General features: G+C 40.4%; 6 protein-coding genes across 6 annotated transcripts; 3 read left to right on the top strand and 3 right to left on the bottom strand.

Moving 5' to 3' along the window:
* Positions 1 to 7,087: 7,087 nt before the first annotated feature.
* spring1 (SREBF pathway regulator in golgi 1) lies at positions 7,088 to 13,532 on the bottom strand. The gene is made up of 5 exons (XM_034118522.1): positions 12,806 to 13,532; positions 8,870 to 9,026; positions 8,611 to 8,762; positions 8,293 to 8,406; positions 7,088 to 7,605 (listed from the first exon to the last, which is right to left on the bottom strand). Exons 1-5 carry the CDS (start codon positions 12,899 to 12,901, stop codon positions 7,522 to 7,524), a joined length of 603 nt encoding a protein of 200 aa, XP_033974413.1. The 5' UTR covers positions 12,902 to 13,532; the 3' UTR covers positions 7,088 to 7,521.
* Positions 13,533 to 13,610: 78 nt separating this feature from the next.
* Positions 13,611 to 25,953, top strand: rnft2 (ring finger protein, transmembrane 2). The gene is made up of 10 exons (XM_034118521.1): positions 13,611 to 13,720; positions 13,853 to 13,921; positions 15,471 to 15,997; positions 16,105 to 16,181; positions 17,613 to 17,713; positions 18,030 to 18,183; positions 22,473 to 22,622; positions 24,054 to 24,119; positions 24,269 to 24,370; positions 24,756 to 25,953. Exons 2-10 carry the CDS (start codon positions 13,875 to 13,877, stop codon positions 24,888 to 24,890), a joined length of 1,359 nt encoding a protein of 452 aa, XP_033974412.1. The 5' UTR covers positions 13,611 to 13,720; positions 13,853 to 13,874; the 3' UTR covers positions 24,891 to 25,953.
* A 2,655-nt stretch (positions 25,954 to 28,608) lies between these two features.
* On the top strand, positions 28,609 to 54,628 carry fbxw8 (F-box and WD repeat domain containing 8). The gene is made up of 11 exons (XM_034118268.1): positions 28,609 to 29,177; positions 29,267 to 29,371; positions 31,967 to 32,131; positions 32,785 to 32,873; positions 39,337 to 39,494; positions 40,152 to 40,348; positions 41,010 to 41,228; positions 47,778 to 47,905; positions 52,065 to 52,238; positions 53,114 to 53,230; positions 54,174 to 54,628. The coding sequence occupies exons 1-11, from the start codon at positions 28,728 to 28,730 to the stop codon at positions 54,337 to 54,339; spliced, it is 1,968 nt and encodes a 655-aa protein (XP_033974159.1). The 5' UTR covers positions 28,609 to 28,727; the 3' UTR covers positions 54,340 to 54,628.
* A 63-nt stretch (positions 54,629 to 54,691) lies between these two features.
* tesca (tescalcin a) lies at positions 54,692 to 64,842 on the bottom strand. Its single transcript, XM_034118269.1, has 8 exons — positions 64,678 to 64,842; positions 63,340 to 63,409; positions 62,759 to 62,839; positions 61,325 to 61,464; positions 58,125 to 58,186; positions 55,675 to 55,782; positions 55,537 to 55,584; positions 54,692 to 55,447 (listed from the first exon to the last, which is right to left on the bottom strand). The coding sequence occupies exons 1-8, from the start codon at positions 64,736 to 64,738 to the stop codon at positions 55,355 to 55,357; spliced, it is 663 nt and encodes a 220-aa protein (XP_033974160.1). The 5' UTR covers positions 64,739 to 64,842; the 3' UTR covers positions 54,692 to 55,354.
* A 1,083-nt stretch (positions 64,843 to 65,925) lies between these two features.
* fbxo21 (F-box protein 21) lies at positions 65,926 to 75,171 on the bottom strand. Its single transcript, XM_034118729.1, has 12 exons — positions 74,941 to 75,171; positions 74,232 to 74,367; positions 73,890 to 73,999; positions 73,624 to 73,745; positions 73,323 to 73,469; positions 73,036 to 73,172; positions 72,802 to 72,938; positions 72,074 to 72,253; positions 71,760 to 71,892; positions 70,725 to 70,915; positions 70,019 to 70,176; positions 65,926 to 67,103 (listed from the first exon to the last, which is right to left on the bottom strand). Exons 1-12 carry the CDS (start codon positions 75,162 to 75,164, stop codon positions 66,862 to 66,864), a joined length of 1,917 nt encoding a protein of 638 aa, XP_033974620.1. The 5' UTR covers positions 75,165 to 75,171; the 3' UTR covers positions 65,926 to 66,861.
* Positions 75,172 to 76,158: 987 nt separating this feature from the next.
* On the top strand, positions 76,159 to 111,226 carry nf2a (neurofibromin 2a (merlin)). The gene is made up of 16 exons (XM_034118590.1): positions 76,159 to 76,836; positions 77,904 to 78,029; positions 78,162 to 78,284; positions 81,306 to 81,389; positions 89,300 to 89,368; positions 89,480 to 89,562; positions 92,278 to 92,353; positions 93,230 to 93,364; positions 93,548 to 93,622; positions 93,770 to 93,883; positions 94,516 to 94,638; positions 94,923 to 95,140; positions 96,900 to 97,005; positions 100,721 to 100,854; positions 101,847 to 102,006; positions 109,854 to 111,226. The coding sequence occupies exons 1-16, from the start codon at positions 76,723 to 76,725 to the stop codon at positions 109,902 to 109,904; spliced, it is 1,791 nt and encodes a 596-aa protein (XP_033974481.1). The 5' UTR covers positions 76,159 to 76,722; the 3' UTR covers positions 109,905 to 111,226.
* The last annotated feature ends 10,670 nt before the right edge of the window (positions 111,227 to 121,896 follow it).

Below are 121,896 nucleotides of genomic sequence, written 5' to 3'. Positions count from 1 at the left end.
ACATGAAACAGATATACTACTGGAACAATATGTAAGTCCTTCCCTTTGATTTTGTAATGTTTTCATATTTTCCAGGCATGGTTTGTGATATATCTGTGTTAACTTGCAGACAAAGTGATCGTGCAGCAATTTTGGCTTAAATGTCAGCCTCCCAACATGTTGATGTGATCTAATGTGGTTTTGTCACGCTATCGCTGATGTGTCTGACAGGAAACCGCATATTCCGCTTATTCACAGACGATTGTAATCTTTAAGGTTTCGGTCTTAACTGATTTGGTTTAAATTAACATGTATTTACTATTGCAACAGTGTTGTACTAACGCTTGTGCAGCTGCTTTGTCATAAATACAAATAAATAACAGCCAGTTTGTGCAACTGCATAATAACTAAGCATGCCTGATCCATCTTAATCCATTAGTCCAGTGGTGCTATATGTAAAATACTAATACCACACTGTAAAAATACTCAATTTCAAGTAAAAGTTCTGCATCGAGAATGGTACTTAAGTATTTAAGAACGATGAGGAAAATGTACTTTTAGGACTAATAGTACTCATTGCAGAAAAAACTCAAAAAATATTTAAATATTAACAAAAGCAGCAAATCTTCACATTTAACTGTGAATAATCTTTGAACAGAAAACGTTGAACCACTCAGTTTATTAAATATAATGATGGATAGTTCAATCTATTCGAATAATCATATGTTAACAGTTTGTCCTAAATATTGTGTGTTAAAATCTGATCTATAATGTAAATAGTGAATAAATCAGTAAAATAAATGTATTGGAGTAACATTTTTAAAATTGGCTTCGAAAATGTAGTAAGGTGGAAGTATGAAGTATTATAAAATGAAAATATTCGGCTAAAGTAAATGTACCTCAAATGTGTATTTAAGTATAATACTTCAGTGAATGTACTTGCTTTCCACCACTGCATTAGTCCCTGTAATATTTGTATACACAAATATAGTTTTAATCGGCTTATTTTAATGAGTGCACAGACAGCACATTAATTCATTGCATTGCATTGCATGTGTAACTGCTTCACAGGGAAAGCCACCCAGTGTTTCGGATGTTGAATATACAGTATTTTAGAGTTTTTGGTTTGAATTAGCAGTGACTTTAAGGTGAAGTCTGCATTTAGGGAAAAAAGATTGGATTAGCGACAGGACACTTTTAATACGGCTCTGATATGGTGACAGGAGGTTGAAGTGAAAACAATTAGGCGGATATTAATGTGATAAAATGAAAAACAGAGACGCTTGATCCAACCACCTATACTGTGGCGCCAATGAATCATGTACAATAAATAATATAAAAAACATGAAATGCCTAGAAAAAAACCTTACTTTCAGATACCATTAACAGCTAACACTAGCATTGTAACGTTACTGTCTCATAGATGTTCGGATCTTTGTATTGATATGGTTGTTATCAATGTAAAAAAAAATGCAGTCACTAATTATGCCTGAAAGAATTGTAAAGAGATTGACATTTTGCAAAGAATTCAAATTTCTTAAACTTTTTTCATGTTCAATACCTTAATCCATTAAAAAGTAACAATAATGACTTTCACCTATCATTTAATACAATGAATTAATTCAGGGGGGGGGGGGGGGGTGTTACCTTGGTTGTTTATTGGCTAATGGTTACACAAGCCAAAAAACATCTTCACAAATTGGCCAAAATGTGATCAGACAGGTTTTTATATAGATGGATCAGGAAGAGAGAGAATGTTTTTTCCTGAAACTTCCCGAATCCCTTAACAGAGAAGGGACACATTTATGTATAAAACACATGAAAACGTTTATTTTGCATAAAAGGTGACCTTTAAAAGAATCTGATAAAATTGTGATAACAAATCATCTTCTCTGGTATATTATGCCAAAAAACATGTTAAAATTGTCCTGAATATCTGCCTTAAAAACCCATTGAATGTGTGTTATGGTATTGTGGGGAGACTATGCTACCCCTTGCTTTAAATAAGGTTTTTTTGTCTGCTATTTATAGATATTTATTTCTTTTAAATTATGAATTTATGTGAAGTCGGGGTTATGGGCAGTTTGTTGTAGCTTAAAGGGGACATGTTATGAAAAACTAACTTTTTCAGGGCAAAAACATTGGAGTTCTTACCAACACAGAAACTGAGAAATTAGACGAAACTGTTTTGTATGTTTATTTGAAACGGGGATTATTCATATATTTATTAAATATCTATTTATTTTCTTACATGGGTCCATCGAAATGTGAACTTTTATTTATTTATTGGTAATTTATTAACATAACAAAAATGTTGGTTTCTTTGTGTTATTTATTTCAACAATATGCTTACCTGCAGCAAATGGTAGGTGGTAAAGTATCCGGCTGCTTGCAGTGAGGCTACAAGCTTTTTATTGTTATTTATTTTCCTTAAACTAAAGTAATTTTTTTAATCAAGCCTATATTATTTATCAGTATCACATGTTTATTTTTCGTTGTTGTTATTGTTAATAAAGGCCACTTTGTTGCACCACCTCCTGTTAACCATAACCTCAGTCTTTGTTGCTCTATTTGTAAGTTATTTTGTGATTAATGAAAACATCTGATGCCTTATTCATTGTACTCTGACTAAACCTAATAAAGCAATTTAGATTCTGTAATACTCTGTATAAGTGTGCTTTTTATTTTTATTTGATAAAAGAGCTTAAGGTTTTCATAACTGCAACAAAAAATCAACTTTTGGAGTTCATCTTTTAACAGCCATGCAATGTCCCTCAAAGCAAAGGCGTAATGTACTGAAAGGATATGAAAGGAGTATGGTTAGCTCATATCTATATGCACAGGAAGTATTGCATGAGAAGGATCAGAGATGGAATGAATCAATCATGACAAAAATATATCATAATGAAAATATGTGATAACAGCTGACGTATATTGAAAAATGTGTCCGTCGGAGTTTACCCTGAAATGATGCAGATATTACATGGTTGTTTATATTTAGTGTTGGGTTAAGAGTACACATAATTCATTCTAAAAATCCACTTATGAGTGTGGATGAAAAATGTATTTGATAAAACTTTCAAAAACATTTCCCAAACCAAGGTCCTAATAATTATTTACTTAAATGTGTACCAAGGAACAAACTGATCTTTCTCTTGAAGTTATTTGCAGAATGTTTATGTGCTGGAAAGTTACTCAAGAGTTTTGATCGAATGAGTCAACTTCTGTGACAGTTACAGCTTTAACTACATCATCTTCATCAGTGGCTTGCAGCATTTCCTTAAGTGGAAGTGACAAATAAGCGCCACGTAAGGTGATGACATGTCAAAGGAATTGATTGGATGCTTTGCTTTTTCATCAAAGCATACGGCTTAGTTCGAGATAAGGGGCATTTTTTCTGTAGGACTGCTTTCACACCCACCTTTTTAGAGGTTCACAAATATATAAGCACAGGAATCAGTCCCTGTCATTTTTGAGAACTTGAGCAAAGTCAGGATGAAATACAGAGCAGGTACAGTATGCCATGTTCACTTTACACATTCATTAATACATGTGTGCCTTTTAAAGATAGTGCAGATTTAACATGTTGTTTTTGATTTGCAGGTTTGCGGTTTGTGGCATTCGTCTGGATGGGGGTTCTGATGCAAGGCTTGGATGCAGGATGTGCGCCAAAGAAGCATTCTGATGATGGTTGCGGACTCAAATGGATGACGGGCGTAACCAGAGTCCTGGTAGTAAAGAGCTTGAAATTGTTTGTAAGTAAAATAAATACTTCACTGCAGACATTTTAACATTTTGATTATTTGTTAATGATAATATAATAATCCCCCTTATGTGCCCATCCCCCCACATGGATCACACCTGGCACACGCAATACATGTTCAGTGTCTATTCTTTGTATATTAACTGCAGTTTTTCATGTATACCAGTAGTCTTGAAATGGTGTTAAATGAAATTTGGTGATGATTAATGGTTTTTGTGTTAATGTAATAACAGTTAAAACAGGACCGGTCCAATTTGACCGCGAACACCAAAGTAAGGGGGGGAAAACGAAGACAATAGGAGGGTAGATGCTTAATCATTTATGGTCCATCTATCTATGTTTATAGATGTTTTACAAAACATTTGCTATGATCAATACATTATTTTACAATACCCAAATGAATGATAAAATACCATAAAAAGCAACATATGCATGATATATAGGCTATTTATCATTTCATACTGTGTGTCTCTGATGATGTGCAACAGTTTACAGTTGCACATCATTAAAATAGGTTGTTTTAAAAGTGTTATCGCATATTCACTATTCACAAGCTAATGCAGAGCAATGTAAGCAAATTGTAGTCACTTTCTGTGTTACAAACTTCATATGTCAAAGAGATGCATTATTCTTGAAAAACATATCTACATGCTACCGGTAGAATTACTTCTCTTCAACACATTTTTGGTTTGCTTTAACGATAAAAGTAGTAAATAAGCTATTGAAGTTGAATTGCAATTTGTTGGAATACTGTATAAATATAGTAGCTTGAATCTCAAAATTGTAATTTACAGTATACATTACTTGTACTTACTGACATTGTTGAATAAGCTCATCGGTGGGTGTCTGACCATTTTTGTGTTGCATATTTTACTGACTTGTAAGACTAATAACCAGAGCTATAAAGTAACTAAGTACAGTTCTTAAGAACATTTTGAGATACTTGTACTGTACTTCACTTTCCAATTTATGCTACTTTGTACTTCACTACAATTATTTTGTACCTTTAGTTATTATGCAGATTTAGATTAATGATGTGAAATATAAACACTTAAATAAGACTTTAGTTCCACCTGGAGTAAATTCACAAGCTACCCTGCAGTATACAAAGTCATTCAAACTATCTGCACCTTTACCAGCTTTGAGAACACTTTAATTATCAATCATTATGATCAAAACATTTTATATATATTATTTTGAAATGGGCCAATCTGCATAGTGAGTAATTCATTTTGGTACTTTAATTATATTTTGATGCTAATACTTTTGTACTTTTACTTGTAACAAAGTATTCCTTCACTTTGGTACTTCTACTTTTACTTAAGTACAAGATCTGAGTACTTCTCCCACCTCCGCTAATAACACATCTGCAATAACATAGGTGCCATTACGCAACTCTTGACATCTATATCTGAATAATATGAATATAAAATAACTTTCAAAAGCATTTTGTTGAAATTTTGAAGAAAATGTACTTTAATTCACTTACGTTTTCTATTGCTAGAATTAGCATTTTGGAACTTCTTTTTGGGGTGTAGTGTACAGTAGATCAAAGCAGATACGTCTTGTTTTGGTGGAACATTGTGAAACAGTCACATTGTAGATAAGATTTTGTATGTGTGTTTCAATAACATTGCTGCTGGTCTTCTCTTCCAGGTTAAAGTTAATGGGAAGCCCACGGGCACCTGGGACGGTGGATTCCCTCTGCTCCAGGAGAAGGACTCTCGCGCCAATGGGTCAAAGGTCCAGTGCAGCCTCCTCTTCATGGCTCAAGGCCTGAAGAAAGTCCTGGAGGACCAGAAGGTCAAAGGAAGTGTTGAACTTCAAAAGAAGCTCAACGAGACCATTTGCCAAGTCAAAGAGCTGGCAAAGTGTTCAAAGCAGGAATTCTACGGGGCGTGCAAGCAGATGCCAGCCGAGCCCAAAATGCCCAAGAATGCGCCTGAAAAGAAGCAGTGGAGTCACACTCTGCTGGTGAGTGCCAAGGCCTATCTGGTCTGGCTGGAGAGTAAGTCTTGGCAACAGAGTTCAAAGGTCAAAGGGAAAAATAAGATTTAACATAAAGCTCTTCAGAAGAAGCCCACTCCTCAGAAGTACCTGGAGGGCAGCGCGTACCTCTTGTAATCTCTGTTGGGGATGCAGAAACAGTTACAGTCTATGGCAGCTTTTTATAATAGTTAAGGACTTTTGAAATACTTTTTTATGTTTATTTGTAATGTAAACAACTTGTTTTTTTTATGCATTTTGGACATTTGAAATGTGCCACTTTTTATATTGAGTTTGAATTAATTAATGAATTTAGTACAAATGTAGTATATCAAATACTGATTAAATCACAGGTAGATAAAATAAAGTATTTTGCAAAATGTGAATTATGGCTTTGTTCAAATAAACTTGCTACTTCTCAGCAGCTGACATAATTCCCATGTGACTGTCATTAATCAACTTGCCAAAGAGGCAAATTAAAAGGGGCCTAATTCATTTCTTAATTACGACAGTTTGTTTTCTCAGCCTCCACAATGATTAATTGTTTTGCTCTGGCCGTCCATCCCTTGTGAGCAGGCCGGGTCGCCTGAGGTAGAGAGCGAAGCTGATAGGAATCACCTTCAGAGAGCACAACCAGTTTCCAATCACTGTATTGAAATGTGTGGACAGATGGACAGTGGGCCGTAGAGCAGATAAGTCTGTCAAACTCCCATCAAAGCAAAGCTACAGAACAACAACAGTGTAACAGAGATTGATGTGGGCTTCGCCATCCCCAAATTAAGACATCAATGAATATAGATTAAAATGTTCCAATGTTTAGTGGCTCTGAATGAGCTTAAAAACAGTCTTGATGCCGCAAGTTAACAACAAAATGATTTAAACAAACAGCTTTTTAAATGGTTTCCCTTGTATTTTCCGTTTGGCAAATTAAATTAGCAAAAGTCTTGATCTCTAGCACTACATACTTTACCCACAAAATGGTAATTAGTTTATGAATCACCCTATTTTATTAGATTCCTGTTTATGAAAATGTTGTGTTGAATTAATAAGGGGCCATGTTCGCAAGGCCCCTTTTTCTTTGTTCACCAGTGAGGCATCCAAGAAAATGTTTTCTTCAAGAATATAAAGGTAACATGGGGTTATTTAGTAAATTGATTGCAAATGGTCATATAATTGATGGAGAATTACTTTAAACTCATACATTGTCTTTGAGCCTTTGGTCGTTTCATTATAGTATATTCTTTATTTTGATAAAGTAGTAACTCTAGGGAACTCGAGTATTGAACTGCTAATTGGACCAGTAACTGGAAAATTCAAAATGCCACCATTTATAAAAAGCAGAACTGATAACCCATTTAATTTCACAGTCACTTTTATTAAATAGCAGTTTCATATGCATGCACTACACACAAAAGTAATGACACATTCTTTGCTGTTGTTATGATTCAACAAAACATGAACCAGATCTTACTTTTAAAAAAATGAAAGCTATTTTGATGACATGAACCGGTTTGAAGTGAATCCTGATGGAGGAGCTGCCTGCTACGTAGACCTGATGATCATCACGGATGAATGAATGAAGCATTCTATGCACTTATGAAGTGTAAATAATCAAATCACATACAGCATTTGTCCATTATGGGGTCGGCCTTGGAGGTTTCCATTTCTTTGTCCCAATAATGCAAAAATTGTCCAAGACGGCAGTTCATTTGCTGAGTCTCTTCTCCAAGCACCTTGGGGTGTCCAAACAGGGATGCTCTGAACTTGCTTAACTTGAGAAGGAAGTCAAATGCTCAGACAGGAAGGAGCTCTGGAGGACTCTCTCCGTAGCAGTACTTTGCTTGAGGGTTTCGATAAGTGTTCTCATGTTGAACACTCTAAATGAGAGGGAAAAAGATTAGACAGCTTAATGAATTCATTTAATATAATTATAAAGAAAAGTAGGGTTCAAATATAACATTTTTGATGAATCAGGAATTTCATAGATAACAACATTTATTAAGCTCGAGTAACGATAAAACCATGATTTGAGGAGTTTGTTTGATCCTCTTATCGAAAGAGATCGACAATAAAAATAAGAAAACTTTTAAATTTAGATTGTGTAAGCAATTTATGTCAGGAAGAGCAAATGTCAAGAGGGTTGAATGGATTTACATGTGTGTTTTCTATCTCTTAAGAATCAATGTATGATATCAATCAAAAATAATAATATTCATAAAGAGGAAAATAAAAATGTATTTAAAATGTTGTTAAACCTCATTCAATGAATCATAGATAAACATGTAGGAAAGTGTAGCGCATATCTTTTTTCTAGCTTTTAATGTCCCAAGAAAACCAATATACAGTAAACAGTATTTGTTAAATGTTGACTTTACTTATTGTGAAATGTTGACTTATCAATGCATCTGCAAAGGTTGTGTATCTGTGAGAAATGTTCACAAATTATGCTTAGTGTAAAAACAACTCAAATGGAAGATTTCAGACAAATGTCTGTGTTTATATAAAGATAGGATTGTGCTCTGTCAGACTTGGACATTTTCATTGCTGTTGGTCTCATAACATACTTGTGAAGAGGTCCTGCACTTGGCCAGGCAAAGCTCGAAATGATCCTCCACGGCGGTGAAGAGATTCTGGAAACCTTCAGCTGCACGATTCAGGAAGCGCTCAAGGAGAGGTTGCTGAAGACGAGCACACAGATAAGAGGGTGAGAATTAGTCAAATCTGTTTAACCTGTTTCTTTCTTTGTTAAATATTGAGGGCTTAAGTATCTAAAAATGTGCACTTTATGATCATGCAGACGTTTTGCAAGATGCAGCATTGGGACTTTTTTTAGATGACAGTCATAACCCAGGCCCCTGAGCATCCTTGATGGGACAGATTACCTTATCAGGCTGGAGGCAGCAAGACACGCAATACTCATAGACGCTACAGCAGCCGTTGGCCAGGCAGCTCTTACAGATGTACTGCCTGGAGCTGGGCGCATTGACGTTACAGCAGCCGTTCACTAGCAAGTCTATTCTCTCACACACGTATCCTGTAAAACATTAACACAGATAAGCATAGATATTGATTAGAGAAAACGAAACGGTCTCACCGAGCCGCGTTGTTATCAGGTTTAGTGTTAGCTGCTGCATTACTCACCAAGTTCGTCTGTGAGCAGCGCCTTGCCCTGGATGGAGTTCCTGCACTGAGTGATCTGCCGGCTGCTGTTGCCCAGGTTAAAACGTACTTTCCATGGGATGCGATGGTCTGGATCTCTGACCTCCAAGAGCGTGCGGTCCCGAATGGTCCGCTCCTCCTGCAAAATACACACAGGGTCATGAAATGCCATTAAACACCAACGTATTACAGTTTGGAATAAGGGTCAGACAATATGATAAGATTGGAAGTGAGAAAATGCAAGAGGACTAGAAATGGACATTTTTGGAAATAATGCTGCTGACATTAAAACTGTTGATTTTGACATTAGTTGGAGTACTTCAAATGTCTCTAAATTCATTTTTTCATTGAAAAGAAGAAGATCCCACATGCTACAGTGTCTTAAGCAGCAGACTTTTGCCTGAATAAGTTGTCTTAAAGTCGGAAATGTAAGACTTATATCAGATAGAGCTGAGACAATTAGGTAAGTCAATAGAGAATCAAAACCGAGATAATATAATCTCTTAATCTTTAAGAAAACATGCAGAACATTCACTAGTTACAACTTGTCAACTTGCGGCTGTTTAAAAAAAAACTGTGATAGTAAACTGAATATCTTTGGGTTTTATATTATTGATCAGACAAAACTATTTACTTAAATATGTTTTAGGGGCTGTATAAAATGTAATGTCAACAGTTCCTGAGGTAAAGCAGATTGTCCTCTCCTATCCATTGTCCTTGTGTCACTCAATATTAAGTATATAAAGCCATTGAGACAATACAATGATATATTAAGCAGGACTAATTTAAGGCAATATTGAATGTACAGGATGACTGCACCAATGTGCAAGAGCACCTTTCATTTCATTTTCATTTAATTGTTTATTTGGCAGGGACAATGCACAGTAATGCATTCAAATGTGTCAAGCGTAACAGTGCCAGATTTAGCTTTGAGCTCATTTCCATCCGCAGTCCCTCACATAAAACATTTAAGAAAATTACATTTTACAGACATAGCAAAAACAAAATACATGATATGCAAAAAGTGCAAGAGAGCAAGAGCAGCATACACAAGTATTTATGACATGGTAGTACAATATAGCAGCAACGACATATAAAGTGCAAGAGAAGATACTATCGCCCTGTAGCACTCACATCTCATGTGATGAAGGTGCTTGAGAGACTGGTCTTGGCCCATCTCAGACCGCAGGTGAGATCATTCCTTGACCCTCTGCAATTTGCCTACCAGCCTCACCTGGGGGTGGACGATGCCATTATTTACCTGCTGCAGCGTGCTCACTCATACCTGAATGGATCGGGTTGCACTGTCAGAATCACCTTTTTTGATTTCTCCAGCGCATTCAACACGATCCAGCCTCGGCTACTGAGTGACAAGCTGCAGGCTATGAGGGTAAACTCGTCCACCATCTCCTGGATTACCAACTACCTCACGGACAGACCACAGTACGTCCGGCTGGGCAGTGTGCTGTCTGATGTGGTGGTTGGTAGTATTGGAGCCCCACAGGGGACTGTGCTGTCTCCTTTCCTGTTCACCTTATACACCTCTGACTTTCAATACAACTCAGAGTCATGCCACCTGCAGAAGTTTTCGGATGACTCTGCAGTGGTAGGGTGTATAAGGGATGGACGGGAGGAGGAGTACAGAGCGCTGGTGGGTGATTTTGTTGAGTGGACTGGTGGAGATCATCTGCTTCTGTATGTGGCCAAGACCAGAGAGATGGTCATTGATTTCAGGAGGAAGAGGACATCTCCTCCTCTGCCCCTGTGCATTCTAGGAGAGGATGTGGCTGTTGTGGAGGTCTACAAGTACCTGGGAGTGCACTTAGACAATGGGCTGAACTGGAGGATCAACACTGACGCTGTGCACAAGAAGGGGATGAGCCGACTCTATTTTCTGAGGAAGCTGAGATCCTTCAACGTATGCAGCAAGATGCTGGAGATCTTCTACTAGTCTGTGGTGGCTAGTGCACTCTTCTTTGCTGCAGTCTGCTGGGGGGGCAGCATCAGAGCCGGTGACACCAGCAGGATCAATAAACTGATCAGGAAAGCTGGGTCAGTCATCGGCATCAAGCTGGAACCCTTTGAAGCTGTGGTGGAGAGGAGGACACTGAACAGGCTGTTGTCCATCATGGATAACCCCACCCATCCTCTCCACCTGCAGCTGGACAGTCAACGGAGCTCCTTCTCCAACAGACTGCTGCAGCTCCCCTGTCACAAGGACAGATACTGGAAAACATTCCTGCCCACTGCAATAACACTGTACAACAAATCACCTCTGGCTGGAAGAGAACTCTCTGCTCCATAGTTTTTCTAGAAATAAAACCACGTTGTACATTTTACTCATATAATCTGTTCAATATTTATACTCCATATTCCATAATGTCATATATTTTGAATATATATATATATTTGTATATATATATTATCTGCATGTATATTTTCTATTTCAACATGTATATTTTATATTTTATTTTATTTTTCTTTCTATTCTTGTATATTTTGTAGTTTTGTTTTATTGTAAAATGCCTTTTATGCTGCAGTAACAACAACAATTTCCCAATTTGGGATCAATAAAGTACTATCTATCTATCTATCTATACAAGAGCTACATAAAGTGCAAGAGGAGATACCCCTGTGTTAAAGTGCATTTAGCGGTGATTACACGGATGTTTGTTGCTCAACCATTCTTTGAGTTGACCTTTAAAGCTATTGAGAGTGGGACAATCCCGTATCTCAGTTGGGAGGCTATTCCACAATGAGCTGCCTTTAATGGAGAGGACATTTTGTCCAAAAGTGGTCTGTCTGCGGTGGACCTCACAGTCTCCTCTGGTTTCTGACCTAGTGCAGCGTCCAGTGTGTTTTTTGTGGATGAATTCCCCTAAGGGGGGGGGGGGCCAGTCCATGTCAACATTTATAAAAAAAACACATACTTTTAAAAGACTTAAAATTGTCAAAACTCAAGAAATTGTGTTTTTCAAGGATGGTACAGTGGTGGTATGAATTTGGCTTTCTGTCAAACACCTTGATAGCTCTCTTGTACAGCTGTTCTATGGGTTTCAGGTTTGTGGCACAAGCAAACGACCAGTTTGTAAAACAGTATTCAATGTGGGATAGAATCATACAGTGGAGGTATGACTTTGCAGCATTGACAGTTAAGAAAGGTCTAATTTGTTTAAAATGTTGCAAGTTGAATTTAATGGTATTGGATACTTTCTTAATATGTTTCTTAAAAGTCAAGTTCGAGTCCATTATGACTCCAAGATACTTGAAGTGGGAGACTAGTTCTATTTCTGCTCCGTTTAAAAACACATTGGATCCTTCGATTTTGACTGGTCGTTTACTGAACATCATGCATACTGTTTTTTTGCATTTAACTGTAAGCAAATGTTGTTCAGCCAGTGTTGAACCTTGTCCAAAGCATTTAAGAGACAGGATGAGATAATTTCAGTCTTTTTCCCATGTACAAAGTTGACCGCATCATCGGCATACATTTGCACATTCAACTCAGGACATACATTAGGCAAGTCATTAATGTACAGAGAAAACAGTAATGGTCCAATGGGGTACCTTGTGAAACCCCAACAGGGTTCACAAGGTAGGGGGATTTGGCTCCGTTGACCAAAACACACTGTTTTCTGTTCCATAAGTAAGACTTAACCCACTGTATTGAATCTGCCGAAAAATTGAAATATGTCAGCTTTGTAAGGAGCACTTGGTGGTCAACAGTGTCAAAAGCCTTCCTGGGATCAAGGAAGACAGCACCTACATATGGGCTCGTGTCCAACATACATTTTGATCAATCAGGAGACTTCTTCTATGGTGCAAAAGAAGAAAGACACCTCCATCTGGATATTTCATCAACAAATCACATGTACCCAGGAGGACCAATTAGCTTTAGTGTTAGTGTAGTGTCTGTACCTGTTTGAGAGTGCTGGTGAGAAAGTAGATGAGAGACAGTCCGAAGACTACTCCCAGCACCCATCGCTTCCTCAGTAGCCGCCGTAGCACCATCATAGCATGGCTTAATTAGGGGGGAGTCCGGTGACAGTGACAGTCCAAAACATCAACCCTCCAGGGGCATCAACTCCCTGACTGACGTTTTTTCTCAGGAATATGTAACGATGTGTGCATACGTGATGAAACTCACTCAAACACTGTATAACCGAGCAAAACTGTATCTGTTTACTGACGTTTGTTAGGTTTATCAGACAGCAAATGTGATAAATACACCAAGAGGAAAGTCGTTTTATTGTTAGTGTCAAGAAGCGTTAGCTAACCCATGTTGCAGGCTTAGCGACAATTACGCTACACGGGCAATGGCTGTAAATAGGAAATATGCTCGGACACAGCTAAAACTGTTAACTGTTGGACATGCAGGCAAGTTAACGGTGTTTCATCATTAAAGCCTGCTTTGTTAGCCTGCTAGCTAGCTGCTGTTAGCACTAGCTTTCTGTCCTGGATAAGCCAGGCACTGCTGATAAAAACAAATACTAATAAGCTTTTATGCAGCCTAGTGACGCAGTTTCCCCTCCTTTGAAGAAAGCACTTCTGTAATGTCCAACATTACTTCAAACAAGCACCAACGGTGATGTTTATCCAGCAGAATCTGACAACCACCATCTGCAAAACAAATTTCCAACGCGGATGTGGTGTGGTTGGTAGGAGGACGCTGATTGGGTAGATAAGCGACGTCGATGACGCCATACCGGAAGTTTTTTGTAGCTAGAGCTGGACGGTCGGAGCATCTTCTGCAGCAGCAGCAGCATCATCAACTTAGCTAACCTGACACTAAATATGTCAAGAGCTGAGGGGAAATTCACTGTGCTAATTCAGGTAATGTCGTCTATATTGTTATTCAGCTTACTGTATAACGAATGAGACTCACAATAAGCAGAATAGCTGAATGTATACGTTCACACCCGGCCTCTCTGTCAGTCTCACAGATCATGTTGATTTGCATTGCAGGGCTGGGCCATGTGGTGATGCCATGCAGAGGAGACACAGCAGCAACACGGATGGCATGCCCCCTGAAAGGTGGGAAGAATAGCTCCAAGAAACCAAATACACATCCAAATGCATGTTGCCTCCCCCCCTCGACATGCATTCAGCCTAGAGCTGTTTATTAATGGTTTTGGCAAGGCCTCTTTGTTCCAGTCAAGGTTTATCCTAATAATTATGCTTAAAATCATATATTAAACAATAGTGTGCTTCCAAGGTGGAGGCCAAACTCTATTAGTGATCAAAGCACCCTTCAATAGATTTGTGATTTGGTCACAAACCTAAGCAGCAGTGGCAGTTCTAGAACATTTTACATGGGGTGGCAAAGGGGGGGCAAGAGGTCATGCCAGGGTGGCATGGGAGGGCGGACAGTACGTGGTATTTTATACTGTGTATATATATAACCTATTTATTGTTAAATCATGCCCTAACACAAGTGTTCTTAATGCACAAGAGAAACAAGATGTTCAGACAAACAAATTAAATATTGTATAAAACAGCAAAACATACTCATGATACACGATAATTCAGTTTACTGTAAGTACAGCAAAAGTACTTAGTTATAATTAAGTACACAATTGACATCACCCATCTCTTAAGAAAGCTAAAGGTGACCTGTGCAGCAACACATTTCAATACATATTTGTCAATACGAAGAGCCGCTAGATTGTGCTGCTGTAATGGAATATCTATGCAAGGAGAATAAAAACATACCATATGGTCCAGCTGGAGTTTGATCTGCTTCCTGATCACTGCCTCTGTCCCTCTTTCTGACGCTTCATCTTTATTCCTCACATACATTTCTTCTTCTTCACTTATGTCTTCATCTCCTCCTGGCTTTCTCCTGCTCTGAGCCTCCTGGTGTCTTCAGTGTACTCTCTTTTCCTTTTCCTCTTTCTGTTCGTCCTGATCACTACTCATGTCTTTTTGTTGTTGTTGAATCACTCCAGCTACTCTGGCCTGCAAGAGTCTACTTGTGAAAAGTACTGGTACAAATGCTTGTATAACTTTACACATTAGGACCATGTATCCTGGTTTAATTGATCCGGCCTCATTGCAGTGATGTGTAATTTACGTGGATTTAGCGCTGCCTGTGTAGTATTTTGTAATGTATCGTCCCAAACAGCAACTGTCTGTTAAACGCTATCGATTCAAACGGCAGCGTTTTATTAATATTTTGTTTCAAGCTCTCGTCCTTAGTAAAAGCAAAACTAGTGGAAGGGGAAATGCTCCCAAGCTGATCCACCTTCAGGTGCTGGGACAGCTCGCTCCCTCTCTGCAGCGGTGTGAGCCGCAGTCTGTGAACGCCGCTCCACAGTTTAATGCAGGGCCATAGCTACGTTTTTAACGGACCTAAAATGATATTTAAAATCATTCACTTGTCATTAATGAACTGCTTGTTTCGTTGCTTAAGAAGCTTGTGGACATAGTGTAGGTTTGTTTCTACAAGTACAGTTTTAGGGACACAAAAGTGAGGGGGGCAGCTGGGGGGGCAAGGCTCTACAGCTCTAATTGCCCCCCGTAGATCCGCCCCTGCTTAGCAGAAAAGTCACATCCTCACTTAATGTACCTTTTTCCCACCCAGGAGCCGAAGCCAAACTCTGGGATCAGACAGCAGCCTGGATGAGGGTGGTGTGTTTGACTGCCTGAAACCCGACTCACCCACTTCCCCCCAGCAGATCTTCTCCGGCCTGGTGGGTGTCCCCTCCGGCTCCGTCTCCTCTGCCCAATTCCAGGCAGCCGGCTTAGTCCTGGGCTCTCCCCCTGAAGTTTTTATCCAGATGACTGCATCGTCTAGAGAAGAAGGAGGCCCCCACCGCACAGAGGGTGGACCTTTCCTCCCTCGGCCACCTCCGCACCACCACCACCACCATCACCACCACCCCTACCACCACCACCACCAGCCCCTGCAGCACAGGACCTCCTCTCTGCTCCAGCAGGCCACCACAGCCGCCGGCTCCGAGAGGCACAGCTCCAGGGAGGAGGCGCAGGAAGACCCCTCCACCCCGGCCCCGGCCCTGTCTGAGCTGAAGGCAGTGGTCACATGGCTGCAGAGAGGCTTCCCCTTCATCCTCATTCTGCTGGCTAAAGTCTGCTTCCAGCATAAGCTAGGTACACCAGCATGTGGAGTAATAGTGCGGCTCACATTGTTTACATTACTAACATCAAAGAATCATCAGAAGCATAAGGTCTTATAATGTTGCTCCTCTCTCCTGCAGGTATTGCTGTGTGTGTGGGCATGGCCAGCACCTTCGCCTATGCCAATTCCACTTGTAGGCACCAAGTATCATTACGGGTATAAAAAAAACACACATTTCCTAACTTCTGGTTTGATGCAGGTTTTAAAGATATTCCCAACACTCTACTTTTTCGGAGCCAATTCTGATACTTATACACATTTACTGTAGGCATAGATCAAATTAACACTATGTTTTTCCACACATGTCTATTAAAGGATAAGGCTAGACTTGTTCATATTTCTTAAGAAATTTCCCAAGAAAATACCAAAAACTACAATGTTTTATTTTGCCTCTAAACACCTTCTGACATACGTAGCAAGTCTTTGTTTCACAACTCAAAGGCCAATCATACATACAGAAGATGTACATTTAAAAATAAATAAATAAAAGTATTAGTAACTACTCCTCACAGTAAGCTTTCATAAAACAGCTGTGCACCTGGAAACAAAGTGGCGAACTAATGGTTTAAATGCATTTTCGGCCCGAGAAATAAAATGTTTCAGGCTAGGTTTGATTCATCATTCATTGTTGGTTTTGCTGGTATTTAAATACTGTATTTTAATCTTTTTATGCTTTTGAAATCCTTTAAAATACATAAAACTGTTATTGTTCTGTTGATTTGACAGTTTTCATATTTTCTGTAATCGCAGAATGACATTCCAACACACAAACCGGTATCTGTTCTTTTCAGCTTAACATGTTAAAGTGGACCTATCATGCTATATTTGAATAATATAGTGTAGGACCATACCTATACTGTATAAGGCATATTTATACTTTTTTTTTTTCAAAATACCAAACAGATCATGCATTTTAGCCATGCCTCATTTCACTCAATTTGCACTTTTTTAGCTCTGTTTTTGCAAGGGCAGATTCAGTAAGAACAGCACCACCTACAGGCCTGGCATATGTACTACAGCGTCTCCAGCGCTTTCGAACGGCAATGGCCGTGGCTGTCTCCTCCTGATAGGTGGAGAGTTGGCCCAATAGCCGTAGCGCCACCGTCCTGACGTCAGGACAGTGTTCAAATCTGGATCAGTTTTTATCAGATCCGTTGCAGCCCCTTTTTTAGAGATTTGGGTATGGAGGAAAATAGAGAGGGTTGTGTTTTCTGACACTTGGTGAGTTCCCTGGAACACCGGGGACACATATTCATGTATAAAAGACGTACAAAAGTGCATTTTGCATGATAGGTCCCCTTTAAATACTGAATAATAAGTGCATCACTATATCTTCTCATTGTTTTCTCTACACCTCTTTGTTTATAGCAGAAATATACAATCGTTCACCTTAACACATAAAGTCTTTCTTCACTTAGGCTGATGATTTTGTGTTTATCAGTATTTAAGTCTTGTTTTTATTAACTTTTCATTAAGAACATATTAATAAGGTGACATTATTGCAGTTACTGGTATTGAAATGTCTAAGTGTAGAGAAATGCATTGTTATCTTTCTAAAATAGCTGTGTGTTTCTTTTATGTTACCAGGCGGATCGCTCTGTAATGGTTGCTCTGTGGATCATCATGTTCCTTGCAGGGAATATAATGTACATCTATTACACATTCAGTCAAGAGGAGCTGCACCTCAGGTAGTGTACAAGCAGGTATTTTAATAATAGCTGTGTTTTTCTTTGCGTGCCATCTTTTGTTTTGGATTTCATTTAGGTTTTTCCACTCATTTTGTGTTCTGTAAGCCATTTTATTTTGACTTTCATTTCCTTTAGGGAGCGTTCCTGTTCTTGTCTGCTCTTGTCCTGTGAGTATTTTGTGTTTATTTCATTTTTTTTGTTTCCAGAACGTTTAAGCATTTGTCTTTCTGTTGCTTTTCAGTCCACCATCCAAAGAGAAAAACACCAGACCTCCCTATTACAACTCACCTAGATGTTGTTTTCCTTTCTTCTCTAGCCTCATATTTGCCAAGCCCAACCTGAACAGCTTTGAGTTTTTTGATCTGATCTGGGCCGTGGGCATCACTGACTTTGTCCTCAAGTACTTCACCATCGGCCTGAAATGCTTTGTTCTCTTTTTGCCCAAGATTCTCCTGGCCTTCAAATCAAGGGTAAGAACTCCACATTTATCCCTCTGTCTCTCGGTACATCTAGAGCAGTGTTTTTTTGGGTCGCGGACCCGTTTCGAGTGGGTCGCAGATGTGTGAGTGAAGAAAAAAATAATTGAAAAAAATGAATCTTTTTTTTTTTTTTTGGGAAAAAAGTCAAACTTTTATTTTGAAGGCCCGATTTCCTAACACTGTGCATGCAGTAGGCGTTGGACTGGAAGTACCGGAGACCATAAACGGTTTTGAAAACTTCTGTCGCGTAGTGATCATCTTCTCAATAAAACATCTTTGCTGACTATTCTTTATACATCCATGGGTACAACTTCAGATCAAAATGAACTCATAATTAAATATGACCCCCGGTTTGATGACTGACAGGTCACAGAACAATGGGAGCTATCTACCCTTACCCACAATTTAAAGTAATTCACACAGACTATCTCCTCTTTGCTCTTCTCTCTGTGAGGAGCAGCAAGTTCAGCTTCAGAACAAAGTGAAAAATAAACAATGGCATCAAATATTATTAATATGTCGGGTAGTAATAGATTTATTTATTTTCTTCTCAGAGTGTACCAGAATGCGTAGTTTATATGTTAGTATTTCTAAAAATCTCCTGGGGGAGAATCCCCCCAGACCCCCTTCTGGGGTTGGGTTTTCAGCATGTGTGCCTTTTTATGTTATACAGTTCAGCTTTGATTCCATCATCTCATTAAACCTTTTTTAAAGCATACTTCAGTTCTGTGAAGGGATATATGCACTATACTTCACTTTAATTAATAATGTGTGCTGAAAAGCGTATATATTACAGCACGATCTTTTGTTGAATAGATTTGAGTGGTTCAACATTTCGGGTCGCGATCTATTGACAAAGGAAAAAGTGGGTCCAGATGCCTGACCAGTTGAGAACCACTGATCTAGAGGACATGTGATTTTATTATTCATCTTTTGCATGGGACACGCAGTCAAACTATACCCATAAATTACAACTATATCCTATGCCTGTACATTTAACAATCACACATGCATTAGCATAGCATTTTAATACATTAGTTTGACCTTTTAACAATGTGTGTGTTGAAATAATTGACACATTTCTTTAGTTTTCTTTTTGTAGGTTTATTAAACATTTGATATCATCACGCAAAAATGCAAAGACATTGTAAGAAGACAATACAAAAAATATTTTTGTTAAGACATAATAAAACGTATTGTTAATATCAGCTCTAATTACGTGCATTTTAACATTTCCTCAAATGTTATAAATGCTTTGAGCTTTTTGCCAAACTAGTTATGGCTTAACTTTTGTACTTGTGATCATCTGACAGCAAAAACATGCCAGAAAACCTTGGTTTAAAACTCAGGTTATATAATGTAATTCTTCAATTTACAGCTGTTTAACAGTAAACACTGTTAAAAGGGCTTGATTTATAATTTTAACACATTACTGAACATGTAGGAGGAAGACCTTGTGTGGCACTTTACCATCATTTAATCTGAGTTTTAAGTTTCAGGTATACAGCCTTATCCATAAATCATGAAGACCATGAAATAAGTCACAGGAAGTTCACTTACAAAGTTGTCTAACTTTCTAGATAATTAAAGAAAACCTGCTCAGCCATGATGAAATACTCCACCGAGTGCAGAAAGTGCCACAGGGTCACAGTGTGAAACTGTTTTGTATTCATAAGGTTTTAAATGGTACTCCTTGGGTGAGCGTGTGCAACATGGGTTTCTGTGAGAGTGGTTAGTCTGGCCTGAGGCAACGGAATATTACCGTACGCACACAACCCATACTTTGATTATCATACAGGTGCTGCTCATATTCCTGGTGTGTGTATGTGTGTTGGTTGGAGATGGGGGGGGGGGGGTTAAAAGTATTAGGATTACATTTTCCACTGATAAACAGACCTACAGGCCTATCAGAACCATGGCAGCCAGCAACTGAGCTCATTTGCCCTCGAGGGGGTTGCATGGGTGAGGTCATCCCTCCCTAGAGCTCGACCATTACCTGTACCCTACACACACACACACACACACACACACACACACACACACACACACACACACACACACACACACTTGTACAGCTTTTATGCGTCACATGTAGTTTCACAGTCCCAAATTGCATTATCAGTGTATTGTAATATAAAGGCTAAACAGTCTTGTCTATTCCTGAACTCCATGAACTCAAGTAATCAGCCTACAGTATGTCTTCATTACTGCATCCAATGGCAGATACACTAATGAACCTACATAATCAGTGCAAGTCTGTTCAAGTAATTGCAGACACGCTTACAGAGGTTCCATGACCGCTTTGTTTTTGAAGGCTTTGAGTCTTCATATCAACTGTTTATCAACAAAAAATGTGTAAATAAGTCTTTTGGCATACACTTTCGTTCCAAAATGTGCTTGGCCTAACGTCAATCTGTGTTTTTTCTAATGCTAAGTAAGGGCATGACTCAAGAAAGGGTACGAGTAATTATTTATTTTAAATTATTTATAATTGATTAATGTGCATTCATGCGTTTTTGCTTGATAACCTTCTCATCATTTAAGTCTTATTACATTCTGACTTAGTCAAATGTAAATGTTTGGTTTGGAATAAATAAAGGAAGAACTCAGTGCAGGTGAATACAATTGAAAATACAGGATGGTAACAACTGAAACTAAGTTGGTCCCAGTTTTGTTTTCTGCACACATGCAGGCAGCAATTAACATCCTGCTGTTTTTTCTACTGAGTGATCAGCAGTTTTGTTGTAGGTAGAGCAGCAACAAATGTAGCAGTGAAGAAGACTGCTAGGAAACAAACATGATGTACACAATGAACGATTTACTGTAAAGAGGACATTTTATGCTTATTTTCAGGTTTCATAATTGTATTTTGTGCCTTTACTGTGACATGTTTACCTGCTTTAATGTTCAAAAAGGTGTTTATTTTCTCATACTGCCTGTGCTGCAGCAGCTCTTTTCACCCTCTGTTTGAAACCAGAGCCCAGTCTGCTCCGATTGGTTAGCTGGCCGTCTCTGGTAAACTGCTTGAAGATGTGTTGGAAATATCCCGCTCCTTAGCCTATCACGTCGTACAATTTGTAGTAGCATGAGCCAATAGAAGCGCGAGTGTTACTTAGTGATGTCATTATGTTACTAAGTAAACAGAGGAGTCCAATGAAGGCGTTCGAGGCGGGGGGCTGGGAGAGAAACTGCCTCGATGGAACTTTGTGATTTTAGCCTTTGCAGACCATTTACATGCACCAAGACCTATATAACACACTACAGGGAAGGAAAACCCCAAAGGGCAGGGGCTCTTTAAGCTGTTAACCCAACCTGTGTACCTATATAGACTGAGATAAAACTGTAATAACAACAGCTTTGCAGATTACTTTAATGTAAAGTTATATTTTAGTTATATATGCAGTTGGGAGATCCGACAAAGTAATGAAACCCAATAAGCAGGAAACCGCTCAAACAAGGCCTGCAGTGGAGCTTACTCAAACTTTTTGGCTGGCGTCCAAACTTTCAATTTGACAGTTTCTTACGTGGGTGTGATGGGCACTGTGGGATACGAGGCTGATGGGGACAATGAGGAAGATGAATTGGCCGCTAGCAGAGGCCTTCCTCCCCGACCAACCTGGCTGCTTGTGGCTCTTTACCCACAGTCATCAATCTTTGTCAGACGACATCCAGGAAGTCATTACGCAAGCTGGGATGCCACGGGGGCCATCGGGGAATCAAGGTTGCCTTCATTCCTGTTGCCACTGTTTTTAACCATCCCCAATTCACTTGACACACTTTTGTGGCTGTCAGAAGTTATTTTCTGTGATTATTTAGGGAAGGGGCCCTTTTTAAAGGAAGCTAGCGAGCCCCCGTAGGGTTTGGGTTTAATGTGGGCACTGGGTAGCAGGTGGAAAGAGTCGCTGCCAGTTTCCCTTGCAGTGTGAGGAAATTGCATCTACTGCTGTGAAACTGTGGAGCTCTGGACAGCAGCCATGTTTGGGCTGGAGGCATGCTGTTTTAAGCTTTTAATACCGCACTGCTCTTGACTAGATAGAAGAGGGCCCCGAAGCCTTTTCGGCTTTTTGGACAGTTAGTGAGTGCTTCAAAGAAAGACACACACATTGTGTCACTTTTTTTTTTTCTTTTTTTTTTTTTGTGTTGAAGACTGAAAAAGGATGCTTTTGTTTTGTTGTTTTGTCTGTCTAAAAATCATAAATGGGGGCACATTAAACTCACAGAGTTTGATTGGAGCATTTAGAGAGGTCTTCTTTAATTTCTAACATTGCTTGTTTGTCCAGGGTAAGTTCTACCTGCTGATCGAGGAGCTGAGCCAGCTGTTTCGGGCCCTGGTCCCCATCCAGCTGTGGTACAAGTACATCATGGGAGAAGACCCGTCAAACAGCTACTTCCTGGGAGCCACACTCATCATCATCTACAGCCTCTGCAAGGTAATCAGTGCACAGCAGAGAAATATTGAGCACGGATAATGTTATTTTTCTACGTTATCTCTCAAAATCCGACAAGAGAGTGCAAATACAGACTACACAAACTGTGCTTAATTCATCAGAATACATCTGACAACAGATGAAGAGACAAGTGAAGGACCTACAATATGATTATTCTACTTAAAGTCTAAGTGCCTACAGTGTATGTTACTCCTAACAACAGGAATGTTTTGGAAATCATAATTGACATACTGTAATGGTGATATTGTTACCCTAAGAGTCTTACTGGAGGCTGCTTTGGTTTCTTATTAGTAGAAGTGGTGCAAGACGAGTGGGGTCACGTCGGTCAAAATGTAGTTCCATGAGCATGAATGTTTTCAGGAATTCACGGCAATACTATTTATAAGAGATGTACTATTTATACTACAACATCTAGGCCTGGATTTTAAACACAATAAGTTGAAGGGTGTCATCAGTAAAGGGAAAACTAAACTTAGTGGTTACAGCAATGTCAGTTACTGTAAAACCTAAAAAGACTTATTGAGAAAAAGGTTTTTTAGAGCCATGTGTCAGTTTCGAGTCATCACAGAGATTGTTGGAAAATGGAAGTAGTGAAACTGTTCTCAAGTGTGTGTGGGCTTGCGTGACGATTATACACCAAACTTCTTTTAACATGTCAATATATGAGTGTGATGATGTGCTTCCATTGTTGAAATGCTCTGTGTGTCACAAAAATCTGATGGTGTGAGATTCTTTGGAACAGATGCTAACTTGTTGTTAAAGCTAGTGGTGTGGCCATTTTATCTATACTTGATGATTTTGCCATATATACATACTGTTTATAATATTTTTTAATTGCTATTTAACATAATTTGATTTGTTTTTTTAGTTTTGCAATGCTAGAAATGAAAGAAAAAGGATGTTTTACCATTTCTTTAGTCCTTTCTGTAGGTAAAACAGGCTCTTAGTTAGCAAATTATGAGGTTATTTAGAGTTTGATTTCGATTAGCAATTGTAAGGTTGTGTGTGGCTGTTAAATTAACTTACATAATGAAAAATGTTTATGGTATAAGCACGGCAATAGAATCATTACGTAAATATTTATAAAATGATTATTTTTTGGTCCAACACTTTGGTCCAGACTGGCTGGATTCAGATTATTAAAATGACATTTATGGTCCCAAGAGGTTGATGATACTATGATTTTTCATAAAGCACCACTATGAGGCTGACCGTGGTGCGTTTGTGTAAAATGTTTTAAATTCTACTGCACTTCATACCCTACCAAAGGAACTTCGGTAATCCCTTAACATTTTATGCAGCCCCATCATCAAAATACTGCAATTTCATATATTAAATACAAAGAAATAGGACCACTTGTGAAGTGTTGCTATTTTCTGAATTGTTCAAGTACAGATCTTTATTGTTTTGCAGTCCTTCGACATCTGTGGACGTGTGTCCGCCATACGCAAGGCCTTCGTCATGCTCTGCAGCTCCCAGGTCAGATTTAGATAAATTGTACACCCTTCACATCAATAAACACACAAACACATATACTCAAAGCTGTGTTTTTGCATATAGAATTCAGAATATATCTGGAAGAGTTTAATTCCTTTTTTAATTGTCACTCTTTTTTGTGTCTGATCCAGAATTATGGCGTGAGGGCGGGCAGTCAGCAGTGCAGCGAGGCGGGGGATGTCTGTGCGATTTGTCAGGCAGATTTCAGAGACCCCATAGCCCTTCTCTGTCAGGTAAGACCTCAGTATCTTAGTTAAAGGCTGCTGAGCCTCTGACAACAGCCAGCACTACTGATGGGTCACTGTCACTGCCGATAGGTCAGAAGTGAATCCAGTCCAAGAAAACAACAATTGCATGCTAGTGCTACTATAATTTGATCATAACTGTGATCTTGAAAGGGAGGTCAAAGGTCAGTATCAGCTACTAGTTAGTGCTCTTGCTAAAAAATAAGCTCCTAAATTGTATGTGTCATTCATACTTTACAATAATATCTAAAAAAACAACAGTCAAAGATGTAGAGGATTTGAACAAGAGATTTTAGAGATAAATGTTGGTTTCTTCTTCTCTGGAACAAAAATGTAACCTGTGCGTGTGCATTATGTCATCCACCCCCCCCAGCACGTGTTCTGTGAGGAGTGCCTCTGCTTGTGGTTTGACCGGGAGAGAACATGTCCGCTGTGTCGCTCCACCGTCATTGAGACCCTGCGCTGCTGGAAGGACGGCACGACTTCGGCTCACTTCCAGATCTACTGAGCTCTGACACGCAAACAGATATGATGGTGCTGAGATGCAAGTTAGACAATGCCGGGTCATCTTTTATCTTATTATCTTAGTGCTGTAACTCCTCAAGTCAGGGCAGGCCTAACTGCATTAACACACCATATAGGGAAGATTAGTTTTGAAGCCATTTTAAAAGACCCAAACAGATGTTGAACACAATAATTTCAGTGAAGGCAGATTGAGCATCTAATTAAGCTGGAGTTGGAAGCCACATGCACAAACAAAATCCTCAACATCACTTAAAAGAAACGCAAAGCTAGGACAATTGTTAGTTTCACCATTGGTCCATTGTTAAATCACAATGGACACAGGCTTAGAAACTTTTGTTTACTGTGATCATCAAATGTCACTAAAAACATGATTGTAACGAGAATATTAATTAGATTTAGTGTGGTGATAATGTAAATGGTCACAGTATTCATGCTGTATTTGTTGTAAATGTACCACTTTTTTATACTTTATGATTTTGTCATATATACATACTGTCTTTACTACTCTTTTTTTTAATTATACAATAACTATTTAACGTAATTTGATTTGGTTTATAGCTTGCAATAGTTTAAATGGAAAACATTCAATGTTTTACTTTGAAGAAGAAAAAAAAGAATGATTGTGAAAATCAGTTTGAGCGTTTGTCCTGTAGGTAAAAACAGGCTCTTGGTAAGCAAATGATAAGGTGATTCAGACTTTCATTATGTAAGGTGGTGTGTGGCTGTTTGATAACCAGACTTTACATAGTGTAATTGTTTATGGTGAAGCACGACAACACAATCATAACATGTTGTTATAATATTAATTATTAATATTTGACTTACTTATATAATTTCATTTGCGTTGAGATTGGGAACTCATGTCTGATAATCTTTGCCAAATCTTCGCAAACTTTCATTTTTCATCTTTTTGAATATTTTTATTTTGAATCATTACATTTAGAACAATTCATCCTTGGGTTGCATTGTATACCACATGACTTTAATGCTAAATGCATTGCAGGTTTTTCAGTTTTAAATTAAAGCACTTTAGCTTACTTTGTCAAGTGTATTTCTTGTTTTTTTGTATTGACACCTGCAGACAATTTATTTCAGAAACATTTTATTATCAATTATTAAAAATCCATATGAAATATTTAATTTGTATAAATAACACACACTTATAAAAGACAGTTCCAGAAATGCTGCTCACATTACACTTGATATATCAGAGAAAGCTTATTTCCAGTAATCACAGACAGCATTAACAGCATAGCTTCCTATGAACAGGTCCTGTATCTTTAAGACAAAAAGCCACTTAACACTGCCCCCAACTGATAATTATAATAAAGCACAGAAGAATGTTTAAACATCATCTAAACACTGTAGAAAACATCTATAAAAACATTCATCCTCTCAGTATTTACATGTTTACACTTAGCTTATTTAAATAAATAAAACAGTACAGTGTATTATCAGGCTCAGTGCACTTGTTTAGGATTGCAGCCTTAACTTAGCTTAACATACATTTGAATGTTGAATCAGTCTAACCTCTGTCATTGTGCACTCACATCGTGGTGGGTGCTGGAAGTCAAATGAGTTGTATTCGTAAGATTTTCCCTGCACACCACCAGGGGAGCATTACATCACCGTTTTGTAACTGGGATGACAGAGTCGGAGAGGCACATGGGGGCAGGACGGGCATGCTGAGGGTTCAGTGTGTCACTGTCAGCTCGTTATAAAACTGCCAGTGTGTCCACATCTGGCCTAAGGAAGTCTTCATGACACATTGAGTTTATTCAGTCTTAAAGTTCCGACCCTGAAACACGCTTTTAAATCCGCTGCTTCCTCTTCCTTTGTGGGTCATATTCGCTGCACACCTCCATTCATGACCGCCTCCTCAGACTCCTGCATCCTTGCTTTCAGTGCAAATGATGTTAGCCGTTCCTCGTATGGTCCTACTGCTAAAGGCACCATCTACATAAGATATTAGAAATACAAGTAATTAGCACAACATATCCATACATTAACTGTTATTATTAATTAACACAGCCGTTTATAACGATGTAAACGATTGCATTTGTTTAAAATTCCTATTTAGACTTTTTTCCTCGTTTAAATCCTTTAGGAACATGCTATACATTTTCCTGACAGAAACATGGGCACCTTGTAATAGACATTTTAGCACACAAAGACCAACCAAATGAACTGCAGATAAAAAAAACCCCGATAAGATTGCCAAATTAATCATAAATCATGCGACTTAAATTACATTCAAAACTTAGTTTGCATGCGCTTTTTGTGGATAATTACTGCTAACCAACGCACCCCTGCGTTACAGTAAACATACACGTTTTAAGACTGAGAGTACTCATAAGACTCAAGACATAACAATTACTAAATGATTGACAAGTGTAAAATCAGATCAATTAAAACTTAAATAGATAATTTAAAGAGCATTGTTCACGTGTTAAGTGTAATTTTAGGATTGAAGTCTGTGCAATTTTCCCACTGATATTTATGAAGAACTGTGTTGTGGGATGGAAACATTTCCAGACTTTGAGGAGAATATAAATATATGTTTTTCTTTTTGACACAATAATCTGAAAGACAAAGAAACGTAGCCTATAAGTAGTTTTTTCCTCAACTAAAACACGATGAAAAAACGTCTAAGGTCTAGCCGGGCTCACACATATTAGCCTTCCATGTTCTTTTCACTTTAACAAATTAACCTCTTACAGCAGTCGTTCGAAACCAATTTAACACAACATAGCCCAAATTACACTTTTTCAAGATAATATACCAGTTTTTTCTTCATATCTTAGTAATTGTTTTGCTCTTTACGGTTAGAGGTTAGCTAATCAAATACAACATTAAGTGACACTGTTGACGCACCTGTTGCTACTGTTCCCGCCTCGCGCTCTACAGGTGTCGCCTCGCGACGACTAGCACGAGCACGGTGAGGTGTATAGCAGTGTACAGAAAGCTCTTCAGGTGTCCTTTCCCAGTCACCTTAACCGTCTTTCTGCAACAGCTAATGCCGCTTTCAATCTCCCCGTCCGTCCAGCTTTTCTCCAGCTGGTCCCCGATCCTCCGCAGGCGAGAAGCCAATAGCTGAGCCACCGAGCACGGCGAGGGTAGGCGGGCATTGCAGGTGGTGTCACCGGGCTGGAGCAAAAGCTGGTCTATCGGCAGCCAGCACATCTTTCCCTGAAAGAACAACCAGTCTCTGTATACGTCTTGATAATATATGACCCTCCTTCTCTTCTCTCATCAAACCTTGACTGTGTTTGCGTCCCCCCCTTTCTCTCCCTTTCTCTCCCCATCTACTGTATTATTCATTACATTGTCACATGGTGTGGGGTTTACATCATCTTTTCCCAAAAGACAGATACAATGGTTAACTCTTGAATCTCTCCTGTCTGGTATGGTCCGATGAGTCTTTGTTGTAGGGTGCTCTGGGACATTGTGTTCTCTTTAGTATTTCTGTTTACTGTAAAATATGCAATTATTTTTGTTTTTTCACACATAACCAATAACATTAAATATATGTTTTTCACATTGAGAACAATTGCTTGTTGTGGCAAGAGAAAAACAAACACATATCTGCCATGAAAATGTTCGAGTCTATAATAAAACTGCGGAATAGAAAATAAGCGGAACTTATGAACAGCAGCGCGTTGTACCTCGTCGGACTGTTTATATAGAAGGACACGTGCTTGTTTTGCGCTTTGGTGTCGGTGCCGATATACCATTACAACTGGTCTATATAACTAAAACATACATACGATAACGATTTTAACCCTGCTAATTTATATTTGATCAACTATGATTAAGAAATATGGCCGAGGAAGAACTTGCTGTGTTCAGGGAGAGTTGGAAAGAAGAACTAACGAGTAAAAACGACGAGGAGCGACTTGTTTGTGCCCCTTCCTCGGATGTTCCTAGTCAGTCAGGTCAGGGAGACTTGAGAAAAAGGTATTTTGAAGACTCAAAATATCTCAACACAGCCGATAGTACTTCAAAGCTATCAGAAAGGGAATGCACTGATGATGCCTCAGATACAGAGTATCAGCCTGAGTATGTGTCCATTGCACGGAGTTTGCTGGATGGGAGGACCAGTCCCCTGCTGGACAGGATTCAGGAGGAGAGAACCAGGAGAAAGAGGCAGTATCAAAACATGACCAACGCCTGCAGCAAATCCCTGCAGCAAAAACAAAAGCAACAGCAGCAGCCTCAGAGAAAAGTCAAGAAAGAAGAAGAGCTTTTGGATCAACTTATTCAGGACCTGGTATGATGATGATGATGATGATGATGATGATGTTGGTTGACCAGAATCAAATCAGTATAACATGTTTGTTGTATTTCTTTCTTTTGCAGAATGAAGTCAACGACATTCCCTTCTTTGATATCGAGCTGCCGTATGAGTTAGCCCTGAAAATATTCCGAAATCTCAACTGTACTGAGCTGGGCCGATGTGCACAGGTAAGCTTCTGTGGTGGAGCTATTTCTGATAAAAGCTTTAATCATATAACAAAAGAAAAAAGACACCTGAAATCAATCGCTCTATTTTCACCTTATTTTGTTGAGGTTGATAAAAGTGGTGGATAAAAATAAATATTAAAGGTGGGGTAGGTAAGTTTGAGAAACCGGCTCGAGATACACTTTTTGTTATATTCCATGGAATGCTCTTAACATCCCGATAGCAATGAATATCTTAAGTGCTTTGACAACAAGTCCATAAAAAAATCATCTGTGGAAGCTGTAGTACTGTAAAAAGCACGACCAATCATTTTAGCCGGCCCGGCTAAAATAACTGGATGGCCTACCTGCCTGTCAGCCTTCCATCTGTGCACAAACTTATCTCGTGCCCTCATTGGTCATGTGAGCGTTCGTGTGTGTTGGAGGAGGGGCTCTGTAAGGAAGTGGCAGATTTTTTCCGGCTGTGTATTTTCAAATTCTAGCGCACTCGAGCTGGTTTCTCCAAAATTACCTACCCCATCTTTAACTAACCATTAAAGGCCGGCTTTAGACTAGGCCCCATTGAGGTATCGACATAACTCTAAGGGCTCATGGTGTGATAAAGACTATGGAGACATACAAAACAGAAAACAAATCCTATTTTCATTTAAAGACCCTTCTCATTAATAATAATTACAAAAATCACAACTCTGCTTCATTTTACTTTGAGGGTGGCGAAAACTAAAAAGGTTGGGAATCACAACTCGAGGCTAACTCTTTCAGAGTGTCAGTCTTGATTGGATGAAGGTATTGTTTAGTGTGATTTAGCTAAGGGTAACAAGCTGGGATGGCAGCCGTTTCTTTTTCTTTTTTTTAAGACACACCACAATGGCTTTAAGAGGAGCAAACATGTTAGTATTTCTTATTTTTGAGTCCCTCTGGTAACTTGTGTTTTCCATAAATATGTGTCCCCTGAAAGTTTCAGGAAAAAAGATTGTCTCTCTTTTTGTCCTGTCTGAAAATGAGCTGATAAGATTTTGGCCACTTTGTGATGTTAGCCAATATCCAACGAAGGTAGCACCCGCCCACCTTATCTCCTGAATCTCCTCCTAGAGGAACGTTATGTTTTTTTAACCACATTTCTCTCAGAGTGACGTGGCCAGCAGCAGCTCATTAGCATTTCAAGCTGCATACACAGAATCAGCACTTGTAATCTGCTTGAAGTGTTTGGCACGAAATACTGTTGTAGTATAATTTTAATGAACCTGTTTCATTTTAATTTGTTCTCAAATTGGTTACAGTATTTCCTATTATTAATTGTATTTTCTTTATACTTACATTTCAAACAACTAGGTTATTTAGAGTGGAGCAACTCTGATATTACCTTAGCCTGGGCGGACACACACTGCAATCAGAAACAACAAGTATCTGCAGTCTTAGAAAAAAGTCCTGCTTACCCTTGTTAGATGGCCACCTTTGCACTGAGTTTCAGCAGTCCCGTCCAGGCTTCAGGTTCTGTTCAGAGACCCATCACTCTCCTGGCTGGGCTCGCAAATAAATGTTGGAGGAATTCTCGATCTGGGCCAGTTGAAGATCCGGATCTCCTCAACACTATACCATCACATTCTAACAGGTTCAAAAGAAGTGGCTGGAGGCAGACAGAGTTCGATGCAATAGAAATGTTAGTTCGAGCAGACCCCAGGATCATACTGGCTAACCAAACATTGTTTTAGCATTTTATAGCTAAACCTTCTTGTTCCTATATTGGTTGACCTTGGTGAAAGATGACAAACCACCTCCCAGTTTCTTTGTCTGCAACTTTTTCAGCAGACATTTGCATTTATTTACACTTCCGCACACGTGCCCTGGAGGCGTTCCGTCACATTGACCGCTTCTTGACCTTCACCAAAGTTCACTATCAAGTGAGGGGAGTTTTACCACTGGTCTCTTTCCCAGTTGTAACCTCGTATCTCATTAGCTTCAGGCAATGTGAATAATAATTAACCTTAACCTAAAAGTGGGCTTTTCGTTCAACCTGACACGCACATATACATACACACACGCTCAGAGCGAGAGAGTGGGACCCGTATACAGACATGCGCACTAGCTTTAGCAGCAGAGACCACTACTCTTCTCCACATGAAGTTACACACTCATTCAGATGGAAACACTGTTCTGACGGTGTACACACCCTAACATTGCACTATATTATTATACTGTATTATACCAAGTATTATAGCACTATACTGAACACTCATCATTCCCCATTATGTTCTAATAATGAGCATTTCTTCAAGACAAGTTCTACTCCAACAATACCAGAGACATGTTTTGTATATATCTGAGGCCTATAATATATTGATGAAAAATCATGTATTAGGGAACCTTTAACTGTCACTTCTGCCAACATGCAGAATTGCTTATAGCAGCATTTTTACCTTATGTGCTGTTAATGTGACAAGATGAATACATTACATGTTGTGTTGTACAGCACGTCATGGTGCACAGAGCCAACTTGGCAGTCCACCGAGCTTGTTAAGCACAAATCAATTAAATGACGCATGCTGGTAATATATTCTGACTCATTCGCCATGGTTACACTGTCTCATCTCCTCCTAGGTGAGCAGGGCATGGAGAGTCCTTGCAGAGGACGGCGTTCTGTGGTTCAAGATGTGCAGAAGGGAGGGCTACCATCAGGAGGCCAGCGTGTCTGACTCCCCCTGCTGGAAGAGCACGCTGCGGGACTGCAGGAACTCGGCCAAGACTGTGCGCTCCAACTGGAAGGTGGGCTCGAGCTGCTCTGCTGCAGCCAATCAGAATCGCACAAACTCAACACTGGCACTGGCGTTTGTCTGGGGATATAAGGGCACAATTTAATGAACATCACCAGTAGAAAACATTTATATAATTACGTAAATATAAAATACATATTGGTATGTAAAGGTAAATAAAAGTAGTTTAAATATTTAATACTTTTTGGGCCTTATTTGGCCCTTATTGGACTGCACAGAGGCAGACAGGAAACATGAGGACAGAGGGTTATGACAAACCACAAACGGTCCTAGGGTCAGAGTCTAAACCAGGAACTTGCATGTCATGCACTTTAATATATAATAATAATAATAATACATGGGATTTTATAGTGCTTTTCCTAATGCTCAAAGACGCTTTACATAAAATCAGAACAGAAACAGTACAAAGAAAACAGTAGTCCTAATCCAAGTGCGGAGTATATTCAACAGAATATAAAGTAGATTTTAACATAATGGCAGTGACGGGAATGCTCTATTCTGATTTTAAATTGGAAGGACAAATAATTCAATTTTGATTGTTTCTCTATAGCTTTGTTAGAAATGAAATAAGGGCATTTGCTTGCAATTAATTATTGGCACTACAATTGCAACAGTGTTTTCAGCCTGGTTCTCTTTACTCTCTAGAATCGAGTGGGCTCCATCAGCCAGCTGCAGTTCGAGCTGGGCAAGGTGCTGTGTGACGTCAGCTCCTGTGACTCCTTCATCTTGGCTGGGTGAGATTCAAGGACTTAAGCATGATTCTGTAATCTGATGTGCATAAACATTAACTGCTCTCACACCTTGAATTCATCCTCCGATTTCTCTGTCACACAAATGCCTGTATAAATCTATAGGTTTATGAGTAAAGGTTTGATAAAAAATATGTCACACTTTAACATAATACTTGTATTATGTTGCACCGTTGGAGAAGCCTGTGACCTAAGATTTTCATTGACATATCTACACTGTAGCTATGTACAAATGACAATAAAAGCCTTGAATCTTTAAGTCTCGCTGACTGATGCAATGGTGACTGACAACCAAACCTTTGCATTAGGTTAATTGTTTTTGTTTAAAAGCTGTCAGATAACAGGTACACAGGATGTTTGATTGCCTTTTGGTTTATTTACAGAAACATTTAAAGTTACTTTTCAAGACACAATTTTAACTAATCTTCCAATTTGGCTCGGGTTGTAATGGCACAGTGAGATCATGGATTGCTATGATGCTTAACAGCTTTTATTGTTGGATACACTCACAATGCCCTAATGCATTGTGAGTGTACACATATAGGGCGACTGTGGCTGCTAGGAGTACGGTTTTTCAACCAGTCCGTGCAGTCAACATGTCGATGTATCCTTGGGCAAGATACTTAACCCTGAGTTGCTTCCGAAGGCCAACGGTGTGTGAGTTTGTGTGTGAATGTTAGCTTTCTAGAGCAAGTGGCACTCCTCTGTATGAATGAGGTGTGAAAGGGTGAATGATGACATGTAGTATATAAAGCTCTTTGAGGGGTCGTAAAGACTGGATAAAGCGCTATATAAGTACAGTCCATTTACCAGAAACAGACTTTGCACCATTCTGCATGCATGTATTCTTTCTGAGGTAAAAAAATCAATAATAGTCTCTTGAGCATAATAATATGTCGGTCATAAAGGGTCTCTCAACCCAAACTTTAACAAAGGGTTGGGATAACTTCATTGTTCTATGTTCAGGAGATTTTTTTCCAGAAGCCCTCCTTATCCCTAGAGGTCTCCTCTGTAAAAGAAAAAACACGCAAACACAAGACTGACACAAAAAGGAGATTGATCGCCGACAGAAGACTACATTAAATGGACCTTTACATTGATTGGAATAAAATATTTCTCTAGGTTTGAATAATGCTGTAAACATTTGTTTTTAGACATTTTGAAGCACTCATTGTAAGTTGCTTTGGAGAAAAGCTTCAGTAAATATAGTAATAATAATAGGTCATTTTAAGTATTATAATTTTAAATGAAAAAGATAGTCCATGTTTTTACCATCAAATCTTCCTTGTCATAACGTAAAATAAAGAATGACAAGTAAGGAAAGAGCAGCATTTTAACATCTTCACATTAACAAATATCAAATGATATAGGAGAAGGATTTAGAAACTTTATGTGATGATTCCAAGTGTTATTAACTTAAAGTTGTCCCCTTCACCCTCAGCAAAAATAAATTCCTGATGGAAGTCATTATTGATCATATTTAGTTAGTGCGAATGCTGTTACCACTATAGTTCTTCGAATCTTCTAATCAACCAATACTTTGGCTCTCAATAACTTCAGCATACTTTCAGCTACAGAAACCATTCAAATATCAAACTATTCAGCCTTTTCAGCAATCGATGGGAAACTTTCAACTTTTTCAAAATATTTCATACTTTTTGAAATATTCAGCTTTTTAAACTCTTTTTTTAACATGGAAGTCAATGGGAGGAACCTTCAAATCCTCTTTTACCTACACCTTGCGCCAAATGCTTCTCCTTCCACATACTTTCAGCTACAGACTTCATTCCAACTTTAAAATGATCACAAGACCTTCAGCTATTTTGTTTGATATCTTTTACACTTTTTGAGATATTTAACTTAGTTTGGAGCTTGGTAAAGAGGCTTTCTTCAGATTTTAACATGAGTGTGTATTGGGCAGCTTGTTAAGGCTTAGGCCCCGGCTCCACGAGGACAAATACGGCAAAACGCATCGGAGTAACGCAAACGCAACCGCAAAAAACCTTCCGACCACACGCAATATACACCGGATTGTATCAAGCTCCACGAGACGGCTCCGTTTACATCCAACCGCTGGAAAAGCTGCAGTACATATGCCGAACCTGTACGTGGCGCTGTAACTTCCTCCACAAAAGCAGCAACTTCCTCCACAAAAGCAGCGAAGAAGAATGGTTGTCATGGCTGCACTTCTGTTTATTCTCCGCGGTGGGGGCACATCCATGGGTGGGGGCCGAGGGAACCGCGTAGAGTTTTTCGCCGGTCAATGTGTGTTAAAGTTTAAATCTTCATGCTTCCTCATGCAGCAGCTGATCCAGTAAGTAAACCCGACAGTAAAAATAAACATATTTATAACTAGTTTAGGTAGTTTGAGAGGTAATTAAAATAGCTAAGGGTGGTGATCTGACTTGAAGTGTGTGTTTTGCTCTCGCTGCTTCACAGCCGGAGGAGCTGCGTGTCTCCGTCCTGTCAGATTAGACTTCACTCGCGTTTATGTTCATATCGAGATAAAGATAAATAATCTGAATTCAGTGTGCAGTGTACTTTTGCGGAGGTGAGCAGCAGAGGTGGGGAGAGGCGGGGCTATGAAACGCATGACCGTATAGGCGACCCCACGGCCCCGTTGGACCCCCCAGAGCGCTCCGTTCCCAGATCTATCCACCTTTGGACCCGTTGTCGTTTGCGGGGTCTGTTTCTACGTTTCCCTTACGGCGTCGTCGAGCTTAAAGGGCTATACGCATGAGAAATATGCGGATTCAACCCGTTTTCGTCCTCGTGGAGCCTACGCCTTAGAGTGCTTTGATCTCAAAACAGAGTGGAGGAGTGCTTGAAATTCGCCCCAAAATAAACCTGCCATAATTCCCAAACCCTACACTCCTGAGACATAATTTTTCATGAAAAACGGAAAACCTCTCCTAGGTTGGAAAAGAAAAAGAAAATTAAGAACAAATATTAAACAAAATGCCTCTTGAGGGCATGAAGAGACAAAAACTTGTCAAAAATTCCACCTAGCTCCCAATAGACTCCCATGTAAACAATTTCCGGATCTTTCTTCAGAACAGAGAGAAGTAAACTTTAAACAAACTGCTCCCATCTCCACATTTTACACAGAAAACCAAAAAAACAAACATATATCAGTTCATTGGGGTTCCCTGATGGTCACGGTCTGGTCATTTTTTTTATAGGAGCCATAGTTTTTGAACAGGTGGCAAAATTGTCAGATATAATCCTCAATGCATTCTTAATGGGACTCAGTTCTGCAGTTGGTAACTATGGTGTTGCTGGGCAGATTGAGGCCACAAACCTGAGTGACATCATCTAATCAGAGCAGACACGCCCACAGACAGACTGGTTCTCTCTCTCTCTCTCGCACGCACACACACACACACACTGAACGTCTCTACCACACACACACACAACTCAACCACACACACACACACACACACACACACACACACACACACACACACACACACACACACACACATACACATACACATACACACACACACAATTTTTAAACTATAGTTAAGAGGTTTATTTCTCCTTCAGATCAAATGGAAAGGCTCTCCTTTCACAGCATATCTCCATGGAAACCTTTGATCTCTGGGCTCACGTAAACAGGTGTTTTGATAACGTCGTCACCGTGGTAACCTTTGATCTCTGGGCTTACACACACAGGTGTTTGTAAACATGCATTCACTACTACTTACATTTCATATCTAACTCCTTCAGCCTACTTTCAGCTATAAACCATTCAACTATTACATTATTCAGCTATTTCAGGACATTGAGGCTATACATTTAGTTGTTTATACCTTTTTAAAATATTTTCTTTTAAATATTAAGCTTCTTCGCTATTTTTCCTACTCTTCCAGTTTAACATTTCACTTTCAAGTTTTCAACAAAGTCATTGCAATGCATTTGAGCTGTAACAATTTGATTCAAAGCATTTCACTTTTCTGCATTTCTCTGCTAAGTTCAGCAACACACTTACTTGGTTTTTGTAGCTAAAAGCAGCTACCATTCAGCTAATAACATATTCAGCTTTTTCTGCATTTTCAGCTAAATTCAGCCACAAATGTTCACAGTTTACAGCATTCGCACGCATGTTCTGCAGGAAATGCATTTTCTAGTTCAATTTATGATTCATTTTAAGGCTCATTTCGTACATTTCTGTATTGTTTATGATCCTTCAAATAGCAGTAGTTGGTTAAGTAAGAGTGTGTAAACTCTTGGTCTGAGAGAGTGATAGATTGTGAGGGCCCCCAGGAGCATGATGGTCTGCCCCCAGGAGCATGAGGGTCTGCCCGGAGGAGCTGTGCAGGGTCTCCACGGAGTCATGTGATTAGATTCCCCTCGGTCCTGCTGTGTCTCATCAGAGTACACGGTGTGTTTGTATCTTTTATGGTTTCACAACTTTAGCTCACTGTGTACCAAAACATTCTTGACACGAATTAAAGCACTTGAACCTACTCTTAAATCTGTCCTTTTGTACCTTTGCTATTAACAAATCTACAACATTTTCCCATTATCTGTACCCAAAGGGGGATTTATCTGAGTGAAAGAACTTCACTTTGTTTATACACATCAACAGCAGTTAAGATAAATCAAGAACGATTCAATTGCAGCTACAGCATCCATTTTTGATAGCGGTGGAACGAGATTTGACAATTAAAAGGCAACAGGAGAGACAGCCTCGTTAACCCAGCAACTCTGAGTCACTCACGGACACAAAGGCCAAATCTGCTGAGGTTCTGCACGTTGCTGTTAGATGTGCACAAAGTTTCCTCTACAAACAAAAGTTATAACAAATTACTTGAGAGGATTCATCATCCTGTTGATAGTCGGCGTTGATGCGATGCACCAATTAATTGAACAAGTGTAATCCCCTTGTTTATTTCCTGCCAAACACTGTGATGAGAGTCACACACACGCACACACACACACACACACACACATATATATGCCACTCTAGCTGTCACTGTGTCACACACTCTGGCTGCGAGGCGGATTCTTGCTCAGACATGATGGTATCTGTGGAGGTGGGAACGCTGGCAGTTTGTCGTCTCCTGCAGTGAGAACTCATTGACTTGGGCCAAGGGAAATAAAGTGAAAGAAGAGAAGCTTATTGAGTGTGAGGGAGCGGGCTTGTTTTTTCTTGATGAAGGGAGCATAAGGTCTAGAGCTTCTGTTTAACATACGGGGAAACTTTAATTTTATGCTGGAAGTATCTTCATTTATGCAAAGAAAGTCAAAATATAATATAATGCAGAAAGGCTCTCAGGCATTCTGTATTGCTTTCACATATTTATTATCCTATAAATTCTCATTTAAGAATTATGATTTAATGATCTGCTCCTACCTTCTGTTTTTTTTCGTTTCTTTGAAGTAACCTCTTGAATTGTGGCACAAAGATACTTACATTCATGTTAATTGATTTATAAACTCCACAAATTGAAGTTGTCCCAAGTATTTGTGGACAAAGAGACAGCAACAAAGAGGTCTCATAATATTATAATAATAAATATCCCTGAATGGTTTGGCATCTTCTATTGAACTCTACACTGCGAACTGCACGTTACCTGTGAGCATTTTAGAAATCTATCAGTTTCTTATGGTATTTATCATGCAAAAAAGCAGTCATTTGCTTTCTGAAGCTTCCCAGATCAAATATTTTAGTATAGAAAATGTTTGATGGTCTTTTTATACTGTTTTATAACAAGTAGGTGTACACATACAAGGAATTTGCATTTTAAAGACTATTGTAACACGTTTAAAATAAAGACCATATTTGTACAAAATACAAATATCCAAAAAGTAATAACTAATATAATAATACAATAAATAATAACATTTGATAAATACTTTATTCAAATTGGAGAGCTGTGCAGATTTAAAAAGATGTAGTTATTCTGCAATTATACAATTAAGACAGGAAGGGTAAATCAATAAGGAACATTTTGACAATTCTCAACTCTGGTCTTATCTGTTAACATAAGTAGTGCCAAGATATCAGAATTAATTTGATATCTTAATTAAAGATATCTCCAAAAACGACATAAGTGTAAACATATATAAAATGTTGATTTACAGTGAACTATGCTAAGATAACCTTCACTTCCTGCTTATCATCACCATCAGTAACAGTAGGCTAGATGTTCAGCATTGTTTCGCCCAAACAACACCCTTGTAATACTGGGAAGATCATGTAACAAAGATTTACAAAAAAAAACCCAACAACAACAAGTTGGAGTGAGTAAAGGAGGAAGGTGTGAGAGGGGGAATGATTCAGTGTTGAGAGGGTGACGTCAGGTATTCTTGAGAAGACAAACTTTTCAGCCTGTGAGGGAACAATGGGCGACAATTCTGCTTTAAAATCCATCTGCCTTTTTGTACGAAGCTAAATGAAATATGTTAGTGTGACTTGATGTGTTTGTTTGCACCTCAGGTACACATCTGGGGATGTGAGGCTGTGGGACACGCTGCACTGGGACTCCACCGCCTCCTTTCTGAAGATCAACAGCCTGTCAGCCAACTCTGTCCCCAGACCTCAGGTCAGCCACGTCCAGGTCAACAGCTCGGTGGCTGCTGCTGCGTATGAAGATGGTGAGTGTTAATGCTGGGGTACTCCGTTGGCACATCCTGGGGATGGTAAGACATCAGGTACAGAAATATATTTAGCATTTCCCCAAATAATTATTTTATTATTCCTTTTTTTAATTAGATGTTGCCTTATAGTGTAACACACAGGTTCCAAAACGTGTCCATCCCAAGGGCCCCCAAATAACAGTATATATCTTAAAGCCTTTGCCCAATGTTTGCAAGATCTCTTAAAAAACTAAAACATTAAAAAACTAAAACAAAGAAATTAATCTTCTGAATATTTGTTTTACTTATTTTAGCGCAATAATAATTACATTTGTATTTAAAATCTTAATTTTACCGGTCACACTTACAGCTTATTACTTGATGAATGATGTTTTGACTGGCAGCCGGAAATTATAAAGAGGGGCATGGCAAATAATATGTACAGATGTTATTATAAATAATCCAATTACATGTTGTATTATTTCTTTTTTTTGTTGCATTTTCCATCATCTTTCCTTCAATAAGTTAGGGCAAAGTTAAGAGGATGCTCACCTTGGAAATCACTGCTGTATTACACTCATCACTTTGTCCCATTGGCTAGCATTACGCTTCATTCTCTGTGTGAGGGTAACTCGCTGCAGTTATTAACATAGTAAGGGGTTGTGTTGGGTGTAGGCTGTGTGGACCTGTGGAGCACAGAGACAGGTGGAGAGCCCCTCCTCCACTACCAGAGCCCGGAGAGGCCCCAGGCCCTGGCCCTGGGCCCCGACAGCCCCAGCCTGGGCTCGGCTGCCGGGCCTCACGTCCGGCTGGACAGCGCCGACGACCGCGGCTACTGGAGGATGCTCTGCAGGGCGCAGCTCCCAAAGACTGTAAGCCAGTTTCATTCCTCAAATGTGTGAAATGCTGCGTACTGATGTGTTGTTGTGTTCATTAAATGGCTGTGGCTCACACATTTTCCTCCACTTTTAAATAAATAAATAAAAAGTACTAATGGGAGCATTTAACACCCTCGACTTGTTCCACATTTTGTAGCATCTCAGTTTCTGGCTCTACTAGTGCTCCAATGAATCAATGTCGATTGATCATCTTATTGATCAGGTTTCATAGCAGATTAGTTTAATAAGTTGTTAATCAAGCAAAAATGCAGAATGTATTATTTTCTAGGATATGGTTGTTAATTGACTATTGTTGGGTTTTAGACTGATGTTCTCACAAAACAAGAACATTTCACCTCGACATGTGGAACATCTTGATAGGCTTTCCTTTATGCTTATCTTTATTTCTCCTTTTAAACAAATCCTGTCTTTTAGAATTTTTGAAAACATGCTTTAGTTGCAGATTGTTGTGTTAAATGTGCAATGTAAAGCTTTATGAGAATACTTTTTTGATTTGTATAAATTGTTAGAGACAAAAAAAGAGGTACCGTAATAATATAATAATGACATTCATGCTACTGCACAAAAGCTTAAGTTGGAGAGTGAATCAGTTCTTCTTTCTGCTCTGAGTACATGTGTCTTGTCTGTACTGCAGGTAGAGAGCCTGGTCCTGGTGCCGGGCCGGGGGCAGCAGGGCCCGCTGGCTGCTCTCTCAGCAGGAGACGCTGTGTACCTGTTGGACCCTCGGGAGGAGAAGCCGCGGACCCTCCATTCAGTCTACGGTCACCCTGTTACCTGCCTCGATGCCTCCGACTCCCAGGTTGCACTGGGAGTGAAACGCACTGGCTGGGCCATGCACGACGGAGGAAACAAGGTGGGTTCAGTGTCCCTGCACAGCTTTTATTAAATCTAAGCACTAGTATTGGTGAAGGTAGTGTTGTGTCACTTAAATATCACTTTTTCACTTGCGTCAGTTTGGATTAACTGCCAATACGAGAGTATTGTGTATAAAAAGTGTTTAGCAATATTTATCGGGATACCTGAAGGCAACATGACTACGTAAGGCCCGTCACTCATGATTCCAAGCCCCACTCAGGTAAGGCCCGCCCCCCGTGCAACATCAGGGCCAAAAGTCTGAAAAAATAAGATTTGAAATTGAAAACGATCTGAACTAGAAAAAACTGATTTGAAACCGATTCACTTCTCTGAATCAAAAATGATATACAACCTGAAAAAACGTTTTAAATTCATATTTTAGTTTGAATACATTACTGTACTTTTTCAAAGTTCAGGGTCAAAACTTTCAAATACATTTAATTTTTTTCGAATGATCAAACCTTTAGCCCAGATTAAGCTCCATAGAACACTCGAAGTAGTCCATTGTATCAGCAATTTGTTTATGAAATGTTCTAGTGTTTGTTAATGGAATAGATGGAGCTGTATCAAGGCCTCTTCTGACAAACAAAGACAAACAAAGGAGGGAATGTTGACGGAGGAGATGGCAAAACCTCAAAACTCTGCAGCTAGATTTTTAGATGCATTGTAAAAAATAGTATAAAAAATGTCCCAGTCCTTACTAATTGAGATGAAAGGTTTCCAAAAGCTTTTACAAAGGTGCTTCCAACAGGTGCATGATAAAAAACCTGGAACATTTGCCAAGGCAAACAATGAAGTGTGCTCAAATGGAATGATGCCTCTTTTCTTTCAGGAATACAATTCATGGAGAGGAGAGCAGTGAGGACATGGGTTTTGGCATCAGGGAATAATTGGTTCAACCTTTGGCTAATAACTAAATATTTGTAGTCAGGTCCACACCTTTATCTGATTCAACATTGTAGTTGCATTGCTAACAAACACTTCTTGTGTCAATCTTAGCAGAATCTCTTGAAAGTGCGATCACTATTACACCGTGTCCCCTCAGACCCATTGGCTCCCCTCAGAAATGAAAGCCACGTACCTGCAGGGGATTTGTTTCGCGATCCTAAATAGCGACATGCTCTCTTTGGGCTCTGCCTCCTAATTACTACAGCCTTTAAGGGCACTTTGATAAACTTTGGTTCCCTAAGCTGCATCTGTTTGCTTCTAAAAATATTACGTTACTAAGGACCCTGTGCACCTAATTGACTCTTGAGCCTTTACTTAGGGAGCACAAAGAGCCACGAGACAAACCGTTCTTTTGGGATCAGGAGGCAGCTATGCAGCAGTCATTATGCTTTACAAAGCTTACTTCATCAAGATATTTTTCTGTCAATGTTAATGGATGGAACAAAGAATAAATAAAGGAGTTTCTCATTTCAAAAGCAGATGTTAGCTGCAGTAAGGACCTGCAGAGTGGATGCTTTAAAACAGCCAGTAGCACCCGAGCACACTGTGTGTGTGCAGCAATCTGTTTGTTTCTGGCACAGCTTCACCACTGACATCATCCCCTATTAGAAAAGGCACAGCCATACTTGGATTCAGTGAAAGCTCTAAAGCACCACACAGTGGACCAAGAGAGAGTAGCAGTGAGGGGAAACAACAGCCTCACCTCATCATGACACAAACAAAGCCACATTGGGTGATGTAGAGGCAAACATCTTTCAAGGGATGAATATATGAATTATATTTTATCCTCTATTATGGTACTAGGCAGAAACTAGTAGACATTATGTGTTTGAGCTTCAGTTACATAGTGGTTTGCTTTATTTAATTGAGAGCTGAAATGATTAGTGGATTCATTGATAACCTGATAAAAACAAAAATAATTGGCAACTATTTTTGATCATTGATTAATTTAATTGAATGTTATATGAGTATATATCATATACATATACATATATATGCCTGCATTTCTCAGTTTTATAGCTTTTTAAACGGTATATTTTTAGGTTTTGGTTGGACACAACAAGACATTTTGGAGACGTCACCTTGGAACATTTTTAATGTAATAATAATCTTTTTTTTGCCAATTATTAGAAAAATAATCTGAGGCTCTATGGGTAATGAAAACAGTCATTAGTTTGCTCACTAACTACAATTTGATCCCAAGTATGGAAGTATAATCCCATAGTTGTAGTTGTCTGTTTTTGCAAAAGTAACTTGATTCGACCTGAGTTTATAAATGCAGCTAATCTCAGATTTTCTACAAAATGAAGTCATTATTTTTATCTCCAGCATTTATTTTTCTTTCCTAGCATACTAAGCATTTTAGGTTTGATTTGTTTCATTTTACGCCCAGAAACACAACACTTTTCTGTTTCTATAGTGATCTTAGCCCAAACTCCTCTCACGTGATTAGCATAACTCTCTTGCTAATTAAAATATTTCACAAATGTAATGAACCTGTCTGACACTATCGTAACGCTTGTAACTGCAAATTCATACTGTGAAGGAGAGAAAGCATGAATTGGCAACAACCGTTAGTGATGCCAGACCTTTCTGAAGCTGCTTTTGAAAACATATGCTTCATTAAAATCTGTCAATATGCTTCATTAAAATCTACCAAAATGGAAGCCAAGAAAGTCATCTCACACTTTTTCCTGTCTCTCAGAAGACTGATATGTATTAATTTACAATATTCTGATGAACTCAACTTCATTGTCATATTTTTGTTAACTTTATTGAGCATCAGTGGTGAATTTGTTGAAGTCTTGTTTCAAAATCTGACATCTTATCTCTCTGTCGATATAGAAGATTCTTCATTATACTTTGGCATGTTTTTGGCTTTGTCTCCGAGCCTTCACCATCTTTATTGGTGTAGTGGGTTTGGCTGTGTGTGTGTGTCTGGTTGGAGCCAGTCTCCAGGTCCTCATTACTGCTCACAACCTTCCTGCCAGTGGAGCAGTGGCTCCCAGGCAGACACCCAGCTTGTGCCTGGGCTTTCAACAGAAGCTGGCAAACTATCCATCCACTGCAGTGGATCGACCACAGAGCACGAGTGCTGTCAGAAAATCTGTCATCCTTTCATTGCATCAGTTCAGACGGCTGGTAAATGAATGGGATGGTAAAAGTATTGTGAGAGATCAGCATCAAGACATCCGTCCATCAGGATCATTTAGTCAGTAAAAACCCAGACCGGCTGATTCCTGGGTTAAAACATAGCTTTAATAGTAAATTGTATTAATAAAACTCACATGGAAGTGAATACTATGTGATTATATAGACTGTTGCAAACATGGTCTGTACTGTCTGTATATAAGAAGTAGTAGATATGGTCAATTCACGATCCAATCGGTTTGAGGACTACGGTTTTAAATCATCTGGCATTTTGATTCATTGTTGCCGAAAAAAAGTCAAAATCAAAACTTTCATGAAATGATAACACGGACAACAACCGAACCGGACAACGCCATGGTAGAGACCTGTCAATCCCAAGGTAGCCCTTAACTATACTTTGCTTTATTGTTGATTTTACTCTATATGGGAACATAATGAACATTATGTCATATAGAATAACTCATGTTTACTGAGGTAATAAATCAAGTGATAAGTAGGGTCATTTTTTCATAAACTTCTATACAATTAGACTAACTGCTATGCTAGGCTGGGAAATGCCACTTCACTGAATCTGCCTTGCACACCTACATGCAAACACACAGCATACACACTCCTACGCAATATAAACGCACCCTCACTAGAATGCAGCACTCTCTGACTTATCCTTCAGAACGGTTATCTTGGATAATGACACTAGAATGACTTAATAAATTACTTTTTAAATGTATCCATCTAGCCTTTTTGTTGATAGCTTGGACAACAGCAAACAGCTTCTACCCATAAAAACTACCAATGAACCAAGCAGCACAACTAAATCAAGATTTGCGTTTTTACTCTGCTTGTTCCTTCCCCAAAATCACTCTACTTTTTCTGGGGATGGATCAAAGTCAACTGTAAGCAGTTTGCTCTGCAGCTGTGAAAATACACACAACAATACAACTGCTGTATACTTTGAGCAAGTTGGAGACACTAATCTGTTGGGAAAAACACCCATCCCACATGACATCAAAGTCATTCCCTGCATCTGGTCCAATGTGCTAATCTCTGTTTGTCCACATGGTGTCAAAACCAAATGTAGCTCTGAAGCCATATTTGTTTCAGATGTGTGTGTTTGTATGACATGGATGGGGAATCATGGGCCATGTTAAGTCAACAGTCTGCAGATTTCATTCAAGCCGTTTAGCTCAGCTGGTTATTTTACTCATAAGTTTCTCTTTATACTTCATGAATCATTAGTGAAGTCTCCTGCTGGTGCATCTTTGTCTGGAGTGAAAACATTACGTTTTAAAGCAATTGGCCTTCCATTGCCCATGGTTCCCATTAGGGGGAGGGGAAATAATCCAAACAGCATGGCATCACACTGTTTTGCGGTGCAATATAGTATCAATACACGCACAACGACCAATCGTTTATTATTGATCGAGTATTTATATCTCAAATAAAACTTCTTGTTGTTGATTTTCTTCATCATTAGGTTGGATGGCCAGGAGTTGATCAGAACTAAAATTGAGACATCCGAGTAAGAAATCTTAAATGCGCTAAGAACGTCATCTTATTGGATAAAACAGATGTGGACAAACTGCATCATTTTCATTGAAGAAAGGTAATACATAGCAATAATACTAAGTAGTATGATGTAATCGTATTGCGGGGCCATCAATATTCATGGGGTATAAGGGTACATTTAAAATTGAACCCAAAACCAAACCAAATTCTGCTTCAAATGTGTTCAACAATGCAGGCAACAGAGCCACAAAAGCTTTTCTCAAAACCGCAACAATGATTGCCTCATCTTTAATCTCTTTTAAAGCAAAGAGAGTAATCACATTAACGTTCCAATACAAGCCACCATTAGAGTTCCTTTGTCTGCAAGCCTCACCGGGTTTCCAGAAAGTGCATTAACCTAACAACTCCTCTCCAGTCTGTCACCATTATTCTTCTGCCGCAGTCTCACCACAGCCCCCCCATAATCACACAGCGGCTCCTTTGCTTCCCTCAGTGCCATTCTTCATTTTAGTGGGCGAGGTGGGCAGATATCTAATACAAATATCTTCCCTAAATTGTAATAATTTGTTATGAACAGCAGGCTGAGTCTCATTTCTGCGTCTCCCTCCCTCATTCTGCCCTTCCGCTGTCCAAATCCTATCAAGCTGTCATTTGAAAGTCCGGTGTGATTTGGGCTTTGCCCCGGGGTGGTGCACAATTAAAGCTCTGCTTGGCCCAAATAAGGGACGCACAGAAACTGCTGGCACCTCCTCAAGGCGTACAACATCCCGTCTTCCTTCAAACTTCTCTCTCTTTGTCGCTGTCTCTCCATCTCACTCTGTATTTGTGTCTACCTTCTGGCTCTTTTTCTCCCCCTCCCCCTCCCCCCTTCCAATTTAATGTCTTAATCGTTTTAATTATTCAAAGTTTTGCCTGGCGGTTATCCTGTTTGTTCTGTCTCATTTGGATGAGAAAACACCAGCCGCTAATTGACCAATTAGGCCGGCTCCAGATGACATCATTGTAGTTTGTAGAAAGAAAGTTTGTTGCAGCCACAGAGCCTCAGGCGGTGGTGTGCTTCTTGGTCAGTAATTGAAGAATGCCCTTAGGTTTAGTTTGATGTTGTAATCACCAGATTTAACAATTAACTACGGGTTTGTTTTAATTAACTGGCAAAGCATCACTTCAGTAAGCTGTGTTTGTCCTCTGTACGGAATATGATAATGTCCATTCTCAGTGTGTAGAGTTCAATTGTGCAGCGTATTGAATTGGCAGGTAGGAAAGAAAACCTGATAACATTTTTAAGTGCACACCAAACGTTGTCCATTGCTTTAATTTAAACAAAGGTAATACTCTGCACCACTGCCATGCTTTGAAATATTTGTTGACTTGTGTGCAACATTGTATTATACAGACTTTTTTTTTTTTTTTTTAATGAGTTAACACACCACCTTTCTTTTCTTTTTTTTTTTGACAAACACACTTCTTCAGATCTCAGATCCTGAGTCAAACATGAAAGGATTATTTCCGTTTTTCAGTTGTTTTGTACATGCCATAAGATTGTATTGTAATATCTGGCCTCACTCCTCATTGTTGTGTAGTTAATGTTATTATATTCATTGTACCATTGTTTTATGATATTCCTTTATTATTGTGTTTTTATGATATTCCTGTTACAGCATTGTTTATATCAAAACAACATGAACCCCTCCCACAGCCTACCCCACGCTCAAACACCCTTACATTCCTTTCTTAATATAGTCATATCTCCTGTTCCAGTTTCTTATCAATTCATCTCATATTTTTAAAGTTCCAAGATGTGAACACCCTCCAAAGCGTACAGTCGACTCTGTAAACACATACGCAGGATGTCATTCTCACGTAAACATTTGGTGTTAGTGCATCAGTAGGTTAAATGGACGTTATACATTTGAAAGGGTTGATGTGTTTCCCTGCTTCTCAGATCCACGTCTACAGCCTAGAGACGGGTAAACCTGTGTCTTCTGTGGGCGACTCGCTGGGAGACTTCACGTGCATCAACCTGAGAGACAGCCCTCCTCACCTGCTGGTGTGTGGAAACAAAGACAGGAGGTAGGATACTTTCACATAAATGGTGAAATAGGAAAATATATCCCAATACTGACACCCTGCGATTAATTCAAACATGAAAAGGTGTTGAAACTGAGCCAGGGACTTAAGCAGAAAGACATGTCTGTTCATTAGTTTTCCCACAGTGGCACCTGGTGAAGGAGACGGGGAAGAGGAGGATTCAGTGGAGAACAGGTGTTAATAAAGAGTGTGAGAAGACGAGGCTCTTTTCAATTAGTGCATTAGTCGCACTTCACAGACTCTTTGTTGCCTTGAAAAACAAGTTTAAAAAAACCAAGAACGAGGCATTGACATATGTAAATGTGAGGTGTTTTTTTCTTTGTGTTGAATACAATGTGTGTCTCCTTCATTATCTATTATACTATACACGGAAAATATCTGTCCGTCTTGATCCCATCCAGCAACAACACACACATCCATGCGTGTACACACACTTGCCACATCGCTAACCTGGCTCTCCAGATGAGGAAAGACTCATAAAAGAGGCATTCTCATCTATTCTGCACTTGTTAGCGGGTGCTGCGGTGCATGAGCTGGCAGGAAAAGAAACATCCCTGGCACGTCTTGGCCCAAAGCTGCCCCTGCTGCTTCTATTCAGCACCAAATCCATCTGGCTGTTAAGTAGTTGGCTGAAAGTGAAAGACAGCCCGCATCATATTGTTTAGATTTCTGTCCAGCCCATTTTTCTTCCTAGGTATGACTCCTAGCAACTGAACTGAACCACGCTAAGTAAAAACAAATTCAATATGAACGTGCCAAAAGGAAATATTCAGCTTTGTTTTGATTCAAACATTTGTTTATCTTCATGCCAGAGCATTGTTTGAGTCTTTATCCGATTCCTTTTTTGCATCACTTTCGGTCTTTGCCTTTTGATAGATGTGTACTTTCGTTCTTGGCTCTTTCACCTTGGCCCCAGCCGATACAGCCCGCAGTCGAAGACAAATGAGGGGGACTGAGGGACAATGGGCGATCTTGGACCTCTGACAGGGTGGCTTAAGGCCAAAGCCTAATGCATCCCTTCTTTGTGTCCAAATTAGTTTGGTCCCTCTGTTCTTTGCGAGATCCAGGGAGCAAATGAGGAGTCCTGATAAGACCGTTTAGAAAAAGGCTGCATCTGTGCAAAGGGAAAGATGATGGCTAAGAGCAAAATTGGATAGTAAGAGGGAAAGGGCAGACATGGTGAAGGCTTACCTGTGGCTATTGAACACTTATCATTATACTGGGCTTCTTGAGTCCAGTTTTAGGACCACTTGAAGTCTTGGATGTAACTTGGCTTTTTCCTGCCAATTTAACATAGATTATTGCCAATTTAAAAACTGATCTTTTGTTACAATACATTAGTCAGATGGCTCCAGGGATAGCAATGTTGATCTGTTGGTCAAAACAATGGGACGTTAACATTTTTTAGACTCTTTTTGTAATCGGTGGATCGGTCTTACTGACTGGTGATCATCTCAGACGTGACGCATTTCAACTTTTACATCCACTTGGCACAAAATACTGATCCTTTCAGTTCCTGATGACTTTGATGGTCCTCTGACTTTTCCTCTATCATCACCATGAAGCAACAACTCTAGAGTGGATCACCTTTACGTTTGGTACAGAGATTTGCTTCCCTTAGAATGAATATAAATAAAGCTTTACTTACTTACTTAATTGTCCTGTTCATCTAGCTAATGACATTCCCATCAGCCTCAGCTTCCCTTAGAAACTGTTAGCAAACATTAGCATACTATAATGCTACACAAGAGGGTGGACATGGTTAACATTATTGCAGCTAAGAAACAAGACGGTAAAACTGCCATTGTGAGGATGTTGTGAGGGAGTACAGGCCAACAAACTGAAAGCAAATCATTAAAAGTAGTTTTGTTGTTGTATAATATGCTTTTCAAATTTCTCTCTAGCAGTATTTTTGATGGTAAAGGGTTGAGAAGACCGTCCTCACCTTAGTCAGCCCATGACAAAGTCTTGAAGAACCAAGTGAGAACAATATCAATCAATCAAAAACTTTATTACAGACTCAGGGTCCAGATAAAAGACAAGACATTACATATAATACATTACATATAATAAATTACATACACGGCATAACAAAAAAATGCATATATTAAATACATTTTGCCTCCTCATTTTTGAAGCGATCATCTTCTGTTCTTGAAATAGAGAAGAATACAAGTGTTTTGTTTATCAAGCCTCCCGATCTTTAAAGTAAAGTAATTGGGAACACGAGTATCTTAAACTTGCATTGTTTCAAAAAGCCAGCAGGGGGCAAGAAGGAGTCCTAATGTGTAGAAGTTAATGAAAAAATGAACCAACTTATCACATGATTCTTTATCCTCAGTAACCATTTTGTATGTTCTCAACAACTCATTGAATTTGATAAATGGTCCACTTTAGAGAGAAATACACCATAAAGCAGCAAATGCTTTAGGGAGTGGCTACATGTGATAGACAGGTTGTTACAATGTTGTTGTCCAGTTTTTGTGTTTCTTTGTTTTTTGTCTTAGTAATTAGACTCTATCGTTATTGGGTTTCTGTTTCTGAAAGTTAAATAAAGTAGTTTTGTCTGATAAAAATGTCTTGTTCATCATTTGATGGTACTTAACTTCATCCTCTGTGTCACTTCTGATTGACTTGAAATGATCGAGAAACAACTAAGTCGGCAGAATAGAAAACGGTACCAAAGCCTGTCAAAACACTTAATGTGCACTACGACTGCCAAATCGTGTTAGAATATGGAAGGTATGCATTCGTACGGAATACCAACAAGACCACCTCGGGTGACAAACCACAGGGCTGCGTCAAACGTAGTCCTCAGTGAATAATGATTAATGTGTCGTCCAGTGGTGGGAAACTAACTGGAGATATCTGAGCCTCTCAGCACTCCTCTGATTAGACACAGCTCCTCCTGATTAATGAAGAGGGGTCTGGGCACCGACGTCTCACTGAAGACAGCCTCCAACATCAGAGTTATGGTTCCCTGCTGTCTGCCAGTAACGCTCAGTCCTCATTGTTTAAACGTGTGCTTCCATCACGTAATGCCACTGAACAGGAAACACTAACTGCAGACAACAGGACCGCGGTGCCCATTTAGACATTTAACGCTGATTCTTGAAAACATTTGTGGAAGCGGAAATTAAATCTGTTAGAGTCCCCAAAGTGAATTTGATTATGGCAATGAAGACCTGGAAGAAGCTCGAGCTGGATGGAGTCATGTCCTGGACGCTCTCAGCTGCAATAAAGCCACAATGACAACAGATGGAGCCGGAGCTCCCATGGGCTTCTGATGCTTGTGAAACCCAGCAAGCTAAATGATCAGCCTATTTAAAATAATGAATAGTAATACAAATACTTTTACTTTAATAATAATCATGATTTAATAAAAGAGGGTATAACACCTTTCTCAAAGCAGAACTTACAATATCTGAATATTGATTTGAGTAAATAAATGGCACATGCAATTCAAAAGCAAAAATACAGAGAAAATGAAGACGAATTTAATAAGTAAGGAATTCATTAAACAAATATATAGTAATGCTAAGAGCTGGGTGAAGTAACATCAATTTCATGTTTTCTGTCTACACTTTCTGTTACTCTTTTTTATTACAAGTTTATTGTTTTTATGCCATATCCAGTGAATGAGGTAAATCCTTTCTGGAGACAGACAGCAGGAGATGAAATATTGTGATATTTGGTTTAAGGAACAACAGCTTGTATTGCCACTTCTGCTTCGGTTTGTATTTGTCTTTGCTCTCTTGGCTGAATGTTGAAAAGTTCCTTCAAAAGTGTGAATAGTGTCCCTTTGTCTGTAAATGAATGCTTTCTTTGACACACTGCACTCGTTCTCTTCTGCGGTCTTGGAGCTTTCCCACTGTGTGCATGAAATGAGATACAAAATAACAACGCTTGGAAATGGAAATGACTGATACCATTGTACTCACTTCACTTGTATCCCTTTTTATCTGTTTCATCCTTACAGTGTTAGAGAAATTCCAAAATAAAAGGGAGGCCATTTTAGACTGGTGTTTCATTACTTGATTAACTTTAAAGCAACCTTTGACCCATCACAAATAATCTTTCTCAATTGGCATCGCAATGACATGGCAAAAATAAGCGTTTGTTCTTTTTCACTGTGTTTCAGGGTGAGGGTGTTTGACCTGCGATCCGGCTCCTCTGTGGCGTCCCTGTACGGCCACCACCTGGGTGTCACCTCCGTTCAAATTGACGACTGGAAGATCGTGAGCGGCGGAGGCGAGGGATTGGTGTGTGTGTGGGAGATGAGGATGGGATCCAAGCTGTGGGAGATGCACAACAGGTGGGATAATCTTTCCTCTGAGCCACAGGGAGGGGAACTCTGCTACAATGATGTGAAGTTAAACAGTCTTCAAAGGTGTCACATGTCTTTTTCCAACCAAGCTTTTCTGTTTGTTTCGTACACATCACAGTTATGGTGTGTGCCTTTTTGAGATTAGAGGTACCCATTTAACTGAGTCATTGGTCCGGTTTGTTTTCTTTTCGTTGATATTGTTCTTTACTGCAAGTGCCACAAATAACAAGAATTGCAAATTATCCCTAATATTTAAAGAGGCCCAATTATGCTTTTTAGGGTTTTCCCTTCCCTGTAGTGTGCTATTTAGGTCTTGGTGCATGTAAATGGTCTATAAAGGCTAAAATCCCAAAGTTGTCTCCCACACACTCTCCTGAAATGCCTCCATTGGATTTCATTGTTTACTTCCGTAACATAGTGAAATAACTACATAACATTACAGCTTCTATTGGCTAGCGCTACAACACATTGTACAGTACATGCTAGCTAAGAGGCGGGACATCTCTAAGCAGTTGACCAATCAATACAGAGCCAGCCAGCTAACCAATCAGAGCAGACTGGGCTCTGGTTTACACAGGCAGTATGAGAGAAGACCTTTTTGAGCATTAAAGTATGTAAACATGTCCCATTAGAGGTACAAAATGCTAAAATGAACCTGAACATTAGCATCATAGGGCCCCTTTAAGATGCATGTAGGCTTTTATTTTGAAACCAAATATAGTACCACATCTACATGGCACTTATCTAGGAAAAAATGAAGATTATGCAGCCTTTTGTAGGGGATACAATACAAATGTGTACACAAATTAAAATAATGTTAAACATTATTTGACTGAAGGTGTTGTTCTCTGTCTTTGCTGCAGGCATCCTGTCAGGCATGTTAACTTCAACAGCAGCACCCTGGTAACCGCCAACATCCCCGATGACAAGTCGCCGAGGGGAGCCTGCATCACAGATGATGACCTTACAGCTCACCGCAGGTCACTGAGCCCCTTCCCACTTTTCTTCTTCTTTTAAGGATCTCTTCTCGACATCCAACTCCCATTCCCCACAATACACTTACAGAGTCTCTAAGTCATACAAAATCAGTAAACCGACTGATTCTGTTTTTTAAAAGCAAATTCAACCTTGGCAATACGCTTTTTGGCTTTGCTGCAGAGAGAAGATTGATATCCATGTCACTTTATTCTCCAAAATATTGAGCTATGCCTTTTTAAAAGGCAAAATATAGTGTGTATTTACAAAACAATTATTACTGTTCCGTATAATTACAAATGGGATAGTGTTAAAAAAGGCTCTTTAATACTTGTTTTTATTTTATGCTTTCTCAAAATGTAATTGGGAACTCATCCCTCCGACAACCTGCTGCTCTCAGCTGCATGTTTTATTAATGCCCACAGAGCAGCATGTAGTCATAGTCTTAGTTTAGATCATGGTGAGAATATGTTGAGATGATTTCCTATTTGTGCCTCACATTTAGCCAACGTTTGTTAGTCTATTTAAAAATATCTGGCATTAACTTTCTTGTAACTTGGATTTTTTAATTTCTCTTGTTGTATTCAAACCTCCTATTTTTCTTTAACTGTAACATAAAATAATTTGTGTTCAATAGAAAAAGAAAATACAATATATAAACTGGAGATTTCCTCACCCCCAATTGTACATTTATTAAGAATTCCTCTGCTCCTTAGTGATTTATAATATTGTCCCAATCTATTAGTTTTTCTTAATTGTAAGTACTTTAAAGAGTTCGTTGGGAAAGAAAAAATATCTTGTTAAATGTTCTACTCAATTCTAACTTGTATGGCATACAAGTTACCTGCACAAGCTCTAATGTCCTTCTCAAACATCCACTTTTAACAACTTTGGAAGAACAAAATGAATATCTCTGTTGTTGAACATATTAATGTTTTTATCCTTCAGACACAGAGGAGTCATCTGCCATTACGACTTCTCGGAGGACGCGCTGTCCCAGGATCACATCCTGCCCATCTGCAGGTCCGACTACATCGAGTCCTCCGGGTACAACTACAACATCGGGCTGACTGTGCCCTACGACAGGCTGCCGGGCGCCCACCCCTCCCTCTGACAGCAGCTTATCAAACTGCAGCAGGACTGACGGACAGACTTTATAAACCTTTGATCAGTTTGATTCTCCAAACTGTATTTTTTTTTATTTTATTACATTTTAATCGTCATAGTGGAATCAAGCTTCTTGGAAAAGTACCATGTAATGTACACTGTCTGTTTTGTTGGTATTTTTAATTAACAATGTGGATTGCAAACACTGTACAATAATTTCTTTAAGTGATATTTAGATCTCTGTATTTGATCAGTGCTGCTGGGCAACATCAGAGGAATAAAATGTCCTATTTTTACCTGATTTTCTAAATAAGATTCCTATACATTTGTACAAGTTTCTCTTAAAAGAATCACATGCATTTTGGTTTCTTACATTTATTTTGTTCATTAATACATTTCAGTTCATTAAAACAGTTGTATTGAATCATAGCAGGGAAAGTGTTAAATATCCTTCTAGCTGTCAAACATGGAGGTTTTTTAAGGCAGAGATCAGTGGTTGGTTACACAGTCTGAGAGGAATAGAAAAAGGAGACCTGTTCTGGAGCTGTGGAGGAATGCTGTGCGGTCCCACTCTTTGGATGAGAGCCATAACAGATGACCCATTGATGCCAGATCAAGACTATCTAACATGTGAACTTCTTGACTAAAGTACACAGAATCCTTCACATTACATGCTGGTTATATTAGGCAGAGGTTGTTTGATAGTATAATAACCTGACAAAATGAACACATCTTTTTAAAATATATGACACTTCCAAAGATCACAGAGCTTTCAAACTGAAATAACCTAAAAAGGCTTAAAAGTTAAGGATAAATGTATTTCGACTTGATTATTTTAACCATGTTGTCAGTCTTTATTAATCATATAAAAATGTACTAGTAGTATGGTTTTTGGTTTATAACTACATCCCTCCATTTGAAAATATGTTAGTGCACATCAATTTTTTTGGTTCATTCGATTTAAGGACTTGAGAGGCCCTGCTAAAAACAGCAGCAATATAACTTTCTTTACAAGAACAACTTCAAGACTGGGATTTCCCACAACGCATTGTTGATGTGTCCACATCCAAAAAGCGAATGTGCATCCTGGACTCCATTTCAAGCCCTTTTAAAATCTGTGGGGAGATAACAAAATGATGTCAAGTAAGTGACAAAAACTGACTTTTTATATTAGGTGGACCATACGTTTAAAAAAGATGCAAACCTCTTCAAAATGCTCAAATGTTATTCCTTCATAGAACTCCTCTGGGCCCTAAAATCATGAAGAGGAAAATAATGTGTTATTTTGCTGCAGATACATATGACTGTATTGCTACAGTTTCATTGTGGTCAGTTCCCTCACCATGTTGGGCACATTTATGCTTGCCACTTCCAACATGGCAGCGTCTGCTATGGCCTTGGCCGTTTCCTGCCCGATTTCTCCACTCTTCGACAGTAGCTCCTCTACTACCTTGAAGGAGAAAGAAAACGTTGTTAGTCTTTAAACCTCATGAAGAAACATCAGGGGTTGACACTTCCAAATGTCAGTTTTTGTCAAACTATACTCTAACAAATCCCAAAATATGATATTATGACAGTCTTTTCCACATACTGCACTTTGACTTTTCTTGGCATTTTATTTCTGATGTTTTTTACATACTAAACTATGATTTTACACTGATAATATCTTCATACTACTCTGACATTTCTTTCCTGGAATCACTATACCGTGATTTATTTTCTGACATGTTTTACATACTATTCTTTGTCTTTTTTTTAGGCATGCTATACTATTCTATACTTTGACTTCTTTCTGATATATGTTATGAATTTGTTTTTTGACATACTAAACAACAACATTTTACTGATATGTTCGTAATACTCCACGATCACTTTTTTATTTATTCAACACACGACATACTTTACTATACATTTTTGACATTCTATACTATGACCTTTTCTTTCCAACATACTATACTATGACATTTTCGATCATATTTTCGACATAACATTCTATGACCTTATTTTCCACATAGTATACTATTACTTTTTTCCCGACATGCTAAACTATTACTTTTTTTCGACATACTATACTATGATGTTTTAACTGATGTACCTGATGCAAACCATACTTTACAACATATTAAACCAGTGTTTCTCAAAGTGGGGGGCGCCCCCCCTGTGGGGTGCAGAGGCATGACCAAGAGGAAAAATGGTTTTGAAAAAAAAATCATAATTTGAAAAATTATTGATTCGAAAATAATATGATACAGTACAGTACAAGTACGTCTGGGTCTCTGTGTTTCATTCAAGCTCGGCTCTGTGTGTGTGTGGAACGAGCCATTTTGTGTGCGTGCGCGCGAGAGAGAGAGCGCACCGGTACCGGAGATCGTTGTTGTTAGCTTCTGGTGCTAGCGAGCTAGTGGCCGGGTCTCAAATGGTTTGGTCACGATTAATGTAAACAATTATTTCCGAGGCACACGTTTATGATCATTATAGTTATAAAAAAAATAAGAGAATAAATGAAAAACAGGTATGAAATACTATATGACATTAAAAAAAGAATAAAGTTCAAAAGGGGAGTGATTTGTAAAATATCCATAAAGAAATAGTAAATCTGTTTACAGTTCTGTTTCATATGGGTGCTGAGAGATGTATCCATAGATCTCTTCATGTTGCTCTCAAAGTGCACCAGATTGATGCATTTAACTTCAATATTAAAAAAAAGTCTTCCCGGGGGAGCTTGCCCCCGGACCCCCCTATGCACACACCACCTATAAAAATAGCACTTTACCTCTGCTTACACCTATATGCCGTGAGCTGATTATCGAGCCTTCATTGTAACAGTCGCTGATATATGATATGTATTTGCGTGGGAATTGTTACAGTAGAAAATTCCACTGTAGCGCCCGGTACATTAATGGGAAACCCTAAATGTTTGAGCACCCTCTATGAAACGTCAAGCTACCCCACAGCACCCCCAAAATAAATCTCTGGCGCCGCCACTGAGCCTGCAACCCCGTTTTGAAGAAATGTGCAGTGCAAAACAGGCTCATTGCAGCCACCTGTGATAAGACACACTTTTTTGCCAAATATCAGCATTTTCTTTCTTTTCATTTTTTTGCACAGATTGCAAAGTGGCAAAGTATTATAACTTATTGTTCTAGCAAAGGGATTGCACAATTGTATTATGTATTTTTTTTTTTGAGCACACAGACTTATGGAGCATTGTTTTATTATCACTGTTCTAGCAAAGGGATTTTTTTTTTTTTTTTTAAAGGAATGCTCACGTTCATATTGATGTATTTTAATAAATGTTAACTTACTAACCACATTTTTCTCCAAAGGGGGGGCCTGACAGAAATGGATTGAGAACCACTGTATTAAACTATGACCTTTTTTTTTGGCATGTTATACTGACTTTTTTTCTTACTAAACTTTTGCTTTTTTTTGGCATACTATACTTTGACTTCTTTGCGATATAGAATACTATGAATTTGCATTTTGACATACTAAAAAATAAACATTTTATTTAATTAATTCTTCATATTTTCAACCCACAACATACTACTATGACTTTTTTCTGATATTTTTTACATACTATACTTATATCTTTCATCAATTTACTATATGACGTTTCATCTGAACACATTAATGTTTGTCCAATACGCCATTGCAATTTTCATTTAAAAATATATATAAATATGTAAAAATTATGTAAAAGTTTGTGTAATAGAGTAAGAAGACACACAAACGTGCCAGCTTCTGTGTGAGGGATACTGTACGCAAAAAAGTTATTTTACTTTTTTTTACCTTCCTGTACTCCGCCAAAGTGATGGTGCCATCGTTGTCTGAGTCATGCATGTTGAACAGAACTGCGAAGAAAGAAGGGGAAACTTTAGAGGTTAGTCTGATTACTGAGCAAACATTTCTGTCATCAAGTTAAAGAAGCAAGGATCTTACAAATTAAATCAGAGGAAGCTGTGATTAGAGGAATGTTGAAGATGCAGTGATGAGAGTATAATAAGCAGGTCCCCTTCAGGACGCATCATAACAACCACACTTAGGCTAAAAATGCCATTTAAAATGTGACTACTTTCATTTACAGTGACATTTACAAGATCCAGGCCCATGATGATAATTCATGATTAACAGTCCTGTGACACAAACAAGAAAAAAATGCCAACTTGTTTCATCGAGCAATGAGTATTTTGTCTGTGATACCCAAGTTATTTCTGAACAGTTGACAGAATGTCAGTTTTTATGTAATTTTGCTCCTCTTTCCATTTCACAATGTCCTTTCAAAGGTATTCAATTAACACTGTGACTCCAGGGAAAGATTTGTTGATGCATGTCCCAAAGGAAATCAAACATCAATCGAACATGATCGGCAAAATAATAATAGAGATAAACGTTTCTTTATGAAGCCAAGAAGGAGGCTATGTTCAGTCTTCAGATACAGGAGACACTGTATAGTCTGTTAATTATCTCCTCAATCAAAACCCTTGCGATGTTGAATTTTAAAACTATGTTTTTTTGTTCTTAAAAATCTCCTTGTCTGCAGCAAGACCCCCTTATATAATAACACAGGAATACAAATATACTAGAGTTTATTTTCTTATACCCCGCACTGCTCTTCTGTTATTATCTTAAATCTTCCATGTATTCTACAGGAAGCTGTACATCCCTTGGTTTCTTTCCTGGCACTTAGTTTCTTGAGCAGTAAAAGCAACACAGATTGAGCTGTTGACAAGGAAATACTAAAGTACACAGTGGCAGTGTAAGTAAAATAAGTGTTCATATCTTTCACTTAGGTAAAAGTTGCAATACTACAAGTCGTATTTAAGTACATTTACTTGAGTACCACCTACTGTTTTAGAGTCTTGTCTACTTCAATCAAATTGTAACAACATTGAATTGAGCTTTCAATTGTCTTGGTTGCTGGCCAAATCAGTGCAGTCACAACAAGTTTCAGTGATCCAAAACATAAACAACAAATTGCATTTTTTGTGACAGTCCATTAGAACCAGACAGTAAAGGACTTTATTACAACTGAAATGTAATGTCATGAAAATAAAAAAATAAAAAAATAAAGCAAAACCAGAATCCAATCCACCTACAGATCATTTGAACTCGGAGAGAATGCCTTAGCTACAATAAGAGACACACCCCAGGTTGGAAGCATTTGTTACGTAGCAGTTATTGCATGACCAGATTTACCTGCTTTGACGCCCCAAGGCATGAATTGGCACTAAACCCCATAATCTGTGCCTCCTGCCACCTGCACATAGCACCTTCAACTCTGCACCTTTTATATGGAACTAGTGGCCTCAGTGTACTCAATCTCTTTCAGTATTTGGTTATGTAAAGTAGTCCCAACTGCATGAAAAATGTGCAACTTAAAGGAGAGGTGTCATTCTTTTCCAGTTATTACCCGTCCCCTTGTGTGTTAGGAAGGTTTTTATGCATGTAAACGGTGTGCAGAGTCAAAACCCTCAAAGTACACCCTGTAGCGAGTAAAACTCTAACACAGAAAATACCTCCCCAAAACGCCTCGTTGGAGATACGTCACTGCCCATTTGAGTCTTCCATTTCGTTCCGGGTACGGCATGATGTCAAGCGGTACCCGGAACGAAATGGACCAATCCCGAAGAGCCGTTACGTTACGTCCGCGGAGCCGTTACGTTAAGCCCCCGCTGATAGGTCCAAATTGACCGATCCACGGACTTCCTCACACACACATCTGTGTGCAGGGAGCAGGCAGCTCTGCTGATTTCTCCTCCCTGGCTGCAGGCTGATAACAGACAGTTGGGATCGCGGCAAAATTTTCTCTGCAGACCCATTCTCACAGCGTTTATCAACCTTTTTCTTACTCAATATCAAGCCACACTTATTGTTTTTACTTCGGCTGTGACTTTGTGTGTGCTCAGGATGAGTTTGGCTGTGTTTCGCTATGTATCCTAAACAAGGAAACAACACCTCCACGGAGCTCAGCACGATTCACAACGTCCCGACCAATCAGAGCACACTGTGCTCACAGGGAGGGTGGGGGCTGGAGCTTTGGGAGCTACAACGAGCCGTTAAAGGCAGAGAGTGAAATTCAGTGAATACACGTAGTTTACAGAGATGCTGTATGAGAAACCAATATAAATCTATTTTAGTAGACCTCAACAATGGAATTATCATCAGTGGAAATGGCCATGACACCTCTCCTTTAACACAGAGTAAATCAAACCCAAAGCCTTTTATAGGGCAGCAGAGGACATACCCAAATTATATTTTACAATAGCAAAGCCAAAGCCAAGTCAGACGCTTTATTTAATTTGAGTAAACAAATTAGTTTAGGTCTGTTTACAATATCAGCTCAGCATCTACTGCAATGAGTCTAAAGGGACACAGAGCCTTCTACACAGCAAAAGCTTAATTTACATTATAGGCAGATGTTTTTTAATACTGTTTTAAAATTAAGTATATTCACAAATGCAATTTTGTTTAAGTTTCACAAACCAACTGGACAAAGATATTCCTAGTTTTGAATCAAGACTCGCTAGTGCAGGTGATTCCCATCTGCCTATGTTTGACCCTAACGTAATTCTTGGAAATGAAGGAACAAATCAAACTAGGTAGGTTAGAGGGAAGAGTATACACCAAAAACGTGAATGACTTAATCCTAAAATGAATGGGATAGACGAGGAAAACAAACTGATTATGATCTAATGGTATAATTATATCTGTGGGTCTGACTTAGAGGCTATAAATGCTCTATTTGTGACAGTGGTTGTGAAGCTATGCATCACAACACTCCTTGTGACATGTTGGTGGTTATTAAAATATAATACACACCATTGATTTGGTGTCTATACTGAGTGGTGCTCTTTCCTGGTATTTTGGAATTGAATCAAAAGCAAAAGGGAGACACTTGAGAGTCCTATACTATTAGCTGGGCATCTTAACCAACAAGTATATCTGGTTGTATCCAAAGCAATTATGACCAATAAAGTGCAGTATCTTACAGCGAAGCTTCTCTTTTCTCATAGTTTCCTTCTCCTCATCCGTCGTTCTCAAGTTCGGAGGGCGGAAGTGGGACATGACCATGAGGAATTGCTCGAAGCCAATCTGATCGCAAGAGCCCACTTCATCCTGATGCTGGTTCCTGGGTCACAGATACAAAATAATTCAAAGTTTAGGTCTTCTAAGTTAAAATTCAACAGACATTGTTTTTGAAAGCCTTCCCGAACACCACTATTTGCTCAATTTGCTAAATTGTAAATCGCCAATTGTACGCCCTACAATTTTAGTCTTGACTTTTGCCTGGTGAAAAATATTTCTGTAACATTTTGATCATTGGATTCTACTGGTTCATTTACGCCCATAAAATAAAAAGAATCTAATATCTAAACCAGTGAATGCCCATTGTGCACATGATAAATGATGTGCTTGTGAACAAAAGTCACATGGACTCAGAGAAAGCTTGTTTATTGGACAGTCCATATTGTGGTCTGCCCTTTAGGCTTCCCAAAGAATGAAGAACTATTTCAAAATGTCAACAACTGTCTCTTATAAAACCCATCAGTTAAATATTGTTTACTTGTATGAATAACATTTTTTGTTTGCACCACATTTCTCTAAAAGGAATCCCACATCTAAATTAGAGGAACTTAATACTGCTCTTGAATGGAATTGCTTTCATTTGACTAAACAAACAGAAGTAAAGCACTCAAGAGTTTAATTAAACAGGCTAAACATTTCAGGGGATAAATGCCTCTTACAACTCTCAATTTAAAACTATCCACCCGTCAGTTAGCTTATCAATTAGCCTGTAGCTTGCATTGAAATACTTTAAACTAATGCAAATCAAAAAAATGAATAGTAAGGGTAACCCACTACAGCGTCAATACATTATTTAGCAGCATGAGAAACAGATAACTTAGGCTTTTAAAGAAATAAAACCGTTTACGCTGAGATAAAGACTGAAACGGTAGCTAAGGTAGCAGTAGCTTCCTACAGACATACAGTAGGCCTATGTGAGATTGGGATAAATCTTCTTTCGTAACTCTGCAAGAAAAAAAACAAGTCTATTTTCCACAGTGTCAAATGATTCCCTTAAATTAGGATTGAATGTATAGTATTGGAATCATAATGGAATACATTAAAAGCATAAGAGAATTCAATCGCTGCTTTAACAGCTTGTGTTTACCCAGCTGTCGACAGGGAGACACCTTGATCATTGTTGACAGAACATTTAAATTCTAACGAAGTAGGATGGGAAATGGATCATGGTGTGTAGACTTTGCAAACTATTATTATAATGTACGAAGACTTTTGGATTTCACAGGTTTTGGTTTTCAAAGTGAATATGTTCATAATACTATCTCTATAGTACTAGTATCAAATACAATAACCATTAGACATATGGTGAACTGGCAGGGTGGGGTGATTGTTCTCACCTTTTATCGAAGAATGCTCCAATAATTTGCTTCCTGATTGGGTTGTTGGCGAGGGCCGGTATGCTGTCCAAGTTTGCTCTACTGCAGGGCGACAAGAGAAATTATCATAAAACAGATACTACCACAGGCTGAATGTTATTTATAGGAAGTAATATGAACAGTAAGTTCACCTGGAGGTAAACTGTATATAAATACTAGACATGTTCAACATTTGTTCCCTGATTATTTTTAAGGAAGGGAACTTGTCATCAGTCAATGCCAGCACGCCAATTTGGCATGTGTATGTGTATTTGTTTAGACATCAGAGAGTGTGTGTGTACAGTTTGCATCAGCTCTGTGTGACTTGTGCATCGACATATTGTATTTGAGTAATGTGTCTGTGTTTGCACTAGTTCAGCCATTGTGTCACCATATGTTGCTTGCTAGTTGTGTGCAAATGAACCACCATGCAGGTCATTTTCATGACTGCACAGGCTAAAACGTGTCTTTTAAAAACACAAGCAGCTGACCAGCAGAGCTCTGCAACAGGTGTTTAAAAGGTTGTACAGGTTTCTAAAAATAATTGTTAATAACTGTTTTACCTTATTGTCTCTTCATTTCCACTCAGCTGCTGGAATCTTTGGAAAAGGTTTTTGATCTGCTCGAATGAAACTATAAAGAAGCAAATAACAACAACATAAAAGTACTGTATGGCCATAGTACACCCATAATTACTCCACACGCATCAACAAGCACTCCTTCAATTGTTTTATAGGGACACTTTACTTGATAGATCATTCTTTTTGAAAAGTTGTTTGACTTACTTTTAAAACAATGTATTGGATTATGAATTAACAATGAAACATACTTTATATAAATGATCAATAGCAGCTCTACTATCAGTTTAATGACAACACCCTTTGTTTTACTGGGATTGTCTTTTCATGGATTCTTCTAATCATTAACTCTCTGTGTGGACTGGTGACCACAAAGTTTTACACTTCATAATCTGACCTGGTCCCATATCGAGATGTGTTTGGAATTTCTAATTGTTCCAGTAAATACTTCTGTTTTATTTGTCCCTATTACACCTTTCCCAGAGGGTGCTAAGTGTTTGCATTAGCAGCTGTGGCCGCTGAGTGTGTGGTGTAGAATATACAGACACAGTCTCATGTAGAAACAAGTTTGTTGGCTACAGTGGGCGGTGTCTTTATCACATGTGAAGAATGAACACTTGCACACAATCGGCTACAAAGCAAAACAACAACAACACAGGTTGCTGTCAGTGCTTTACCAACAAGTATCGGCTTGTAAGTGCAATACACAATTTCATTAGAGTGTCAAGAACTAATCCCAGAGAGAAATGGGGTCAAAGACTCACCTTGAGGATATGAAAGTAATAAAAAAGTTCAAAGTCTCACCCGCATGTATCAATAAAGTTGGGCCCAGTCTGGTGTAAACCTTATCACTGCTACTCAAACTCTGCATAGCACTGCATGCAAACGTTTCACATCAAGATCCTGCCCTTCCTTAAAATAAATCTAAACACTTCTGCTGTGTCGTTCTGCATGTTGTTTCGTTTCTTTATTTAAGCTGTAACATCCCATAATGAGAGGAAGAATAAGGTCGTTTATTACAACACAGCTCACCTCACAAATATCACCACACATTAATGCAGAAACGAAAATAGTAAAACCCTTATTATAACTCTAGAAAATATCGATAAAGCACTGAATTTGATTCATTTTTTGAATATGAGATAATACTGGTAAACCGTTCAATAATCAGGTTTCAATTGATCCAATATTGAATTATTTCCTGGATAATCCACATGGTTGTGTGCCATTAAACGTATCTGTAGCACCAACAACGCCTCTCACTGAAACAACAGTTATAGAGTTTCCAATACAAAGGTTCCAATAGGGTTTTCCTTTACTTACACCCAGTTTTGTCAGCCAGGTCCTGGTACTGGTGCTCAGCGCGCGTCTGCGAAGCTCCCATCGCTGCTTCTGTTCCCACCGTGCGTCAAGGCGCGTTTAAATGTGGTTCTTCTATCCTTCCTACTGACTCAAACTTCCTGGGCTTCCTGGGCTTTGACACACTGCTATCGGCAGATCAATGCAACTGCAGGCTGGAAACATACATCGGGGTCTGATGCGGTGCAGATCTGAAAACTCGTGCGCATGCTTATCTTGACCACTTCTTTATGTCAGTGCTTTAAACTCGTCGTCAACTGTTTGGTTTGTTGTATTTATGATTCATTACCCGTACATTTTCACTGTTGATAAATGCCCTGCTGCCAAGCTCTGTACATTTGTTTTAGCTACTTTACTGTTATTTCCTGATACTTGATCCACTGCAACCCAGACTCAGAGGCAAGCCATTTTACCCAAATGCATTTGTCTGATACATTACATTAATTTGAATATTTAGATTCAGATGAATAATACAAAATAACATCAAATAAAAATGCAGTATGTATGAATACTGGTTAGGATAAACTTAGTTGATCCCTTGGTGAAATTAAAATGCTTCATGAAAGTTTATAGTACAAAGAAAAGCTCCTATTTCTAAGTGACACTAAGGGGACATTCTTGCATCAATAATTATATTTCAATTGAAAATATATTATTTTAAAAACGCTGTTGTGCAGAATGAGTACTTTCTTTCTCTCTCTCTCTAGGTCGTCCTCAGACGAGCCCTCCATCGTCGCTTCCAGTCATCCCGGTTCTCCGTATAGGATTTGGGATGACTTTGTTCTTTCATGGTTGGCTTTACTATGCTGATTAAGGACTGGGGGGCGCGTACTCCTAGATGGGTTGCCTTCCATGGCTATGAGCCCCATCTGCCCGGGGAGCATTGTAGGGAACGGTGCCTTGCTCAGGGACACCTCGGTAGCACTTGGTCTTGCCGGGACTTGAACTGGTGACCTATCCTATCGACTTCGCCACCACCGCCCTCTTTACTTTAACTAAATATTGCTTTTGTACTCACAATTTACATTTAGAATAGAATACTTTTACTTGAATTTACTTATATATTTACTGAATATTTATAGACTTTGGTATTATTACTTTTACTTCAGTAAAGAGTACTTAATCCAATGCTGCTAGTTGTTGTGCATCACATAAGTAAATCAATTATTTTGCTCATTCAGCCCAGTTAAATAAGGCAGAGAGAAGCTTGAAAAAACTTGAAATGCTTTATTGATTTGGAATTTCCTCAAAGCACAGTCACTTGTATTTCAAGTCAGTGGTGTCCTTCTTTTTCATCAACAGATTGACAGCAGTGATGAGTCAAGACACCCTACATGTTTCACTTGTAAATATACAGGAACAAAAACAAGATAATTTAAAAATGTGAAAGGGAACTTCCATAAGTGCATGAAACTGGATTAAAAGATGGGGAATCAAGAGTAGAAGTTAATTTACAAAGGTTTTGTCTTCATAGTCTTTTGAGTGGCACTGTAACTGGGGGTTTGGAGTAGATGCTGGGGGCTTATTTGACTGGTGCTGTATGCAGGAAGGGGTCTGGGTTTAGGGGTCTGGGTTTGACGATCTCTGGTTTAGGGAGCATTCCTTGGTTAAAGGTAAAGATTTACAGTACCTGGAAACCCATCCTGAACTCACTCGTCCAGTTGTGCACTTCAAGTATTTATTCTTTATTTTTTAAAGGCGTCTACTTTTTGTAATGTTGAGTTTCCATGGTTTTCTTCCAAACCCATGACGACTGGATTTCAGTATCCTGCATCCTGGAAAATTACCATTGAATAGGCCATCACACTTCAAAGCTTGATCTTTGTTTTCACAACAAATATTACAGTGTTCAACTTTTGCTACTTGTTTCCATACTTTTTGGTCTTTTTCAACACTTTTCCAAAAATGTAAAAGTTAAAATAAATAATTTCAGACCTGTGGTTGGAAAACACATTTGTAAATAATTTCTAGTTGCACCGAATCAGTTTCTGAAAATACTGTACTGTATACTGGCTGGTTTTTACAAAAACCTCATCATTACACGCGTCCTGGTCTCTTACATGTGCAAAAAAGAGCAGCGAAGTGGATTGTGAGTTGAGAATGGGTGACCAGTGTTTGTTTAGCAGGGTGTAGGGCACAGCTACATTGCTACATGGCCATGGCTTGTTGGTTGTTTTGGTCTGCGGCAGGAGCCTGGTCCTGGGTCCCAGAGCCGGGCGTCAGTCTGTGGTAAAGATCCTGCACTGTGGCCAAAGTTTCCACCATGTCCTCTGGGTATCGTGTCTGCAGTTCTTCGTTGGCAAAGTAGTGGTCATTGGCGAACTCGGAGAAGTATCGTCCCACCTCTGGGTGTCCGATCTCGAGGGGGGCCGAGTGAGGCTCCAGGTTCTCTGGGGAACAGAAATTAAAAAGTGTCACATTCTGATATGAGATAATGTGCATAAAGGTTACCATAATTCAGTAGTAGATGAAAGAAGACATTTATTTAAAGAAAAAAAAAAACCGTCACCACCATTATTTATATACATACCAGACCAGAGGCCTGTACTACGAAGCCGGATTTTCGCTTAGCGAGCCAACTTCAGGGAAAACTCTGAGTTTCCGGTCCTACGACGCTGGTTCACTTCTTAGCGGGCTAGATCTCCATGGTAACTTATGCTGAACGGCTAGCCTGGGGCCTATACTACGAATCTAGTTCAACATATCCTGGATATGTTTTGAGTTATCCGGTTGACTAAATCCAAAACAAACCCGCTCTCGCTAAACTGTCCTACGACGCTGGCTATCAACTCGATCGCTCAAGCCAGCCGCGTCCTATCTAGTTAGGTGCGCGTTCACATAAAAAGGGGTGGTATTTGTACGCATTCAAACACTTTTTCTTTTACCAGCTGCATTCACCTTGCAGGTGCAACTATGTGGCTTTTATCTTGGATAAAGTGTTTAAGTCATGGATGTTTAAAGTTTAACGTCTTCATATTTGTCTAATATTATAGTTGACTTTTCATTCAGGAAGTATGACGCGCTGCGCTGTCAGTACGCTTGTCCATGTTTGTGATTGGTCGAATGCTCCAAATACCACCCCCCTCATGTGAACGCGGACCTAACTAGATAGGGCAAAACTGGCTTAAGTTAACGAGTTGATAACCGGCGTCGTAGGACAGCTTCCCCTGACACACCAACCCGATTTTGGGAGTCAAAGGCCGCATTCGCTGCGCCCTACTCAGGTTGGTGTGTCCCGCAGCGTCGTCTCTTTCCGGCACATTTTCACACCTCCCGCGGCCGATTCGGTAGACAGTCGGCCAAAGAAATCACTTTGATTGGCTGTTCAGCTTAGCGAAGCAGTGCATGAGAAGCGAAGCGGAAGTGAGGGACCAAAACAAACGATTAAGAAGGCACACACAGACGGCTAATCTTTTTCATTTTCATCTCACCCTGACGCAAGAGTTTCTTTTTTATGTTTACATGTTTTCGATCGACGAGAGAGAGTGAAAATGGAACCCAGACGCTATTTGTCGTTTGTTTATATCACGCAGTCTGTTCTTCTTCTATCGGTGTATAATCTGTCTTCCGGTTGTTGCCTCTTTTGAATGACGAATACACACTACCGCTGCCTGCTGGTAAGGACAGTTATTGCCACTCGTCGACTGAAGTCTTTGCGGTGTGTTCGTAGGCGGGCGGCGTAGGCGGGCGGGGTAGCCGACGTAGCAGACGTAAAAGTCGGGACGCCTTCGGTACGCGTTCTTTGGTCTCAGGTTGGTGTGTAGCGGCCTTAGTGAGAGTGCGTTTGTTTTGGATTAGGTAAGACGGCTAACTCAAACATATCCAGGATATGTTGAACTGGATTCGTAGTACAGGCCTCTGGGCAAACACACAACTTTTAAATGTCAAATGAAAATGTGTTTTGGCATCACAAGCTTTATGTCTTCTCCTTGCACTATTTCTATCCTATTTTATTTGTATTTACTTGCACTATTATATGTTTTATTGTGTTGCACTGTTGGAGGAGCCTGTGACCTAAGATTTCCATTGATATATCTACACTGTAGCTATGTAGAAATGACAATAAAAGCCTTGAATCTTGTCTTCCTGCAGCAGTACATGAGAGCAACGGGACTGATCAATACAAAGCTCCCTCAGGGTGTGCAGGGACAGTATGCAGGTGCATGTTAAGGTGTTGGAGAGGGCAAAGATAACAGGTACAAACAATGGAGCTTTGTAGTATTGGCAGCATCAGCAGAGTGAGCAGTTAAGCACAAGGAAGTAGTATTAGGGAATACATATAAATCAGCCTATTGTATTTAAGTGGGGTTCAAATGTAGGTCAGTTTCAGATACTACAAAGGTCTCGTAAAAAGGAATGAGGTTTACATGGCATTTATCAAAGGGTAAATACTGAATGTATTTGTCCCACCTTCAGTTAGATTATAAGAGCTTTATTTCCTCATTCAATGGTTTGTTTATATGCTTCTATGAAAAGTTAAAGTGTTACATTGTTTTGCTGCTGACTTCCTCTTGGCTTTTCAACTAGAATTTTATTTTGTATCTGTTTTTAGTAGATCACATATTATTGTTCATTGCAATTATATAATATTTCTTTACATGGAATTAAAGAGACACTTCTTATTTAATATGAAATTAAGCTGCTGCATTGATCGCTTGACTTCCATGTCTAAAATAATTCAATTATTCATAAGAACATATATTATTTTATAGATTGCTTACAGCTCTGTAGAAGTTTAGAAGTGTTAATCACTCATTAATATCCATATTGCTCTAAACAGAATGAAGCTTTCAAAAAAAGTCACAATCCTTATACTGTATTAGTATTATCACAAGTAAAATGTTTTTACAAATGAAGCTTAGTGGTCATAATGTGCTTTAGGATAAATTGATACACATTCTGATGTTTTAAGCAGATAATACATTAGAGCTGCTTATAATAAATAAATAAATAAATAATCTGAAATGTAAGTCAATCAATGTCCGTTACTAACCGCAACTATAAAGTATTTTACCTTTTGAGTCATTTTAAAATGCTATGTAATGTGTTATGATTGCTGTTTAAAAGCATAATGAATATCCAGAAGCACTCATAATCATAACTTCAGCTCATAACTATAATTATACAGATCTACAAGCAGATTATATTTCATTAGTAGAGCTTAGACAGTGTTACCGGCATATTCTCCCAAAATACCAACAATACTATGCGTATATAAATATGCTTGTGTTAAAAAAAGATTCTTGCATCACCTTATTGCAAGAGTAAACCTAACGTGGAACTGACTGATCTGTATTGTTCTTACCCTGCGCTGCGTAGCGACAAGTCCCATCCTGTACGAGGACGTTGTAGAAAGGCTGGTTGGCCCCGCTGGACAGCTGGTGGACCCTCATGGTGGTGATCCATTCCTGACTCATGGTGCACTTTGGGTCCCAGCCATAGATCACACAGTTATATCCCGACCTGGGGGTACACATCAATCAATCAATCAATCAATCAATGTTTATTTATATAGCCCAATTTCACAAATGTTACATTTGTCTCAGTGGACTTCACAGTTTGTACAGAATATCAATACAACAATATGACACCCTCTGTCCTTAGACCCCCACATCGTACAAGGAAAAACTTCCAAAGAAACCCCACAGTTTAAAGGGGAAAATGGAAGAAACCTCAGGGAGAGCAACAGAGGAGGGATCCCTCTCCCAGGACGGACAGACGTGCAATAGATGCCGTGTGTGAATTGAAAAGACAATACATTTACAACATAGGTAGTCCAAATGCTTGGAAATGCATGTGTTTATAATAGGAAGATGAATCCAGGTGGATGGCAACAATCCTGTGGGAGCCATCAGAAATAAATACAGTCTGTCAATGATTAGGGAGGTATTGTTGCTGTAAGCACAAGACATTGTCAGCGAGTGACTGTGAACTGGCTAGAAGCTAACCGTATACACATGGAAACGGACAGACGATGAGAAGTTTGAAAAGAGCATGTTAGCGTCACCCACCTCTTGTGTTTCATGATGAGGCCGACTGAATACTGGACCTCCACGTGTTCTGCAGCGCTGCGCTTCTTCACCTCGGGTGTAGCAGGATGTTTCTTGTGCTGGATGTGCTCCAGCGTGTGCTGCACCAGGTAGCCCACTGCCCCGTGCTGGGAGGGGTCCAACGCCTGGATGTGCTGCAGGATGTCGAGCACCTGGGACAGAGGATTTTCAATATCGTTATATTATGAGTAATGTCATTTCTAGTTTTAAAGCCTACATCAAACATGAAAGTAATGTAATATTCTGAATATATCAGAATGTTTGTCTTTTCCTGCTTAGTCACTATATCCACATTACTGATGATTATTTAAAAAAAACTACTAATGGTTACGCCTATAACGATTTTGAGGTATTTGGTCAAATATGTCATGATATACAACTTTCGGAATATTTTCCCAGCTCTAAAATATAAAGAGTGCTGCAGGAATCCATTTTGTTAAGCCTACTTGAAAGCTAGCATCGCCAAAATGCCAATGGGATTTCACCAATGGATAATGCAAGAAGGAAAAAGCTAACATTAGCCTGTGAACGTACAACAACCTGGTTGCATAACTTAACATCACCGCCACTAAGCTGAAGGCTTTCTAGTGTTTGGCCTGATGCCATTAAGTAGTCTCATTTAGAAACTTCAGCACACACGGCTGGGATATTTACAGACTTTTATTAGGTCAAAGAACATAATATGTTAACCTAATAAAGGTCAAAGGACTCAAAATTGTTTTCCTAAAAATGTGAACTGCTAGTAAAACCACATTGTGCTGTAATTCCCTCTTCTCAGGCCGTGGAACAGATGTTAAATCTCTTAAACTTGTCTTAACCATAACTTATTTCAGACTTTTAAACAGAAATTGACCATTGACTTCAAGATGAGGGAACCAAGCGCTATGTACATTTTGGGTGCCAGGTTTCATTCCTGGCTGGAGAGTTAGTGCTTTGAAAGATAATACTTTCATATAGAGCATTATTAAAAAAAAGCATCCGGTTGTGTGTCCTGACCTTTTCTGGCCAGATGCCCAGGTGGAAGTAGAGGCGTGCCTGCAGCAGCAGGTACTGCACATTGTCTGGGTTGATAGTGAGGTAAAGGTCAAGAGAGTCTCTCAGCAGCTGGTAGGATTTCTCATTGCCCTCCCTAAAAGAAAACCACACAGTTAGGGTGAAGTAACAAATCATTACATTGATTGAGTCATTTAATTCTGTGATACGTTGAAGGAATTGATTTAATTGTAGACGTCATTTAATAACATCTTATGCCTTGACCATCCATCAAAAGAAGACTCAGTAGTGACAGTCAGATTTTGAGTCTCTCTTACCCTCTCTTGCCGATGTTGAGCAGGTTCCCCACCATCCTCAGCAGAACCTCCGTGGTGCTGATGGCACTGTAGTAATCTGCCGTCACCTGGTGGCCAATCAGGTACTCACACTCCTTGGCTGTCAGCTGTTTGCCTTTACCAAAGGCATCGATGTAGACATAGTCGTAGATGTCCTCGCTCCTGCAGGTGCAACGTTTGGTAAATTATGATATGAAAAATATGTTTTACAGGAATCTATCACAAAGTGTCTGAATAACTACTAAAGCATCAAAGCATGCTTGTATTTCTAACACAATGCACCATAATTAGCTGATGTACATCCATTCCAGTGAACAGAAAACATTTAACTTGCACAGCAAAAAAAAGTAAAATGTAATTAATGTCTATTCTAGTTTATACCAAAAAGACAACCAAAATAGCTGAGAACTTGTCAGATTTCAATGTAGGCTGCCTAAAAATATACTATTAAACAAGATTTGATTTTGAATATTATTTGTTCATGTTGACGACAATAAGCAGAACTAGGATTTTATGAAAAAAGGAAGTTAAAAACAGAAATGGACTTAATGAAGCAAAAAGGACAACAAATCCTTTGACGTACGACCAAAGATTATCTCAATGTCGTTTCATTTCCTGATTGGTTGGTTCAACAAATCATGTAAATGGCAGCTCTACACTGAAGATGATGTTAAAACGAAATGTTAGGATATTTTACTTTCAAACCTTACCCTCTTTGTTTTTGGCACCAGCGCAGCAGAAAATGATTGGGGAAGTTGACAGGTTCCACCTGAACCCCCAGTTTATGGGCTAACGTCATGTAGAGGACCGAGAGGCTTATGGGAATACCTGTACGGCGTAGTAGCACCTGAATGAACAACAACATGGCTTAGTGAGTCCTGAGATTTTAATGGTTGAAAAATGGTTGAAAAGCTGAAAGTGTAAATGATTTTTAAACAATCTACCTGGTGGATGTAAGAGTTGAGAGGGTTGTAGTAGTCAGACTCGTTGCCTTTGTATTGAAGCTGCTCGTACAGGACGGAGTTTAGAGCACACACCACCTGCGTCTGGAGCTCAAAGTCCTCCACGACAAAACAGTCTCCTATACAATAAACAAGAAATCAGACATACACATAATAAATATGGCTGAAAGGGAAACTATTGTGCAGCTGACAGATATGGCCCAAATACAATCGTATTCTAAATTGAGAGAAAGGACATTATTTTTGTTTTTTTGTTTTGCAAAGCCCACCTTGAGCGATGCGCAGGCTGGGGTGAGAGGAGTTCTTGATTTTCAGCATCTTCTTCACTTTTTCTGCAATCTCATCCAGTTGCGCTGATACGCTGTTCAGTGTGACCTCAGCCAGAGGGTTACAATACTGATCCACCAGTATGGCACCTAGAGAGGCCGGCAAGAGCAAGTGAGGGGGTGAATAATTGGATTTAATTGTGAAAATTACAAACAAAAACAAGACCAATCAAATGTGAAAATGCACTGTATGTATAAGCTGAACAGTGCAATTTGTGTTGTTTGACATGTATTCATGCCTCACCCTCTAAAGCTGACTGCTGCTCTGCAGGCTGCTCCAGGAAAGTCTTCAAACTCCTCAGGATGTTCTGTTGTCTCAGGAAGTAAAGGATTTTCTTTGCATAGTACTTCAGAGTCAAGCTTTTACTAAGGAAGGGCGCAGAATGAAAGAGAGACACATTATTGGTCCATTGGCGGGAATGTGCAACACAACAACAGTTTACATACATACAACACTGCAGTGTGTGGCAGGTTTAAGGTCGTAGTGTATGTGCACACTGCTGCTCTTACCTCTTGTCTGAGTTGAGTATGAAGAGGAGTTCGTCTTCACAAAAGTGCTCTGGCATCCCAAGCGACTCAATCTCTGCAAAGCTGTCTCCGAGCACCTGGCCAACACAAGGCTGGGTTACAGATCTCTGGGTTAGTTTGGGCGTAGAAATCTCACATCTCACACAGAGACAAATGCATTTAAGCATCTATTAATGGAAAATGTACTGATTCAACTGATTGGACTGATTGCTTTCTCCTTTCTGTCATATACTGTATATTTATGTATCAAACAAGGGCTGATGTAACATAGTATTAATCAGTTGAGAATCAGTATATATTCAATATTACAAATGGATTACTTACGACTTCTGTGAAGAATCTCTTAGAGATCGATTCCACCGTCCTTCGTATTTGTATGCCAACTCTATGGCGTGTTTTGTATTCTCTGAGCCAGTCACAGCACTCATTTTGACGATAAAACCTCTGCAATCGTGGCCATCTGTTGATGAAGGCAGTAAAATTGTTATTCCGGTGAATCTTTTAGAGCATGATCATAATGCAGCATAATGCCTGAGGCACTATATGAGATGTCTATGAGATCATTTATCATCCTGATGCATGCGTGGTTTGCTATTTGTACAAAGGAAAGCAATCAGGAGAGTGATAGCCAAATCGGTCAGGAGGGCTGAGCTTTTGGCAAGAGCTGCACTCTCCTGCATTTCACAGGCAACATGTTACATTCAAGGTCACACAAATTAATTATTGGCAGTTTTGGGAAAGAAGGAATATAAGCTGCAACGTGTGAAATGTTTAAACGCGAAGATATACAAGCTTCACAGAGAGCTGGCTGCTGGCCTAGCGGGGTGATGCATTTGGTGCATCAGCAGGATGTCAATGGATGACAGCTGCTTGTGAGTTCGCAGTAAAGGAAACCATTTTTAAGTACAATGAGCAATTTAGGGCTCTAAATAAGACAGATAATAAAGAAAAGGCAGCTTCGTTTCGGTAGACAGTGGTAAATAGCCACCAAAAGCAGTAACTGCGACGATATAGCACAGAGAAATAACAGCACCTGAGTTTGTACTGGTGTCCCCAGACCTTCCCCCTTTCATGGCAAACGTCGTGTAGCCGCTTGCAGCAGCAGGAGACGTTACAAATGTCGACATTTTTTAGGACTGGAAAGCACAGGATGTGTTCTAGCAACTCGGTAGGCAGGTCGGTCAAATTTTTTGATTGAGGGTCGGATATAATCCCATTTAGACTTTGTTGTCCCTCTGCGACTGCAGACGTCGCCATCTTTACTGTTTACCCAGATTACCTCATTGAACAGGCGCCGCCCATTTATGGCGCAGGGGGCATGGCTAGGGGCGGGGCAAGGGAGGTGTAGTGCAATGTGATTGGTTGTTCGGTCAGGAGAAGGGAAGCCATGCCACCTTCAGGGTTCCTTGGACGCTCGAGATTTATGTTATTTTAGAAAAAGAATCACAAATGATAAAATAATCAGAAAATATGCAAAAGTCCATTCCTCAGCAGTCAAAAGAAACTACATTTTTAAGGTACTTGTCCACACTCATAACATGTCCATTGTCTGTGTCAAATACAAGTTTGTTACAGATAAATCATAATTTATTTACAAAGAATACAAAACTTCTGTGATGACCTGTTAGCAAAACTCATTGTTATTATTCTTCAGCTTCCTGTAGCACCTGCCAGAAGGGGAAATTAATATCTACGAACAATACATGTAAGTAGGTTTGCACCTGATTCATTCTTTAATAACAATATAGATGTTATTGTTTAATTCATAATATGGGATGTTATTTGTCCAAAAACAATGAAAAACGGCAAGGGCCTATCATCAGTTATCTTGTTTTTTTCCTGGCCAACACTTTGAAACTCAAATCTGAATAAGTGACTACACATTTTAGCTCAAAAATACATTTAGAATCTAGAGCTTGATTATTTTCGACCCTACTTTTTGTATATATTGTTTACATCAGGATACATTGGCTACTTTTGGCTATGGTTTGAGAAATTGCAAAAGAGAAAACAATGTATTATTACTGCATATATTCAGATAGATAGAAACTGTATTGATCCCACATTGGGAAATTATTTTGATAAAGCAGCATTGTAACATAATAATATAAATAATTATATGTTTGACCATAACAAAGCATTGTTTTGTTTTGTCAGTCAATGAATTTGATCAACTGTGCACTACGATGTTATTACAACGATCTTGATGGTACTTGAATGCAGCATTGCTTTGAGGATGAGCTTGGTAACAAATGGTTAGCAGCAGGTAGCTATCGCTTCGAGTAAACATGCAGAAGTGTTTTGAACTGTCCAGGAGAGATATATTGGCTTCATCTTTTTTTTTGGACGCTTAGAAGAATACGTCAACGGATTTAAAGTTATAAAGACGGATACCTTTAGCGCAAGAAATGGGTTTGTAATGTACACGTTAGTTAGTTAGTTACTTATTTTCTTTTTAACCTGTTAGCTAACGTTAGCAGCAAGGATAGGACAGTACACTTGTCTCATCTGCTTATGCTAAAAGTAAACTAACTTGTTTTGTAGGTAACGCGATATTACAAAATACTACAATTTAAACATGGAATCTGTATTATACATTCATAAGTCAAGATAATGTCAGCGATAGCCTCATTTAAACCTGAATGAAATTTGTTTTAAACATATATTTATTGATAGTTGAAGGTGCTAGAGTAAAGCTGGACAGTCACATCCTCGACTGTCTACGCCATATAGTGTAACAGAAATAATGCCTTGACAGTGCACTTCTTTTGTAGGACTTTGTATAAGTAAATAGTAAGTTTGTAAGCTATTCACCATGGCAAGTGCCTTAGCAGCAAAAATGGGATTCAACTCATTGTTAAGAAAACAAGCCAAGAACTTCAACGTCAGGATCTGCACAATGGAGTCAGACATGGAGTTCAGCTGCGAGGTGTGTATGAGTGTGTTTCAGAAAATGAGCAATATTAAATTCAACTTTACTGCAAACTTTACCTGAACATAACACGAAATGCATCTCAGTCCTCCTACTGACTGGGATAACAATTGTCATGCAGTGTATTGCAACTATAACCGTATTCTATGCATTACCATACACTGTAACGACACCTTGAATTGATGTGTTGTCACGCTTTTACCAGGGGACAACAGGGATGATGGTCACATATAATATAGAGTTTCACTTTCGACACTAGATGGCAGCAAGTAACTATGATCAAACGCAATTTGTACAGTTGGTTTATTCTACAGGAGAGCATATCTGTTATATTTATCTCTGTCTTATGCAGCAATGGAATCATGAACATTTTAGTCAATGCAGTATTGAACTTGTCGCAGTGCTGTGTGAATCATCCTTCAGTGTGAGGTTAAAACACACTGATGTATGCTGGTTTTTAATGTATTTTGGGCCTTCCTGTAGTATTTTATGGTTAAGCATATGATTTGGTTGATGATAAAGCAGAGTTGAAAGGCATGGAAATGACTCGCAGACACCTCCTCTGTATTTAAAGGGGAGGAACCCTTCATGGTTTGCAGTTGGTAATTACACAGAGCAGCATACTGTTAGTTGCAGGTTTCTATTTTCTGTGCTGGGATGATAATTGTATCAATTATGGGTTTTGTAAATAGTATTTAGCGGGTATAGGTCGTATAGACTAAGTGTTCATACAGCCCTTGCATAAGATTCTTTGATTCTCCCCTAGTTGCTCCTCCTGCTGTATTGTGAAGCTGTTTTCCTAATTTATTGGAGTTTTAACTGTAACACACACACACACACACACACACACACACACACACACACACACACACACACACACACACACACACACACACACACACACACACACACACACACACACACACGAGACAAGTTTTTGTCATGCTAACCTTGAATGCACTTGACAAAAGCTTGCAGCCAATTTGACTGTCGATAATAAGCTCTACAGGCTGAGTTTTTAAAGTTTTTTGTTTTGCTAAGACGAAATCCTTTTTGTGTTTCAGGTCAAGTGGAAAGGGAAAGACCTTTTTGACTTTGTGTGTCGAACTCTGGGGCTGAGGGAGACGTGGTTTTTTGGACTCCGGTACGACATCAAGGACACCGTTGCTTGGCTGAAGATGGAAAAGAGGGTAAGGGATGTTAACGATGTACTGGTCATTTAAGAGCCATTATTAACATTGTAGATAAAGACGTAGCGGGCAAAACACTGAAAAACATTGACCCGTTTTGCGAATGTTTTTTTCTTTGGGTCATTGTCGTAGGTTCTGGATCAGGAGGTACCGAAGGAAGAACCAATCACTCTTCACTTCCTGGCCAAGTTTTACCCTGAAAATGCTGAGGAGGAGCTCGTGCAGGATATCACACAGCATCTCTTCTTCCTACAGGTAACTATACATAATGTACATCGCTGTTTTGTCACTGCGCAAATAGGTGTAGTTTTGTTTTCCTCATTCCAAGCTTAATCCAATTTAAATAATAAATAAAAATGCTGAATGTTTGGTGATTTTTAACCTCATTTTGCTCTTTTGTCTCTGGATCTTCTCTTTAAATACTTATCTTGTTCCCGTCGTATCTATTTCATTTGTGTCTTTCATGCCATAAAGGCCTCATGAGAATGTTCTTTGTACTCTACCTCTGACTGACACATTTTCTTCTTTCTCTGCTGCTGTTTAAATTGAAATAGCTGCAGGCTTGACAGGTAAACCTGAAACCCAACATGCCTTTTAGGAGAAGCTGTGGATAACTGCCTAGTGGCTGGCTAGTGGGCAGACACCTTTTTTTAAAACCTCTCTTTCCTTGATCGTAATCTTCCTAGAGGGGTGCTATGTTCAAGACTCTAAAAGCAAAACCTGTGGGTGTTGGTGTTATCTTTCTGAGGAACAAGATGAGATGAAATATAGGCTTGAGAAAAAATTGCTGTGTGAGATATTTAACACCTAAAAGCTCTCAAAATGCTCATGAATTCACCATTGAGAACAGGCTGATGTGCCGTATTTGCGGCTTCCTCACTATTCTGATCCGGTGCCAACAGGGGGCATGCGTCCACTGAGTTTCTAACAAGTTGTTGAGCAGAGCCCTCTGTTATACACTTTTCCCATTGTCTCCAGTCTGATAGTGTGCAGCCATGTGGAATCAATGCGCAACATATTACCGCAGCCCTTTCTCTCCTCTTAATACTCTCCGGGGGATTCCTGCGGAGCCATTCCTGCCCTCAAGAGATTAGATTTGTAACTGTCTTCCAATGCTACCAGCCACATTTATCAATTACCAATTAGGACTTAAAGACTCAGTTATTGGCCCAGTTAATGACATATTCTCTATGGGATGCTCATCCCCAATAGCACTTATAGACCATTGTGCTGGTTTAGTTATATGCTTTGAGACAGCAGTGTGCTTGTCTACTTAAGCTATATAACAAGTATCTGTTTCCTTAATCCATTTAAAGGTAGTTGAAGCAATTTATTGGTTTTACGGGGAGACATCGCTTTAAAAGGAAAGAAGCAGCAGACAAATGACTCAACAGTTAAAGCAGCTACAAGGGAAGAGGAATACAAATGCTTAGCCTTGCGCCGCCTGTCTCCATATTACTCTCATTAATTCCCACAATGTCGGGCGCAGGCCTCTGTTCAGATAGTGTCACAGGCATGACAGCTGGATTAGCGCTTATCGGAAATAATCAGCGACCCGGATACAAACACACACACCCCTCACACACTTAAGACCACTCACACAAACAGACACATCTTTGTCACCTCTTTAGCAACAACATTTGTAAATCAGATTGCGGCCTCTGTGTCTAAGCGCTTCCCACAATCAGTCACCTCTGGCTCCACACCTCAGTTAGTTCAAAACAAAGAAGACAGACTGGCTTTGTAAATGATAAGGTTTGAAGCACTAAATTGCCCACCACCACGGCTGCAGCAGGTTTGCAGCGTCTCACCTTGCGTTCCGGCTTTGTGCTCCGCATGCAGTTTGAACGTTTGTGATTCCATTAGTGTGACAGGTGACAGAGCTCCTGTAGTGACACCTGCACTCTTAATCTGCAGGGAGCTTGTTAAAGGGGATTTCCACCCATTTTAAGAATTCATGATATGACTGGGATCTGTGATAGTTAAGTCAACATGAACCACTCTATAGCTATAAACCGGAGATCTAAACCTTGCATTTGTCACTCCTAATGATTGGAGTGTATTCACACACATAGAAGCTGCTAGATCTGATGAATTAGGAAAATAGGCGGCACTCTCTAATTATGATTCAAAGCTTTTCAAGGCGCATTACTTTCATTTCATTATACTATATACGCAAGCAGATACTCCTAGAGCAGCTTAATGACCATATACATTAATGTTGGCTTAGGTACATAGTTGGTGTCTAATAGGTCCCAATGTGGCTATGATACTCAAGTTTTAGAATATTTATTTAGCAAAGTTTATCCTGTTTCCAGGTCCAAGAGCTCTTGAGAAAGCATCAGTAAGATGTTGCAGTATAGCTGTAGCTTATTTACTTAAGGTTTGCAGCATATCCTAAATTGGTCTTTTTTGGCTTATGAAAATTGGTACCTGAAAACAGTTTAAGCTCTATATTGTCTCTGTATTTGTCAGCGTGGAAATAATGAAATACAATTCTGGCTGTGGAAGGTACAGTTGTTAGAAAGTTGTGTTTCACCCTACACTGACTCTCTTCTCTCTAGGTATCTTATTCTCATCGTGCTTCAGTCTAGTACGATCACCTTTCAATCAGCTCCAGCTCCTTCACCTCATATGATATTTGATTTGAGCTGGTTGCTCTGACTTTAGGGCGTTCACATTAATTTCCCACTAGGTAACATCTAAGCAGAGCAAATGTCTTGCAATATGCGTATTGGCAGCCGGATTAGGATCCGATCTTAAATGTATTTAGTTATTTCTTGTCCCATGCTTCACCCTTCTACTATAATGGGGCCAGTAGGTAATCCTGACTGAAAAACAGACCACTCGAGAGGGAAACAAACTACCCAATAGCACAGATTTAGATTTATTTGGGAATAGATTTCTTTTTTTTTTTAATGACTTTAATTGTCTATATGTGGCCTTTGTTCTAAATACACATCTTTTTTGTTTTGCATAGGGTAAATAAAAAAAAAAAAAAAAAAAATGCTTTATGGTATGCATTAAACACTCAAGTTTTCTAAGCTACATGAAGAAAAGAAAATGAAGAAAGAAAAAATACAGCCCAAAAAAAGATTGCAAATGAATCAAAATTCATATAAATAATAATCATATTAAAGGGGATTATAATTCAAACAAACAGCAAACAGAGCTGGTTCTAAGGCGGGTTCAGCGAAGACCTAAAAGGGCTTTTTAACAAAAAATAAACAAAAAATTAGTTTGAATTACAAGTAATTGCATTTGGTCCCTCCTCAGGTGAAGAAGAACATCCTGGAGGAGGAGATTCACTGTCCTCCTGAAGCCTCCGTGCTGCTGGCCTCATACGCCGTCCATGCCAAGGTAAGTGCTCTCTGTGGAGCTAAAGATCAATCTATGTTTGAATTCATCCATGTATTCTTGAATGGTTTGTTTACATTCACTTTGATCTGTGCATGACAACTTCTTCTCATCCTCATGTGCTAAAGAATGGGATCGTTTTCAGGCCTATCCCAGCACAAGGAATACAGTGACATCTAAATAAACCCTATCTGTGCTTCATGTCATCCTTTGAGTTCAAATGACTTTGACCCGAGAAAATATGTAGTCGTCTGTCTCGAGCTGTCCTGACCTGGTTTATATCTCATTACATCTTGGGTAGTGAGTTCTTTGAGGCTGTAGATGACTATTTATTTAAATAAACTGCAATAGCCTAGTGTGGCCACTTTCTCAAAATGACATGCATTTAATGTTCCTTTGATAAAAGTATATTGTGCCTCTCTTTGTCCCTCACAACAGTGCAGAGAGACTGCATGCTTTATCACGTGCAGGCTTTTTTATTGCAATCTGCTTATATCTGCCCCCCCTCCCTAAAACACACATTAATCACCCACAATTGATCCAGAACTCTACAGTCCTCAAAAAGACCAGAGGGGAACACATTAGACCGGCCACAAGTTACTTCACCTGCAAGTTTAAGTATATTGATTTATTTAACTTCCTGGAGTGCTAGAGGCAGGAAATGCATTTAATTTGTAATCTAGGACCCTATGTACTCTGGAAGTAACTGTTTCTAAATGGATAAACAGCTCTGCTGAAGCAGTGCACGCTGGTTTGAGAAGCCTCCCAGCAGATCTTGTATTGAATCCCGTTTAATTAAAGAGAGAATACAAAAGCTACTGAAGCAGAGGTGCAGCCGAATAATAGTGTCATGTTGACCTCAGGATTACACCTTCCTTACAGTGTTGCTACTGATGATGAAGCTGTGGCCTCTTCGGGCTCTGACCTACACTGAAAGAGAGATGTCAGCACCAGGTTTAAAGGTCCCATGACATGGCCATTTCTACTGATCATAATTCCATTGTTGAGGTCTACTAGAATAGATTTACATTGTTCAATGTTCCAAAATAACATCATACAGCATCTCTGTATAGTATGTGTATTCACTCTCTGTCCTAAACGGCTTGTTGGAGCTCCTGCCCCCGCCCCCCCCCGTGAGCCCACTGTGCTTTGATTGGTCAGCTCGCCCACTCTGTTCTGATGAGTCCACCACCGTTACAGCGGAACATCAGTGATTATGTGTTACAATGGCGTTTGTTAGCAACCAGAAAATGACACCAGTAATGACAAACAGATGAGAATGCTGCGTGGGGCAGAGTCCTGCACGGGTCTGATTTTCAAGACCCGCTCCCGCCCCGCACCCGCGACGTGCAATACCGAACCCGCCCCGCTACCCGCACATATTGCCAATTAGTTCCGCAAACCGACCCGAACCGTCGGCACAAGATCCGCAAACCGACCCGCAAACCGACCCGAACCCGCATATCCTATGAGCAGTGAAAACATGCAATTATTAACACATGCAGTTATGTATTTGGCTCAAAAAGTGTGGGATGTTGGTTATTTTCTCCATCTAGGATGACACCAAAAGCCTCCCAGACGTTGGATTTCGCTCTTGAGGAAGAGTTATTGACAATGCTGTATTCTCCGAGCTTCGCCTTCACCTCAGCCATTTCGAATGTGGCGCGCTCAGCAGCAGATTGATGCGGTGCAGAGGTTATGATTATGCGCGGTCCCGCGGGGGAGAGGTCTGAGGAATCTTTAAACATTAAATTAAATTATTATTATTTGTAATATATTTATTATGCAACACCCGCGACCCGACCCGCATCTTCTTTGTTTTACCCAGAACCAAACCCGGATTTTTTTTTGTGAAAAAATACTACCGACCCGATGACCCGATGCAGGACTCTGGCGGAAAATGGAAATAGAAAAATCCCCAACGAAGCGTTCTGGTGCAGCATAGACAGGTCTTTTCTGTGTTAGAGTTTTACTCGCTACAGGGTGTACTTTGAGGGTTTGTGACTTTGCAGACCGCTTACATGCAGAAAAATGACGGTAATAACCGGAAAAGCATGTCATGGGACCTTTAAAGAAAATGGTGGGTCCCTCCCTTTGGGTTGGGAGCAGGTGGCTGCCCTATTGTTGGATTCATCGGGGTCTTCATCTTCTGAAGGCAGATTGAAGGCAGTTGTGCATGCACTGTTTATGGTACTTTTCAGACAATTTATTGTACTTTCAACTAATTTATTAGGGTTTCTATTAGGTATCCTTTATATGCTCTAAAAGGGCCCTATTATGCTTTTTGGGGTTTTCCCTTTCCTTTAGTGTGTTATATAGGTTGTTGGGCATGTAAATGGCTGCAAAGTCTCCAAAGTTCCCTCTAGACTATAGAGGGAGTTTCTCTCTCACACTGGATCTTGATAGTGGAACCAATAACACATTCTATGTTCTTGGTTGCTTGCAGATGAGCAGAAGAGTTCTCTGCTATCTAGCAATAGAGGGAAATGTTTTATTTTGCAATACTTTTGGAAAATAATTGACCCTAACTGTAAGTAAGTGGAATTAGATAAATCTTAAATTCCACTTGCCTTCAGGAACTCAGCGTAGTGACTAAATGACCAACATTTCAGACAGAGCGGGATGGAATGGGCTCCCTTTGTAGGATGGCTGTACACGAAGAAGCCTGGAGTAGAAACCCTGCTCCTTTGCATTTAAAGAGGCCAGTTGAGATATTTCAGGCATCTGATCACATTGACCCTGTGGTGAATACTAAATCACATTGTTAAGATGTGTGTGTTAGCCTGGAGGTGTGTATGGGGATGTGAGCAGTAGAGGCAGATATTTGCGTGGGGGGTTTAGTGACAGTATATTTAGAAATATATTTAATGTTGTATTGTCCCGTCCAACTCAAAACTAACCTTGTTAGACTGATTCAAGAAAAAGCGTGTTATAATCATAGTTATTTGTACAGTAATGGTATTATTTACTTTAATTATTCATTTTTTAGTCCAGGTTATTTTTGCATCAACTATGTAATTTTTTTAATAAGAGTTTTTGTCCTAATGGGTTTAGTTTGTGGGGTAACTTTGTTTTTACTATTTGTGTTTTCATTAAGATTGCATCAAGCCTTCTTTAGAGCTATAAACTATAAACTGCATTAACCTGTACGTAGCTTGCCGCATTACAAATAGTTATTGATTTATTTGTCAAGGATCAAACATCAAGTTACCTGAAGTCTATGGAAATCGCTTCACAAGAAAAGGCTCTCTTAATAAACCTCCAGCGATCTCAGCCGTTTTGGTTGAAGGATCCCGTCTCACTGAAATCCCCAAGTAAGTATATGGAGAGCGAGGTGCAGATATCTGACAGGCGGATAGGCTCCAGTGAGACCCCAGCTCTACCTCGGGGGTTTGGAGCCTTCAGAGACTCTCCTTCACCTTACCAATTTAACAGGGCTTGAGACGCGTGTATAAAGTCCCTACACACCAAGCCGATTTCGGCCGTCGATAGATGTCGATAGATGTCGCCGTCGGGCCGTCGATGAGCCTTGTGTCGCCCTACTCAGATTGGTGTGTCCCGCACCGTCGTGTCTTTTCGGCCGTGCCGACACCTTCCGCCGCCGATTCGACATGTTGAATCGGGAGGCTAAAGGCTAAAGGCCGTCGGCCAAAAATCACTCTGATTGGCTGTTCAGCTTAGCGAATCAGTGCATGAGAAGCGAAACGGAAGTGAGGGACCCAAACAAACTATTAAGAAGGCAAATCTGAGATTTCATTTAACTCCAGCTCTCGACACAGGTTCGGGAAAGCCCCATGAGCTTCTCGTTGTAGAGTGAAAATGGAACGCACACGCTATTTGTTGTTTGTTTATATCACGCAGTCTGTTCTTCTTCTTTCGGTGTATCACGCAGTCTGTCTTCCGGTTGTTGCCTCTTTTGAATGACGAATACACACTACCGCCGCCTGCTGGTAAGGAGAGTTATTGCCACTCACGCTTGCGCAGTTCGTACGTGCAACTTGGCTGTTGGCTGAAGTCTTTGCGGTGTTCCAGTGTGAAACATGGCCAAGACGCAGGAGACGTGAGGCGATGTGAGGCGACGTGAGGCGACGATCCGTCGGGACGTGTTCTTTGGTGTTCTTTGGTCTTCTTTGGTCTTCTTTGGTGTCAGTTTGGTGTTTAAAGACCTTAAGGGAAAATCTGAAAATGAGCTGGCGACTTGTTACTCTCGGCTGTCAGCGCGCACAGAAAAAAATATGGGGCCACAATCTGTTTTCGTTTAATCAGCAGTCCACTTTGATTAGAGCCAATGGGAGTACATTGGTGTTGTAAAGGGAAGACAGGTACTTGTTTAGCGGTGCAGCTGCTGAGAGGTTTTTGGCAGACTTTCCCCTACTCTTTCTCTACTCATGAGCTGTTTTTGTGCAGCCTATGAGTCACGCAGTGGGATCTACTTCGCTACCTTCGCTCATCTTTAATCATATTATGACAGCCTGAAGAAAGCAAAAGGCGGCATAAATGTATACATTACGTTTTTTTTTTTTAAATAAGGTGAATCATAGCTCTGTTAAGGAAAGCACAGTCGCACACAGAATCCGTGTGTGTAATCAGTTTCCAGTGAGATCAAAAAGTGGTATATAATTTATAGAACAGCAGGGAGCAATAAAAACTACCCTAGTATGAGAAACGGAGTGCATGAGTGGAGCGGATAATAGAAGTTAGGATTACTGCAGGGATTTGTGTGAAAAAATGACTTCTTTACCCTTATCTCACCTTGAACACAGACACATGTTCATACAGTAAGTTTCCAAGAGCTCAGGCCACAGGAAAACAATTCACGTTGTATCATCACTAACTAGAAGACAATTATAGTCATCAAATATGGTGTCAACAGTTTGTAACCCTATATATGACATGATTAAGGACACAACTTACATTTTATGCATTATTCTACAATCCACTACAACAGTTATGTGACATTTACTCAATGTGAATAAGACAAAATACACAAACATTACAATGTCCATCTAAAGTTTATAATAATAAATCGTAATTATTGTTTTTTCTCAAAAATATGCTTCTCAAGGGCACCTAACAACTAATTCAGTGATTCATCTGCAGATTACTCTCTTAATTATTCAACTAATTGTGTGGTCTATCACCTTTTACTTTAATCACAAGTTTAAGTCAATGTCCTACAAAAAATTACTGTTTCTAAGAAGTATGATTTAAAGAATGCAACTTTTAAATGTTAACCACTTATTGAAAAACACTCCCCAGGTATCAAATAAACAAAATATCGACACGCTGAGAATAACCCTTTGATAATGTATAAAATGTTCCACACATCTAAAAACGACACTAACCTTTCTGTGGATAGTTGTGTGTGTACACTGTGGGAGCGAACAGTTCAGTCTCAGTGGATCAGCAGAGTTTTTTTTAAAGCCCCCTGCTTTGATTTCTGAGTGGGTGCAGTGCGTCAAGGAGGTGTTGAACAAGAATTTCAAGAAACAGCCTCTCTGGACAAATTCACAGGGAGTCACTCTGCGAGGTTGAATATAGAGTAAGGTCGGCTCCCTCAGCCAGAGTGCCACAGAGGGCGTGGAGTGCATGTTCATCCAAGAGTGGAGGGACATGACAAACAAATATAAACAAATGACACTGCTGTAAATCACTGGTTTACAGGGGCCTCCAATAAGACTTAAACCTAAGCTACATTTAAAAAAATTGAATGAGGCAGCCTTTCGTCTACAGTGTGTTTATTTTTAGACGTATTCCAATCCGATTTATTTTCTATCTCACTGCATATGACACGGATATATTTCCAATCTATGTAAACAGCTAAGAGCTTTACAGAGTTTCACTTTACAGTTTCAATCCAAACCACACAATATGGTATTTAATACTCATGGCATATGTCCTTTTATCCTTGAGATTATGTAAATCCTACTCTGACTCAACTGTCATAATATTGATGCTCCACCGCAGCTTGGGTAAACCAGCATTACCGTGAGGGACAATGAGACATGGAGATGGAAAGGAAATGATATGGCAAATATTTTACAACTAGATGCAGAGATATTTTTAGGCATGTCGTGCACCTGTGAAGGAAAAAATGTGGAGTGTGTATATATATATATATATATATATATATATATATATATATATATATATATATATATATATATATATATATATATATATATATATATATATATATATATATATATATATATATATATATAGATATATATATATCTGGCATTTCAACAGTGACATTTCCAGTGCCAGATGTGAATATAGATTGATATATATATATATTGATATGTCTTCCATCAATTATGTAGCAGTTACAAACAAACAAGTGATAAACTAAGGGAGTGTAAGCTCTGTTGAGGGGAAACTTGAGGGAGAGGATGTTATTAAATGGCCTTCAGCTTCTCCACTCGGTTAGTCACTGCACCGCTGCACAGGCTTTCAGTCTGTGTTGAGCCTATTATATTTTGTAATATGCTGTTTCTCACACTGAAAATCCAATTCAACTTCATAATAAAGTAACACAACCAACACAACAAATATAATTAATTAATTAAAACCGTTAAAGTGGTTCAAACGCTTATTTTTCTATTGTGTACAGCAAGTCCAGCATTAACAAAAACAGCAATCATCAATGTTCTCTAAATTGTATTTTTAATTCTCTTGTCATTGTTCTAGCACTTAATGTTGTTATGTCTTCCAAACACAATGTCATGAACACTGTGTAATCAAACTTAATTTGAAACAAAGTCACTTGCAGACTGGTCTTTACATTCTCTTTACTCTTTTCACCAATATCAAACACTTTTCGAGGATGCCCTTTTCAAACTTTTTTTGAACCCGTAATTTCTACTGCATGTTTAGGCTTGACTCGACTCATTTGTTGCACCAAGTCGTTCTCTCGAATACATTTTATTACTTCGCTCTTAAGGAGAATGCAAGAACTGGTGTTACATAATTTTCAACTTGGTTTTCCCTTTCCTGTAGTGTGTTATATAGGTTTGTGTGTAATAATAGTATTACAAAGGCTCCAATCCCAAAGTTCCCATCTCTCCCACACAATCTTTTTTTTAGCATAATCTGACCTCTAATGTCTGTACGTGCACATCGTAGGGCAGCTTGCATTTTTTCAAAATCTAAGAACATTGCGGTCACTATTGAGGTACCTAGGCTTTTTAGTAATGGCGAATTTGTGCAGGATATCCTGTCTCGTGCTTTTGACAATTCTCTTTCTCTCTTAATCACTCATCAGTATTGTTTTAACTCAACCTTCTAGTTTTGGCTTGGCTCACTCAGAACCTTGACCTAGATGGTAACACAACAAATTCCAGGATCTATTTGCAACTTTTACTGATGTTAACAAAAAGAAGATTCAAGTTGAGAACATGTAACAAAAGAACATGTACATAGCATACAGCAATGCACAGATATATAGGTACAAATTCAAGTTAACCTGCTTGCATAAATCTACAGTCATAGCTCACTCTTTTTAAACAGTAGCTTCATGAATAATTCATATCATTCCACCAGTTCTAAAGTAGCCCAAAGGAAATTCCCCACCGCCACTCAGTCATGCCTAATCCATCCATATCTCTCCTCAAACATGCATGTTTTAATTTGGATCCGGGCTCCAGGATGATAAGTGATCAGTCTCGGCTCTCTTGGAGATATTTCTAATAGCATCATTTACACCGTCTCCTCACAGCCTGAGTGTGTGGTGCACGTTAATGACCTGGTGGCAGACCAGCCTCCATTCATTCTCCAGGAGACCCTTTTTCTCACAGCCGCTGTGCTTTCATCTTATGAACAGCTCCCAGGAGAGGCCTGCTATTGGAGGGAAGGTGGATGGTGGCCATTAGTGATTTGAACCCTTTTGGCATTTTTGCTCTATCTTGCAGTACGGAGAGTACGACCCCAATGTCCACAAGCCTGGCTTCCTGGCCAAGGAGGAACTTCTTCCAAAGAGGGTGAGTGACAGCCGGTATTACACATCATCATTGATGAGCCAAAATGTTTGCAAATTGATTGTATTTTCTGCAGCATTCATCTATATTTATGTTTGTGTCCCCCTATTTCAGGTGATAAACTTGTACCAGATGACTGCAGAAATGTGGGAGGAAAGGATCACGGCTTGTTACGCAGAGCACAGGGGCAGGACGAGGTAAAAAACCCTACACTGAACTGTGAAGTTCCACAGCCATCAGCACATTTTAAATTAAAGTTCACACAGGATGTGTTTAAAAAAACGGTTCCACAAGAAATGGTTTATGCAAAACCGAAGTTCATTTTGGCAGAAGGACAAAAAAAGCTCACATAGAAATTGTCTCTGAAAGAAACCTTGTATGCCTTTTCTCAGGCTGTCTGTACATAGATTGTATTGTTGTGAATGAAATCATTTGATTTGTGTGGTCAAAGGTCACTGTGACCTCACTAATTATGTTAGCATTGATAAATCCACGGTATGACACTTTCAACACCTATTGCAGCACCAACAAACTGCACAGCTTTCCACAGCTTAAAACTCATTACGTGTAACAACATGTATTTTCACAAGAGGAAAACCATGTAACACAAATGTAGCTATTTTTCAAAAGAGAATCATTTAGCGAGGAGCAAATGTTTTAAAGTGAAAAGGACTATAGAAATGCTGTTGTGTAATTGGTTTCATAAATCTACAATGACACCAGCATGAGAATTAGTTGTTCTGTTACTACTAAGCTGATCTTAGTCGAAAATTGAAAAGGGAGTAAGTGTGAGGGATGTAGAGTGTCTTTAAACTCCTGTGTGTGGGGGGGTGTAGGGCTGGAAAATGAGTTCTGAAAGCCAGCAACTGCAGCACTTGGGAAAGTGATAATTGACTCACTGGTGCTGATCAATGACATATTCAACCCCAACAAAGAGAGAGGGAGTAGCTGGTCACATCTTTTGCATTTGAATTGTTTAATAAGTGATGCAGTGTAGTGGGCGCACAGGAGGGGTTTCACTGACCTTCACCAGGGCTGGGTTTCATTAAAAGGTGCTTTTAATGCTGGGATGATACAGCACCTGACATTTTGCATCAATCCCAAATACATGTGTCCCTCTTGTAGAGATGCTACAGAAACACAATCATTTCCTGAAGTCTTTGGTGATCCTTGACATGTTCCTTCCCCACAACCAAAAGGCCTCATATGTCTTAACAATATTTAAATGGGTTTTTCAGGAAATGTTGGGATGAGTTATATTAATTCGGTGGTCTCTCTTTCATATAGCCCCATCAATGGGTCACTTTCAGCCATCTTAGTTAGCATTTTAGCATTCTAACATGCAAACATATGACAGATATTATTGTAAACTGACAACATGTTAAGCATGTTAGCATTTAGGGTGATTTGCCTCACAGAGCTGCTTATGTGGCTTGCTGTATGTTTTCACAAAACCAAGTCCTTCATCAGCCAAAAATAAAAACAAACTGAAACTAGCACATTTGTATACAGATAAGAACTATAGCACCTAAGACAACACAATTACAAGTCTTACGCAGGTGCTGGGTTTGTACTGTTTTTGATACTCTATACTATGGACAGACACATCTTTTGACAAACAGTATTATTATTAAATGTCTACTTGATCTTTATTTTGGCTCCTGTTCAGTTTAAACATCATCAGAACTGTATTTAAAGGGGACCTATCATGCAAAATGCACTTTTGTACGTCTTTTATACATGAATATGTGTCCCCGGTGTTCCAGGGAACTCACCAAGAGTCAGAAAACACAACCCTCTCTATTTTCCTCCATACCCAAATCTCTAAAAAAAGGGGCTGCAACGGATCTGATAAAAACTGATCCAGATTTGAACACTGTCCTGACGTCAGGACGGTGGCGCTACGGCTATTGGGCCAACTCCACCAATCAGGAGGAGACAACCACGGCATTGCCGTTCGAAAGCACTGGAGACGTTGTAGTACATATGCCAGGCCTGTAGATGGTGCTGTTCTCACAGAATCTGCCCTTGCTAAAACAGATCTAAAAAATGTCAAATTGAGCAAAATGAGGCATGGCTAAAATGCATGATCTGTTTGGTATTTTGAAAAAAAAAAAGTATAAATATGCCTTATATAGGTATGGTCCGACACTATATTATTCAAATATAGCATGATAGGTCCACTTTAAAACAACATCATAGAAACTCACTCACTTGTTGAATCTGTATGTCCTTTTTATAGAGCGAAACCCTACTACTTTATGCCTCCACAGCATTAATCAGGCATTACCATTGAAATCTCCTGAGACCCACTCTCAAGTCAGAATGTACTCCGTGTCCAACCTAGTTAAGATGTGTTTACTTGGCATAATGCTACCTTGCCTGTTTAAACTTTGATGAAGCTTAAATCATCAATTTCCCACCACCCATATCAAACAGCAAGTGATTAAAAGTTTAGCCGGAAGCATGCCCTGATTCTTCCTCAGCCATCAAAGTATGCTAATGCTCTTTTTTCTTTTTGCTGAGTTGACCCTGAAATCCAAACAGATCTGGCAGGAGAAGAGGAAGAAAACAAGTTTGAAAAGATTGATGTCTCTATCACAGTATTTAGAGTCTTTGAGGCATCAGAACAAGTGTTTTCTTCCATCAAGCATGACCTCTAAAGCCTGTTAGCAAATCATACTTGTGTCTTCTGTCAGTTCTGTGCTTATGTCTTCACCCTCGCAAGAGCTGTGTGACAGAGTTTTTGAAGATCACACATGACAGATGCTTTCCACAAAAGCAAAGGAATAAAAGTCTGATTTCTTCTTCTCTCCACTTCTGTCCCTCTTCTCCTCCTGCCCTTTCCTCCTCTTCTTCATTCCCTTGGATCCCCTCTCTCTCCTTCTCTCTCTCTGTCTGTCTTGAACCAGGGAAGACGCTGAGGTGGAGTATTTAAAAATAGCTCAGGACCTGGACATGTATGGCGTCAATTACTTTTTAATCAGGGTAAGCCAATGTTTGCTATATCTATACAAAGTAAGCCAATATGTTATCAAAAGTTGCCCAAATCAGATTTTCTTCACATGGTCAGTCACATGGAATTTGATATTATCAATTCTAATTTGGGCCACTTTCATATATGGCCCTACATTTTTTTTAATCGTCCTAAATTGTTTCCTGGCTGGGAGTCTTGGGATGGGCGTTAACAGATGTAATTAAAAGTATCCTCTGACATCCTGAAGTTATGGATGAAATCTGTTTTAGTGAAGCTGGTTCCGACTCTGCATCAAAACACAACTTTGTACAGAAGAGCAACCTTTGCTCTACAGAAAATGCACAATAAATAATGTCTTATTACTCAATCTTGGTATCTTATAAACGAATGCTGACTTCAATGGCCTCCTTCTTCACTTCTGTACTTCAGCCGGCTGCATGTGACATCTTTGTTATGTTTTTTTTTTACGGCATTATGGTCGATTGCAAAGACGTGCAGGGTGAAAGAGACTAGGAGGCTTGTCAATTGTACTGTGGTGTGATGAGATAGGGTGGTAAATTAGCAGCCTCTTGTGCTTAATGTCCCTTATTAAAAGGGATGTTTTAATCTTCAACCATTTAAAAACAAATGTGTATTTTGTGGGCTTAAGTAATTAACTGCTACACAGTGGATCATTTTCCAGCTGAGTCATAATGAAATATGAACATAAGTTTACTTAGCCCAGACTGCACATACCCCCGCACAACTGGCTTTATTATTTTTGTATAGTTATGGCTAGCAGAGCCACCACAATGACACCTCTGTCACATGCAAGTACATACAGTATAAATGTTGGCTGCATGGATGGTAGAAGAGAAGCTTTGCTCACTGCTGTGTGTGTGGTTCAGAATAAAAAGGGAACAGATCTTCTCCTGGGAGTGGACGCCCTGGGGCTGCACATCTACGAGCCGGACAACAGGCTGTCACCAAAGTGCTCCTTCCCCTGGAATGAGATCCGCAACATCTCCTACAGCGACAAGGAGGTGGGAGAATCTGCTGTTGTTCTTTGTGACAAAGATCTGCGGTACTCAGTTAAATAAAGAGCTACATATAGGCAATACTTTAGTGTCATAGTTTATTTTCTTTGTTCGCTCCTTTGAAATGTTGAGGTGTTTTCTCTTGTGTATTGATCAACAATCTGGTATTCTTGTCTTCGTAATGTTTAGTTTACCATCAGACCTCTCGGCAAGAAAACCAATGTTTTCAAGTTCAACTCTTCGCGTCTAAGAGTCAACAAGTTGGTGAGTTTGTCAAAGTTTGTCATTTCTCATAGTGAAGGTCTTCATAAAATGTGGAAGATGCTGGTGAATGAGAGTTTTGGGATGAACTGATATTCTGACACATCATTGTAAATATAAACCATTCTTTGGTTGTGTTTCTCTGTGCAGATCCTCCAGTTGTGTATAGGGAACCATGACCTGTTCATACGCCGCCGCCGGGTGGACTCGCTCGAAGTCCAGCAGATGAAATCTCAGGCCAGAGAGGAGAGGGCCCGAAAACAGGTACATGGATGTCAGGAAACAAAGAAGGGGGTATAGGAATGAACTTGTTAGTAGCCAGGTTTCCACTTCAAATGTAGTATACATTTCCACAAAAAAATGGCAAAGGGAATGCTACTTTTTGTGAGTTGGAAACATTGGACACACAGAAAAAGAGGGCAAAATGAGATGTTAACTCAATTGAACAGTACAGTACATGTCTTTGTGGCTGTTATTTTCAAATCTGTTTTACAAGTCAGACAACAGAGGGAAAGCAAGCACCCAAATACAAGTATTTAAGGGCACTGACTTGTTAATACAAACACAAAATTACTTTTTTATTAATTAAACCGCTGATTATTTTTGTTTCACTTCCATCATTAAATGTTAATTAAATGACATTAGTTGCTTTGTTTGTTTGTTTGTTGTGTTTGTGTGGCTATAGTGTGTACATGTGTGTTTGACTATATTTGTGTGGACACCAGGAAGAATAGCCAACGCTCATGCTAGTGCTAGTGGGGGTCCTAATATTTCCCTCTCTTGTATGATGCTTTCTCATTATTTTCTTTAATGATGTTTGGTTCTGTTTCTTTCTTTCTCCATCCATATTTCCACTCATTTGTTCCCCACCATATCCTCTCTCCTGTGACCTTCAGGTAGAGAGGCAGCGTCTGCAGCGGGAGAAGCAGCTGCGGGAGGAGGCAGAGAGAGCCAGGGACGAGCTGAAGAGGAGGCTGATTCAGCTGCAGGACGAGGCCCACATGGCCAACGACGCACTGGTAAGATACGTCACATATACGGAAAGTTTCAGCAACATTTCTTTTGGTAAATTGAGCTTGTCTCACACCGTTCTCACTTCACTTCCTCCCTCTGTTCACGTCATTTCTTCCACTTTACTGTCTCTCACTGTCTATTCTTTCCCCTCGATCTATCTCCCTCCCGTTTCGCCCTGTAACTCCATCTCTCTTTCTTTGCTCCATTTCCCCTCAACTCCCAATTCCAACTTTTCTTTCCCCCTTTCCCCATCCTTCTTTTGTCTGTCTTCCCTCTTCTTCCTCTCCAGCTGCGTTCGGAGCAGACGGCGGACCTGCTGGCTGAGAAGGCCCAGATCGCGGAGGAGGAGGCTAAGCTGTTGGCCCAGAAAGCTGCAGAGGCTGAGACAGAAATGCAACGCATCAAAGTGACGGCCATCCGTGGCCAGGAGGAGCGGCGGCTCATGGAGCAGAAGATGCTGGAGGCAGAGATGCTGGCCCTCAAGATGGCAGACGAATCGGAGAGGAGGTGGGGAGAGGAGGAGGGGAGAGGAGGAGGAGAGTGTTCAGCCAGTCATGTTGCAGTGGATTCGTCTCTGTCAACACTCTCTGTCATGCATACATTCTCTTTTTCTGTATTCATCTCACATGCTTTTTAGATCCTTAAAGGTCCCCTATTATGCAAAATCCACTTTTTCATGTCTTTTATACATACACATGTGTCCCCTCTGTGGAAAGAGATTCTGAAAGTTTCAGGAAAAAAAGATTCGCTCACTTTTTGTCCTGATCCATAAAAACCTGTCTGAAAATGAGCTGATCAGATTTTGGCCACTTTATGATGTCATAACGATTTTTTGGCTTGTATGACCATTAGCCAATAACCAACCAAGGTAACACCCCCCACCTCATCACCTGAATCTCCTCCTAGAGCACCATAGTGTTCTTTTTAACCAAATATCTCTCAGTGGGGAGTGGCTCCTTATTTTCATCTAAAGTAACAGACAGAGAATCAGCACTTTTGAAACAGAGCTGAAACAGAGGGGTTTATGGGATGCTGCAATGATCTGTTTGGTATTTCAAGCCAAACACTTCAGAGACATGTTTTGTATATATCTGAGACCTGTGATATATTGATGAAAAACAGTATAATAGGGGACCTTTAAACAACTTAACCCGACAACCTACTCACTTTCCCAAAGTTTTACCTTTATAATGCAAGTCTCCCTCCCAAATCCCTATACTTTATTTCAGTTTGCTCAGCAGCAAATAAATCAGTCGATACGCTGTGAGCATAACGCTGCAGCTGCATTCAAATTGCTCAATCAAAGAACTTCTAACTTGTTTAAAGTCATTTAATTGTGAAGGCTTTATTATTGCACTGCAGCAGGTAATCATGCCACGCTGCTGCACACGGAAAAGTTACAAAGGGGAGCCAGCTTTTGTTCAGCAGCTCTCCTCCTAGCACTAAGGTGCCGCAGTTAATTTGTGCTAGTTAATTGTTAGCAGTAGAATCGATTGATGGTGGGAGTCCCTATCAAACACACTGTTTTACTCCCCACTGAAGCTCCACAGTGCTGAAACAGACTTTTGATGCGTTTTTTTATCTCTGCTTTAAAAATGAATGTTTTTGTCACATCCTAGTTCAAATCCGCTACTTTTAACCATCTGCTGTTGACTTATTTTTAGTTCTTTTGAGGTCAGATGAATGAGGAGATGAAGTGATGAGTGTTTCTTGATCAGCATTCAGCACTGTGATGAGCCTGATAGATGCTGATCCATTGTAGCAAAGAACTGAGGTCGTTTTGATAATAAAACAGTATACATGGATACTAAGAATATCACTTTACAGTTTCTACTTTACAATTTATTAGGCAATCATTTCAAATAGGCACCATTAACCACTTGCCAGTAACTGTAATTTCTGGATGAGCACTTTCTGCACCAGAGGAATTTCAAACCTGTGGCACTCAACATGTAAATGACTGTGTCCACTCAAACCCTCGAGGCACACAGCTCCCCCACATCAACGAGGAACCGCTGAGAGTTCAGGAACACAATCAAAATAAATGTAATCACCTGCACATAACATTCAAACTCCATGGTGGAATAATGGAGTCAGAAATGATGTTGTGCTTCGGTGTTACATTGATCACCCGGGTAATAACAGAGTGACATTCCCAGTGTCTTCGAGTACCAACGTACCGATTATGTAAGATAATTCTGTCTCCTTTGAAGGATTGGTAGGTGAATTAAAGTATGAACTGCCTCTGTCTGTGTTTGTCCCTCAGGGCCAGAGAGGCTGAGCAGCTGAGACAGGACCTGCAGGAAGCCAAGGAGTCGGAGCGCAGGGCCAAGCACAAACTGCTGGAGATCACCAGCAGGGCTGTCTACGCGGTAACTGAATCATTAGCATTCATATTTTTATAATTTAGTGGGAATGCTGTTAACAGCAATCCCACTATATGTTCTGCTACGGACGAAAAGTTTATTATTATTCCATCCAATTACTTTGCCGGTCTTCTCCTCCCACATTCAACATCGCAGAAACTCCGTTCAAACATCAAAACGTTCAGCTCGGTCGGGAATCGACTGCTATTACTTTTATCATTCATAACTTTCATAATTCCAGAGATACATCCCATAATACATCACATTTTTAACATTGAAGTCAATGGAGATATTCTTCACACTTCAACAAATCTTCATGCGACTTCAACTGCTAACTGTTCATTCATACTTTCACTCAGAAACCTCATTCCAACTTTCAAATGTTACACATCTTTCTTACATTATCCGTGTAACACAACTTTTAAATCTGATTCTTACTTTTAGAGATATTCAACATTGTTCAGACCTTGTTAAAGAGGTTTTCTTCAGATTTTAACATTAACTAGAGTGCGTGATGTCACAGCTAGAGGGTGAGAAATCTTGAAATGTGCCTTCATATATTTTTTTAAAACTGCCATAATTCCCAAACCCTACATTCCTGAGACATAATTTTTTATGATAAACGTAGGAAAACATCTCGTAGCTTGAAAAATGACAAATAATTAAGCAAAATAATTAAACAAAATGCCTCTTGAGGGCATGAAGTGACAAAAACGTTCAACATGTCTCCATTAAAGCCCATTGTAAATTCAGGCAGATATTTCCTCACAGCAGCAGCCGCACACCTTTCTTAAACTGCCAAAAAGGCCACATTATTAACCCGAAAGTACACAAAAATTACACTTCAGATACTCAACTTCCTTGACATGCTTCCCGTTTTGAAATTTCACAGATATCTGTTATCGTTCTTCCACAAAACGTTCACATGTAAGAGGTTCATCTCTCATCCAGAACAATGAAACCTTTGAAGTCTAGGCACCTCGTTATCTCAACGATGAACACCTGTGTTATGGAACGCGATGATGTCATCACTCCTACTGACAGCAGTCAGTTCTAACTGTTCATTTCATACTCACACACACACATACTCTCTCACACACACACACACACACACACACTCTCCCTCTCTCTCACAATCTCTCTCTGTTCAAAAAGTGCTCAAACTTCACATGTGTGCTAACAGTCCAGCCGTGAAGACATCTACGGGACAGTTTTGAGATTTCTTCAAATGCCGTTGCCATGGCGACAGACCACTCGCCATGAAGCACGATGTCGCTGTAAGTCCAATGGACACGGTCCGATCGTCCCCCAATCTTCACGTGTATATCACCGGTCCATGCCTCAACAGCTCTACGCCAAATCTGAGATCTCACCATATGCCGTTTCCATGGAAACGTTTCCATGGAAACGCTTCCCTCGCCATAAAAGTCGATGTCGCTATAACTCCTATGAAAATGTTTAAAAAGTACTCAAACTTCACATGTGTGCTAACAGTCCAGCCGTGAAGACATCTACGGGACAGTTTTGAGATTTCTTCAAATGCCGTTGGCATGGCGACAGATCATTCACCATCAAGTTAGTTCAAAGGTTTGCAGTTCAAATATTCTGCTGCTTTTCCAAGCCTTTTTACTTTCTTTTCTTCTCTCATCACACATTCAAGCCCCCAGTGTTCATGTATCATTTCAATCTAAATTCTTCACTTTCTTCTTACACATTATATTTCAGCATAAAGCATTCCCACTAGCAATTTCTTCAGGAATTGCATTCTCTAGTTTAAACTGATATCCCCCATACATAATTGTTTCCTTTATCTCCATGCTTAAATCCACTGTTGATCTACATTTTAAAACATTTAACCGTTTTCTTATTATCTTCCTGTGAAACCGCTAGTGTGGTTTTGCATATTTTTCCCCTGTTTGCCTCTGATGAGTTTGTACCCCTGCAATTCTCAAAGTGATGTCGTTCAGTTTGATGTGGTGTATCAGGGACGATAACTCAATATTTGTAGAGTTAAGACAGCTTTTTTTGGTGCTATTTTTAAATATAATTGTGTCAATTATAAAAAATAGTGGGCAGCTGTTGATTGCCCATTGTTGTTCTGTTGATCTACTAAGAATGTTTTTGTATTACTTTCTTTTTAATCTGGATTACACAACCGAAAATGACATTTTTCTTCCATAGTTCCTGGATACATGTTTTAGTATCCCAAAAAAGTCGAGGCTTTTCCAGTGTGACATGTGGTAAATTGGGAAGGGCATTTTTTTTAAATATATTTTTAGACAGAGATAAATAAATAATGTAAATAGTTAACAGTTTCAGCCTTGCACAAATCACACACACACACACACACACACACACACACATGCTACTGTAGCCTCGCACAGCCACACTGAACTGGAGATACTTGCATAAGATCAGGCAGCACATAAGGCAGCCTACGCAAAAGCTCCCAACATGCTAAAAACCCACACACTGCACATTCAGCTGCTCACACACATGTACACACACACACACACACACAGATTCTAATGCTGGCCATCGATAAAGAACGACTGATTTGTAAGGTTATGAATGAAAAGCCTAAACAGTTTGGTGCACATAAATACAAAAGACATGCTACCACTGGAACTCCCTTATAGATTTATCAGATCATGCGTAAAAACAGAAAATGTCTCCACACACACACACACACACACACACACACATTATTTACAATTCCAATTTTTACCAGACAAATTGCCTTTTTTCTGCTTGCCCAGTCTGTATTTACTTCAATTGAATCCATACTGTAGTTTGGAATCCCACGCCAACCAATGGATTTACATTTATATTGTGTATTAGGTCCACTTCTTTACTGGCTCACTCCCAAAGTGACATGTGGCCGATGCATTTCAGACCTTTGCTCAGGATCTAAAAGCATACATTTGGGTGTTCACGGTCCATGACCATCAACGTCGATATCTTTCATCCCTTCTGTTTCTCCCTTATGTCCCTAATGTCTTTTCCATGCATTCCTCCATGTCCCTTCATTTCAAACCTTTATTTATCCAGGTGTATCCCATACAATGAGATCATTGATCTCTTTTTCAAGGGAGACCTGCTCAAGTAGGTTCCACATGAAACATTAAAAACATAAACAGAACAACAAAAAGGACATCATACAGTATCATTACAGGGATTACAATTTACATAACTATCCACATGAACAGGTACCAACAGCTTCCGATTCAGTAGCATCCAACCGAGCTTTAAAAACATTTAGTGGCACCAGATTGCTCAGTTTCCATTTCAATTGCAAACTATTCCAGGACAGTGGAGCTGCGCATCTAAATGCTATCTTCCCTAAGACAGTCCTAGCAGTTGGCACATTTAATAAAACCACAGCATGCGATCTCAGGCAGTAGCCACTTACAATTCGCCGTGAGATCAGGGAGCAGATGGAGGATGGAAGTTTCCCTAACATGGCTTTGTATATAAAAATGTACCAGTGACTGAGCCTCCGTACAGTTAGTGAAGGCAGACCAGCCCTTGCATACAGGGTACAGTGAACTTGTATTTCCTGTCACTTTCATCTACTCCTCCTTTGCGTATTTATTTGAACCCTTTCTCTGTCCTTTTCCCTCTCACTCCCATGTCTTCTTTATTCTGTGTTTTCCCCACTGCCAACTCGTCTACTTCACCTCCTTCCCTCTAATCTCTCTCCTTTCATCTCCCCTCCTAGTCTCCTGGCCTGCCATCTGACAGCATGCCTCCCGACAGCATGCCTCCCGACCTGAGCTTCAGCAGGGAGAACCTCAGCTTTGACTTTAAAGACACCGACATGAAACGCCTCTCCATGGAGATCGAGAAGGAGAAGTGAGTGGCCGGCTTTACTCTGCTGGGGCTGCCTGATATCTTGCAGCCTCTGGAAAATCTGATTAAATAAAGTTTGACAGATTTGTAATACACTAACATGTGATTGAGAAAGATGTACATGAATTCAGGATTGTACTTCCAGTTGGCGATCGACCCTCACTGATGTCACTGACAGCATTCTAGCTTTTTAGCTCTTGGTGTCACAGACAGTATAAACACTTGTTAAACAGAGCTGAGTAATTACCTCCTTGCTGTTATATAGTTAGGTAATTAAGTTTTATTTAATAAGGCAAGTGAGCCGAGAGGCTACAGGTCGACGATTGGTGGTGGCGCAGTGGTCTGTGCGTTTGATCATCAGATCAAGGGGGCGTTGGGGAACTCCAGTTCGAAACCCGCTCCCGCCGCCACTGCGTCAGGCCGTTGTGTCCTTGGGCAAGACACTTCACCCGAATCTGCTCCTGTGGGTATTGTCCACAGTACATGTATAATATCAATGTGTACTTGTAAAAGCGCCTTGATGACTTCGAGGTGTGAAGATGGGCGGTGTGGCGCAGTGCGCTGTGCAATGATTATCAGATCAAGGAGGTGAAACCCGCCACCGCTGCGTCTGTAAAAAAAAAGTTACTAAACATAAAATAGAGGTTGTGTTTTAATTATTATTTGCTGAGTGCTAAGAAACCATCTGAAGTTTTTAGAGAAAATTCAAAGTAAAGGATTTACTTTTTTTTTCCGACATGCAGAGGGCCTTTGAATTACCTCATTTAATAATGGTTTAACAGTACAAGCTTCATTATTATTATTATAACAAAGGTCATATCTCTTTGTCGGTGCTCATGTTAAGAGGAGTGAAGCAGAGATGCCCATTGATTCTATATTTATTCATAATGGTGATGTCAGTGCTAGCTATTATACTGTAGTTAGATCTAATGAGGACATACGGGGACTTAGATTCTTATTAACTGTCTCTCAACCTGTAATGTGATCCTGTTCAGAGTGGAGTACATGGAGAAGAGCAAGCACCTGCAGGAGCAGCTGAATGAGCTGAAGACAGAGATTGAGAGTCTGAAGATGAAAGAGAGAGAGACTCCTCTGGACATCATTCACAACCAGAACACCGAGCAGGGGACCAGCAAGCACAGCAACTTTAAAAAGGTAAATCTCAGCTTGGCTGCTTGCATGCTGTACAGGTAACACACTTTGCCAAACGTACATCTCTCCAAAATACACTCTACTGACCCCGTTCATGCCTCGTCTTTTTACACTCACTGTCAATCATTTGTATTTATTTTAGCATCTTGTGTATATGCAACAAAAACTCTAGTAGCAGAACCGAAAATGTATTCACATCTACCTCTTAAAGTGATTTTGACAATTTCCCTGCAGAAAGACTTGCACAATCAATTGATAATTAATGGTGACCACGATTTCAGCTTCCCACAACTTAATAAACCTAATCAACAGTGATGTTTTAAGTGCAATCATTATGGCTTTAATCCTGCAGCCCTACTGAGGAATTGAGGCAATAGAAAAATCATTCATCAAGATTTAAGGGCAGAGTTTTTGTTTGTAATCATGGTGACTCGGCAGTGTTTGCAGACTCAGATGTATATTGATTGCTTTTCTGTCCTAATGAAACATTTGCAAAGTATATATTTAATCTGGTTACAGGCATAATTACATGTAGTCGTTGCCTGCACCTTGCATCATATCGTCATTTCTCATTGGGTTGGCAAGTTGAGAAACTATTGTTAGTCACACTTTGTTTTAGTAAAGATACCAATGCAATTCCTAATTGAATCAAATCAAATCCCTGTGAATGGCAGTGTACGGTATTTTTGCAGATTAGCCTTTCTTGTATTGGATTGGATAAAATATCAAATCATTTTAGAGAGGTAGTTAATAAAACACCCTGCCCTAGTTCTAATGCATTGCAGTTACATTTACAAGTTACTCTTTAGCTATTCAAAAGCTGTCCAATCAGCTGGAGACACAAGAAGTGTAAATGTGGTTTTCATACTGATCCTACATAATCTTTCAAGGACTTGCCTAACCCTCTTATTATTCATAGGCGGGTTATTACTGATTCTCAGAGCATCACTTAATAGCAACAATCTAAACTTTGCCCCGGGGTATTTTTCAGACTAAAGTTTCTTTTTGGATGGAACCCCTTGCAGAGAGGTGGAGCACTCCTTCATTTTTTTAACTATGACCTCTAAAACTGCACAGTGATTACTGGTCTTAAGTATACTTTTTCAAAAGCTCTCACAGATCAACTGAGAGAGAAATCTGTGTTTCTGTATGCATCTTAGGTCAACTCCCTCAGTGAGAATAGCTTCATCTCACAGAAGTGTCTCGCTTGACGATATGAAATGATCTCCTTTTCGCCGAAGGGATAATCCTAAATTGATGGGCGATGGACTTGCTATAAAAAGTAGATTCTGTTCCCCTTGTCCTTTGATGAACTGGCAGATTAGACACATTCTCCTTTATCTTCCCACCCCAGTGTGTCTGTAATTTCAATAAAACGTATCAAATAAAAATGTGATCTGTGCTCTCAGTACATTGCATTAGAAAAAAGCCCACCCTCTTTGCCTTCCTGTCTCCCACTGTAAAATACTCCTGTTAAGCGAGCGCTAATTGATTTCTGCTCGGTCATTTGTCATATAGATGGATGGGGGGGGGGCACCTTTTGCATGCAGGGGGAGAGTGAGCAAAGTTAAAAGTGCTGATTTAATTAAACCACAGGCACACAGCATTTATCTTTCACACATGCACATGGCATTGCAGGAAGAAGTGCAATGGACAGTGAGGAAACCAGGTCAGCGTTGCAAAACGATGCGAGGATCCGAGGGGAGGCAGAGGTTGACCAAAAATGTTCAAAGGATGAAGAGTTAAAAGGAAGCTGAGTCACGGAGAAGAGCAAGAAAGGACAAGTCTGAGAGCCAGAAGAGACAGGAGTGGCTGTTTCTCCGGGCTACGTTTTCTCCATCCAGTCCCCCCCCCCCCCCCCCCCCCCCCCCCTTCTGGATGATTAATGAACAGCCCCTTAACATGGCCCAGCGCCTTTGCACTCGGTCCAGACAACAGGTTCTGCTCTGTTAGCACCAGGCCTGTCGGAGGGGTCTTTTTCTCTTATTTTCGGATGTAAGATTAGGTATTTTTTGCCTTTACCTGAAGGTGAGGAGACAGAGAAACATTTAAAGGTCCCATGTCATGCTTTTCCGGTTATTACCCGTCCCCTTGTGTGTTATGAAGGTTTTTATGCATGTAAACGGTCTGCAGAGTCAAAAACCCTCAAAGTACACCCTGTAGCGAGTAAAACTCTAACACAGAAAATACCTCCCCAAAACGCCTCGTTGGAGATTTCTCATTTTCTTCCTGGGTATCGCTACGTAGGGATACCCAGTAGCCACGCCCATAGCTATGGCCGCACCCTCTGCCAGCCTTTCACAAAACAAAGCTTCCTAAACCTTTCAGCGATTCATGCCGGATATACAGCGTAGGGCACTGAAGAACGATGCTGTTCCTACTTTGTTTGGACCATCGGGAGATTCGGGTACACAACCTGTAAGTATTCATTGCTGTTTGTGTATTTATGATGTTTAAAACAAACAAGGTATCTACCACGACTGTTTAAATGGGTAAACTTTTTTCGGACTACTACGTTGGGATCGCGGGGAAATGCTCTCCGCAGACCCATTCTCACAGCGTTATAAACCTTTTTCTTACTCAATATCAAGCCACACTTATATTTTTTACTTCGGCTGTGAGTGTTTGTGTGTGCTCAGGATGAGTTTCGCTTGTTCTCCTGTATCACCGAGACGCCGACACGGAAAGCCTGTCTGCTCCTTGCAGCAGCTCACACAGCTGCGAGGAGCTGCGAGCAGCAACGAGCCTCTCAGCTTCACGACCAATCAGAGCACACTGGGCTCACAGGGAGGGGGGGGCAGGAGCTCCAACAAGCCGTTTAGGACAGAGAGTGAAATTCGGTGAATACACATACTTTACAGAGATGCTGTGTGAGAAACCAATGTGAGTTTGGAAAATTGCACAGTATAAATCTATTTTAGTATACCTCAACAATGGAATTATGATCAGTATAAATGGACATGACATGGGACCTTTAATACAGGTCAGTAGGCTTGAATGGTACCCATAATGCTCTCGTATATATATGCCAAAACGTGGAACATTTGCCACCATTCAAAAACTTGGGACTGCTCTGGAGACCTTACAAGAAAAGATATCCTCGGTGGCGTTCAGAGTTTAACTTTGATCTTAAACATTGGATGGCTGTGTGGCTTTCTCCGGTCAAACCTTTGCTAAAACCCAGGTTTTCAGACTTTGCACAGCTTCATAACGAAGTAGACAGACTGCATCATTATCTTAATCAGGTTTTAAATCAACTTAGTCTACGTCTTGACAATGTCTGGTCAGGCAACTCTCCTAAATCTTGCCTCTTGTTTAGGGGAATCAGACTTCTGCTACTCTGCTGCTGCACCGAGCGGACACAACCGTTTTTTGTAGCTGTATCTAGTTATGATAACACACTTTACAAATCAGTGTTTTTATATGATGAACGTGGGTGCTAACAGCCTGTGTGAGAATGAATTAAATTGATAATATTTCAATAAAAAAGGTGGTTGGCAAGTAATATAATTGGTGTATGTTGCTGTAATGTGGTATGCGCAGTTACCACTGGGCTACAAAGGCCCTCCTGAGCTGCATGGTCCCGTGTGAAGTTTCACACAGAGGGAATGTTTTTATTCTTTTTTATGTGGCAGTCTATCCAGACTGTGTGAAGTGGCACAAAAGAGGTCAACCATTGAGGTTGCTCTCATCGCAGTCTTCACAAGTATCCATACAACATACAAACGCATTTATTTCATGTCAATAGGTTGCTGTTGTGAAATATGAAAACCTTTTTATAAAGAGTTCTTGCTCTCTTCCCGACATGGAGACTGTTTGCAGTGTGCAGTACAAAGCTGAGAATACACTCACAGTACAGTTCAGTCTGCCTGTCAGCCGGGACAATAGAAGCTCATCTGTAAACATCGTGCTGCAAATCAATCCCTTGCCCACACATTATCTGTTCAGATTTGCTTACTTTCCTCCATCTACACATTCCCCAGAAATAAGCTGGGTTTTTCCAAACTCTCTTCAATCATCCTCAGTCTAATATTTACTTTGGCAGCGTATTTAATTCCCTTTACCCTACAGATGTTGAAGAGGGGAAACAGTTTGCCCAGTCGTTTTGACGTAGTGCTCACAGAAGCTGTTTTAGACAAGCTAATGCTAAGCTGTGCCAAAGGGGTTAAAGCACAGTCTGAATGAATTCATCACCAGCTCATTTAAACCTGGACAGAAAAACAATTAGCAGTACTTTCTCTGACCGGCATTGATCTTCTACACACCCTGCTCTGTTTGATAGTCCCGCAGTAGAAAGGAATTTAAAATAACCTACACATTTGTTTTTGTTGCAAACTCATCGAGCCTGATTTGGGTTTCAATGTAGATTGTATCAAGAATGCTGCATATCTTTTACATACCATCAGAAATGAATTAAAAACAGAATTACCCTAAGGGGGTCTTTTCAGGTAATACACAACAGTCTACAGACTTTCCAGTTATCCTCTCCTTATGAAAACATATTTGATTAGTCAAGTCACAATCACGTTGTATCGAAATGTTCTGTGGTTGTTTGAGCTTTTTTATATGTACTTTGCAGAAATCATGGATGTGTGTATCTTCATTAGTATGGCGGCTAAATTGACCTTGGTCCAGTATTTTGCGGTGTATAAAACACATAAAATGATTCAAGATTCAATGATTTTATTATCATATGCACAGTAGCTACAGTGTAGTTATGGCAAGGAAAATCTTAGGTCCCAAGCTCCTCCAACAATGTAAGATATTATATATAGGACATAAGACAAAAAATACAAATAGTGCAAATGAAACTTTTGAACATTTGAATAAAATATTGCATATGTTATGTTGCTAGACCAGTCTTCAAGTAGTGCTGATGAAGTTAATTATATGTCAGAAAATAAATAAATACACACTGCATAATTCTAAAGCAAGAGTAGGCTCTTATAAAAGACTGGTTTTAGTAAGATTAGAGTGCAACAAGCTCCCAAGAAGTAGAGACCCCCGCAGGGTGCTAGGTTAGGGTGACCAGATGAGAACGGGTGACATTTGTGAGACAGGAGTTGATGTAGTTTGTTGCCTCCAACACATTTAGTATCAATGAATATTAGAAGTATTCCTTCCTGCAGACTTCGGATCGTTTGTGTCACGTGAGAGAAATGGAGGGTGGACCCAAAAAAACCTTTAAAGGAGAGGTGTCATGGCCATTTCCACTGATCATAATTCCATTGTTGAGGTATACTAAAATAGATTTATATTGTGCAATTTTCCAAACTCACATTGGTTTCTCATACAGCATCTCTGTAAAGTATGTGTATTCACTGAATTTCACTCTCTGCCTTTAACGGCTCGTTTTAGCTCCAAAAGCTCCAGCCCCCACCCTCCCTGTGAGCACAGTGTGCTCTGATTGGTCGGGACGTTGTGAATCGCGCGGAGCTCCGTGGAGGTGTTGTTTCCTTGTTTAGGATACATAGCGAAACACAGCCAAACTCATCCTGAGCACACACAGTCACAGCCGAAGTAAAAACAATAAGTGTGGCTTGATATTGAGTAAGAAAAAGGTTGATAAACGCTGTGAGAATGGGTCTGCAGAGAGAATTTCGCCGCGATCCCAACTGTCTGTTATCAGCCTGCAGCCAGGGAGGAGAAATCAGCTGAGCTGCCTGTGTGTGAGGAAGTCCGTGGATTGGTCAATTTGGACCAATCAGCGGGGGCTTAACGTAACGGCTCCGCGGACGTAACGTAACGGCTCCACGGATTGGTCCATTTGGTTCCGGGTACCGCATGACCGTATCGCGTCATACCCAGGAAGTAAACAATGGACAATGACGTATCTCCAACGAGGCGTTTTGGGGAGGTATGTTCTGTGTTAGAGTTTTACTCGCTATAGGGTGTACTTTGAGGGTTTTGACTCTGCACACCGTTTACATGCATAAAAACCTTCATAACACACAAGGGGACGGGTAATAAACGGAAAAGCATGACACCTGTCCTTTAATGTTTAAGGTTTTCTGGCATAGCATGGTAAGGCTAAACAAACAGCCCAAACCTCTCTGAAAATAAGGATCCAACAAATAATGACATGAAACCAGAACTTAAATAACTGCAGGACTAATCACAAGAACACGACACAGCTGAGGAGGGCAGAAAAACACAGGGGCACCAGGTGAACATGATCAGGTAATCAAAAGAGACAGGAAGTAAAAACAGACACGACACATGGGGAGTCGGGGGGGCTGTTAATTTATTCCGGCAAATTACTCAGACCTACTAATTGACCTAACAGAAGTTATTGAGTCTATGTATGTGTACTGCTTGGCTCAGATCCACCAACGTCAGCAAGATCTCACCTCTATTAACTCCTGGAGAACCAGGTTCAATTAACTGCTGTTTCAATTCAGACGACCCGCTAAATCTGTTTAAGCGATCCCGAAGGATTTTGATATCAGTAATGAGGTGTGGCCCTACCTAAGTGTGAGTGTGGCAGTGTGCATTTCTTACCTTTTAAGCAGGAGAGGATAGCGCAGAAGTCTTTTAAGTTCATTTCATTTCATTTCAAACCTTTATTTAACCAGATTGGTCCCATTGAGATCATAGATCTCTTTTTCAAGGGAGACCTGCAAGTTGTCCAAATCCAAAAGGTGGGATCAGTTTATTTGAAGAAAAATTGGTCCACACTTGAACAGGGTTTTACCTTCTCTCGTTACAACATGAAAATCCTACAAAACATATCATGCTGTGGTCCTGTTCTAATATGAAACCTCAATTCACAGTTTTACATTTATTACACTAAATTGTAACTTCAACTGCCCAATTCAGTTGTGACATTTAAAATCGTCCGACAGAATTTAGAGGCATCTCCTCATAAATGACCGGTGATAATAAAAAGCACATTCAAACTTTCATTCAACAAATCAATTAATATACACCTCTGTCCCGCATGAATTCGGAGGACCTTTCCTCACAGGTGGCAGGGTACTAAACTTTCAACACACATCAATTCACTCCGCATTCAACAAAGACATTTGAGAGATATTCACCAAGTTTGAGAGAACCTTACCGAGAGCAAAAACCGAGCTCTCCAGGGAGAGAGCTCTACCGGGAGAGAGGGCATACCAGGGGAACCCCCCTGTCTCTCGAGTTTGCTCCCTCTCTGCCAGTGTCTTTATGCTCAAAAACAGGACAGAAAAACCTAGACACCTCCTCCATACCCATATTTGTGGAAACTGGGCATGGCCTCTGATGTACAGGACTGGACTGGAGTGTTTCTCAACAGGTGAACAAATAAAACAGGAAACAGACATACAGTTTGAATCTTTTTAGGCATCAAGGATCGACAGGTATATCTCCCCCTCTCCACAACCCAACATTGTTATAACTATACTGAACCGCTATGCGTCTTTATCAACTCGGGAGAATTACTGTACATGGCAAAAATAAACAGCCCATAATTCATGTTGCCTACAAACATGACAGTGCCCATCTGTAACACCAAGATAATGTTGCACTACAGTCAGAAGTTAATGTATAAAATACGCTATAACTAATCAAAACTTTGGTCAGACTTTTGGACAATTGCACGTTATCCGGTACTTTCCTGCACTTTTCTGGACATCTTGTCACCTTATGATGCCTGATCATCAGCTACGTTTTGCTATTGTCTCAGTCAGAAACTGAGGCAGACTTGGTGGTCATGGTGCTTGCATTGAATATACAAAGGCGATGATTTCTGTGACATTACTCTTCAGTGACAATGTCCAATTGTTTAACTTTTTCTCCCTTGCTTGTTGTTTAAGTATTTGTTTACTTCAGACTAAAAAATCATATGCGGTCTGTTGTTTCCTCCATAGCTAACACTACAGAGCACCAAGACCCGGGTGGCCTTCTTTGAGGAACTGTAAACTACGTACCTGTAAAGGTGGGGATGCACACCTGCCAAGAACCTCATCACTCTACATTCCTGGTCGGTTTAAATGATTGGCCGCCACTGTGAGACCTTATGCTCTTACTGAGAAACCACTATGAGACAGAAGAAAATGACCACTTCCTTTATCTGCTGTAGCTCCAGGGACCTTGTGTGTACGAAACATGGTGAACACATAATGTCACTGCTCTAAATCTGTGTGTGTTTACAGTCCGAGTGTGTGAATACAGCACATTCTCAGTGAGTACTTTGGATGGGTATTGGTTTTTTATTCATGCGAAGAACAAAGGTAGATGATGAGAAGGAATAACATCGGTCTTTGACTGATCCGGTTCCACTGTGGCTGTAATGAGACAGTACTTTGAATTTAAGAATTGTTATTATATAAGTCTTGGATGACCTACTTTTTTTGACTGTTTTGAAATTCTAATAGAAATAGACTTCTAAGGGATAAAGTTGAACAAAAGAACAAATTGATTATAAGAAATGTTGCCCTTACCTGACTCAAATAATTGATATTTAGTAAGGGCCGTCTAGACTGCCATTTTGATTTCTAATGCAAAAAAAGAAATCCTTAAAGTATGTTGTTTAACATGTCTTTTTGTTTTATGGAATGTTTAAATAAGGAATACAAATATAGCCTTCCTTTGCCATTATACAATTCATTGTTAATACTGGGAGTTGATGGGCCGTGGTAGATATTAATGATACTATAAACTGAAAAATCCACTTATGTCACTTATTACGAGTCATTTGTCTTGGTTTTGTTTGAGCCTGGTTTCCTACATCTCAAACTGTGTTTCCATGTTTGTGTCTTAATGCAATTTTTATGGTAAATGTAAACATATTGTTGTACATGAGGCCTTTGGACCTGTGTTTACATCCTGTGATACACACAGGAGTCGTGTTTCTCTGCCTGCCTCACACTTTTTTAGGATGCCGTTACACATTGTAGCGAAGGAACTAGGATTCTTTGCAAGCTTGTGTCACATCTGTCAGTTTTTTGTGTGTTTGTGAATACAACCAGTCAACCACTTATATCAAAAAACATGAATTTGCATCTATTTTTAATTAATGTATCTTTTTGAGTTACTGTGTGCTTTTCCTCTGAAAGCAATTTATTATTACATTGTGAAGGAAATATATTTCTTTCAGGATTGCATTTAACAATAATATTAAGCAGTATTTGAAAAAAACACTAGGTAAAGTTACCTTTTATAACTAGATATCAATTTTTTACAGAAACATTGTACCAGATATGTATGTTTTGAATGTAAAATAAAAGAATATCAGGTGTGAGTTCTTTTGTATGTTTGCGTTTTTTTTCCCATCCAGAAATAACCCGTTTGTTAGTTATTTTTGGGAGAATTGAAACATGTGAGCTTAGATATGCTGGCGTCAGAACCTCTTCCACGCGACCCAAACCGACATCCAATTACACCTGTGAGATGATTCAAGTGTTACGTAAGCACCTTCCATCTAGAGTCAGATCACATACACAGTTTCATTTGGTGCGTTCACACCGGAGTACTTTGGTGTACTTTTCCCACAATAGTTAATCAGAACTACGATATATTTGCGTTCACACCAAAAAGCCCCAGGAACTAAAGTAGCTCAATTTAGTTCGTCCGACCCGCTTTTCAGTCCCTGCTAAAGAGCAGGGACTGTTGTGGGAGAAAGTAGTTCGTACGTCTGATTGGCTGTGCGGAATGCAAACCACGCCCGTTTGACTCATTTTTTCTCTTCTCTTAACTGAATAGTCCTGTCTTTAAGTATAATACAATGTAAAGTCCTTTTCCTGCACCATTTTAAGGCTTCAAAAACAGCAATTTTTACTGTATGAGTTTGGAGAAATGACACAATCAATGGCCCAGAATTGTACTTTATAAACTATGAATCTTGTGGTGCTTGAAAAAATACACATTGGCTAAGCCGGCCAGGATATATGCCTTTTTTGGAGCCCTTTTTTGCAATATTTATTAAAATGTCACTAGTTATTTAAACAAACCCCTATCTGAGGATAATACAAGCAACCATAAAACGCCCTTTATCTAGAGAGCCATTGAAGCCCATGAAGAATGTATCCTTCCACAAATCTTTTCATCTGCTGTATTAATAAAGCTGCCACGTGTTTTCAAATTCAAGTTAAGGCACTATCTGTGCAGAACATTACAAATATTCTTCATTTGCAGTATTTTATTTTAAAAGTGTTCAGAAAGACTGCATCAAATATGCTATATCTATATATCTATATAATATCAATATTGTTATTAACTTCAATCAAAGTCAATTTAAATAGCGGGCAAGACTTTCCAAGGGGTAAAAATGCTGCTGCCGGACTACTGACTGGAAGTATTGCTGATATCATGTCTACCATATCCTCTTAAAATACTCTGTCCAACAATATCAGTCTCATGAAGAAAGGTGTTTTAACGCTGATTCAAAATAGCAGAGAAAGATGCATTCTTGTTCTCAGGAGGGGACATTGACAGAGGAGTACTCAAAAAGTACACAGTAAGTACTTCATAGTACTTGTGGGAGTAGTTTCACTACTAGCCTACTGAGTCCAACAGGATCGATCTCACGAAGAACTAATGGCAGAAGAAATTATAACAAACTCGAGAGACGGCTGAGCTGACCGCAGTGCAGAATCGCTGTATAGTTGAAATCTCCTAACAATGTTGTCCATTTTAGACATAGGCCTATTATATTTACAGCCCTTAATAACATTCATTTTCTGGGCTCAATATGTGTCTTGGCTGTTTTCGTTGTGAAAACAAATGGACCGTAGATACACGGATTGACCGTCCTCATCTGCGCTCTTATTTTGAAAGACAACTTCCGGTGGCAGAATATGAAAAAAGGGGGGTTTTTTTGTTTCTGTTTTCTAGTGATTTTATTTTTTGTTTTGAGAAGTAGAAAATGTAAATCATCCCGTTTTTTAAGTTTAGTAAATCCCTTTTTGACCATGTTAAAGAAAAACGCCTTGTATTTCAATTTTGGTTTTTCAATTTGAAAACGAAAATCAAATATCCAGTCGTTTTTTGTTTTTGAATTTCCATTTGTGAAAAGAAAATCCAATGACCACAACATACACTGACCGAATTGCAAACCACGCCCCGTAAAACTCTGAAAAGTTTTGTGAAGTATTGTATTTGCTGGCATTAGCATTATTAGCATTAGGATTAGCCCCGCGCACCAACGGAGAGAGAATAACTTAGAATTAGAAGCTGCTGGGAGTCCCAGCAGCTTCTAATAGGTGCGTTCACACCGGAGTACTTTGGTGTACTTTTCCCACAATAGTTCATCAGAACTACGATATATTTGCGTTCACACCAAAAAGCCCCAGGAACTAAAGTAGCTCAATTTAGTTCGTCCGACCCGCTTTTCAGGCCCTGCTAAAGAGCAGGGACTGTTGTGGGAGAAAGTAGTTCGTACGTCTGATTGGCTGTGCGGAATGCAAACCACGCCCGTTTGACTCTGTCTTCTTTTTGTTGAAAGCGGCCATTGTATTTGCTCGCTTCGGGCAGCGCACCCGAAGACATTCCTTTTGTGAAAGCAGTTATTATAGCAACACTAAATAAATCAATTGGAGCGGTGGAGTGATGAGGATGTGTCTGCGCTTCTGGCGATTTACTCGGAGGACGCATTCAGAAGCTTCTACTGAATGCAGTTTCCGTGGCTCGATCAGCAAAGTTAGCAGACCTGGCAAAGTAATGTCGGGACGGCTACGAAGCTATGTTAAGGTAAATTAAAATGCATGCACTGCACTGTTTTAATCTGTTTTAATCTGCACAATACTGGTCTTTTATTTGCTCAGTAGATCGAGCTAGCCATGCTAGAACTTGCTAACGTTAGGTCCAAGCTGGCTAACAACATCTAGCTAGCTAGCTATTCTCATCCATGCCTGCTATGAACACGTTTTGACTTGTGAATAAGTGTGCAATGTTCTGTAATTTGCTTCACTAACTCATGGCACTAATCGTGTGTTTCAGGCGAGGTGTTTCTCTCAGGATTAGAAACTAGTTTTCCCCTCCGGGATAAAACGATAATATAACGTTAGCAATTAGCATGCTAGCTGGACATAATGCTACCTCTGTGGCTACACTGAATGCATAGAGGTAAACAATAGTTCTATTTCGTCCCTACTGACCGCCAGAGGCGGTGCTTTTAGCACTGGATATGTCCATCGTGCGCATGCGCAGTACGAGTACCAATATCAACAAAGTCACCTGTGACCCACGTGACACCGGCTATATCAGCCGGTGTCATCAGAGGATCTGTTCCTTTCATCTTCTCGCTGCCCGAGAGTACCGTGGCTGCATTCTTGCAGCCTACAGCGTTCAGGTTTGAACGTTTGATCTGAGGGATTTCTCTGCATACAGCTGGCCGCGGGGAGCTTCGCGACTGATAGTCGGAGCTACGGGTTGTTAACGCGTCCTCCAGGAGCTGTGGCCGGCGGTGCGCCATGCAGAGCCTCGACGGACAGGTTCGTGTCAACTTGTAGTGATGGCTGTGTTCCCGCACCCTCTCCCAGCTAAGTTGTCCTGATTGCTGTCTTGTTATTGTCGGGCTACTTTCTGGTGACGACAGTGTTCTCGCCTCCTCTCCCATAAAGTTGCCCTTATGATGCTCTTTCGAAAGTTCTGCTTGTGGCGTTGTGCCCGAGCTATCTTTAGCATTTGAGTTCCCAGCTTTCGCTGCGTCTCTCATTTAATTGTATGGAAAGCCCACAGTGCCATAATTTGCCTGTTTTTTGTTAGGTGCAGAGAGTAAGGTAAGTTCTGGCCAGAGTTACTACTGTAACTACGGTCCTAGGCCATGCAACTACGGCATGGTTACTGCTGTAACCATGGCCTATGGTTCTTGCGGGCTGTTCTATTCCTTAGAAGCTAATTAGCTTCATTCTCAGCGACTGCAGTAGCGCTATATTTAAGCAATAGCTCACGACAGGCCGTGGTATATGCTCATTATATCACAGCTAAGGGGCGTGGTTCGGCCCGACGCGAAGCGGAGGGTCGACAACCCCCTTAGCTGTGATATAATGAGCATATATCACGGCCTGAAGTGAGCTATTGCTTTTATAAAACGGTTACCAAGTGTGGCAATATGAAAGAAAAATACACACTCTAATTTAAATAGTTGTTATTATTAAATAATGATGGTCAAAATAAAATAGTCCGTCCGTTGCCTTCTGCACGAAACAGTGCGAGGTGGTTGCTATGCAACAACACTAACAACAGCTAGCGAACATATTAGACAGAGAGCGTTGATCCATTATTTGGCTATTTATTTACATTAATGTGTATGTTGCCGTTTATTGTGCACCCACTGAAAAACTGTCCAGCATCAGTAGTATGGCTTACGTGGTTACTTGTATAGGCTGAGGTTGTTCGAGGCTGTTGCTTGGCGTGGCGAGAATATTGCTCCACTTTCTCCGGTCCCCGAGATTCTGCTTCCAGTAGCTCTGGAGAGAGCTTTCGCACCTGTGGCCACTAACGGTCATAATTTCTCTGCTTTGTTTCAAGACCCGCATCAGAAAGCTTTTGAATGGTGATACTTTTCCAGTTGGTCTACCTGCTCTTCACGTAGCTCTGCATGTCGTCGTTTAGGTGCTTTTTGTTCTGGAGATAGGCACTCCTCAATCCACTCCTCCATATAGTAAGACCCCCCCCCGGAGGTCGAAGTTAATCTTAAATGTTTTTGCGGACCTTTTTGATTACAGATCTGAAAACATCGTTGCTTGCTTTAAAAGGAGCACAATTCATTATGTCAAACCTTGGAAAGTATCTAAATATCCCTGCCCTAATGCCAAAGGAACTGCACACTGAATATGTTTTTGTGCCGTTTGATGTCTATGTCTGGACCGTTGCGTCAAAAGGAGGGTTTCTGCTCCGTTACTTCTCCGCTGCTTTCTTGTTCCAGTTTGAAAAGCAAACTGCAAGCAGTTTGCTTTTCAGCCCAACTGTATACTGTTTATCTCAGTCGCGGAGGGATACTGAGTTGTTGTGAAAAGTAACTTACAATTCTACCCGTGGTATACGCTCAGTATACCACAGCTAAGAACCAATCAGATTGCTTGATTTGGCTTGTCCGTTTTATAATGTTGTATTTACCACTCCTAGTGCTAGTCTCCTAGCACTAGGATGGGTAGATGCGGAGAACAATCTTCACTGTGTGTGCTGTGTGCTCCGCATGTGTGGCCATTCACCGGCCACGGTTACTTTTGCCATAGTTACTACTGTAGCTACGGTTCTAAGCCGTTTAAGTATTGGCCATAGTTACTACTGTAACTACAGGTCTACGCCTTGTAAATACTGGCCGTAGTTACTACTGTAACTACGGTTCTAAGCCGCGTAAGTACTGGCCATAGTTACTACTGTAACTACGGGTCTACGCCGTGTAAATACTGGCCATAGTTACTACTGTAACTACGGTTCTAAGCCGCGTAAGTACTGGCCATAGTTTCTACTGTAACTACGGTTCTAAGCCGCGTAAGTACTGGCCATAGTTACTACTGTAACTACGGTTCTAAGCCGCGTAGGTACTGGCCATAGTTACTACTGTAACTACGGGTCTAAGCCGTGTAAGTACTGGCCATAGTTACTACTGTAACTACGGTTCTAAGCCGTGCAAGTACTGTCCATAGTTACTACTGTAACTACGGTTCTAGGCCGTGTAGGCTGGCCATGGTTACTACTGTAACTACAGCTCTGTGCTGTTATCTTCTTTGGAAGCTAGTTATCTGGTCTTAAACATTGTGTTTTTTTACTTGATTTCGCTTGATTGTTAGCAGCAGCCGCTTGACTAACACCTTGCATGGACCGTTTAGCTTCATTATTTAACTCAGCTGGTGAAGGCAGTGCTCTCGCTCCCGCTCCCGGTAACGTTGCCCTGTAACGTATCACTCTGGCTATTAGCAGCGGCCACTTGGCTAACATCTGGCGTGTTCGGCGTGCTGCTTGATTCTTAGCAGCTGCTGCCTGGCTAAGCTGCCCTGTTAAGCTTCTTCGTTTAATCTAGCCAGGTGTAGGCAGTGCTCTCGCTCCCCGCTCCCTCTGCTAGTAGCGTGGGTGTAGGTCATTCACATCCCCCTCTGTGTTCGGCGAGTAGGAGCAGTGCTCTACTCTTTCCGTTCAGCAGGTAGCTGGTGAAGGCTGTGTTACCGCACCCGCTCCCGGTTACGCTGCATCTGGCATTTGTCTCTGACTCGACCAGTGAAGGCAGTGTTCTCGCCCCTGCTCCTGGTAGACGTGTACTTGATTCTAGCAGCAGCCGCCCGGCTAAACTGTCCTGTTGAACTTCTTTATTTAATCCAGCTAGGTGAAGGCAGTGCTCTCGCTCCCGCTCCCTCTGCTGGTAGCTCCGTGCTTCGTTTACTCGGCTAGGTGAAGGCAGTGCTCTCGCTCCCCGCTCCCTCTGCTAGTAGCCTTGCACTTTCATTTACTCAGCTAGGTGAAGGCAGTGCTCTCGCTCCCCGCTCCCTCTGCTAGTAACGTGGGTGTAGGACATTACACCCCTCTCGTGTTCGGCGAGTAGGAGCATGGCTCTACTCTTTCCGTTCAGCAGGTAACTGGTGAAGGCTGTGTTCTCGCACCCCGCTCCCGGTTACGCTGCATCTGGCATTCGTCTCAAACTTAACCAGTGAAGGCAGTGCTCTCGCCCCCGCTCCTGGTAGACGCTAAAACTGCCTTGTTCGTTAATCCAGCTAGGTGAAGGCAGTGCTCTCGCTCCCGCTCCCTCTGCTGGTAACGTGGGTGTAGTTACATCCCTCTTTGTATTCGGCGAGTAGGAGCATTGCTCTACTCTTTCGGTTCAGCAGGTAGCTGGTGAAGGCGGTGTTCCCGCACCCGCTCCCGGTTACGCTGCATCTGGCATTCGTCTCGAACTTAACCAGTGAAGGCAGTGTTCTCGCCCCCGCTCCTGGTAGACGCTAGACTACCTTGTTTATTAATCCAGCTAGGCGAAGGCAGCGCTCTCGCCCTCTGCCGGTAACGTGGGTGTAATTACATCCCTCTTTCTGTTCGGCGAGTAGCAGCACCTACTCTTTCCGTTAAACAGGTAGCTGGTGCAGGCTGTGTTCCCGCACCCGCTCCCGGCTACGCTGCATCTGGCTACCCACAGAATGGCTCATTCATGTGGGCTGTCCCCTAAGGTGGATCGGTTAGCTGCCATCATGGAGCAGACAAAGCCGCTCCTGTTGGCCCTTCAGCCAGGGGCCGGTGTGGGGGCTACTAGCTTGCCGCCTGGCCCGCCTTTGGTTGCCACACCTCTGCTTGAGGATGCCATGTCGCTAGCGGCTCCGGCTGAACCTCTTCTTGAAAAGGGGGGGGCGGGGCCCCGCTCACCCCCGAAGAGGCTCCCCACTCCTCTGCTCAGAGCTCTTTGCAGTGCACGGAGGACGGCTCCATTATTCGTGCGGCCCTGGTACGCTTGCAGCTTCAGGTTCCGCAGGCCGACCCAGGCTAGCGCCTTCTTCAGGCATAACCCTGCCCCCTTTCATTCCCACTGTTCCTCCTTTAGAGGAGTACCTGAGGGAGCTCCATGCATACTAGAGACACACCAGGGCCCTCTCCCACTCTGCTGCCATGCAGGATCCGGCGAGGGTGGGGCTGGGTCGCTTGCCATCCATTGAGCCTGCCATCGCCTCCCCAATTCTGGCCCCGGATGCCAGGCGCCCTTGGCCTCAGTGCAGGGTCACAAACGAGCTGCTCTGTAAGGCCTACGACACAGCGGCACGGGAACTCCCTCTCCCATCTGATACTGGCTGTCTCTACCTCTCTGCAGCAGGCTCCGGCTGAGCCTTCTTTGCTGGGCCTCAGTGATGCATCACTGCAAGCCTTTGCCCTAATGCTAGGGAATTGGGACGAGTCATGTCCTTTTGGTGCAGACTCGTCGCCAGGTTTGGCCTGCTTAGTCACCACTGTCGGAGACATGTCCTCCGTAGTGTGCCAGTCGAGTCAGGGGAGCTGTTTGGGGCAGCTGCCCTGTAGGCATTGGAGCGTGCTGCCCAAGCTAGGCAGACCAGGCAGCAGCTCTCGGGTCTTTATAGGCCTGTGCCCACTCCCAGCAGGCCCAGGGGCCCCTCTAGCAGCCGCACTCAGCCACCAGCTTACAGTGGTGGTCTGCGCAGGTCCCAGCGGCCCACTCATCCGTTGTGCCCCCGGCTGCCGGCCTTCTAGGCGGCCTCGTGCCTCAGAGCCTTACCGGCCTCCCCCCAGCAGCAGCTCAGCTACTGGGCTGTCTGTACTTCCGGCCCTTGGGTGGTTTTCACCTTAACCCAGGGGTACGAACCGCAGTTCCGGCCCCTAGCCTTCGGCCGGGCCAAAATGACAGTCGTCAGCGATCCGGCAGATGCCCTAGCTCTAGCCCAAGAGTTGTCCGTCCTTCTGCCCAAGGAGGCAATCGAGCCAGTAGACCCTCTGCTTAGCCCAGGGGGTTCTACTCTGCGTACTTTCTCGTGGCCAAGAAAGTCGGCGGATTTCACCTGCTCTTGGACCTCAGAGGAATGGGCACAACGACAGCGGGCACAGGCACAGGAAAGTCAGAGCGTTGCAGCGTTGTCTCCACTCTCTGTCACGCTGGAGGGGCAGGGTCTATCTCCTGATGGGCGTGCCCATGGGCGCCATCCCATCCCGCCAGGAGACCGTCACCATAGGTGCATGTCTCTTAGGGTGGGGTGCAGTGCGGCAGGGCAGGACCGCTCAGGGTCAGTGGTCTGCCCAGGAGTGTGCACGCCATGTCAACGTACTAGAGCTTCGGGCTGTGCAGCTTGCACTCACGTACTTTCTACCCCAACTGAGGGGCAAGAATATGCATGTTCCTTGGGACAGCAGGTACACTGTTGCCCAGACGGCAGTCCCTTCTAGAGAGTGGACGTTCTCACTCCACTCTGAATTTATGTGACTACTATTTCTGCCCGACATGTTCGGGTCGACGGCGCCACGGCGGGGTGCCTCAGGTCGGTGTCCCTCTTCCTGAAGAGGGACTTTACGGCAGCGTCCCCCTAGCACCCCAAGGGCTCCGGCTTGGGACCTGCCCCTGCTGCCGGATGCCCTATCATCTCCTCCCTTCGAGCCCCTGGCCCAGGTGGGGCTTTGGTGGCTGCCCACGAAGGCAGCATTTCTGCTTGCCATGGCCTCAGGGAGGCAAGTCGGGGAGTTACATGTCATCTTCATAAACGATACATGCCCGAGGTGGGACTCTCAGGTGTTGCCCTTGGCATTCCTGCCCAGGGTGCTTCCACAAACCCACTTCAATCAGCCTGCCCAGCTGGCACGCTTTGACATTCAGGAGAATGGCACGTCGAAGTTGCTGTGCCCTGTGGGTGCCCAAAGGGCGAATATCGAGGCTACTGCCTGTATACGGCAGTCGGAGCAACTCTTGTTTTTGCCATAGCGGCACTAAAGGAGGTGTGCCCTCTACCAGTGGCTGCCCCACTGGGTCGTCGATACCATCTCACATGCCTTCGGGGCCAGTGGCCGCCCCCTGCCATCTGGGCTGAGATACCACTGCAAGGAGCATCTCAACATCTTGGGCTGCCCCGAGAGGGGCGCCCCTGGAGACCATCTGCGCTGCGGCGTCGCGGGCGTCTTCTGGCACATTCTCCAGTTATCGGGTTAATGTCGCCACTCCCCATTCTTTGGGCGTGGTCCTTTTGCCGAGCTCCGCTGCTTCCAGTAGTGAGCCAGGGCTTGGATTCTTCATGACATGGTTGGTATAAGTCATCCAGTGCTAAAAGCACCGCCTCTGGCGGTCAGTAGGGACGAAATAGAATGATAGTTACGGCTGTAACTACGGTTCTATGAGTCCCGGATGACCGCCAGAGTTTCCTGTCACTCAGAACTCTTGTGTGCTCGCAAGAAGATTCTGGGAACAGATCCTCTGATGACACCGGCTGATATAGCCGGTGTCACGTGGGTCACAGGTGACTTTGTTGATATTGGTACTCGTACTGCGCATGCGCACGATGGACATATCCAGTGCTAAAAGCACCGCCTCTGGCGGTCATCCGGGACTCATAGAACCGTAGTTACAGCCGTAACTATCGATTGTAGTTGCTATAATTTCAAGTAATTTGCAACATTCATTCTACATGTTAATGGTAAAAGCTTAAACAGTTGATTACCTGCATGCCACAAAGACTGATGTTCTAATATTTTTGCACATTTAAGTAGAAATGTAATTGAAATTCTATTTACTGCCTAAACATTGTTCCTTGTCATAGTATTATCCTAAATAGTTTGACCTTGTTTCCTCAGAAGGCTTCTCAGACTACATGGAGGATCCCTCAGAGAAACACAGTTTCCACGTTCAGTTCCCCCCCGCTGAGAGTAGGCAGCTCCACACCCTGCGCCCGGTCAGCGGACACCATCAGGACTACTATCTGATCCCAGAGGATCCCATCCTGACCGCTGCTGCCATACTGCAGCAAACAGGAGGGAACGGAGGTGAAAACACACTTTATACATTTAGATATGTGGAGCACAAAGAAAAGTGTTGAGTTTAAGTATAAAAATATTAGGTTCAACTAACCTAATACCGTTATATGAACTTTGCTGTGTTTTCAGCGTAGCTTTGTAAAGGTAACATTTAGCAGCTAAACTGTGGATAACAAGTAAACCACATTGGTTTGTTATTCAATATGGCCGCCAAAAGCTTTTTGAATCATTACATGTCACTTGTTAGATGCTTTTATCCAAAGCTTACCTACTCAATACTGTGGGCAATCCCCACAGGAGAACTTTGGGGTGAAGTGTCTCGGGGACACAACGACATGCTGACTGCAGTGGGGTTTGAACCTGTGCTCCCCTGATCCGAACACCAATGCACTTACCCACTGCGCCACACGCCTCCCTATCATGTCCTGAGAGCCCTCCATCCCCCAATTGCTAGTGCCTTCACCATTTAAAATGTTAATAGTCAAATCAAAGGTGTTCCTCCTGTTGTGTGCCTGCAGAGACAGACTC

Source organism: Trematomus bernacchii, unplaced genomic scaffold (genome assembly GCF_902827165.1).
Source record: "Trematomus bernacchii unplaced genomic scaffold, fTreBer1.1, whole genome shotgun sequence".
Lineage (NCBI taxonomy): Eukaryota > Metazoa > Chordata > Actinopteri > Perciformes > Nototheniidae > Trematomus > Trematomus bernacchii.
This window is presented reverse-complemented; position numbering and strand designations above follow the sequence as displayed.

What these genes read in the sequence shown, in the direction of transcription:
- nf2a (XM_034118590.1), top strand. Translation starts at nt 76,723, where the DNA reads ATGGCAAGTGCCTTAGCAGCAAAAATGGGATTCAACTCATTGTTAAGA. An exon ending in AGGAACTTCTTCCAAAGAGG is followed by an intron (nt 89,369 to 89,479) that starts GTGAGTGACAGC and finishes CCCCTATTTCAG; the next exon opens with GTGATAAACTTGTACCAGAT. An exon ending in GTCTAAGAGTCAACAAGTTG is followed by an intron (nt 93,623 to 93,769) that starts GTGAGTTTGTCA and finishes TTCTCTGTGCAG; the next exon opens with ATCCTCCAGTTGTGTATAGG.
- fbxw8 (XM_034118268.1), top strand. Translation starts at nt 28,728, where the DNA reads ATGGCCGAGGAAGAACTTGCTGTGTTCAGGGAGAGTTGGAAAGAAGAA. An exon ending in CTGTGCGCTCCAACTGGAAG is followed by an intron (nt 32,132 to 32,784) that starts GTGGGCTCGAGC and finishes TTTACTCTCTAG; the next exon opens with AATCGAGTGGGCTCCATCAG. An exon ending in CTGTGGGAGATGCACAACAG is followed by an intron (nt 52,239 to 53,113) that starts GTGGGATAATCT and finishes TCTTTGCTGCAG; the next exon opens with GCATCCTGTCAGGCATGTTA.
- tesca (XM_034118269.1), bottom strand. Translation starts at nt 64,738, where the DNA reads ATGGGAGCTTCGCAGACGCGCGCTGAGCACCAGTACCAGGACCTGGCT. An exon ending in GGAAATGAAGAGACAATAAG is followed by an intron (nt 62,840 to 63,339) that starts GTAAAACAGTTA and finishes GTCGCCCTGCAG; the next exon opens with TAGAGCAAACTTGGACAGCA. An exon ending in CTTTGGCGGAGTACAGGAAG is followed by an intron (nt 55,783 to 58,124) that starts GTAAAAAAAAGT and finishes TTCTCCTTCAAG; the next exon opens with GTAGTAGAGGAGCTACTGTC.
- spring1 (XM_034118522.1), bottom strand. Translation starts at nt 12,901, where the DNA reads ATGATGGTGCTACGGCGGCTACTGAGGAAGCGATGGGTGCTGGGAGTA. An exon ending in TCACCAGCACTCTCAAACAG is followed by an intron (nt 9,027 to 12,805) that starts GTACAGACACTA and finishes TGTATTTTGCAG; the next exon opens with GAGGAGCGGACCATTCGGGA. An exon ending in GCTGCCTCCAGCCTGATAAG is followed by an intron (nt 8,407 to 8,610) that starts GTAATCTGTCCC and finishes GCTCGTCTTCAG; the next exon opens with CAACCTCTCCTTGAGCGCTT.
- rnft2 (XM_034118521.1), top strand. Translation starts at nt 13,875, where the DNA reads ATGCAGAGGAGACACAGCAGCAACACGGATGGCATGCCCCCTGAAAG. An exon ending in GGCACCAAGTATCATTACGG is followed by an intron (nt 16,182 to 17,612) that starts GTATAAAAAAAA and finishes TTATGTTACCAG; the next exon opens with GCGGATCGCTCTGTAATGGT. An exon ending in CAAGAGGAGCTGCACCTCAG is followed by an intron (nt 17,714 to 18,029) that starts GTAGTGTACAAG and finishes TTTCTTCTCTAG; the next exon opens with CCTCATATTTGCCAAGCCCA.
- fbxo21 (XM_034118729.1), bottom strand. Translation starts at nt 75,164, where the DNA reads ATGGCGACGTCTGCAGTCGCAGAGGGACAACAAAGTCTAAATGGGATT. An exon ending in TGGTGCCAAAAACAAAGAGG is followed by an intron (nt 72,254 to 72,801) that starts GTAAGGTTTGAA and finishes TTGCACCTGCAG; the next exon opens with GAGCGAGGACATCTACGACT. An exon ending in TGGGCATCTGGCCAGAAAAG is followed by an intron (nt 70,916 to 71,759) that starts GTCAGGACACAC and finishes CCTCTGTCCCAG; the next exon opens with GTGCTCGACATCCTGCAGCA.